Source organism: Papaver somniferum, unplaced genomic scaffold (genome assembly GCF_003573695.1).
Source record: "Papaver somniferum cultivar HN1 unplaced genomic scaffold, ASM357369v1 unplaced-scaffold_117, whole genome shotgun sequence".
Lineage (NCBI taxonomy): Eukaryota > Viridiplantae > Streptophyta > Magnoliopsida > Ranunculales > Papaveraceae > Papaver > Papaver somniferum.
Window position 1 is genome coordinate 6,574,430 of NW_020620714.1, and position 139,930 is coordinate 6,714,359.

Sequence of the window (139,930 nt, forward strand, 5' to 3'; positions counted from 1 at the left end):
ATATGCGTATCGTTATCTTTGTATTGGCTACTGTTCATGTCATATTTTGTGTTCTCGCCATTCGTTTTGAGCAGTTTAAAGGTAATTGTGATGCATTACCTTCTGATTTGTGGTTGTTGGTCACTTCGTCTATATCTTTGATGCCCCATATATCATCTTGTTATTTTTGTGGATGTTAAGACTCATTGTATGTATCTTGATACAGCAAGGTAAGAGCGAAATAGGTTCTGCGCGAACATGCTTGTTTAGTTATCTCGGAGGCTTTATAAGTATGTAATGTGGAGTATTATATAGTGCAGTTCTGAACAAGGTCACACAAGTCCATCAACATTATCTTATCAAGGGCCATTTTTTTGTGTGGCAGGAATCACTTGGCCGGTATATTCTGCTTTCATCTACTTTTATATACTGTTCTTAACTTCTTAGTTGACATGTTTAGCTAGTTAATTCTTTTGAAAAGGGTATTACTCAGAAGACCATGTTTTGTCTTTTAAAATAAAATTGAGGTCTTGTTTCTTTTTTTATTTTGGATCAGTAGGTAGGACTCAAGATGTGAATAGGTTTTGAACTAAGGACATTGACACGAACACACACTAACTTTGCCACTTGACTCGAAAGGTTTCTGGATTTGGGGTGCAGGGTGCAGTTTCTGTTTTGGTGTTTTAGAGGTACAAAATCACTGTTAAGGAGCACTGCTGTTTTAGGATTTCAGTGTATATCTTTTGGCGCATATCTCTAACCCAGACAGAAATTGCAGGATCCTATGTAGTACCATGGTGGCAGTAACCTCTAGTGTAGAGGCTGGGATTTTGGGCAGTTCACAGATAATATTTTTGTTTTACTCTAAAATTGGTAATACATAAAAATAGAAAAAGGTAAAAAAATACATTAGAAAAAAAGAAACCGTGACAATATATGGTAAATACCGTGTTTCCTAGTTTGTAGAGAACAGGGTTTTTGAAATCATCAACCTAATCCTGAAAATAAGGTTGACGAAGTCGTTTCAGTTGTTTAGAAGTATTTTTTTCTTGCAGTTTGTGTTTCTCTCTTCCTCAATTACTGCATTGACTGGTATTTCAGTGTGGGATTTTCTAACTGTTGTGGTTTCCCCAGTTTTTTTTTTTTTTTTGAAGTTTTGCAAGAGATTAGTTGAGTTGATTGTTGGAAAGTTGTCTCTATTTTGAAATAGTGATGTAACTAGGGTTTGAGATTGAATTATCTGGAAGTGCCTTGACAAGTTTGTTACAGTTGTTTGGAAAGAGTTTTATGAATATAGCCAATAAATAGGCTTCAAACAATCATTACAGCTCGGTTGAAGAAAGACAAGTTTAATAAGGGTGATCATTCTGAGTTCATACTGTCTATTGTTTAAATTTGTATCTGTCCTAAGACTTCCTTCAATGGTATTAGAGCATAAAATTTCATTTACAGGTTATATGAAACTGAAATTAGTGTCCAGACAATTCTCCTCGGTATTACAATGGCTCAATGCCAATGTTTTACTGAGGCATTGCTATCCTTCACAAGTTTTATTACTCGTGTAACATCTTGTTCCGGTCTCTTAGTTGATTGTTTGTTTTCTACATACTACTTTACTTTGCTTGTTATGATTTGGTTAATATTTAACATTCTTTATCTGTTAACATGCATCTATACACACTCACGACTCTGATTCTGCTTATGATGTATTTTTGTTGAAGATTCTTCTTATTTTTGTGTAGAAATTCTATATTGAGTTTCAGTTTCTTGGTTGAGCAATTTTCAAAAATTGAGAACATGTTCCTGGGAGTATTATATTGATTGGGTTTTGAACCAGAGTTTATTTGTTTCTATTTAGAAAATCTGTTCGTTAAGAATATGGAGGAAGCCGGCGGAGACGAACTTGAAGATGGAGAAATTAGAGACGCAGTTATTACTTTGCCTCCAACACCTCCAGTAATACCATCACCACCACCTCCACCTCCAGTAATACCACCAGAACTACATAACATGGAGCCAGAAGAACAACAGCTGGAACTTGAAGATGGAGAAATTAGAGACACAGTTCTTGCTTTGCCTTTGCCACCTCCAGTAATACCACCGGACGTTAAGATAGAGAAATTAGAACTACATAACATGGAGACAGAGGAGCAACAACTGGAACTTGAAGATGGAGAACTTGAAGATGAACTACATAACATGGAGACAGACGCTTTGAAATGGTTAACAAGCAACGGAATGCGCTGTCCTTCTCCTTCTCGAGCAACAACTGGAACTTGAAGATGGAGAAATTCCGTTCCTTGTTAACCATTTCAAAGCGTCTGTTAATGTTCCTGATGCAACTTTCTATCAGTATACTGTATGTCCAGAATGACCATGTTTGTTTGATTTATGGAATTATAAGCAGGTGTTTTCAACTAATTGGTTTAAACGGTGCAGGTTTCTGTTACCTCTGAAGATAAAGGTGGTGCTCGAATCAAGGGAATCGGGAGAAAGATTATGGACAGTCTATATCAAACTTATTGTTCAGAGATAGGATGGAAACATTTGACTTATGATGGGGAGACAAGCTTGTATACAGTGGGACCTCTTCCAAGGAACTGGTTTGAGTTCAAAGTGGTGCTAGAGGAAACACCACTCATACGGTTTGTCTCTGGTTCCTCTTAGTCATATACATCTCTTGCTGTCCGTAGCATGACTAATAATGTGGGTTCCGGATTGTTTTCAGCAATGGGAGCCCAGGTTTTGATATCCCCAGTGGAATAGAGTGTAAAAGATTGAAGCGTTGTTTGTATCAAGCAACTAAGATGTTTAAAGTAGAGATCAGATTTGCTAGAAAAATTCCCATGCAGGCTATTGGTTTAGCTCTGAAAGGATGCAATACAGAAGGTGCTGTAGATGCTATGAGAGTGCTTGATATTATAATTAAGCAGCAAGCAGCTGAGAGGTGTGTCAACTTTTGATGATCTGATATCTTGTGATATTTTGTCTCTTGTTGTATTGATCTTGTATTTCTTCTTTCTGTGTCTTTTGATTTTAGGGGTTGTCTTCTAATTAGACAATCTTTCTATCATGGTGACGTGAGGAACTTTGTTTCTGTTGGTGACAGCATTACCGGAGTTCGAGGGTTCCATTCCAGTTTCCGCACCACGCAGAGTGGTTTGACCTTGAACATGGGTAGTTTGCTTTTATATTATTATCAGCATTGCATTTAGTTTTTCACACACGAAATTGTTTCTTGATCGAGTTTTCTTTTATTGCTTCGTGCAGATGTGTCCACAACAATGACCTTCACTCCTGGTCCTGTGATACAATTTTTACTTACTAACCAGAGAGTAACGGATCCTCACCAAATTGACTGGGGAAGGGTATAAAATCAGGGTAGTCTTAACTTTTTTTTTTTTTTTTTTTTTTTGTATCTGATCTTTATCTTGTATACTGATTATGAGGAGGTTTCAGGCCAAAAGAATGCTGAAGAACTTGTTAATCAAGTCAAAACACAACAATATGGAATTCAAGATAAAGGACTGAGTGAGAAGCCCTGCAAAGATCTATAGTATGTCATAGAGCACCGCATTTTCCCTTATCCTTTAACTTCGTCAATCGTTCTTTTTTATGAAATTCCTTCTTTCTGGACTGATGCAGCTTCCTGATGAAAATGAGAAATGAAGAACGCAAAAATGAAGTGAAAACTGTTGAGCTTACCGTTTATGATTATTTTACAAAACATCGTAAGTTAGATCTGACTACTTCCGCGTACATGCCTTGTATTGATGTTGGTAGACCAAAAAAACCCAATTACATTCCTCTTGAGGTTAGTATGATGCTTGTCCTATTTGTTTTTTTTTTCATTTTGCAGCGCTATCTTTCCTATCTATCTTATGCTTTTTGTTGTCCTTCATGCCTTCCAGCTCTGTTCACTTGTGCCGCTGCAACGTTATACAAAGTCTTTATCTGCTGTAGAAAAATCTTTTCTATCCGAAAAAAGTCCCAAGCCTCTCGAGCGTATCGAATCTCTGACAGATGTAAGCATGTTTATGGTCTCTTTATCAGTTAATAATCATATCTCTTGAATTATTCATACCTATAATTCGTCTTTTCAGTTTATTAACAACAGCCGTTATGATGCGGACCCGTCATTAAGTGCTTGTGGGGTGTCCATTGAGAAACAATTGATTCCAGTTGAGGGACGTGTTCTTGGCACACCAGGGGTGAGATTTTTTATTGATCAGACATTTAAAGTATGTGTTAAATGGTGCAGTGGTTTACATTTTCACCATTTTATTACAGTTAAAGGTTGGTAATAATGTTGATTGCTTCCCTGGCAATGGAAAGTGGAACTACTCTGGGCAGGTAACTGATAGCTTCACTGCCTTTTCAAGTATGCTGCTGTTGAAATTTAGAAACTCCAACACCAATACTGTTGACTGATGCGCCTTGCGAAAATGATATTAACTTTTTCGGCACAACAACTCGTACAGAGCTTCTAGCTTCTAGAGTAGATTTCTTACAAAATTACGTACCATAGTCCAACTTACTATTTTACAGGAATTCATGCCAAAGTGGTTTCTTCTTTTTCAGACACTATATGAACCGGTTAAAATTCAACGTTGGGCAGTAGTTAACTTTTCTGCTCGTTGGGACACTAGCTATCTTTCTAGGGAGCTTATCACTGGCGCAAGAGATAAGGGAATTGTAAGTTCTATAACTGTTATAACAGCATTTCACTTCATGTTTCTTTGAGACTCATGGTTTATGATGGATTATGTTGAACATGTTCCATCATGATGCAGCATATGGACCCCCCATACTCACTAATTGAAGAAGATTACCAATCAAGAAGATTACCTCCTATTGCTAGAGTAGAAATGATGTTTAAGCAGATAAAGACTAAGCTACCTGGTCCTCCTGAATTGCTTCTATGTGTCTTGGAGCGAAGGAATTCTGATATTTATGGTTTGGTCCCTAAAATATATGTTCAACAAAAATGTCCTTTATTCATCATATCTAATTTCTTTTTAGAACCTAATTTACTTTTTCATTATCAAGGTCCTTGGAAGAATATGTGCCTTTCCGAGTTAGGAATCGTCACCCAATGCCTCACGCCAGCGAAGATAAATGACTTGAACATCAATAATGTTCTTCCTAAAATTAATACCAAGGTAAATCTTGTACTCTTGTGCTTTAATCTATTTATGCTTTTTTTTTATTGTCTCCTCTCTTTTTATGGTCAATACGGTATATTCTCTTATTTGTACGTGTATTTTGTTTTTCTAGATTGGGGGTAAGAATTCTTTGCTAGCCGTTGAACAAGTACCACGTATTCCTCTTATAAGTGAAACTCCAACTATGATATTGGGAATGGATGTTTCTCATGGGACACCAGGTCGATCAGATGTGCCATCCATCGCTGCTGTAAGTCTTTTGGTTTAGTTTTGTATCTCCTTGTATTTGATTATCTTTTCATATACTTAAATTGTTGGCGCTTGACTGGTATTGTTGACGAACTGCTGGTTTTTCCAGGTTGTTGGTTCTAGATATTGGCTTGATTTCAAGGTACATGGCATGCGTGCGTACTCAATCCCCGAAAGAGGAGATGATCGACTCCTTGTACAAACCATTACCAAATGGGGAGGATGATGGAATCATTAGGTTGCTATATTTAACGCTTTCAAATATCATACTCTAGCATTCTTATAGTGTGATCAAAGAAAACTTTATTTATCTAAGTCCAGAGTGATGGCTAATGCAATTCTTTGCTGTCTAATTTAGGGAGCTTTTGTTGGATTTCTATGAGACAAGTAATGGGCGAAAGCCTAGCCAAATTGTCATCTTTAGGTATATTAAAATTGTTCTATGTCAAATTTTACTTTGAGTTGGTCCCATTTCTATTCCGTACAAGGAAACAACGGTATGCATTTTAATAGATTATGGTTTTTCCTCAGGGATGGAGTGGCTGATTCTCAATTTAACCAAGTATTGAATGTCGAGCTGGAGCAGATCATAAAGGTTTGTGCGTTGAAATACTGAAAATTTGGACAAGTAACGGTGATGAATTATTCAGTGTCTGTGGCTCTTTTCATAATTTATGGATTTACCATGCCTGTTGCTGAACTTTTACCTTTTTATGTGGACCATTTAATTTTTTTGACCCTGTCATGTCTTGTTTGCTTTAGGCATTGAATCACTTGGGTGAGACAGAACTTCCAAAGTTCACCCTTGTTGTTGCTCAAGAGTCATCATACGAAGTTATTTAAAGCTGGAGGTTCCCCCGAGAATGTTCCAGCAGGTATTACTTCTACCTCAACCTATAATTCTACAATCTCCACATCTGTAACTTCTGTCGCCTACCTGGCTTCAGTGTTTTAGCTACTTGAGTCGCATCTTTACTTTGGTTTTTCTTTGTACATTTTTGTTTCTCTGCAGGAACGGTGGTGGATACAGAAATTGTGCATCCTAGATATTATGACTTTTACATGTGTGCCCATAATGGAGCTAAAGTAAGTGATTTTCCTTCATATAGTCGTGTACAACTGGTTGAATTGTGGTTCTACTTTATCCTTTTCTTATATACTTCCTGAACTCAACTCTGTATTTTGATCTCCTAAAGGGAACATCCCGCCCAGCACACTACAATGTCTTACTCGATGAGATTGGTTTTTCACCTGACGAGTTGCAAAAGCTTGTGCACTCTCTTTCCTACGTGTAAGCACACAGTCTTTAAACAACACCAGTGAATGAAGTTCGTAACGCCATTAAATGTATTCTAAGTTTCCCGCTTTGCTGTAATTCAGGTACCAGCGTAGTACGACGGCAGTTTCAGTTGGTAAGAGTATATTCTATTCCATTGATAAACCTCGATGCATATTTTAGGTTGTCAAACCTTTTTAAATTGCAACTGGAACAACACCGTATAGTCATCATACCATGGCCCATTATGTCTTATATATCTGTACCAATCTCAGTGACCTTGATGTGTTCTGACGTATATTTTTCTCATCCTTCATTGTCATTGCTCTGTTGCACCGGTTTGTTATGCGCATCACGCAGCTGCACAGATGGCCCAGTTCATAAAATCTGGAGATTTCTCTAATTTTTCTGCATCAAATTCTCCTTTTCGAGAGCTTCCACGGCTTCATCCAAATGTACGGAACTCCATGTTCTTCTGCTGAGTTTGTAGTACAACTACTCCACACAATGTAAACGCCTTGGTGTTTATCCGTAGGGGTATATGATCGGCCTTTCCGCATTTTTTTGTTGGGTTAGAGTTGTATATAAGTACGCAGAGGGTGCATAAAAAGAGAAAGAAAAGGTTGATATCATGATATCAATCAATCAATATTGTAAAGTTTTATAATCTGTTCTTTTTTTAAAATTCAAATCTCTGTTTTGGTGAACATCTTGAAGAAACGGTGTATCTGCAGTCATTCAGGGAACAAGTTGGCATGCAACAATTTTAACCTTGCTGATATTCACTTGGCGTTCCTTGTTTTTGAACACCGCATCTTTCAAGAATAAGGCCCATACACCGGAGTTGTATCTCTGTTGATGTCCCTTGATTGTCAGTTGAGTGAAAACCAAGTTACTATAAAACTATTATAGCCGTGGCACAAGCCGAGTTGCTACAGGATTAGAATTCAAAATTCCTTGGATCCTCAACTTCTATATAAGGTGAAATAGCTAGGTAGTAAAATCTCATCAGAAATAAAACTACGGTCTGAGTTGATCAAGAACAACAAAACTCTGTAATTTTTTTTTTAAAGTTAGAGCTGTAGTTAAACATGGATGAGTACGATTCAATCATGGATGAGTTTGATGAATGGTTAAAAATGGATATGTCCTATGATGAATGGTTAGACTCAAGAATAAAGAGTGATGATTTGCCGGAATTCCATTGGAAGCTGAAGTCCAACTCAAATTCAATGAAAGGAATATGACAGATGAAACACTCCGAGTTGAAAAAGCAGTTTCTAGGTTCAGGTCGCTAGCCTTATCATGGTGGGAAAATCTTCAAATTTTCCGAGCACAAGAAGGATTGACAGAAATTACTACTTGGTCAGAGTTGCTTTGCGAGATGTACCGGAGGTTTGTGCCTATGACTGAAAATATATAGAAGTTTGTACAATTGATCTTGGTATTTGATTATTGGGAGCTGCAGAGGAAGAAGAATCACAAACGAGCTTGTTTACTCATTGGGGTGAAATCGGATTTTTGGTTTGCAGTTAGATTGAGTCTAGTAGCTTTTTTACAACTTGTATGGGAAAGTGAAATTTCAAAGATCAGAAGTGTTGAGATTATTAGTCCCACATTGTATGGGCAATTAAGATTCTGCGGTTTATAATCTCTTAGGACCTCTCCATTCATTGCCAATTGGTTTTGAGTTGGATGCCCGTATTCTAACATGGTATCAGAGCAGGCTATTTGTGTCGAGTCAGTTGACCGCACCTTTACTCCGCGTCACCCGATTTATTGTCCACGTGTTAGACCCAACGAGGCCACACGTGAGGGGGCGTGTTGAGATTATTAGTCCCACATTGTATGGGCAATTAAGATCCTGCGGTTTATAATTTCTTAGGACCTCTCCACTCATTGCCAATTGGTTTTGAGTTGGATGCCCGTATTCTAACAAGAAGTTACCGTGTTGTGAAGTGTGCAGTTTTACCTTTTAACAGCAGATAATTTTCATATAGTTAATCGAGCCAGGTGATCCGTAGTATTTATGGAATGACAATTTAGATCAAGTCACATCTCTAAACCTGAGAATTGAACATCACTCATAAAAAATACTCCCTCTGTCCCAAATTAATTGAGCTATTTGGTTTTAAATTTTGTCCCACGAATAATTGAGCTATCTCACTACTTAAGAGATATTTTTAAAATTACCCTTTTAATTGATTATTGTTATTATAAGAAATATGTATAATTTGATAACCATGTTTATATTCGTTATGTAGGTGTTTTAAAATGTTTTTCAATGGTTACGAAAAACCGTGATATAGTTTAGGAGATAAATCATTTCTAAGTTTCACTAGTTATTATCCATAAGGATATAATTGTAAAAAATATTTAAACATACTCACATTTTCTCTTTGTTTTAATAATTATGCAAACTACAAATAGCTCAATTAATTTGGGACGGAGGGAGTATATAGTACCATGAACTATGAAAATATGAACTAGGATTCTGAACAACAAATTCACAGGTGATAATTGAACATCAGCAAATAATAAATTCACACGTGATTCATAACATCTCTAGTTTTCTCGATTGCAAACAATACAAATTCTAAAAAATATGAACTAGGATTCTTAAAATTTTCGTATCAATAAACTTGCATGCACAAACATCACCATCTTTCAAATAATTTAAATACACAATTTCAATAGTATTAGTTTCCTTGCAAAATTTGTAGGTACATTCTGCAAAGTAGCATAGAAGCATACCACGTACGGGTCCTGTATCCGGACTTATTAGTGTAATGGACTGGTTAGGAGGCTCATGGGACTATAGAAAAACCTCAACCGGGTGCGTATCCGACTATCCGGCTGATTGAGGGCTTTTGCATAAGATGGGTTCATTAGCAGAATATATATATATATATAGGATTCAGAACCCTAGCGAGCTTTATGCCATATTATTGATATGGAGATGGAGATGGAGATGGAGGAAAACCTTCTGAACAGCCTGCCCTTTGAAATCAAGTTGAACATATATTCTAGGTTACCAGTTGACTCAGTTCTAGCTTGTAGACGAGTATGCAAAGCTTGGAACAATGTTTTCCTCGATTCGCAAAATCATACATATTTTGCGTACTTGCATCTTCGATGTAACGGTGACGGATTAATAGACCAGAAGCCGCAACAATTAAATTCCGAGTCCAAGATGCTTAACTTCGTTTTCATTAAGCGTCACAATCTCTATTATGCAGAATACCTCAAGGAGGACAAAGACGGCAAACAGCAGCTAAAGTTCCACAAAAGGATGATCAACCTCAGTATACCCTTAGACGTAACTGGACATGTCAGTTCGTGTAACGGACTGATTTGTTTATCATCTAATTCATCTGGTAAGACTAATGAACCTGCGTATATATGTAACCCGATCACCCGTGAATTGGTGAATCTTTCACGAATAACAATGGGAAAGTATGATGGAATTTCCTTTGTACATGGATTTGGTTACTATCGTTTAACTGATAAATACAAGGTTGTTAGAATATCTTATGCTTACAATATTAAGCTCAGGCCTTATGATCCAGCACGCAGAAGTGGACGTATGTACAGGTCGTACTCACGTGGACAAGTAGACGTATATACACTTGGTAGCGGCGAATGGAGAAATCTAGGAGAAACCAGTTACCGTGTGTTATCACATTATGCAGACGATGCAGTTGGGAGTGTTTGCGTAAATGGTTCTATTCATTGGCTCAATGGGGAAGAGATAGTGGCCATCAATTTAGCCGATGAAAAATTCTGCTCGCTTCCTACACCACCTGGTTTGGCTCCCCATACTACTCGGAATCTATATGTTTTAAATGGTTTTTTATGTCTTGCTTGTAAAAATCTAGGTGAAGGTTCTTTCGATATATGGTTTTTAAAAAAGAATATGCAGGGCGATCGCAGTACTCTTAGTTACGAAAAAGAGCGCTACGCATCGTACAGTTGGAGCAAAGAGTTCAATATTGGTATTGCAATTGGATTCGAGTACCAATATCCTAAGTTATTTTGCCTTACGGATAGGGAAGCAATTATAATCAATAATTGTGGACACATGCTTCGGTATAGCCTAGAGACAACAGCTTCAGAAAAGACTTGGAGATGTACACATAGGGGGACAAAATCAATACCGTTACCATTATTGCATATCAACAGCTTCGTCTCAATGCGAGCACTAGGAGAAGAAAATGTAAAGATATTTATAGGATCATCAGATGATGATAGCTATAGACTTACACCATGTTTGTTTGCTCCTGACTCATCTGAGTCGTCTGGATCTGAATCATCTGTATCTGAGTGAAATCACCTGACTCATCTGGATCTGAGTCTTTTGAGTCAGATCTGACTCATCTGACTCGGAAATATGTGAGTCAGTAGTTTGGTCCCATGAGTCAGGGTATTTTGTTACATGACTCCAAGTCAGGGGTTATGTCTGAGTCAGAGATCGAGTCAGATCTGACTCAAAACAGAAAACAAACAGTCTGACCGCTGACTCGGCCCGAGTCAGGGGTTGATTCAGATTCAGACGCCGAGTCAGCTGCAAACAAACGGGTTCTCAGTAGTATCCATCGCCGGAAGAGAAAGGCCATAGCTACCCCAAAAGGTCACTTCCGGTCAAAGAAGTTTCTTGATGAGCAACAATAACAAAGATGCATTTCACTTCAGTCAAAGATTTATTACATTGTATAATGCACTTGAGCTACAAGTTATGCTTATTTTCCTTTGTTATTTTTTATGCTCTGGCATCAAAATTTTATGTATTATCGTCGACTGTTTAAATATCCGTTTAAGATACCGTTAGCATAGAAGAAGAAGTCATGAGGGCTAAAAAAACTAGTGAAAATGGTTATCAAAAATGAAACATTACTTTCCAAACAAACAAACAAACAAAAATCGAATTCAGTATGAGAAGAATTAATGAAATTTTAGCCACGATGTTTCTGAATTTATATGATCGATGTTCTGAAAAGTAGAGAATAGTACTTGGCTATAATCTTTTTTTTTTCTCTATCTAAAATTTGAGGGAATACGAAATTTTCATTTTTTATTAAAGTTTTGGAGCTAAATCTCAAGCATAGAAAATTCTTCTCACTACATCTATAACCGCTTAGATGTTCTTGCGAAAACAATATTAACTTTTCAGCACAACAACTCGTACAGAGCTTCTGGCTTCCGGAGTAGATATCTTAGTGAAGCAAGACTCTTTTACCTAAACTTAGGCTCGTCGTCGTTATTTCTTGCTCGAGTACAATTGATATTCCATGGGACTATTTGTAGGAAGCACTTACCTGACTTTAGAATCCTCTAGCTACCGGACTTATCAAGAGTTTCATGTTTTAAAGACTAACTTCATCCTCTAGACATTATAAATTACGTACCATCGTCCAACTTACTATATTACATGAATTCATGTTTTTAAGTCATCATACCATGGTCCATTATGTCTTATATCTGTACCATTCTCAGTGACCTTGATGTGTTCTGACGTATATTTTTCTCATCTATCATTGTCCTTCCTCAGTTGCACCTATTTGTTATGCTCATCATTGATGTAGTGCAAGATATGGCAGAATCCTACTTGGAAGGGAGGGATCGACGAAAGAATATCCGTTAGCCATGTATGAATATTTTCCTATTTGTTATTTTGTTAGGAAATAAGAGATATCTTGCAAGTATTGGCATGATATTATATTTAGTAGGATTTCCTCTTTATTAGCATTAATCATAAGAGATATTGACATATTCCATAAGGCCTATATATGGCCACGTCTGTAAGGAAGAAAGGGCAGATTTTGAACAAAAGAAAACTCTTCCTTTGAGAAGTTTTATACATTGTGTGATTTCTAGTACTAACATTCTCCACCATTTGGTATTCAGAAACTGGGTATCGATCCTTCCAACATGGTTCGTGGTAGAGGTCAGGGTGGTCCTCGTGAAGCTATGGTTAATGAGGTGATGGAGAGAACGAGATACGATGAACTATCACGCACGGTTGAGCAGCTCGCCGGTCAGGTAACAACCCTGTTACAACAACATGAGCGCCGTCATCCTCCTACTGATGAGTCCAATTCATCTGATGAAGATGACGATAATGATACTGATAACCCTTTTGCTGGGCGTGAGCGTGAATCTAGGAGTTGGGAATCATCATTCCGCATCGAAATTCCTGAGTTTCATGGTAGCGGGTTGACACCAGAGGATTGTATCGACTGGTTTTCTACTGTGGAGGAAGTTCTGGAATTTAAGAGGGTTCCTAATGATCGAGTGGTTCCGCTTGTGGCTACACGCTTTCGGGGTAGGGCTGCTGTTTGGTGGCGTCAACTGAAAGCTTCCCGGATTCAAAAAGGTAAAACTCCTATTTCTTCCTGGGCAAGGCTTGAAAAGTGTATGCGTTCAGCCTTTTTGCCATTTAACTATACCAGAGAACTGTATATTCGTTTACAAAATCTTCGTCAGGGTTTTCGATCCATTGATGAATATACGAAAGAGTTCTATGATTTGGTCACTCGGTCAGGTATTACAGACACCGATGATCAGCTTGTCTCCCGCTATATAGGTGGTCTGCGTGAGACTTTCCAGGACACACTAAATATGTTTGATTATTTTTCTGTGTCTGAGGTTCACCAACCAGCTCTGCGTTTGGAAAAGCAATTATCCCATAAGTCAATTAGAACAACTGTTGGCCGTCCTACTATTGCTCCTTCACAGATTGCTTCCGCTCAACATAATGTTAGTACGTCTTAGAGGCCTGGTCCTAAATGCTACCGATGTGGTGATCCTGGTCACTTGGCAAACGATTGTCGTAAGGCTGGTCGACCTGGCAAAGCTTTAATCGTAGAGACTACTGCTGCTGATGATGTCTTTGCTGATGCGGAGGAGACATCAACTGAGTTCGATGAAGTATTTCTTCCAGGGGACCAAGGTGACTGCTTGATGATTTCTCGACCATCGTTCCTGACGCCGAAGGTTGACGCTGACGAGTCATGGCTCAGAAAGAACATCTTCCAGACAACGTGCACCATAGAAGGCAAAGTCTGTCGAATGATCATTGACTCAGGCAGCTGTGAGAACGTGGTGTCTGAAGAAGCTGTGAGAAAGCTCAAGTTATCAACAGAGAAACATCCTAGTCCGTACTCTCTTCACTGGCTGAGTAAAGGTTCGGAGGTAACTATTTCCAAACTTTGTCTTGTGAAGTTTTCCATTGGTTCTATATACGAAGATGCTTTGTGGTGTGATGTCGTGGTTATGGATGCTTGTCATCTGCTATTGGGACGACCTTGGCAATACTACAGGGAGGTAATTCACGATGGTAAACTAAACACATATTCATTCTTGTTCAAATCGACTCGCATCACGTTAGTCCCTTCCAAGGAGACTGTGCACAAACCACTCTCTAATCTGGCTTCCAATTTTCTGTCTTGGCGTACGTTTGAGACCGAGATGATAGATGAGGGTATTGTGTTTATCTTGTGTGGTCTTTCTCCTGCATCTGCGACGGCTGTGGAGGTTCCGTCATGTATCCAGGGAGTATTATCGGACTTTGCAGACATTTTTCCTGTTGACCTTCCGGAGGGGTTGCCTCCATCTCGAGCTATTCAGCACCGGATAGACTTAGTACCAGGATCGGTTCTTCCTAATCGAGCTCATTACCGTATGAGCCCAAGAGAACACGAGGAACTACAACGTCAGGTAGGGGAGTTATTAGCCAAGGGTCTCATCAGGGAGAGTCTTAGTCCTTCTGCAGTTCCGGCGTTGCTCATTCCTAAGAAGGACGGTTCATGGTGTGTGTGGAAAGTCGTGCTATTAATAAGATTACGGTGAAGTATCGTTTTCCCATCCCTCGTCTGGATGATATCCTGGACCAGCTTCATGGTGCTACGATTTTTAGCAAATTGGATTTGCGTAGTGGCTACCATCAGATTCGTATACGGCCTGGAGATGAGTGGAAGACCGCTTTTAAAACTAGGGAAGGACTTTATGAATGGTTGGTGATGCCGTTTGGTATCTCCAATGCTCCAAGTACGTTTATGCGTGTCATGAATGAAGTATTAAAACCATTTTTGGGTAAGTTTGTGGTCGTTTATTTCGATGACATTTTGGTTTATTGTACTAACTTGGATATGCACTTGCGTCATCTTCGTGAGGTCTTAGTAGTCTTACGCCAGCAAAATTTCTTTGCCGCTACAGATCGCATTTTGTTTCTTGGATACGTCATATCCAAGGATGGTATTTCCGTGGATGAATCGAAGGTTGATGCTGTGCGTACTTGGTCTTGTCCGCAAACAATCCATGAGGCCAGGAGTTTTCATGGGTTCGTGTCCTTTTATAGAAGGTTTATTCCCACTTTAGCACTATTGCAGCAGCAATCACCGACTGCATGAAGAATGGCAAGTTTGCTTGGACAGACGCAGCTACAACAAGCTTCATCTTGCTGAAGGAGAAGCTTTGTTCTGCCCCTATATTGTCTTTACCAAATTTTTCTTTACCATTTGAGGTTCATACAGACGCCTCTAAGGTTGGTATAGGTGCAGTCCTCGGCCAAACCAGTAAACCGATCGCATTTTTTAGTGAGAAATTAAATGGCGCTAAGCGAAATTACAACACGTATGAACTAGAGTTTTATGCGATCATCCAAACCCTAAAGCACTGGCGTCATTATTTGATTCATTCTGAATTTGTATTGTTTACTGACCATGATGCTCTCAAGCACATAGGCAATCAATACAAGATGAATGCACGACAAGTTAAATGGGCTAATTATCTGCAGGATTTCACATTTGTCCTCAAAAACAAGGCTGGCAGTCAGAACCGTGTGGCTGATGATCTTAGTCGTCGACGAAGTCTTCTAACGTCACTACGGACGGAGGTCTTAGGTTTGGAGTCGTTTGCTGATTTGTACAAGACTGACCCCTATTTTGGCTCAATTCTGGACGCTGTGCATGCTGGCAACAGTGCCCAGTTCACGCTGTTGGATGGTTTTCTCTTCAAGAGAACTCGGCTTTGCATTCCTGACTGTAGCTGGCGTTTACGTATCGTTCAAGAACTGCATAACGAGGGTCACTTTGGTCGTGACAAGACCTTCCAGTTGGTTTCAGCATCATACTTTTGGACGCGCTTGTTTAAAGAGATACAACGTTTCATTTCTCGTTGTCATATCTGTCAGGTATCTAAAGGTTCTTCGACAAATGCTGGTCTTTATATGCCATTACCAATTCCGTCTAAGCCTTGGACTGATATTAGTATGGACTTTGTTGTGGGTTTGCCTCGCACTCAACATGGAATGGATTCTGTTTTTGTCGTAGTTGACAGATTTTCCAAAATGGCGCACTTTATAGCTTGCAAAAAAACTACGGATGCGGTTCATGTGGCATTTTTGTTTTTCCAACACGTGTGTCGTCTTCATGGTCTCCCAGAATCCATTGTATCGGACCGTGATTCTAAATTTCTTAGTCATTTCTGGAGGTGTCTTTGGAAATTATTGCGTACGGAGTTGAAATTCAGCAGTGCTTATCACCCTCAAACGGATGGGCAGACAGAGGTTGTTAACCGATCTCTTGGGAATATACTTCGCAGCCTCGTGGGTTCTCACACTAAACAATGGGACATGCATTTGTTTCAAGCAGAATTTGCCTTCAACAGAGCCATTCATAAGAGCACCGGGTTTAGCCCTTTCCAAGTGGTCTGTGGATTTAATCCGCGTTCACCCCTTGATCTTGCGCCTGTGCCAGATTTACAACGAGTGCATGCCACTGCTGATGAGTTGGTGCATCACTTACAGCAGATACATGCCGATGCTGATCAAAACTTGGTGGCGTCCTCTACGAAGTACAAAACGGCCGCCGATAAGCATCGTCGTCACGTTGAATTTGAGGAAGGTGATTTCGTTTGGGCTGTACTTATTAAGGAACGTTTCTCTACGGGTACATACAACAAATTGGGTCCTCGCAAGATTGGTCCTTTTGAAATTATTGAGAAGATCAATCCTAATGCTTACCGTCTGCGACTTCCCAATCATATTCATACTGCTGATGTGTTCAATGTACGTCATCTCATTCCCTACCACGGCGACTTGTCTGATGATGATTTTTATAACCTGCCTAATTCGAGGGCGAATTTCCTCTTTCCCGGGGAGAATGATGTAGTGCAAGATATGGCAGAATCCTACTTGGAAGGAAGGGATCGACGAAAGAATATCCGTTAGCCATGTATGAATATTTTCCTATTTGTTATTTTGTTAGGAAATAAGAGATATCTTGCAAGTATTGGCATGATATTATATTTAGTAGGATTTCCTCTTTATTAGCATTAATCATAAGACATATTGACATATTCCATAAGGCCTATATATGGCCACGTCTGTAAGGAAGAAAGGGAAGATTTTGAACAAAAGAAAACTCTTCCTTTGAGAAGTTTTATACATTGTGTGATTTCTAGTACTAACATTCTACACCAATCATGCAGCTTCACAGATGGCCCAGTTCATAAAATCTGGAGATTTTTCTGCATTAAATTTTCCTTTTCAAGAGCTTCCACGACTTCATCCAAATGTCGGGAACTCCATGTTCTTCTGCTGAATTAGGGGTACACCATAGTACAAACTACTGCACATACACTGCAAAAATCTTGGGATTCTATGTAGGATTTGTTGGAGAAAATGAGTTATTTAATAAATGAATTTTTGGTCTTGGTGTGGTTTGATCTCATGACCTAAGGATCTAAAGATATTCACTTATTTTTTTAGTGAATGAAAAGAAACCTTTAGTCCCACATTGTGGAAAACTAAAGATGTGCTCCACTATATAACCATGTGCTCATGGATATGTTATGAAATTAATTTCAAAAAAATATTTTTTTAAGAGTTTTATTTGTGGGAAATTCCTTTTACGAGTTTTACTTGTTTTCTAAGAAAACAAAAAACCTAACTTGATTTGCAAGTATCTCATCTTATAAATATTACTCGAAATTCTGTTTTCAAAATATAAAAAAAACAGCGACTATCTCTAGGTCTACTTTTCTTCTTCTTCTTCTTATATTTTGTGCGGCGTTTTACTTCCATCCCTCTTACTAAGTTCAAGAGTGGGTAACTTGCGTTGTGCTAGCTCAAGTTATATCGGACAGTTTTATCCTTGACACATCTTCGCATGTTGGGGTTTATCATTATTTCATAGTATACCTGCGAACTAATGTGTTAAGGACAGCTTGTTCAACCTGTGATTCTGCCCTCATCAATTTGTTCGTGATAGAGTTGTTTGATACGATTTTTTATATTTATTATTTGATACATCTGACGTTTCTTCTATTGTTGCAAGATTCCAACATGATTATATGGTCTGCCTCCCCGTATATTTTAGTGGGGTTAGAGTTGTATATATATATAAGTACGCAGAGGTGTATAGAAAGAGGTGTATAAAAAAGAAAGGAAAGGTCGATGTTATGAGTACATGATGCAAAAGATCAATCAATATTGTAAAGTTTTATAATCTGTGTGGAGTGCAAGACAGTCAATCGATATATATATATTTTTTTAACCATATCTTTGTTTTGGTGAACATCTCGAAGAAACGGTGTACCTGAACTCATTCAGGGGACAAGTGGCATGCAACAATTTCAACTTTGCCGACATTCACTTGGTGCTCCTGGTTAACAACGCATCTTTCAAGACTAAGTTTCATACATTGGAGTTCTCAGAGGAGTTGTATCTCTGCATATGTCCTTTCATTGTCACTTGAGCGAAAACCGAGTTACTACAAAATTAGGAAACCTGTTGCACAGGCCGAGTTACTACAGGCTTAGGAAAGGTAGTTTTATATTTAAGTGCGTTTTATATTTTGTGAAAGCTCATCAGAAACAAAACTAGGAATACTCTTGTAACTTCTATATAAAGAATTCCTTCGATCCTCAACTTCTATATAAGGTGGCATAGCTAGGCAGTAAGAACTCGTCCGAAACAAAACTAGGGTCTGAGTTGATCAAAAATAACAAAAGTCTGTGACTTTGTTTCTGTAGTTGAGAGCTATAGTTAAACATGAACTTGTACGAATCAATCATGGATGAGTATGATGAATGGGTAAAGATGGATATGCCTTATGACGAATGGTTACATATGGATATGTCCTATAATGAATGGTTAGATTCTACAATTATAAGTAATGATTTGCCAGAATTCCACGGGTCTTGTTCGAGTCCTAATACGTTCTTGGATTGGGCCTATGAAGTTAATCGCACATTCAATGAACATAATATAACAGATGATGCACTGCGAGTTGAAATAGCAGTTCTAGGTTCAGATCGTTAGCCTTATTATGGTGGAATAATCTTCAAATTTCTAGAGCACAAGGAGGATCGGAAGAAATTACTACTTGGCCAGATTTACTTTGCGAGATGTACCAAAGGTTTGTGCCTGCTGATTATAGACTAGTATATGACTGAAAAGATATGGAAGTTTGTGTAAATCTTGATTATTTGGAGCTGCGAGGAAGAAGAATCACCAAGGAACTTGTTTACTCATTGGTGTGAAATCAGATTTTTTTTTTTTTTTTTTGCGTGCATGTTTGCAGTTGGTGCGAGGAAGAAGAATCAACAAGGAACTAGTAGCTTTTTTACCTCTTGTGAAGATCAGAATTTGCTGTTTTGTGTAGAGTGCAGTTTTACCTTTTAATAGCAAATAATTTTCATATACTTCATTGAGGCCTGTGATTCATAACATTCACAGAATGACAATTTAGATCAATTCACAATTTAGATCAATTCACATCTCTAAAACTAGAGAATTGAGCATCACTCATGAAAATTATATAGCAACATGAAACATCTAGTTTTCATATATTTATTTGTAGCATACATCTGGTTTTCATGATTGCAAGCAATACAACGTTTTCAGATTTTCTAAAACTTGGATTCTGAAATTTTTCGTATCAATAAACTCGCATGCACAAGCATTACCATCATTCAAATAATGCAGAGGAGATAGTAGCCTTCAGTTAAAGGAGATAGTGGCCTTCAATTTGGCTTTCAGATACCTCTGGTAACTTTATACTCCTGTAATTTTGTACAATCTTTTATCTCAATAAATCTATCTTTCAGTCAAAAAAATTTAGCCGATGAAAATTCTGCTCGCTTCCTACACCACCTGGTTTGTCTCCCCATGATGCTCAGAGACTATATGTTTCCAATGGTTGTTATGTCTTGGATGTAGAAATCCACATATGGTTTTAAAGAAGTATCTGCAGGGCGATCGCAGTACCACTATTTATGAAAAAGAACGCTACACGTCGTACAGTTAGAGTAAAGAGTTAATTATTCCAATGATTATTTTGCATTGCAAATAGGGAAATGATTGTAATCCATAATCGTGGACACATGCTTCGGTATAGCCTAGAGACAACAACTTCAGAAAACATTTGGAGATGCACACATATATAGGAGTAGAGTTGTAAAACGTGCGGGCCCAGCACAGCTCAGCCCATGAAATATCGTACTTAGCGTGTTATGTGTCGTTCTGTGTTGTGCCGGAGATTATCACCCGACGTGCTATGCCGTGCTAGAAGGCGTGCTGGGCTGGGTTGTACCAGAAAAGTAAACGTGTTGTGTCATGTTGTGCTGTGCCGGACACATTCATTTTATATCTTCTAATATAAATGTTTTCCAAATATTTAGGTATCATATGTGTTATTATGAAAATAAGTCAACATAACTATAATAAAATGTCACTAATTGGCTAGAATAATGGCTCTTCTGTGAAATAGACACATAATATGATGTATTGTGCCATATTGTGTAGTAATTTATACATATTATATGACTTGTTTTCTTAGCGTGCCTATCCGTTCCTCCTGCTGTGCTGGTCTACTGTGCTGATTACTCAAACCCGGCTCGTCTCATAAAACTAACGTGTTGTGCCATATTGAGCTAAATCACGTGCTGGACAAAACTGTTCTCAATTTTTAACGTATTGTGCTGGGTTGTGCTCGTGCAAGCACAATAAATCTACATGGGAGGACAAAGCCAATACCATTACCGTTATTACATGATAACAGCTTCGTCTCAATGCATCACTAGGAGAAGAACATGTAAGGATATATATACGATCATCAGCAGTTGATAGCTATAGACTTCGTAATACCCAACATGGCCTGGCGAAGGCAATAGCTGCCCATGAAGGTCACTTCCGGTCAAAGTAGGTTTTTGATCAGCATCAATAGAGAAGATGCATTTTATTGTTGTCAAAATTTTATTATATTGTATAATGCAATCAAGTTACAAGTGATGGTGCTTCATTTCCTTTGACATTTTTTATGCATTGGCATCTAAAATTTATGTACTGTCGTCGAAAGTTTGTCCATTTTAGGTATCCTTGGAATCGAAGACGGACCCGGGAGTGCAAAAACAAGCTATGATTTTTTTTCGGTCCGCGAGTTATAACCCCAAAGATGTCACATCCATGCACAAAAACTCCACCAAAACAAAATGTTCACAAAAACCCCATTTAACATAAACTGTCTATATTACCCTTCTACTATTTAAATCACCCCAACAAAAACAAAAATCAACCCAACCTTTAAATTTTATTATATTATCACCACGAACAACAACCCACCACCAGCAACATCACCACCGCCCGTCGTCGCCGCCGCACCGACCACCTTCGTCGCCGCCACCACCTTCGTCGCCTCCACCGACCACCGCCGCCTCCACCGACCACCGCCGTGCCACCACCAGAAAAATGATGAAACCAAATTTTGGTTTCATCATAAAAGAAAAAAGAAAGAAGAAGAAGAAGAAAAAATGAAACACAATAAGATGAAACCTTTCACCACCGTCAACTGCACCGCCCCATCGCCACCACAACCATAATCACCACAAAAACCACTACCATTACCTCCTTAACTAAGACTACTTTCAACAAAAAAACAATCCACAATAAGATGAAACCTACCACCACCATCAACTGCACCACCCCCATCGCTGCCACAACCACCAGCACCATAACCACCACTACCATTACCCCCTCAACTACAACCAGTTTCAACAAAAAATAATCCACCTGTATCCCACCATCAAAAATTAGCTTCACAGATATTAATATTCAACAAAATGAAAAAAATACGATGAAACCTAATTAGGTTTCATCAACTTCAGCCAATTCATTACACTTTTAACAATGCAGACATACACCTCTTTAATTGTAACCCATACCAGTCCTTTATGCAACACCTGAAGCTCAACTACAACTCTCATTACATTAGCACCACCCTTACTCAGTTAATCCATTCTTTATCACTTCCATAACTTCAGTTAAGGCCACCACTACCAACAAAACTTCTTCATCAATACCTGGAGTACCAGTACCAGACCCTGCTATACACATTCTCCCAATTCATACACACATATAATCAAAACCACCATTGTACATACAATCGAAACCACATATTGTCATTTCACCAACATAACTTCAATGATGAAACCAAACATGCCGTCTTCCAAGTCAGACCGAATAAACTAGACAAAAATCAGGTGAAACCAAAATTTGGTTTCATCATAAACTTAATTTTCATCATTAAAATCTTTGGTTTCATGACAGAAAATAGGCAAGTTTATGATGAAACCAAATTTGGTTTCATCATTAGTTTACTGTTTTCACCAGCCAAAACTGTCAAAATTTGATGAAACCAATTTTGGTTTCATCATAAATCTGTCATTTCCCAACACAATATTGATTTCGACTTTGAAGATGTATCATCATTTGCTGGTGATGAAAATATCATAAGGTGGTGGTGGTGATTGTAGAGGATTGAACGAGGAGGCGGAGGTGATGTTGGGAGCGGATCTGCAGGTACTGGTGTTGATTGTAGATGAGGTGTTGTTGGTGGACGATTTGAAGGTATTGGTGGTGGTTTTAGATGATAAAAGGAGGAGGTAGAAGTAGTGTTGGTGGCGGATCTGACGTACTGGTGGGAAAAACAAAAATAAGAGGAGGCGGTGTTGTTGATGGAAAATAAGTAGACGGAGAAGAAGAAGGTGATGATGGTGTTAATGGAGGAGACGGAGGTGATGACGGTGTTAATGGAGGAGACGGAGGTTCTGTTGGTGGCGGATCTGGACACATCGGTTGGTTTGATGGTGGCGGAGCTACTGTTGGTGATAGATCTGAATAGAAATAGAAGAAAAAGAGACGATGTATTCGTGGAGGAGACGAAGGTGTTGCTGCTGGTGGTGACGGAGGTGTTGTTGCTGGTGGTGACGGAGGTCTTGCGATGGTGTTCATGGAGAGATATTTGTTGCTGCTGGTGTTAATGGTGGTGGGGAGATGAAGACCGCATAAATAGAAAAAAGAAAGGAGAGAAGAAGAAGAAGACAAGATAAAAAAGGGTATGTTTGGCTTTTTTTAAAGTAATAAAAATTAAATTTGCACATTATTATTTGACTTGGGGTTTTTATGTCACTTTTTAATTAAATGGTTTTCATTTATTAAAAATAATATGGCTGGATTTTTTGTACCACATGTTTGGTCACCTTGGTTTTATTTGACTAGTTTGTTTTTTTTTTGTTGGATGTTAAAATATGGGCATCCAAACCGCATGATTTTAGATAACTCAATCAATGTGGAAGTAATAATCTCAACACGCACCCTCACGTATAATCTCATCGGGTCTAACACGTGGTAATAAATCGAGTGACGCGGAGTAAATAAATGTGTGGTGGTGCAGTCAAATGATTCGACACAAATAGCATTCTATGATTAGAATAACCCAATCAATGTTATACTAATAATCTCAATGTGCCACTTATGTATAGCCTCGTGGGGTCTAAATCGGGTGGCGCTGAATAAATAAAGGTGCGGTCATATGATTCGACTTCGACACAAATAGCCTGCTTTGATACATGTTCGACACAAATAGGCTGTTCTGATACCATGTTAGAATATGAGCATCCAACTCAAACCCAAATGGCAATGAGTGAAGTGGCCAGTGGCGGAATTAGAAATCATGTATGGGATGGGCTTGATCCATATTTTGGGCCGGCTTAAGCTTAAAATTGATACACAAAATATAGCTCAACTCAAAATAGGCTGTAAAAAAATGGTTTTTTTGGCTTGTTGGGCTGGCTTAAACCATCCCTAATCACCATGTAGTTATGCCCCTGAGAATGGCCCTAAGAGATTATAAACTGCGGGTTCTTAGATAACCCAATCGGGATTAATAATCTCAACATTGGATGATCGAATATTCAATAAGCAAAGAATAATATTTTTTTAAGGAAAATAGATGAAAATTAATTAGTAAAGTTGGTACTCGCGTTCCTGGGGGTTCCAAAGCTGTCTTGCTTAAAGAGAAATTCTGAATCATTACGAATTAGGTTGAAAAGTTGCTATCCCTTGAAGAAAGTTGATCACTTCTTTTGTCTTCCTTGATGATGATGTTCTGGTTTTGTTGCTGAAGTGCCCACGACATTGCCACTTTTGCTGCAAGGCTCTCCGCCATTACCGCGTATGACCCTACAGTTGAAATGCTGGTTGCTGATCTGAAAGTAACTGTACAGTCCCGCGCCTGTCAATGAAACCCAAAACCACAAAGAATACATTTTCTTTTTTCGAACAACACTTGCATAATGTTGTGAAAATTACATACTAGTCGAAAAATCAATACTGCAACAAATTCTTTCCTGAAGTTACCTCCCTAGATTGGTTATTTTAGAGGTGCACAATGAATCACTATCTCTTAATTTTAGTCGTCTGATTGATACCAAACCAGACATCTCTGGCGAAATGACTATTAAAGAGGAGGTGGGAGTTGTTTCTCTGGCCGAGTTACACTTGAAACATAAAATTTCAATCACTATTCCATGGGAAGAGTTTGCTATGCTCACCACGCAGCTTCACAGATTGCCATGCATTTGTAGCATTTCAAAGTCGTATATTTTGTTGGGTTGGAGTTGTGTATAAGTACCCCGAGGTGTATAGATTGTAAAGTCGATATTATGAGCACAAGATGCAAAAGATCCTCAAGATTCTGGGTAGATTGTAAAGTTTTACTCGTATAATTTGTTTGGAGTGTAAGACGATCAATCAATAGTGTTGTTATTTTTATTATGAACCATATCATATGAATATCTGAATTCAAAAAGGGAACAACTCGAAGTTGCCTGCAACAATTTTAAGTAAGAGTATATTCTATTGCATTATTTTCTGTAACAATTAAAGAATATTTTCACTTTGTTAAACCTCGATATTTACTGTGCATATCTTAAGTTGCAAACCTTTTTACATTGCAAATTCCACAACACCGTGTAGTTATGATACCAATATCAGTGACTTTGTTTTCTGAGGAATATTATTCTCATTTTTCATTGTCATTCCTCAGTTGCACCAATTTTCTATGATCGTTATCACACGCTTCACAGATGAGCCAGTTCATAAAGTCTGGAAATTTCTCTAATTCTTGTGCATCAGGTTCTACATTTCCAGAGCTTCCAAGGCTTCATTCAAATGTCCGGAACTCTATGTTCATCTGCTGAGTTTAGGTTACACCCCATAGCCTTCATTTTCCTTGTGCAGGCTTACATTTCAAACTACTCCACACACCTTAAATATTTTGGATTAGAGTTGGCCTCTCTGTATACTTTTTTTGTTGGCATAGAGTTGTACACAAGTAATCAGAGGTGTATAGAAAAAGGGAAGAAACTGTCCATCCATTAATGAAAAATATCAACCGTCTCATAATTTGTGCTTCTAAGAAGGTATCATGCATTCTAGCAAAACCCTTTTTTTAACATAATATAATATGTGCCATTAACCACAACTCAAAAGAGAAACAGTCGATCTGAACTCATTGAGTTTAACCTTGCCGGCATCCACTTCGCCTTCCTTGTTCTTGAACACCGCATCTATTAAGGTGCGGATGTCCCTTGATTGCGACTTTGCTATTAACTTGAGTTCTCAAAGCATCAACCATGGATTCATCATTCATCAAATTGGGTAAGTTTTGGTCCACGAGATCCATACAGAACCATCTCATCAAGAGTTTCTGTTGGAAAATTGAAAATTGACGTGACAATTTTGGTGTGAATAGAAAATCCTTTGTATGTTGGATTTGTAACACAAAATTGGTTAAAAAGACCAAAATCAACAATTTTTGGGTGAAATGGACAGTTAGATTTTGATACTGTTTAAATGGACAAAAATATAAAAATAGGCAGGATGTGACCAGTTTCATCGTGCCCATTTTCAAATATTTTTTCTTATTTTTAATTTATACTGGATGTATCCAGTTTCATCCTTGCTATTTTTTAAATTTAAGCTAGGATGAAACTTATTATTTTTCTTTTGGCCATTTCACCCAAATTATTTTTTACTCGTCCATTTGAACCGTGATTTGAAAATATTTGGACAAATGACCCATTTTCCGGATTTGTAAATGGACTGTATACACGGGGTTTGGACATTATAGTGTTTGGTCCAGTTGGGAAGGATTAGTTACCCTGAAACTAAGGTAAACCTAATATACCTATTCGTACACAACTTTTCACGAATTCAAATTGAGATTTGAATTTAACAACCCTCCATGAAGCAACATGATGATTCGGTAAAGAGGTACCATTAGCATCTATATATACCCTGCGAATTTAGGTTAGAAAATCAATCGGATAAATAGTAATCATTCTATTGCATTCACTAGAAATCATCGATTAAGTTTGTTTCAATTAAGAGAGTTTATCGCTAAAGTTTTGGTTCTCTGTTTCTCGAAGTTTGGAGTGCTAATACGTCGAGAAGAAATTCATTATATCTTGGGAGACAGACATTGATAATCCGTAAACACCATTGCGGGGTGAATCGAAGTTGTCTTAAGGCTAGAGGATATAATCCTTGCCTTGACTTTGGTTTGTCTATTTGGGTTTGAATTCTTCTTTTTGGTTTTCTATTAAAGTATATGCACAAAATTGGCAACAATTTCAATCGAAAACTTTGCATATTCGAAACAGATATAGTTACGGGTGTAAATAATACCCGAAAATACTCGGCCTGCATGTACCCGCCCGAGCCCGCCTGTACCCGAAGTATCCCAAAGCCTGTTATGACCCGTCATGGGCCACCCGGCCTGGATTAATTTATTGGGCGGTTTCGGGCTTTACAATTAATTATGATCCCCGGCCTGATACCCGGTCTGGTGCCCGACCTGAAAACCTTCTATGTGCCATTAATCATTTAATATCCTCTTAAAAAGACTTAAAAGTTATCATTTTACAATTGTCAATTTTGTGTCAAGAAAAATAAATATATACTTGTTTTTACTTATAATTAACCTTTTCAAAACATTAATGGTAATATATTTTTTTATTAGAAAGTTGATTATACTCTAATTAATTATTTATTATAGGCTAAAATTAAAAGTTTGTCATTGTAATTTAAATATAAAATAATACTATCACTTATGGTATGCAATGTTAGAAAGGAAAGGATATTATATTAAAAATAAATAAATTTAATACCATTCATTTGAAAATTTAAACTTAAAAAAAAAAGAAAAAAAAATCAAAATAGTTGCATGTCCGGCCCGGTCTGGCCTGCCCGTATAAAAAGCGGGCTTCGGGCGGTCTATGGGTAGCAAATTATCTACTTTTGCCCGACCTTCCCGGCCTGAATTTGTTTACGAGCTCACAAATATTAAGCCTGGCCTGCCCGACCTGTCTTAGTTTTTGGGCTGGGCGGCCTGGCCTGCCCGAATTTACACCACTAGATATAGTGAAAACCAAGTTAATACAGGATTAAGAAAGCTGTACAATTTCTACTTTTAAGCGTGTTTCACTACAACAAAAACAACCTTGGATCATTGTTACAAAATAAAAAAAATGTGATCTAAGTACTGGCTGTCTGTGATCTTTGCCAGTATAATCTGAAGGGTGATATATAGATAACAACTTTCCTGCGATGAAAAGTGTGATCTTTTCATTGCAGGAAACATTAAGTTTTGAAAAGTAGAGATCCAAACACAAGGTTTTAAAAGTTGTGATCTTTCCTCTAAGTTTTCAGCCCAAATTTACCTTATACAAACAGAAAAACAGAATATTCCATTCCTGCACCTGTAATTCAAATTATAACTGATATAAACAAAATCCAAAATTATATATAAATGGCAAATAATGTCATTGAACAGAAAATATGCGAAAATACACATTTTTGCTGAGTACTGATTTATCTCAATCAGGTTCGAGCTTTACAACATGAGACTACGGAGAATGAAACTTGTCAGAAACCATAACAACCACGAGACTAACGGGGAGTATTTTGTACGCCTTCTTTTAAAGCAGACCCTTCACTATACTGGGAGTTGAAAATCATAATCAAGTTCGTACAAGTGACACATTTAAATTAAAGCTGATAAAGATAAAGACTATAAATAAGAACATAAGAGAAACACTAATGCTAGACTTAATGATGAACTGAGTCGTGGGTAGACAGACAAGTACCTTGAGCACCATTTTCCTTATTAATGACCAGAGGTTAAGTATTGTTATATGACAATCGAAAGATTAATCACAAGAGATAGTATTTGACACTCTCAACCTGATGACAATCAAAAAGATGTACAGTACCTGCCATTGCAGATTGTGAACTCGCAGAACCTAATATTCTCTCCACTGAAGACTGATGTCGAGGGAACATCTCACGGGTATCTTGACAATCTGCGGAACAGTATCCAGTTGCTCAAGTTAGATGAGAAGTCAAAAATAAATTTAAATTCAGATAACTAATGTCCTGTGTTACAACGATACGCCTAAAAAAAAGATCCAGCCTTATCGATACGTATTTATACGGATACGCGTACTAATACTCTGAATAATTCAAGATACAACTCAGTTAGAAAACTTTGACTAAATATTAGATGTCAATAACTTAATATTAGAAAATTTAGATATATTACTAGATTCTATGAGAAGTTTTAACTATAGTGATAAAATATTAGTTCCAAATCTGTCCACTGATCTTGCTCTAGACTTTCTTCCTTCTTATCCAGACTTTTGTTAAGTTTCTATCTTATATATAATATATTTATGCTAAATTATTAATATGTCGTATCACCGTATTTTAGTTTTTCAAGTTGATGTATCATAGTAGCGTATTTGTATCTTGTATCCAATACCGTATCCGTATCATTGCAACACAGCTAATGTCAAATAAGGCCAGTGCCAACCTTAATTTCTCTGCCCCGTATCCAACGTTCTTCTCACCACCAAATAAATTTCCATATCATGACGATTAACCTCATCCGCTACATATCTCCTAGAACTTTGCTCTTCTGCAATTTTATGTTTAACTCCTTCTTAATTATCCACCTGGTACTGTAAAATTAATTTATTATTGAAAAGAATTTGAGGTACAACGTAATACCAGGACACAAATTCACTACTCTTTTCGCCAAGAAAAGCCTCCAAATCATCCCTGGCTTGAGGCTGGTACAAGCAAGAAAACTAAAATAAAATATAGGTTACAATGGATGGAGTTTTGGAGTACAAGATGGTTTGGGTGCTACTTTGTTTCGGTCTTAGGGGGTAATGCAGCTGAGGGTGGTCTGCTTGATGTTCATATTCACACAACGAGCAATTGAAATCGCTTACAAGAGTACCTACTGATACCATAAAATACAGGATTTACAAGAGTACCTATTGATCATTGATGATTCCTGGTAAGTACCAACATTCCTCCCATTTAAAGTTCAAAACTAAAATAAAATATAATGAGCAAACTACAACCTCATTGAAACAACTTTCAGCTGCGATTCAAGGTACTTACGAACACAGTTATGCAAATTATCAGTAGTCAAATTTTATATTGTTATCATCCAATGAATCAACTGAAAACATTCCACAATTAAGCAAATTCCAGATTCACAAAGCACAAATAAAGCATTAACTCACCTATTTAGGGTTTCCCAGTAACAAAAAACAATAAAATTAGGAAACTAAACCAAACACAGGAGAAATAGCGCCTATAAACATAAATCCATCTCAAAAACGCAAATCTAAATTGAATCCTAGATTCTCAAAACACAAATACCAAACAAATTTACAGAGAAATCGAATTGGTATATATGTTTAGATTCACCAAATATCAACAAATTTAAAAACGATAAGAAAAATCTATCCAAGGTTTTAATCGAATCATACCTGAATCACTAATTCCACGATGATCCTCACTTGCATTCTCTGTGAATGAAGAGAAAACATGACATAACGGCCGTCTTAGTCTTCCATGTATGTTGTTTTGTTTGTCAGTTTGTGAGAAGGGTGCTCAAAGTCGGAGGGTAAATATGAATCGTACAAACCTCTAGATCTATTACCACCCCTTGATACGACAATAATGTCATACATCATCATGTACTCCATATTGTTACACATCATGGTCAGACTTTAAAATGCTGATCTTAACTGAGCGTCCCACTTCAAGGAAGTGACGGACCACTTCCAACGACCTCTTAATTGAAGGTCCCCCACCCCAAATGATTTTGATTTCCTCTTGTTTTTTGATAGAGAGATCTTTATGAATTAATGTAAATAATAAACGTTTGATATTTTAATTGGAGGTAATCGTGGTCATAAATCCTAGGTATAGATAGTCACTTTATCTATCTGAACATCGACAACATCCCTCATTCTTTTTCTTTTTCCTTTTAAAATTGAAGAACATAAAAATTATTTTCTGTTAATAAAAAATCAACTTTATTTTTCTTTTTTTATCGTTGGGAAGCCTGACCTAACATTGTAGATAATCGTTTTTTTTTATTATTATTTTACCGGCGGGGAAGCCTGGCCTAACATTGTAGATAATCGTTCTACAATAATCATTGTAAATTATTGTAGCAACCTCTGTAAGAGCTTCTCCAATGGAATGTGTGTGAAGGAAAAAGTCTTCATCCACATAGGATACACAACCATTTTTATAAAAAATCATTTCCAACCCGTTGATATGAGGATGATGTGGCAAAAAAAAAGTTAGACATCCTCTAAGTAAACCTCTAGTTTTAGACATTCACTTAGAGGATGTCTTCCCATCATAGTCACACTTTATTAATAAAAATCATTAAAAACAAAAATGAAATTAATTTTAACCAATTATTCACCTATAAATAAGTAAAAGAAGGATACAACACTCTATGGGTTGGAGATAAAATTTACTTTCTCCTAATATTTACGATTTTATGCCTAGAGGATGTCTTAAAAGTGAAGCCACATAGGAAACATCCACATTTACCATTGGAGAAACTCTAGGATAACCATATGTAATTATGTGCCAACTTTAAGACCTTTTGTTTGGTTGTCTTTTTTGCCCTTATAATATACAATAATATACTCCCTCCGTTTTAAGAAAAATGATACTTCCACTTTTTCATTTTTACCTAAAAAACGGATGTAGTATTAACTAGGTCCGAGTAAGGATGCACAAGAACCCGCCCTGAGTCCACGTACCGGTCTGGAATCGAAAAAATCGGACTGAAACGGTACCAGAATCGAAGTGAACGGTACATGAACCGGTTCTCAAATTTCAATCCCGATCATACAGTGACCGGTTCTGGGGTAAGTACCTGTAAGTACTAGCTTAAATATCACGGTGAATAATAGACGTTTGATATTTTAATTGGAGGTAATCGTGGTCATAAATCCTAGGTATAGATAGTCACTTTATCTATCTGAACATCGACAACATCCCTCATTCTTTTTCTTTTTCCTTTCAAAATTGAAGAACAGAAAAATCATTTTCTGTTAATAAAAAATCAACTTAATAAAAAATCAACTTTTTTTTTTTTCTTTTATCGTTGGGGAAGCCTGACCTAACATTGTAGATAATCGTTTTTTTTATTATTATTTTACCGGCGGGGAAGCCTGGCCTAACTTTGTAGATAATCGTTCTACAATAATCATTTAAAATTACGATTTTATACCTAAAGGATGTCTTTAAAGTGAAGCCACATAGAAAAAATCCACATTTACCATTGGAGAAACCCTAGGATAACCATGTGTAATTATGTGTCAACTTTAAGACCTTTTGTTTGGTTGTCTTTTTTGCCCTTATAATAAAAAGAATAAGACGGGGGTGGTTGGTTGTGGTATGAATAAAGAGTACTTTTTCCAAGTCCGAGTTAGTCTAAGGAGCCATTATATCCCCTCATTTCTGTGGTGTCCATCAGTTCAGTAATTAGCAAGAAAGCTAGAGTGACATTATATTAGGAAATCAGATCTCTCTGATCAATTAGCCAACATAGAGATGGATCATACTCGTGAAGAAGAAAAACGATTGAAAGGGCAAATAGAAATGTGGGAGCACATATATGCATTTGTCGATTCAATGGCATTGAAATGTGCAGTTGAACTTGGTATACCAGATATCATAAACTCTTATGGTCGTCCCATCACAGTGTCAGAGATCATTAACAACTTCTCAACAACCACATCATCATCATCATCATCATCTCCGAATATCGACTATCTTACCCGTGTAATGAGATTGTTGGTTCGCAAGCGCATTTTTCTTACATGTTGATGAAGAAAGCAGTCAAATTTACTATGATTTAACTCCATCATCCAGATGGTTATTGAGAGACTCTCAATTTAATTTATCACCGCTTCTTTTAGCGCAACTTGATCCATGGCTACTTAAACCATGGCAATATATGGGAAAATGTGTTAAAGAAGGTGGTTTTCCTTTTGAGAAGGCTCATGGAGTTGAGATTTGGGATTGTGCCTTAGCTAATCCACAATTTAATCACCTCTTTAACGATGCAATGAGATGTACAGCAGAGATAATAATCGACGCGGTGTTGGTCAAGTACAAAGATGGATTCAATGGGATCGAATCACTGGTTGATGTTGGTGGTGGGACTGGGATAATGATCTCCGAGATTGTTAAGGCTAATCCTCATATTAGAGGTATTAATTTTGATCTACCTCATGTAGTAGCTACGGCACCTGAACAACAAGGAGTTGAGCATTGTGGTGTGATATGTTTGTTCATATTGCAGAAGCTGATGCTGTCATCATGAAGGTTAGCTCACTTTTTTTATTTGCTTATGAAACCATAACTTGTAGCTGATTTTGCAGTTAGATGCCAAATATGGCCAGTTTTTACTAAGAATTTATATAGAATCTAATTTATGTGGTGTGTCGGATGCAGTGGATATTGCACGACTGGGGTGACGAAGACTGTGTAAAGATCTTGAAAAATTGTCATAAAGCAATAGCAAAGAAGAAGAATGGGAAAGTAATTATTGTAGATTGTGTACTTCGACCAGATGGAGGTGGTTCATTCGATAACACAGGATTTGCATTTGATCTACTGATGATAGCACATACTTCGGGTGGAAAAGAAAGAACTGAAGTCGAATGGAAGACGTTATTGAACAATGCAGGCTTCCCTCGCTTCAATATAATTCCAATTCCAGCATTTCCTTCCATCATAGAGGCATTTCCAGAATGACTGCGAAGTCATATCAGATGTAATTGTCTGTTGAATAATAAATTTGTTGTGTTTGTATTATCTCTCTCTCTCTCTCTGATAAGGAAATGTATGCTTGTGTCCTCCTGTATTTGATTTACTTATTTTTAATGGGTGGCGCGTATTTGTACTGTTTGTCATGTTCGCTTGTATCAAAGAGCCTTTATGTTCTCATAATTCTTTCTGTTTCCCTCTTAGGGTGTAGTGTTATTTTGCGCACAAAATTGGTTAAAAAGACCAAAATCAATAATTCCTGGGTGAAATGGACAGTTAGATTTTGATACTGTTTAAATGGACAAAAATGTAAAAATAGGCAGGATGTAACCAGTTTCATCGTGCCCATTTTCAAATATTTTTTCTTATTTTTAATTTACACAGTATGTATCCGGTTTCATCCTTATTATTTTTTAAATTTAAGCTATGATGAAACCAGTTTCATACTTACTATTTATTTTTTTGGCCATTTCACCCAAATTATTTTTTACTCGTCCATTTGAACCGTGATTTAAAAATATTTGGACAAATGACTCGGTTTCGGTTTTTGATACGGGTCGAGCGTAGCTTGATGCAGGGCAAGAAGTGGAACCATAGAAGGGCCACTAGCAGAAGTGCCAACATGACTACCATCACCTCCACTTTTACTGCCACGGAAAGAGAATTTGGCGCTTCTTTTGTATTTTCGTAGTTATGTTTGATTATTGTAACTTTTGATATGTTTTCAAACTTGTTTCATGATTATTTTAACTTTTGTTTTTGTTATATATCAAAAACTTAGTTTAAGGTTTGTTTGTCTTCAACCGAATTTATGGCGTTGAACTTGTTGATTATATTCTCTTATCTTAGTTTAAGGTTTGATTGTTTCTGTTGAAAACGCATACAGACCCTCTCTCTCCCATATAATACCCTCTCTTTAACACTTCAAACCCTAGCGCTTAAACCTGTTCTTTTCCTCAGATCTGTCCTTTTTTTGGACGAATCGGAGGAGAGGTGTTCGGTTTACTAACCAATAAAAAAAAAGGGTGTTCAGTTTAGTTGATAGGTTAGCGATCTTTTTTTTTTTTTTTTTTTTTTTTTTTTTTTTTTTTTATGTTTTAGCTTAGATTTGGCCATTTTGGTGTCTTTCTCTTGATCTGTGGATTGTGGAGGCAAGCGGTAGGGCTATTATATGCTCGTACGGCGACCTCTGCTTGATGGCGGTACTAAGTTATTATATGTTGTTTCAGATGTTTGTAAGAACCGATTGGGGTTCATTTGGATCGATCTTGTTTTTCAGGTTACCTACCACTAGGGTATCCATAAGCACCATCATCAGTTATTAATCGTCAAAGGTGCCGATTTCTGATGGTACTTAGTCAGAAAATCAACCGGAGGGTTTGCACTGGTGGCAGCGCAACTGTGTCTAATTAGGGTTTCATCTGGGATCTTGTTTTTAGGCTTTGAAGAGGTTGTGTTGTGTCTCATGGGCTTCCTGTTCTTACAGTTGTAAGAGATATTTTTGGGCTATCTCATTTTATATTTTACTCTTCCAATCGGAAGTTTATCTCCATGTAATTTTTAGTTTCCGGTTTGATTGCAATAATTCTTATTTCTTCAATATAGTACTCTCTCTTTCACGATCATAAAATAAATAAATAAATAAATAATAAGCACCATCACCACCTACTTGGATGTGGTTATCCACCACTACCTCCAAATCATTGACTTAAGTCAAGTCAATATTAGCTGACTTGACTATACAGAACATACTCTAATATACCTCCTCAATCTGAACAAGTAAACAAACAGGTACAGATTGTATAAGACACTCAACAAGAGCCAGTATGTAAGACACTCAACAAGAGCCATTCCTGCACCTGTAATTCAAATTATAACTGATATAACAAAATCCAAAATTATATATAAATGGCAAATAATGTCATTGAACAGAAAATATGCGAAAATACACATTTTTGCTGAGTACTGATTTATCTCAATCAGGTTCGAGCTTTACAACATGAGACTACGGAGAATGAAACTTGCAGAAACCATAACAACCACGAGACTAACGGGGAGTATTTTGTACGCCTTCTTTTAAAGCAGACCCTTCACTATACTGGGAGTTGAAAATCATAATCAAGTTCGTACAAGTGACACATTTAAATTAAAGCTGATAAAGATAAAGACTATAAATAAGAACATAAGAGAAACACTAATGCTAGACTTAATGATGAACTGAGTCGTGGGTAGACAGACAAGTACCTTGAGCACCATTTTCCTTATAATGACCAGAGGTTAAGTATTGTTATATGACAATCGAAAGATTAATCACAAGAGATAGTATTTGACACTCTCAACCTGATGACAATCAAAAAGATGTACAGTACCTGCCATTGCAGATTGTGAACTCGCAGAACCTAATATTCTCTCCACTGAAGACTGATGTCGAGGGAACATCTCACGGGTATCTTGACAATCTGCGGAACAGTATCCAGTTGCTCAAGTTAGATGAGAAGTCAAAAATAAATTTAAATTCAGATAACTAATGTCCTGTGTTACAACGATACGCCTAAAAAAAAGATCCAGCCTTATCGATACGTATTTATACGGATACGCGTACTAATACTCTGAATAATTCAAGATACAACTCAGTTAGAAAACTTTGACTAAATATTAGATGTCAATAACTTAATATTAGAAAATTTAGATATATTACTAGATTCTATGAGAAGTTTTAACTATAGTGATAAAATATTAGTTCCAAATCTGTCCACTGATCTTGCTCTAGACTTTCTTCCTTCTTATCCAGACTTTTGTTAAGTTTCTATCTTATATATAATATATTTATGCTAAATTATTAATATGTCGTATCACCGTATTTTAGTTTTTCAAGTTGATGTATCATAGTAGCGTATTTGTATCTTGTATCCAATACCGTATCCGTATCATTGCAACACAGCTAATGTCAAATAAGGCCAGTGCCAACCTTAATTTCTCTGCCCCGTATCCAACGTTCTTCTCACCACCAAATAAATTTCCATATCATGACGATTAACCTCATCCGCTACATATCTCCTAGAACTTTGCTCTTCTGCAATTTTATGTTTAACTCCTTCTTAATTATCCACCTGGTACTGTAAAATTAATTTATTATTGAAAAGAATTTGAGGTACAACGTAATACCAGGACACAAATTCACTACTCTTTTCGCCAAGAAAAGCCTCCAAATCATCCCTGGCTTGAGGCTGGTACAAGCAAGAAAACTAAAATAAAATATAGGTTACAATGGATGGAGTTTTGGAGTACAAGATGGTTTGGGTGCTACTTTGTTTCGGTCTTAGGGGGTAATGCAGCTGAGGGTGGTCTGCTTGATGTTCATATTCACACAACGAGCAATTGAAATCGCTTACAAGAGTACCTACTGATACCATAAAATACAGGATTTACAAGAGTACCTATTGATCATTGATGATTCCTGGTAAGTACCAACATTCCTCCCATTTAAAGTTCAAAACTAAAAAAAATATAATGAGCAAACTACAACCTCATTGAAACAACTTTCAGCTGCGATTCAAGGTACTTACGAACACAGTTATGCAAATTATCAGTAGTCAAATTTTATATTGTTATCATCCAATGAATCAACTGAAAACATTCCACAATTAAGCAAATTCCAGATTCACAAAGCACAAATAAAGCATTAACTCACCTATTTAGGGTTTCCCAGTAACAAAAAACAATAAAATTAGGAAACTAAACCAAACACAGGAGAAATAGCGCCTATAAACATAAATCCATCTCAAAAACGCAAATCTAAATTGAATCCTAGATTCTCAAAACACAAATACCAAACAAATTTACAGAGAAATCGAATTGGTATATATGTTTAGATTCACCAAATATCAACAAATTTAAAAACGATAAGAAAAATCTATCCAAGGTTTTAATCGAATCATACCTGAATCACTAATTCCACGATGATCCTCACTTGCATTCTCTGTGAATGAAGAGAAAACATGACATAACGGCCGTCTTAGTCTTCCATGTATGTTGTTTTGTTTGTCAGTTTGTGAGAAGGGTGCTCAAAGTCGGAGGGTAAATATGAATCGTACAAACCTCTAGATCTATTACCACCCCTTGATACGACAATAATGTCATACATCATCATGTACTCCATATTGTTACACATCATGGTCAGACTTTAAAATGCTGATCTTAACTGAGCGTCCCACTTCAAGGAAGTGACGGACCACTTCCAACGACCTCTTAATTGAAGGTCCCCCACCCCAAATGATTTTGATTTCCTCTTGTTTTTTGATAGAGAGATCTTTATGAATTAATGTAAATAATAAACGTTTGATATTTTAATTGGAGGTAATCGTGGTCATAAATCCTAGGTATAGATAGTCACTTTATCTATCTGAACATCGACAACATCCCTCATTCTTTTTCTTTTTCCTTTTAAAATTGAAGAACATAAAAATTATTTTCTGTTAATAAAAAATCAACTTTATTTTTTCTTTTTTTATCGTTGGGAAGCCTGACCTAACATTGTAGATAATCGTTTTTTTTTATTATTATTTACCGGCGGGGAAGCCTGGCCTAACATTGTAGATAATCGTTCTACAATAATCATTGTAAATTATTGTAGCAACCTCTGTAAGAGCTTCTCCAATGGAATGTGTGTGAAGGAAAAAGTCTTCATCCACATAGGATACACAACCATTTTTATAAAAATCATTTCCAACCCGTTGATATGAGGATGATGTGGCAAAAAAAAAGTTAGACATCCTCTAAGTAAACCTCTAGTTTTAGACATTCACTTAGAGGATGTCTTCCCATCATAGTCACACTTTTATTAATAAAAATCATTAAAAACAAAAATGAAATTAATTTTAACCAATTATTCACCTATAAATAAGTAAAAGAAGGATACAACACTCTATGGGTTGGAGATAAAATTTACTTTCTCCTAATATTTACGATTTTATGCCTAGAGGATGTCTTAAAAGTGAAGCCACATAGGAAACATCCACATTTACCATTGGAGAAACTCTAGGATAACCATATGTAATTATGTGCCAACTTTAAGACCTTTTGTTTGGTTGTCTTTTTTGCCCTTATAATATACAATAATATACTCCCTCCGTTTTAAGAAAAATGATACTTCCACTTTTTCATTTTTACCTAAAAAACGGATGTAGTATTAACTAGGTCCGAGTAAGGATGCACAAGAACCCGCCCTGAGTCCACGTACCGGTCTGGAATCGAAAAAATCGGACTGAAACGGTACCAGAATCGAAGTGAACGGTACATGAACCGGTTCTCAAATTTCAATCCCGATCATACAGTGACCGGTTCTGGGGTAAGTACCTGTAAGTACTAGCTTAAATATCACGGTGAATAATAGACGTTTGATATTTTAATTGGAGGTAATCGTGGTCATAAATCCTAGGTATAGATAGTCACTTTATCTATCTGAACATCGACAACATCCCTCATTCTTTTTCTTTTTCCTTTCAAAATTGAAGAACAGAAAAATCATTTTCTGTTAATAAAAAATCAACTTAATAAAAAAATCAACTTTTTTTTTTTTCTTTTATCGTTGGGGAAGCCTGACCTAACATTGTAGATAATCGTTTTTTTTATTTATTATTTTACCGGCGGGGAAGCCTGGCCTAACTTTGTAGATAATCGTTCTACAATAATCATTTAAAATTACGATTTTATACCTAAAGGATGTCTTTAAAGTGAAGCCACATAGAAAAAATCCACATTTACCATTGGAGAAACCCTAGGATAACCATGTGTAATTATGTGTCAACTTTAAGACCTTTTGTTTGGTTGTCTTTTTTGCCCTTATAATAAAAAGAATAAGACGGGGGTGGTTGGTTGTGGTATGAATAAAGAGTACTTTTTCCAAGTCCGAGTTAGTCTAAGGAGCCATTATATCCCCTCATTTCTGTGGTGTCCATCAGTTCAGTAATTAGCAAGAAAGCTAGAGTGACATTATATTAGGAAATCAGATCTCTCTGATCAATTAGCCAACATAGAGATGGATCATACTCGTGAAGAAGAAAAACGATTCAAAGGGCAAATAGAAATGTGGGAGCACATATATGCATTTGTCGATTCAATGGCATTGAAATGTGCAGTTGAACTTGGTATACCAGATATCATAAACTCTTATGGTCGTCCCATCACAGTGTCAGAGATCATTAACAACTTCTCAACAACCACATCATCATCATCATCATCATCTCCGAATATCGACTATCTTACCCGTGTAATGAGATTGTTGGTTCGCAAGCGCATATTTTCTTTACATGTTGATGAAGAAAGCAGTCAAATTTACTATGATTTAACTCCATCATCCAGATGGTTATTGAGAGACTCTCAATTTAATTTATCACCGCTTCTTTTAGCGCAACTTGATCCATGGCTACTTAAACCATGGCAATATATGGGAAAATGTGTTAAAGAAGGTGGTTTTCCTTTTGAGAAGGCTCATGGAGTTGAGATTTGGGATTGTGCCTTAGCTAATCCACAATTTAATCACCTCTTTAACGATGCAATGAGATGTACAGCAGAGATAATAATCGACGCGGTGTTGGTCAAGTACAAAGATGGATTCAATGGGATCGAATCACTGGTTGATGTTGGTGGTGGGACTGGGATAATGATCTCCGAGATTGTTAAGGCTAATCCTCATATTAGAGGTATTAATTTTGATCTACCTCATGTAGTAGCTACGGCACCTGAACAACAAGGAGTTGAGCATGTTGGCGGTGATATGTTTGTTCATATTGCAGAAGCTGATGCTGTCATCATGAAGGTTAGCTCACTTTTTTATTTGCTTATGAAACCATAACTTGTAGCTGATTTTGCAGTTAGATGCCAAATATGGCCAGTTTTTACTAAGAATTTATATAGAATCTAATTTATGTGGTGTGTCGGATGCAGTGGATATTGCACGACTGGGGTGACGAAGACTGTGTAAAGATCTTGAAAAATTGTCATAAAGCAATAGCAAAGAAGAAGAATGGGAAAGTAATTATTGTAGATTGTGTACTTCGACCAGATGGAGGTGGTTCATTCGATAACACAGGATTTGCATTTGATCTACTGATGATAGCACATACTTCGGGTGGAAAAGAAAGAACTGAAGTCGAATGGAAGACGTTATTGAACAATGCAGGCTTCCCTCGCTTCAATATAATTCCAATTCCAGCATTTCCTTCCATCATAGAGGCATTTCCAGAATGACTGCGAAGTCATATCAGATGTAATTGTCTGTTGAATAATAAATTTGTTGTGTTTGTATTATCTCTCTCTCTCTCTCTGATAAGGAAATGTATGCTTGTGTCCTCCTGTATTTGATTTACTTATTTTTAATGGGTGGCGCGTATTTGTACTGTTTGTCATGTTCGCTTGTATCAAAGAGCCTTTATGTTCTCATAATTCTTTCTGTTTCCTTTAGGGTGTAGTGTTATTTTGCGCACAAAATTGGTTAAAAAGACCAAAATCAATAATTCCTGGGTGAAATGGACAGTTAGATTTTGATACTGTTTAAATGGACAAAAATGTAAAAATAGGCAGGATGTAACCAGTTTCATCGTGCCCATTTTCAAATATTTTTTCTTATTTTTAATTTACACAGTATGTATCCGGTTTCATCCTTATTATTTTTTAAATTTAAGCTATGATGAAACCAGTTTCATACTTACTATTATTTTTTTGGCCATTTCACCCAAATTATTTTTACTCGTCCATTTGAACCGTGATTTAAAAATATTTGGACAAATGACTCGGTTTCGGTTTTTGATACGGGTCGAGCGTAGCTTGATGCAGGGCAAGAAGTGGAACCATAGAAGGGCCACTAGCAGAAGTGCCAACATGACTACCATCACCTCCACTTTTACTGCCACGGAAAGAGAATTTGGCGCTTCTTTTGTATTTTCGTAGTTATTTGATTATTGTAACTTTTGATATGTTTTCAAACTTGTTTCATGATTATTTTAACTTTTGTTTTTGTTATATATCAAAAACTTAGTTTAAGGTTTGTTTGTCTTCAACCGAATTTATGGCGTTGAACTTGTTGATTATATTCTCTTATCTTAGTTTAAGGTTTGATTGTTTCTGTTGAAAACGCATACAGACCCTCTCTCTCCCATATAATACCCTTCTTTAACACTTCAAACCCTAGCGCTTAAACCTGTTCTTTTCCTCAGATCTGTCCTTTTTTGGACGAATCGGAGGAGAGGTGTTCGGTTTACTAACCAATAAAAAAAAAGGGTGTTCAGTTTAGTTGATAGGTTAGCGATCTTTTTTTTTTTTTTTTTTTTTTTTTTTTTTTTTTATGTTTTAGCTTAGATTTGGCCATTTTGGTGTCTTCTCTTGATCTGTGGATTGTGGAGGCAAGCGGTAGGGCTATTATATGCTCGTACGGCGACCTCTGCTTGATGGCGGTACTAAGTTATTATATGTTGTTTCAGATGTTTGTAAGAACCGATTGGGGTTCATTTGGATCGATCTTGTTTTTCAGGTTACCTACCACTAGGGTATCCATAAGCACCATCATCAGTTATTAATCGTCAAAGGTGCCGATTTCTGATGGTACTTAGTCAGAAAATCAACCGGAGGGTTTGCACTGGTGGCAGCGCAACTGTGTCTAATTAGGGTTTCATCTGGGATCTTGTTTTTAGGCTTTGAAGAGGTTGTGTTGTGTCTCATGGGCTTCCTGTTCTTACAGTTGTAAGAGATATTTTTGGGCTATCTCATTTTATATTTTACTCTTCCAATCGGAAGTTTATCTCCATGTAATTTTTAGTTTCCGGTTTGATTGCAATAATTCTTATTTCTTCAATATAGTACTCTCTCTTTCACGATCATAAAATAAATAAATAAATAAATAATAAGCACCATCACCACCTACTTGGATGTGGTTATCCACCACTACCTCCAAATCATTGACTTGAGTCAAGTCAATATTAGCTGACTTGACTATACAGAACATACTCTAATATACCTCCTCAATCTGAACAAGTAAACAAACAGGTACAGATTGTATAAGACACTCAACAAGAGCCAGTATGTAAGACACTCAACAAGAGCCATTCCTGCACCTGTAATTCAAATTATAACTGATATAAACAAAATCCAAAATTATATATAAATGGCAAATAATGTCATTGAACAGAAAATATGCGAAAATACACATTTTTGCTGAGTACTGATTTATCTCAATCAGGTTCGAGCTTTACAACATGAGACTACGGAGAATGAAACTTGCAGAAACCATAACAACCACGAGACTAACGGGGAGTATTTTGTACGCCTTCTTTTAAAGAAGACCCTTCACTATACTGGGAGTTGAAAATCATAATCAAGTTCGTACAAGTGACACATTTAAATTAAAGCTGATAAAGATAAAGACTATAAATAAGAACATAAGAGAAACACTAATGCTAGACTTAATGATGAACTGAGTCGTGGGTAGACAGACAAGTACCTTGAGCACCATTTGCCTTATTAATGACCAGAGGTTAAGTATTGTTATATGACAATCGAAAGATTAATCACAAGAGATAGTATTTGACACTCTCAACCTGATGACAATCAAAAAGATGTACAGTACCTGCCATTGCAGATTGTGAACTCGCAGAACCTAATATTCTCTCCACTGAAGACTGATGTCGAGGGAACATCTCACGGGTATCTTGACAATCTGCGGAACAGTATCCAGTTGCTCAAGTTAGATGAGAAGTCAAAAATAAATTTAAATTCAGATAACTAATGTCCTGTGTTACAACGATACGCCTAAAAAAAAGATCCAGCCTTATCGATACGTATTTATACGGATACGCGTACTAATACTCTGAATAATTCAAGATACAACTCAGTTAGAAAACTTTGACTAAATATTAGATGTCAATAACTTAATATTAGAAAATTTAGATATTACTAGATTCTATGAGAAGTTTTAACTATAGTGATAAAATATTAGTTCCAAATCTGTCCACTGATCTTGCTCTAGACTTTCTTCCTTCTTATCCAGACTTTTGTTAAGTTTCTATCTATATAATATATTTATGCTAAATTATTAATATGTCGTATCACCGTATTTTAGTTTTTCAAGTTGATGTATCATAGTAGCGTATTTGTATCTTGTATCCAATACCGTATCCGTATCATTGCAACACAGCTAATGTCAAATAAGGCCAGTGCCAACCTTAATTTCTCTGCCCCGTATCCAACGTTCTTCTCACCACCAAATAAATTTCCATATCATGACGATTAACCTCATCCGCTACATATCTCCTAGAACTTTGCTCTTCTGCAATTTTATGTTTAACTCCTTCTTAATTATCCACCTGGTACTGTAAAATTAATTTATTATTGAAAAGAATTTGAGGTACAACGTAATACCAGGACACAAATTCACTACTCTTTTCGCCAAGAAAAGCCTCCAAATCATCCCTGGCTTGAGGCTGGTACAAGCAAGAAAACTAAAATAAAATATAGGTTACAATGGATGGAGTTTTGGAGTACAAGATGGTTTGGGTGCTACTTTGTTTCGGTCTTAGGGGGTAATGCAGCTGAGGGTGGTCTGCTTGATGTTCATATTCACACAACGAGCAATTGAAATCGCTTACAAGAGTACCTACTGATACCATAAAATACAGGATTTACAAGAGTACCTATTGATCATTGATGATTCCTGGTAAGTACCAACATTCCTCCCATTTAAAGTTCAAAACTAAAATAAAATATAATGAGCAAACTACAACCTCATTGAAACAACTTTCAGCTGCGATTCAAGGTACTTACGAACACAGTTATGCAAATTATCAGTAGTCAAATTTTATATTGTTATCATCCAATGAATCAACTGAAAACATTCCACAATTAAGCAAATTCCAGATTCACAAAGCACAAATAAAGCATTAACTCACCTATTTAGGGTTTCCCAGTAACAAAAAACAATAAAATTAGGAAACTAAACCAAACACAGGAGAAATAGCGCCTATAAACATAAATCCATCTCAAAAACGCAAATCTAAATTGAATCCTAGATTCTCAAAACACAAATACCAAACAAATTTACAGAGAAATCGAATTGGTATATATGTTTAGATTCACCAAATATCAACAAATTTAAAAACGATAAGAAAAATCTATCCAAGGTTTTAATCGAATCATACCTGAATCACTAATTCCACGATGATCCTCACTTGCATTCTCTGTGAATGAAGAGAAAACATGACATAACGGCCGTCTTAGTCTTCCATGTATGTTGTTTTGTTTGTCAGTTTGTGAGAAGGGTGCTCAAAGTCGGAGGGTAAATATGAATCGTACAAACCTCTAGATCTATTACCACCCCTTGATACGACAATAATGTCATACATCATCATGTACTCCATATTGTTACACATCATGGTCAGACTTTAAAATGCTGATCTTAACTGAGCGTCCCACTTCAAGGAAGTGACGGACCACTTCCAACGACCTCTTAATTGAAGGTCCCCCACCCCAAATGATTTTGATTTCCTCTTGTTTTTTGATAGAGAGATCTTTATGAATTAATGTAAATAATAAACGTTTGATATTTTAATTGGAGGTAATCGTGGTCATAAATCCTAGGTATAGATAGTCACTTTATCTATCTGAACATCGACAACATCCCTCATTCTTTTTCTTTTTCCTTTTAAAATTGAAGAACATAAAAATTATTTTCTGTTAATAAAAAATCAACTTTATTTTTTCTTTTTTTATCGTTGGGAAGCCTGACCTAACATTGTAGATAATCGTTTTTTTTTATTATTATTTTACCGGCGGGGAAGCCTGGCCTAACATTGTAGATAATCGTTCTACAATAATCATTGTAAATTATTGTAGCAACCTCTGTAAGAGCTTCTCCAATGGAATGTGTGTGAAGGAAAAAGTCTTCATCCACATAGGATACACAACCATTTTTATAAAAAATCATTTCCAACCCGTTGATATGAGGATGATGTGGCAAAAAAAAAGTTAGACATCCTCTAAGTAAACCTCTAGTTTTAGACATTCACTTAGAGGATGTCTTCCCATCATAGTCACACTTTTATTAATAAAAATCATTAAAAACAAAAATGAAATTAATTTTAACCAATTATTCACCTATAAATAAGTAAAAGAAGGATACAACACTCTATGGGTTGGAGATAAAATTTACTTTCTCCTAATATTTACGATTTTATGCCTAGAGGATGTCTTAAAAGTGAAGCCACATAGGAAACATCCACATTTACCATTGGAGAAACTCTAGGATAACCATATGTAATTATGTGCCAACTTTAAGACCTTTTGTTTGGTTGTCTTTTTTGCCCTTATAATATACAATAATATACTCCCTCCGTTTTAAGAAAAATGATACTTCCACTTTTTCATTTTTACCTAAAAAACGGATGTAGTATTAACTAGGTCCGAGTAAGGATGCACAAGAACCCGCCCTGAGTCCACGTACCGGTCTGGAATCGAAAAAATCGGACTGAAACGGTACCAGAATCGAAGTGAACGGTACATGAACCGGTTCTCAAATTTCAATCCCGATCATACAGTGACCGGTTCTGGGGTAAGTACCTGTAAGTACTAGCTTAAATATCACGGTGAATAATAGACGTTTGATATTTTAATTGGAGGTAATCGTGGTCATAAATCCTAGGTATAGATAGTCACTTTATCTATCTGAACATCGACAACATCCCTCATTCTTTTTCTTTTTCCTTTCAAAATTGAAGAACAGAAAAATCATTTTCTGTTAATAAAAAATCAACTTAATAAAAAATCAACTTTTTTTTTTTTCTTTTATCGTTGGGAAGCCTGACCTAACATTGTAGATAATCGTTTTTTTATTTATATATTTTACCGGCGGGGAAGCCTGGCCTAACTTTGTAGATAATCGTTCTACAATAATCATTTAAAATTACGATTTTATACCTAAAGGATGTCTTTAAAGTGAAGCCACATAGAAAAAATCCACATTTACCATTGGAGAAACCCTAGGATAACCATGTGTAATTATGTGTCAACTTTAAGACCTTTTGTTTGGTTGTCTTTTTTGCCCTTATAATAAAAAGAATAAGACGGGGGTGGTTGGTTGTGGTATGAATAAAGAGTACTTTTTCCAAGTCCGAGTTAGTCTAAGGAGCCATTATATCCCCTCATTTCTGTGGTGTCCATCAGTTCAGTAATTAGCAAGAAAGCTAGAGTGACATTATATTAGGAAATCAGATCTCTCTGATCAATTAGCCAACATAGAGATGGATCATACTCGTGAAGAAGAAAAACGATTCAAAGGGCAAATAGAAATGTGGGAGCACATATATGCATTTGTCGATTCAATGGCATTGAAATGTGCAGTTGAACTTGGTATACCAGATATCATAAACTCTTATGGTCGTCCCATCACAGTGTCAGAGATCATTAAAAACTTCTCAACAACCACATCATCATCATCATCATCATCTCCGAATATCGACTATCTTACCCGTGTAATGAGATTGTTGGTTCGCAAGCGCATATTTTCTTTACATGTTGATGAAGAAAGCAGTCAAATTTACTATGATTTAACTCCATCATCCAGATGGTTATTGAGAGACTCTCAATTTAATTTATCACCGCTTCTTTTAGCGCAACTTGATCCATGGCTACTTAAACCATGGCAATATATGGGAAAATGTGTTAAAGAAGGTGGTTTTCCTTTTGAGAAGGCTCATGGAGTTGAGATTTGGGATTGTGCCTTAGCTAATCCACAATTAATCACCTCTTTAACGATGCAATGAGATGTACAGCAGAGATAATAATCGACGCGGTGTTGGTCAAGTACAAAGATGGATTCAATGGGATCGAATCACTGGTTGATGTTGGTGGTGGGACTGGGATAATGATCTCCGAGATTGTTAAGGCTAATCCTCATATTAGAGGTATTAATTTTGATCTACCTCATGTAGTAGCTACGGCACCTGAACAACAAGGAGTTGAGCATGTTGGCGGTGATATGTTGTTCATATTGCAGAAGCTGATGCTGTCATCATGAAGGTTAGCTCACTTTTTTATTTGCTTATGAAACCATAACTTGTAGCTGATTTTGCAGTTAGATGCCAAATATGGCCAGTTTTTACTAAGAATTTATATAGAATCTAATTTATGTGTGTCGGATGCAGTGGATATTGCACGACTGGGGTGACGAAGACTGTGTAAAGATCTTGAAAAATTGTCATAAAGCAATAGCAAAGAAGAAGAATGGGAAAGTAATTATTGTAGATTGTGTACTTCGACCAGATGGAGGTGGTTCATTCGATAACACAGGATTTGCATTTGATCTACTGATGATAGCACATACTTCGGGTGGAAAAGAAAGAACTGAAGTCGAATGGAAGACGTTATTGAACAATGCAGGCTTCCCTCGCTTCAATATAATTCCAATTCCAGCATTTCCTTCCATCATAGAGGCATTTCCAGAATGACTGCGAAGTCATATCAGATGTAATTGTCTGTTGAATAATAAATTTGTTGTGTTTGTATTATCTCTCTCTCTCTCTCTCTGATAAGGAAATGTATGCTTGTGTCCTCCTGTATTTGATTTACTTATTTTTAATGGGTGGCGCGTATTTGTACTGTTTGTCATGTTCGCTTGTATCAAAGAGCCTTTATGTTCTCATAATTCTTTCTGTTTCCCTCTTAGGGTGTAGTGTTATTTTGCGCACAAAATTGGTTAAAAAGACCAAAATCAATAATTCCTGGGTGAAATGGACAGTTAGATTTTGATACTGTTTAAATGGACAAAAATGTAAAAATAGGCAGGATGTAACCAGTTTCATCGTGCCCATTTTCAAATATTTTTTCTTATTTTTAATTTACACAGTATGTATCCGGTTTCATCCTTATTATTTTTTAAATTTAAGCTATGATGAAACCAGTTTCATACTTACTATTTATTTTTTTGGCCATTTCACCCAAATTATTTTTACTCGTTCCATTTGAACCGTGATTTAAAAATATTTGGACAAATGACTCGGTTTCGGTTTTTGATACGGGTCGAGCGTAGCTTGATGCAGGGCAAGAAGTGGAACCATAGAAGGGCCACTAGCAGAAGTGCCAACATGACTACCATCACCTCCACTTTTACTGCCACGGAAAGAGAATTTGGCGCTTCTTTTGTATTTTCGTAGTTATGTTTGATTATTGTAACTTTTGATATGTTTTCAAACTTGTTTCATGATTATTTTAACTTTTGTTTTTGTTATATATCAAAAACTTAGTTTAAGGTTTGTTTGTCTTCAACCGAATTTATGGCGTTGAACTTGTTGATTATATTCTCTTATCTTAGTTTAAGGTTTGATTGTTTCTGTTGAAAACGCATACAGACCCTCTCTCTCCCATATAATACCCTCTCTTTAACACTTCAAACCCTAGCGCTTAAACCTGTTCTTTTCCTCAGATCTGTCCTTTTTTTGGACGAATCGGAGGAGAGGTGTTCGGTTTACTAACCAATAAAAAAAAAGGGTGTTCAGTTTAGTTGATAGGTTAGCGATCTTTTTTTTTTTTTTTTTTTTTTTTTTTTTTTTTTTTTTTATGTTTTAGCTTAGATTTGGCCATTTTGGTGTCTTTCTCTTGATCTGTGGATTGTGGAGGCAAGCGGTAGGGCTATTATATGCTCGTACGGCGACCTCTGCTTGATGGCGGTACTAAGTTATTATATGTTGTTTCAGATGTTTGTAAGAACCGATTGGGGTTCATTTGGATCGATCTTGTTTTTCAGGTTACCTACCACTAGGGTATCCATAAGCACCATCATCAGTTATTAATCGTCAAAGGTGCCGATTTCTGATGGTACTTAGTCAGAAAATCAACCGGAGGGTTTGCACTGGTGGCAGCGCAACTGTGTCTAATTAGGGTTTCATCTGGGATCTTGTTTTTAGGCTTTGAAGAGGTTGTGTTGTGTCTCATGGGCTTCCTGTTCTTACAGTTGTAAGAGATATTTTTGGGCTATCTCATTTTATATTTTACTCTTCCAATCGGAAGTTTATCTCCATGTAATTTTTAGTTTCCGGTTTGATTGCAATAATTCTTATTTCTTCAATATAGTACTCTCTCTTTCACGATCATAAAATAAATAAATAAATAAATAATAAGCACCATCACCACCTACTTGGATGTGGTTATCCACCACTACCTCCAAATCATTGACTTAAGTCAAGTCAATATTAGCTGACTTGACTATACAGAACATACTCTAATATACCTCCTCAATCTGAACAAGTAAACAAACAGGTACAGATTGTATAAGACACTCAACAAGAGCCAGTATGTAAGACACTCAACAAGAGCCATTCCTGCACCTGTAATTCAAATTATAACTGATATAAACAAAATCCAAAATTATATATAAATGGCAAATAATGTCATTGAACAGAAAATATGCGAAAATACACATTTTTGCTGAGTACTGATTTATCTCAATCAGGTTCGAGCTTTACAACATGAGACTACGGAGAATGAAACTTGCAGAAACCATAACAACCACGAGACTAACGGGGAGTATTTTGTACGCCTTCTTTTAAAGCAGACCCTTCACTATACTGGGAGTTGAAAATCATAATCAAGTTCGTACAAGTGACACATTTAAATTAAAGCTGATAAAGATAAAGACTATAAATAAGAACATAAGAGAAACACTAATGCTAGACTTAATGATGAACTGAGTCGTGGGTAGACAGACAAGTACCTTGAGCACCATTTTCCTTATTAATGACCAGAGGTTAAGTATTGTTATATGACAATCGAAAGATTAATCACAAGAGATAGTATTTGACACTCTCAACCTGATGACAATCAAAAAGATGTACAGTACCTGCCATTGCAGATTGTGAACTCGCAGAACCTAATATTCTCTCCACTGAAGACTGATGTCGAGGAACATCTCACGGGTATCTTGACAATCTGCGGAACAGTATCCAGTTGCTCAAGTTAGATGAGAAGTCAAAAATAAATTTAAATTCAGATAACTAATGTCCTGTGTTACAACGATACGCCTAAAAAAAAGATCCAGCCTTATCGATACGTATTTATACGGATACGCGTACTAATACTCTGAATAATTCAAGATACAACTCAGTTAGAAAACTTTGACTAAATATTAGATGTCAATAACTTAATATTAGAAAATTTAGATATATTACTAGATTCTATGAGAAGTTTTAACTATAGTGATAAAATATTAGTTCCAAATCTGTCCACTGATCTTGCTCTAGACTTTCTTCCTTCTTATCCAGACTTTTGTTAAGTTTCTATCTTATATAATATATTTATGCTAAATTATTAATATGTCGTATCACCGTATTTTAGTTTTTCAAGTTGATGTATCATAGTAGCGTATTTGTATCTTGTATCCAATACCGTATCCGTATCATTGCAACACAGCTAATGTCAAATAAGGCCAGTGCCAACCTTAATTTCTCTGCCCCGTATCCAACGTTCTTCTCACCACCAAATAAATTTCCATATCATGACGATTAACCTCATCCGCTACATATCTCCTAGAACTTTGCTCTTCTGCAATTTTATGTTTAACTCCTTCTTAATTATCCACCTGGTACTGTAAAATAATTTATTATTGAAAAGAATTTGAGGTACAACGTAATACCAGGACACAAATTCACTACTCTTTTCGCCAAGAAAAGCCAAATCATCCCTGGCTTGAGGCTGGTACAAGCAAGAAACTAAAATAAAATATAGGTTACAATGGATGGAGTTTTGGAGTACAAGATGGTTTGGGTGCTACTTTGTTTCGGTCTTAGGGGGTAATGCAGCTGAGGGTGGTCTGCTTGATGTTCATATTCACACAACGAGCAATTGAAATCGCTTACAAGAGTACCTACTGATACCATAAAATACAGGATTTACAAGAGTACCTATTGATCATTGATGATTCCTGGTAAGTACCAACATTCCTCCCATTAAAGTTCAAAACTAAAATAAAATATAATGAGCAAACTACAACCTCATTGAAACAACTTTCAGCTGCGATTCAAGGTACTTACGAACACAGTTATGCAAATTATCAGTAGTCAAATTTTATATTGTTATCATCCAATGAATCAACTGAAAACATTCCACAATTAAGCAAATTCCAGATTCACAAAGCACAAATAAAGCATTAACTCACCTATTTAGGGTTTCCCAGTAACAAAAAACAATAAAATTAGGAAACTAAACCAAACACAGGAGAAATAGCGCCTATAAACATAAATCCATCTCAAAAACGCAAATCTAAATTGAATCCTAGATTCTCAAAACACAAATACCAAACAAATTTACAGAGAAATCGAATTGGTATATGTTTAGATTCACCAAATATCAACAAATTTAAAAACGATAAGAAAAATCTATCCAAGGTTTTAATCGAATCACCTGAATCACTAATTCCACGATGATCCTCACTTGCATTCTCTGTGAATGAAGAGAAAACATGACATAACGGCCGTCTTAGTCTTCCATGTATGTTGTTTTGTTTGTCAGTTTGTGAGAAGGGTGCTCAAAGTCGGAGGGTAAATATGAATCGTACAAACCTCTAGATCTATTACCACCCCTTGATACGACAATAATGTCATACATCATCATGTACTCCATATTGTTACACATCATGGTCAGACTTTAAAATGCTGATCTTAACTGAGCGTCCCACTTCAAGGAAGTGACGGACCACTTCCAACGACCTCTTAATTGAAGGTCCCCCACCCCAAATGATTTTGATTTCCTCTTGTTTTTTGATAGAGAGATCTTTATGAATTAATGTAAATAATAAACGTTTGATATTTTAATTGGAGGTAATCGTGGTCATAAATCCTAGGTATAGATAGTCACTTTATCTATCTGAACATCGACAACATCCCTCATTCTTTTTCTTTTTCCTTTTAAAATTGAAGAACATAAAAATTATTTTCTGTTAATAAAAAATCAACTTTATTTTTTCTTTTTTTATCGTTGGGAAGCCTGACCTAACATTGTAGATAATCGTTTTTTTTTATTATTATTTTACCGGCGGGGAAGCCTGGCCTAACATTGTAGATAATCGTTCTACAATAATCATTGTAAATTATTGTAGCAACCTCTGTAAGAGCTTCTCCAATGGAATGTGTGTGAAGGAAAAAGTCTTCATCCACATAGGATACACAACCATTTTTATAAAAAATCATTTCCAACCCGTTGATATGAGGATGATGTGGCAAAAAAAAAGTTAGACATCCTCTAAGTAAACCTCTAGTTTTAGACATTCACTTAGAGGATGTCTTCCCATCATAGTCACACTTTTATTAATAAAATCATTAAAAACAAAAATGAAATTAATTTTAACCAATTATTCACCTATAAATAAGTAAAAGAAGGATACAACACTCTATGGGTTGGAGATAAAATTTACTTTCTCCTAATATTTACGATTTTATGCCTAGAGGATGTCTTAAAAGTGAAGCCACATAGGAAACATCCACATTTACCATTGGAGAAACTCTAGGATAACCATATGTAATTATGTGCCAACTTTAAGACCTTTTGTTTGGTTGTCTTTTTTGCCCTTATAATACAATAATATACTCCCTCCGTTTTAAGAAAAATGATACTTCCACTTTTTCATTTTTACCTAAAAAACGGATGTAGTATTAACTAGGTCCGAGTAAGGATGCACAAGAACCCGCCCTGAGTCCACGTACCGGTCTGGAATCGAAAAAATCGGACTGAAACGGTACCAGAATCGAAGTGAACGGTACATGAACCGGTTCTCAAATTTCAATCCCGATCATACAGTGACCGGTTCTGGGGTAAGTACCTGTAATACTAGCTTAAATATCACGGTGAATAATAGACGTTTGATATTTTTTGGAGGTAATCGTGGTCATAAATCCTAGGTATAGATAGTCACTTTATCTATCTGAACATCGACAACATCCCTCATTCTTTTTCTTTTTCCTTTCAAAATTGAAGAACAGAAAAATCATTTTCTGTTAATAAAAAATCAACTTAATAAAAAATCAACTTTTTTTTTTTTCTTTTATCGTTGGGGAAGCCTGACCTAACATTGTAGATAATCGTTTTTTTTATTTATTATTTTACCGGCGGGGAAGCCTGGCCTAACTTTGTAGATAATCGTTCTACAATAATCATTTAAAATTACGATTTTATACCTAAAGGATGTCTTTAAAGTGAAGCCACATAGAAAAAATCCACATTTACCATTGGAGAAACCCTAGGATAACCATGTGTAATTATGTGTCAACTTTAAGACCTTTTGTTTGGTTGTCTTTTTTGCCCTTATAATAAAAAGAATAAGACGGGGGGGTTGGTTGTGGTATGAATAAAGAGTACTTTTTCCAAGTCCGAGTTAGTCTAAGGAGCCATTATATCCCCTCATTTCTGTGGTGTCCATCAGTTCAGTAATTAGCAAGAAAGCTAGAGTGACATTATATTAGGAAATCAGATCTCTCTGATCAATTAGCCAACATAGAGATGGATCATACTCGTGAAGAAGAAAAACGATTCAAAGGGCAAATAGAAATGTGGGAGCACATATATGCATTTGTCGATTCAATGGCATTGAAATGTGCAGTTGAACTTGGTATACCAGATATCATAAACTCTTATGGTCGTCCCATCACAGTGTCAGAGATCATTAACAACTTCTCAACAACCACATCATCATCATCATCATCATCTCCGAATATCGACTATCTTACCCGTGTAATGAGATTGTTGGTTCGCAAGCGCATATTTTCTTTACATGTTGATGAAGAAAGCAGTCAAATTTACTATGATTTAACTCCATCATCCAGATGGTTATTGAGAGACTCTCAATTTAATTTATCACCGCTTCTTTTAGCGCAACTTGATCCATGGCTACTTAAACCATGGCAATATATGGGAAAATGTGTTAAAGAAGGTGGTTTTCCTTTTGAGAAGGCTCATGGAGTTGAGATTTGGGATTGTGCCTTAGCTAATCCACAATTTAATCACCTCTTTAACGATGCAATGAGATGTACAGCAGAGATAATAATCGACGCGGTGTTGGTCAAGTACAAAGATGGATTCAATGGGATCGAATCACTGGTTGATGTTGGTGGTGGGACTGGGATAATGATCTCCGAGATTGTTAAGGCTAATCCTCATATTAGAGGTATTAATTTTGATCTACCTCATGTAGTAGCTACGGCACCTGAACAACAAGGAGTTGAGCATGTTGGCGGTGATATGTTTGTTCATATTGCAGAAGCTGATGCTGTCATCATGAAGGTTAGCTCACTTTTTTTATTTGCTTATGAAACCATAACTTGTAGCTGATTTTGCAGTTAGATGCCAAATATGGCCAGTTTTTACTAAGAATTTATATAGAATCTAATTTATGTGGTGTGTCGGATGCAGTGGATATTGCACGACTGGGGTGACGAAGACTGTGTAAAGATCTTGAAAAATTGTCATAAAGCAATAGCAAAGAAGAAGAATGGGAAAGTAATTATTGTAGATTGTGTACTTCGACCAGATGGAGGTGGTTCATTCGATAACACAGGATTTGCATTTGATCTACTGATGATAGCACATACTTCGGGTGGAAAAGAAAGAACTGAAGTCGAATGGAAGACGTTATTGAACAATGCAGGCTTCCCTCGCTTCAATATAATTCCAATTCCAGCATTTCCTTCCATCATAGAGGCATTTCCAGAATGACTGCGAAGTCATATCAGATGTAATTGTCTGTTGAATAATAAATTTGTTGTGTTTGTATTATCTCTCTCTCTCTCTCTCTGATAAGGAAATGTATGCTTGTGTCCTCCTGTATTTGATTTACTTATTTTTAATGGGTGGCGCGTATTTGTACTGTTTGTCATGTTCGCTTGTATCAAAGAGCCTTTATGTTCTCATAATTCTTTCTGTTTCGCTCTTAGGGTGTAGTGTTATTTTGCGCACAAAATTGGTTAAAAAGACCAAAATCAATAATTCCTGGGTGAAATGGACAGTTAGATTTTGATATTGTTTAAATGGACAAAAATGTAAAAATAGGCAGGATGTAACCAGTTTCATCGTGCCCATTTTCAAATATTTTTTCTTATTTTTAATTTACACAGGATGTATCCGGTTTCATCCTTATTATTTTTTAAATTTAAGCTATGATGAAACCAGTTTCATACTTACTATTTATTTTTTTGGCCATTTCACCCAAATTATTTTTTACTCGTCCATTTGAACCGTGATTTAAAAATATTTGGACAAATGACTCGGTTTCGGTTTTTGATACGGGTCGAGCGTAGCTTGATGCAGGGCAAGAAGTGGAACCATAGAAGGGCCACTAGCAGAAGTGCCAACATGACTACCATCACCTCCACTTTTACTGCCACGGAAAGAGAATTTGGCGCTTCTTTTGTATTTTCGTAGTTATGTTTGATTATTGTAACTTTTGATATGTTTTCAAACTTGTTTCATGATTATTTTAACTTTTGTTTTTGTTATATATCAAAAACTTAGTTTAAGGTTTGTTTGTCTTCAACCGAATTTATGGCGTTGAACTTGTTGATTATATTCTCTTATCTTAGTTTAAGGTTTGATTGTTTCTGTTGAAAACGCATACAGACCCTCTCTCTCCCATATAATACCCTCTCTTTAACACTTCAAACCCTAGCGCTTAAACCTGTTCTTTTCCTCAGATCTGTCCTTTTTTTGGACGAATCGGAGGAGAGGTGTTCGGTTTACTAACCAATAAAAAAAAAGGGTGTTCAGTTTAGTTGATAGGTTAGCGATCTGTTTTTTTTTTTTTTTTTTTTTTTTTTTATGTTTTAGCTTAGATTTGGCCATTTTGGTGTCTTTCTCTTGATCTGTGGATTGTGGAGGCAAGCGGTAGGGCTATTATATGCTCGTACGGCGACCTCTGCTTGATGGCGGTACTAAGTTATTATATGTTGTTTCAGATGTTTGTAAGAACCGATTGGGGTTCATTTGGATCGATCTTGTTTTTCAGGTTACCTACCACTAGGGTATCCATAAGCACCATCATCAGTTATTAATCGTCAAAGGTGCCGATTTCTGATGGTACTTAGTCAGAAAATCAACCGGAGGGTTTGCACTGGTGGCAGCGCAACTGTGTCTAATTAGGGTTTCATCTGGGATCTTGTTTTTAGGCTTTGAAGAGGTTGTGTTGTGTCTCATGGGCTTCCTGTTCTTACAGTTGTAAGAGATATTTTTGGGTTATCTCATTTTATATTTTACTCTTCCAATCGGAAGTTTATCTCCATGTAATTTTTAGTTTCCGGTTTGATTGCAATAATTCTTATTTCTTCAATATAGTACTCTCTCTTTCACGATCATAAAATAAATAAATAAATAAATAAATAATAAGCACCATCACCACCTACTTGGATGTGGTTATCCACCACTACCTCCAAATCATTGACTTAAGTCAAGTCAATATTAGCTGACTTGACTATACAGAACATACTCTAATATACCTCCTCAATCTGAACAAGTAAACAAACATGTACAGATTGTATAAGACACTCAACAAGAGCCTGTATGTAAGACACTCAACAAGAGCCAGTCTATAGGACAATCAAAGAAATAAATGCTCAAAAAGAGCCTACAAGACAAGAAACATAACCGATGCTCAACAAGAGCCAATCTGACAAAAAATACTAGACGCTCAACTGCCCAGTAATGAATTTGATTACTAAATGAAGTAAGCATGTTTTATGGTCTGTATATACCAATCAATACAAAATGAAATAAGCATATTTCATGGTCTGTATATACCAATCAATTACAGACCATGAAACATGCTTACTTCATTTTGCAATCATGTTTGAACCATCCTCTTCTTTTGCCATATCTAAAATTTTTGCCATATCTAAAATTTGAGAGGGAAAAATGTTTCTAAACTTTTAGATCTAAATCCCAAGCATAGAAAATTCTTCTCACTACACCAATAACTTGCTTAGCCGTGGGTTCAGCTTGCATTATGCAAGTGCCCAAGAACGATAAGATACGTTGACAACATTCTAGATTATCGAGGACTGGTTTCCTTTGTTTTCACCTAGCAAACAAAAGAACTTTTAATGGTTAGGTATTGTTTCGTCTAATCAAATATCTCAACTTACTTTGTTACTTTTATATTTTACTGTCTTCTTCTCTTTTTTCTTCTTTTGTTAAACAACAACCCAACTCAACTTATTCAGTAGATAGAACCATCCGTGATCACCATGCATTCCCCATACATGTTCACGAGATTATACATTATTGCAAGACACGTAAGGTTAGACCCGTGATATTATTGCAACGCAAGATGATGAGAACAACCACTATGTGCGGATCCTAGGATCCCATTACCCACGATCGTCATGCTTTTTCTTTTTTGTTGTTGAATGGAAAACGGGAAAATACAGAGTAAGAGCCACTAGCAATGGACCAGCAAGAAAGAAATTATCAGAAGCCTGGTATGTTTGTTTATTCTAAATTGGAACGATGATAGATATGATTTTATCATCTCGATCGAATCTCAACTGCCCAGTAATGAATTTGATTACAAAATGCCACAACTTTTGTTTATATAAAATTAGAAAGAAAAGACAACAGTAAGCGTGTTTCACTTTCTATCTGTATCAATAGATACAGAATTCCGTATCAAAACAAAAAAATTTGATATAAACTAATCACTGATGGCATATTAACTGTCAGTGACACATGTTTTTTTTGTACTTAGGTACTAATCACTTATACTACTATACTTAGAATTCTTCAATATTTTGTTTTCTATTTTTTGAAAAAGCCGAGATCAAGCTGAACAAGAAATACTGAAAGAGCACTTTCCAAGAGGCTAATAGATTGTCTGGCCATTTCGATTTTTCTGTTTGGTTGTATGATCAAAGTCGAAGATTCGGATAAGGAGAAAATACTAGCTGGCTCTAACTTTTTTGCCTAATCTAAAATTTGAGAGGGTCACGGAAATTTTCATTTGTATTAAATTTTTGGATCTTAAATCTGCATAATAGAAAATTCTTTTCTTTTTTTTTTTTGATTAGAAAGGAGAATTTTATTGAGAAAAGAAGAATATACAATGATTTACAAGAGGTAGATAAAGCAAAAAGAAGAAAAAACTATCAGATTAGTGAAAAATAACATCCCAATTACAGATGGAATTTGAAAAATTTATATAAAACTTGTTGTCATCAGGTGTAGCTGTTGGAACAAAGGAGAATATTTGGTTTCTCTATTTGGATTGGCTTACACTGCAAGAAAATATTCTCTAGATATGTTGCTATCTATACGAATATGTGGCATGTATAGGATATATATATACACGTCTTGTAAAACCTCCATCGATAATAAGAAACCCTAATCATTCTTCTCCCGTGGACGTAGGCTATAGCCGAACCACGTTAAATTGTGTTTCTTCTTTTAATCTGTTTTAGTTAACTGCATAACATCTTATGCAGATCCAATATTGACTGCATAACATCTTATGCATACTGCATAACCTCTTATGCATACTGCATAACTTCTCATGCATACTGCATAACATCTTATACATAACAACATGGTATCAGGGGATCGTTAACGATCCTGGCCGTTTCTCTGTAATCAAGTTTCGTTTCTCTGTGTGTTTACTATGGCACAATCAGATCAAAATACTAGTTTGCGTTTAACCTCTGTCTTGCTGAATGATGTCAATTATGTCAGCTGGTCTAGGGATGCTGCTCTTGCTCTTGGAGGTAAAAGAAAGTCTGGGTAGATTGGTAAGAATAGTACTTGTCCAGATGCTAAAGATCCAAAGTATGAAGATTGGATTGCTGATGATCAACTGGTTCGCACGTGGCTTCTCCAGTCGATAGAACCACATATTTCGGAAATTTTCTCGTTTTCAGAATCTGCAAAGGATTTATGGAAGTCTGTTGCTAGTCTGTATGGCTTACGGAATAATGCTGCTCGGGTGTTTGAGCTGAAGCGTGAGATTGCTGGGGCTGCACAAGGTACGAAAAGTTTTACTGAGCATTTTGGTTATTTAAAAAAGAAGTGGGATGAATTGGATACATATCGTCCTCATACAACTGATGCAAAAATTCTCTTAAAGAGAGTTGAGGAGGATAAATTTTTTGATGTGCTCAGTAGCCTCACATTAGAGTATGAATCTCTTAGAAGCACTATTCTCATGAGTGCTGAATTGCCAAGTTTGTCTAGTGTCTGTGCGACTGTGCAGCGTGAAGAGACACGTAAGAAAGTTATGAATCATGTTTCTAAAATCATTGTAGACCTGGATGCTGCTGAATCCAGTGCTCTTCTGAGCTCCAGAGATGATAACGAAGAGCCATGCCATCTGATAAGGACAAGACTTCTCGTGCTAAGGGTAAGAGAGAAATTTTTCATTGTGATCATTGTAATAAAACTGGTCACACCAAGGATCGTTGTTGGGATATTTATCCTCATCTTAAAGCTAATTTTGACAAAAATAAGCTTGCTCGAGCTGCTGTAGCTGATAATTCATCCTTTACCATAGACCAGTTGAAGGATTTCTTTCACCAGTTGAGTAATAAGAATGAGCGCAAGGCTAATCATACTTCAGGTAACCTGCTAGCCTTTCTTACTACGCCTGTTTCCAAACGCCATATTTGGATTATTGATTCAGGAGCTACAGATCATATGGCAAATGATCCTTCGTCAGTTCATGCATTTATTCGCAGCTCTCATAAAAATGTGTCTGTTGCTAATGGCTCTACTGCTCCTGTGTTGGGCAGTGGGAAAGTGCATTTTTTTCTAGATTGTCCGCCATCTAATGCACTTGTTTTTCCCTCGTTTCCTACTCAGTTGTTATCTATTGGTCAAATCACTAATTCTCTGAATTGTGATGTTACATTTTCCCCTACCTCGGTCATCTTTCAGGATCGAAAGACGAAGAAGACGATTGGTAGAGGCATTTTTTCTCATGGATTGTACCTGTTACGATCTAGTGACATGGCATGTCTCACTCAAAGATCAACTCCGCAGTTTCTTTATCATCAAAGACTTGGATATCCTTCCAGTCGTGTTTTGTCTAGGATTTTTCCCACATTTTCTGTTCAGTCTCATGTCTGTGATGTTTGCCAGTTTTCTAAACAATCTCGTTTTCCATTTCCTAACTCTGTGACTTGAGCTACAATGCCTTTGAATTAATTCATTCTGATTTATGGGGTCCTGCTCCAATTGATTCTTATGATGGGTATAAATATTTTGTTATCTTTATAGATGATTGGTCACGTGCTACATGGATCTATTTACTCAAATCCAAAACTGAAGTTTTATCTGTATTTGCGGATTTTCATTGTATGATACGCAACCAATTTGATGCACAGGTTAAAATTTTTAGATCAGATAATGGCACTGAGTTTGTCAAAGGCCCTCTTCCAGGTTATTTGCGTAGTCATGGTATTATCCATCAAACTAGTTGTGTTGGTACTTCACAACAAAATGGTGTTGCTGAAGGGAAACTTCGTCATATTCTGGAAACAACCCGTGCTCTTATGATTCAGATGCATGTTCCAAAGAAATTCTGGTCTCATGGTTCTCTGACGGCCACTTACTTGATCAATCGTATGCCTAGTCATGTGCTTGAGTTCAAATCTCCACTAGAAGTTTTAAAACATCATCAGCCTGACATTTCTCATCTTAGAGTTTTCGGTTGTGTGTGTTATGTACATTTACAGGCAAAGCATCGTGATAAACTGGATTCACGGGAAACTAAGTGTGTGTTCTTTGGTTACTATTCTACAAAGAAAGGATATATTTGTTATCATCCACCCACTAGAAAGCTACATATTTATCGTGATGTTGTGTTTGATGAAACAATGGCTTATTTTCAGTGTGATTCTGGCAGTCGGTCTCAGGGGGAGTGTTATACAGATTTGGCACCACTTCCAGTTATTAATGAGATACCTACTGCAACAGATTCCCACAGAGATAATGGTGATGGGGTAGAGTTGGTGGACTTACCTACTGCAGTGTTGGACGTGCATAATGAAGCATTTCATGAAGAAGCTTCAGACAATAATGTTAATGTTACTGATTATAATACAAGACTACAAGATGTGTCGCATCAAGTTCCAGAAACTGAGATTATGGTTCCACAACCAGTGGTACCAATTGTCAGAACCTCAAATCGTGAGAAGAAGGCTCCATAGAAATACAAAGATTTCTTTACATATCATTCCGCTGCGTATCCTATACAAGCACATTTAACTTATGATCATGTAGGTTCTTCACAGTCTGCATTTCTAAGTGCTATATCCAGTCATCAAGAACCTAAAAACTATAATGAAGCAAAGTCTAATCCAAAATGGAGGGCACCAATGGAGAATGAATTACATGCTTTATATGTAAATAATACATACAGTATTGTCAAGTTTCCTCCAGGGAAGAAGACTGTTGGATGTAGATGGGTGTACAAAATTAAATACAGAAGTGATGGAACTGTTTAGCGTTATAAGGCAAGATTAGTGGCAAGAGGTTTTACTCAGAGATATGGAGAAGACTACACATAAACTTTTGCACCAGTTGCAAAGATGAATACTTTCCGTGTTCTTATGTCTCTTGCAGTTAATAAAGATTGGAAATTGTTTCAGATGGATGTGAAGAATGCATTCTTACAAGGTGATCTAGAAGAAGAGGTGTATATGAGTATACCACCTGGACACCCTCGAGAAGGAGAGAGTAATATGGTTTGCAAGCTTAAGAAGGCAATATATGGTTTAAAGCAATCACCACGTGCATGGTATGCAAAGCTAAGTTCAGTACTCATCCAGAATACGTTCAAAAGGAGCTCTGCCGATTCTTCCTTGTTTATTAAAAGAAGTAATCTTGGTACAACTATAGTTCTAGTGTATGTTGATGACCTTGTGATTACATGAGACAATCAACAAGAAATTAGAAATCTTAAAGCAATGCTTCATTCCAGATTTGACATCAAGGATTTAGGAATACTGAAGTATTTCCTGGGATTATAATTTGCTTACTCAAAGAAGGGTATTTTTATGAATCAAAGAAAATATGTGGTGGACCTGCTGAAGGCTACAGGAAAAATGGGAGTAAAGCCTTGTGATACTCCTACAGAAATTGGCAACAAATTTGATAATGATGGTGATGTGTTAAGTGATATTGGGTCATATCAAAGGTTAGTAGGCAAGTTAATTTATCTCACTATTACCAGACCTGACATAGCACATGCAGTAAGCTTAGTCAGTCGTTATATGCATACACCTCGTGTTAAACATCTGAATGCAGTAACTAGGATTCTACAGTATTTAAAAGGATCATCAGGAAGAGGAGTTTTGATGACAAAGAATGAAGCCTATTCAATTTCTAGCTACTGTATAACAGCATATTCAGATGCTGATTATGCTGGATGTCCAGTTGATCGTAAATCAACAACAGGGTACTGCATATTTTTTGGTGGTAATCTGGTTACATGGAGAAGCAAGAAACAAAATGTTGTTTCTCGATCAAGTGCTGAAGCAGAATACAGAGCCATGGCTTCAACAACTTGTGAGATTGTTTGGCTGCGAGCATTACCTAAAGATTTGGGTTTTCTGTCACCTCAGCCAGCTAAGATGTTTTGTGACAATCAAGCAACGATACAAATCACATCAAATCCCACCTTTCATGAGAGTACAAAGCACATAGAAGTGGATTGTCATTTTGTTAGAGAGAAGGTATTCGCCAAAGTAATATGCACTCCCTTCGTTCGTAGTCATCAACAACTGGCAGATGTTTTTACTAAGGGTTTACCTGTCAAGCAATTCAATGGAATTCTATCCAAGTTGGGCTCCATTGATATCGTCGCACCAACTTGAGGGGGAGTGTTGGAACAAAGGAGAATATTTGGTTTCTCTATTTAGATTGGCTTACACTGCAAGAAAATATTCTCTAGATATGTTGTTATCTATACGAATATGTGGCATGTATAGGATATATATATACACGTCTTGTAAAACCTCCATCGATAATAAGAAATCCTAATCATTCTTCTCCCGTGGACGTAGGCTATAGCCGAACCACGTTAAATTGTGTTTCTTCTTTTAATCTGTTTTAGTTAACTGCATAACATCTTATGCAGATCCAATATTGACTGCATAACCTCTTATGCATACTGCATAACATCTTACACACAACAACAGTAGCCCACGAAAGAACAAGTGTTTTTCAATTATAAAAAATTCTTTTCACTCCACCAATAACCGCTTAGTTGTGGATTCAGCTTGCGTTCCATTATTTTGGAGATACAAGTGCCCATGAAGGATAAGCACTTTGACAACAATATAGATTATCAAGAATTAGCAAATGAAAATAACTTATGGTTGGGTGTTGTTTTCCAGTATAATTAATTATCTCAACTTACATTATTATTTGTTTATCTTCAGGAGAGTTTTTTTTTTTGGATGCTGATCCTTACTGCTTGACTTAGGTATTGAGCATAATGCTCGGAGTTTTGATCAGGAGAACTGTACCTTTATGGTTGAAACAGATTTGGGAACTGAAGTAAAGTCTTTAGTTTTAGCTTGGTCTGTTGGGTGTTTGGAAATAGAGTAGATTGTAGTTCCCTTTCAGTTGGGATGCTCTTTTCGCTTTAGCTTTTCTTTTCTTTTTGGCGGTAACTTTGTACATTCTTTTCGTCGTAGTAAAATCTTCTCTTTTAATCTGAAGATAAGAAAATCTACCATCACAATGCATTTCCCAAATAAGTTAACGAGATTATTCATTATTGAGCATCTCCAATAAAGTTTGGGTCTCTAAAAAAATTGGTGCCACATAGAATTTTAGATACTCCAACATAAAAAAACTCTCTCCAATGATAGTTGGATAGTCAAAAATTAGCATGAGTTGGCAGTTTGAGTTTGGATGAGAATATCTAAATTTAGATACTACAATCCATACCCACGTCCTAAATTTTTCTGTTTAAAATTATTTTGGTCCACACTTTAGATTAAGTAACCTATAACTAAATGACACTTGTACTAAAATAGATATATATACATGAGATGCTTATCAAAATAGGATTCTATTCGTACATAATGTTTATTAAAAGCCTAATTTACAGGTTTTCACATAGAATACATACCGAGACACCATTGGAAATGACACAATTAGACTAGAATAGTTAAAAGCGCCGTGCAAGGACCGATTTCCAAGCGAGTACTTTTTTACTTGGTAGTTCTCCGAGATGATCAATTAATAACTCCTCACTGATTTGGTGAGTTTCAAATTCATGTTTTACGAGTTTTAGTGAGTTCCAAGTCCGAATTTTTTGATTTTTGGTTAACACCACCGATTTTTCCTAGTTTTTGATGTTAGTAACAATTTATATGATCAACAAGATTTTAAGCATCTATAATAAATTTTAATGCCGAGGTTTGGCGAGTTCCAAGTCCGAACTCAACCTTCCTTGTTCCCAACGACCAATCGAGTAGGATGGATGAACGAATTAAACTATTTTTGGGTAGAGACTAGTCGGTGATGTTACTGCAACCCAGCAAATTATGAAAAGAATAACTATGCATGCATCCTACGAACCCACCATCCCCGAACATCATGATATTTTAACCGGAAAAATGGAAGAAATTAATACAGAAAAAGATCCACAGAAGAAACTACTGAAAAGCAAATAAAAAAAAAAGAGTAATAAAACTAAGTATTAGTCATGTCTAGGAAAATTATTTCCAAAAAAAAAAAGAACGTCTAGGAAAATGATCAGCTATAAATAGCGCATATAGGAAAATGATCAATTATTTTGTGAGATTAGTTGCGTCTTTTTATTTTAATATTATACAAAAAAAAAGAAAAAGAAAGAAGAGGCAATTAATCTCACAAAAGCCTATATATGGAGGACGGTTCTTAATTCTATATATGCTGAACGTAGTTCACTCAATTCTCAATCTGTCCGTTAAAACTCTACACCCTAAACCATGGATTCTTTTGATACTCTTTTCAATTATCAGTTTTCAGCAACTAATATGGTTATTAGTCTCTTTGCTTTTGCTCTTTACTATTTGTTAGTATGGAGACCAAATACAAAATCTTCTCTTAAGATGAAAAATCAGGCACCATAACCAGCTGGATCTTTGCCATTCATTGGCCATCTCCATCTAATGGACAGATCAAACCCACACCACACAGCTTTGGGAGCCATGGCTGACAAATATGGACCAGTATTCATTGTTCGAATCGGTGTACACCGTGCATTAGTAGTGAGCAGTTGGGAGGGAGCAAAAGAATGTTTTACCACCAACGACAAGATCTTTATTTCTCGACCACATCAAACAATAGGGAATTGGTTACGATGATGCGATGTTAAGTTTCAATTCTGATGGACAGTATTGGACCGAAATTCGTAGAATAATGAAAACTGAACTTCTTTCCAACAATAGGCTCGCGTTGGTAAGAAAAGGGAATCTGAAATTTCTACATCAATTAAAGAACTACACGACGCAAACTGGGGTACTGACGGAACCAAAGGAGCTCAACGAGCTCCAGTTTTGGTTGAGATGAGGCAATGGATTGGTGATCTAACCCTTAATATGTCTTCTAGAATGATTGCAGGGAAGAGATGCTTTGGTGATGGTACCGATGGAGAAGCAGAAAGGTGTCAGCTACATGTCTGGTATGTCGATTAGTTTTATATTTTGTGTGTTAGGTGTGGAAGCACATTCGTATTTCTTCTTTTTTTTCAAAGCATAGCATACTCCAATTATGATGGATCATGGCTTCATGGGTTTATCTTGGTTATTCTTGCAGGGTCTATTGCAGGGTGGGGGCGTTTGGACAATGTTTGCTGTACTGTGGGCCGTCGGTTGTCTAGTAAATAATCCGCATGTACTGAAGAAGGCTCAGGATGAGCTGGACAACCATGTTGGAAAAGAAAGACTAGTGGAAGAATCCGATATCAAGGACCTCACATACATCCGAGCTATGGTTAAGGAAGTGATGCGTCTATATGCAGTGTCCATGCGTCTATTTGAATCCACTGAGGATTGCGCTATTGCCGGGTACAACGTTCCAGCAGGAACCCTATTAATCGTGAATGCATGGAAGATTCAACGTGACCCCCGAGTCTGGTCGGATCCATTAGAATTCCGCCCTGAGAGATTTCTTACTAGTCCCCATAAAGACATGAATTTTAGCGGTCAACATTTTGAATTTGCACCTTTAGGATCTGGTAGAAGATCTTGCCCTGGAACTTCTCTCGGTCTTCAAATGGTGAACATGATAATTGCTCGCTTGGTTCATGGATTCGGGTTCAAACCACCTTCAAGTGCACCTGTTGATATGACTGAAGCTGTTGGTTTCGCCAATATGGTTAAAGCTACACCACTTGAAGTTTTGCTTACCCCAAGACTCCCTAAGGAGCTTTACGTTTAAGAATCAGGAGATGTCTGTTATCGCGTAAGGAGCCACTTGTGAAATACGTACCTAGTGTAAGATCTAGGTAATAAGAAGAGGTCACCACAAACAGGATATTCACCAGCGCGAACGGTACTTAGATCTCTGTATGTGATGTGTTTGCTTGCTTAAATTAAAGCATAAAAGCATGAAAAAGAAAATTGCCTGGACTATTCAAAAACTTAAATTAAAGCATAAAAGCATGAAAAAGAAAGAACCACAATTGGGGATATCAAAATTAATTGGGGCATATGAATTATTTCTCCCAACCAATAGTATTTGTTAAGGGGTGTCTTGTGGGAGCAGAAATACCAAAATACCATTCTCTCAAAATAAAAATTAAAAAATTTAAAATAAAAAAACAAAATCATATGCCCAATTTCCAACTTCACCTCTTATTAATCACTTTTATGGTTAGGGATTTGAAACCTAAATATTCCCCACTCCCTTTCAAATTCTCTTCTACTTCTCTGCCGGCTCCTCAACTTGAAAACGATTTTTTTTTAACATTCAGAAGTGATGAAGACCATGCCGGAAATGATGAAGACCATGCTGAAAGTGATAAATACCATGCCGGAGGTGATGAATACATGCCGGAAGTGATGCAGACCATGCCAGTATAGATGAAGACCATGCCGGTAGTGATGAAGACCATGCCAGAAATAATTTTTTTTACATCGTCGGAAGTGATGAAGACCATGCCGTATTTGATGAAGACCATGTCGGAAAATTGTGTCAGCATGCTTGGTAACTAACATTCAATGTCGTAACTAAGTGCCGGCATGCTCGATAGAAATCTATCAATGCCAGTAGTCAAGTGGAAAAAAATTCAAGTTTCTGGATAATTTACGTCATGTGTTGGCGAAGAAATTCAAGCAACATACCACGCCGGTAGTAGTACCGGCATGCTAGAGAATTAACCGACTGTGCCAGCAGTGGACTGAAAACCAGGTCGAACACAGCCGGATAACGTACCGGCATAATATTTTTGATTGAATACTATGCCCACTTGAATTTCAAAAATGGGGGATAAGCTCGGTGATGACATGGACGTGGTATGAATACCAAGCCGGTATGGATGCTACCGGCATTGTATTCATACCACTTCCATGACAGCACCGAGCTTTTTCAGCTGCAAAAACGGTGGATTCAAAGAAAAAAAATCAATTTTTCAACCTCTTAGCAGCAATTCTCTCTTCACAATCATCCTCCATTTTCACCCAAAAAAGTGTCCTCTCAAATATTTTTCCCTCCTTCTACTCTCACCTCAGTCACCCAAATTCAAATAAAAATACACACTAATCATTTGACAAATACTTAAGATTTTTACTAAATTTTATTAATCACTAAACCTAATTAGTGAGGGGTAGATTAGGATTTAAAAAAATAATTAGATAAGGAGTGACCCTCATTTGATATTTGGATCCCGTTTTTGTATTTTTTCTGTATCCCCCAATTAGTTTTGATATTCCCAATCACGTGTTCAAAAGAAACCAAATAACTTAAACCAAAAACAAAATAAACCCTAGCCAGATGATCATCATTCAAAATCCCACTGGTTCTCCCTTCTGACCTCCTCTTCCTCAGGGTAAAGTCATTCTTGATGTTGAATGTTTTGCAGATCTCCTCCGACGACTTGCCCTTGATCATATCAGCAACTGTCTGGCAAGTCAAATCCAACAACTCCTTAACATTGAGATAATTTGCCGCCAAAATAAGATCGAACAACGTAGCTTGGTCAACCTTAACAAACTCAGCATCTCAGTTCTTAATTTCATCATCTTTCTCTTTTTCATTGGCATTATTGTCATGTTTCCTGCAGTATTCAATAACTTCGGCCTGCTTATTATATTGGGTAAAGGTATTCCGTTATCTGCACAATCATCTTCGATCATATGCTTAATGGTTTGGGATTGAAGATCAACAGATTCTTCAACATCAAAAGTTTCTCCATCAGAACTCTTTAAGATTACCATCTTTGAAGTCGGACATATCTTATCAGTTAAAGGGTGAAATTGCAAAGAAAAAAATTAGTAACTGAGGTATGAACAGAGAAAGACAAAAGCGAAGAAGTAGAATGTGAGAACCAATACCTTCGTTCACGGATATATATAGGCGTTACGATTATGCTGACGACTAGTTTGTTAAGCTTGGGAACGGGCATATAAAAGAAAAACAGTTTCTCAGCTAGGGAACCAGTCTGCGTAAAACAGTTCACACTACAAACTGAACTGCACCAGTCTTCTCCATACTCATGAAGATATGGCTGTGTGTGTAGTGTCCTAGTGGAATAAACACTAGACCAGCAAACATATAGTTACTTGGCAATTTATCGAACCAATGGACTGGGACCAACGGTTGTAACTACACCATTAGTTAATTGTATACTATGAAACCCCAAATTAGAGTATGGCACTCCACGAAATGATATATCCATTTAACGATAGCTAAGGTTTACAACAGGAAGTAAATAATGCTCACAGGCCGAAGGGTACTTGTATCTTCCTCTACACCATCTCTAACTATCGCTGTTTCATCTGGTTTATACATGGAGACTGGATGACCAGATGTGATCCGCTCTCTATTTCAGAATGCAGGAAAAATAAATAAATAAGAAAAAAAAACATAAAAGATGAAACCTACACATTGATGAATATGAAACCTAATACAAGGGATTCACATTCCAATAGAAGGGCTTCACATGGATTCCTAGTAACTAAAAAAAATTAATTACGGGGTGTCTTGATGTAATTGCAAAAGTCTAAGTTACCCTCCATCTAAAATAAAAACCTAAAACCTAAAATCAAAACATAATTCTAATTCAAAAATCTACTATTCTTCTTCCTTTTCTTAACTTCCTTTCCTTCAACAAACGCAAATCCTTCAATTCCTCTTTTTTTTTTCAATTGAAATTACTTCGTCATCTCGATCAATCAGCGATTCAAAAAATTTATAATCGTCGATTGAATTCTCTATTAAAGATGTGGAAGTGATAGTAATCAACAAACTAATTACGTTTGAAATGGTTAGATTGATTGAAATAGGTATTAGAACCATTTTTGGTTAGTTGTTCCCCTAAAAAAAAACTCATCTGCAACTGATTTACAATTGGGTTCGACAGAAAAAAAACAACTATCCGTAACTAATTTACAGTTGAGTTCGAATAAAGAACCCCATTCGTGACTATTTTACAGTGGGGTTCGTCCAAAAAAACCCAGCCGTAACTAATTTAATTTACAGTTGGCCTTTACCCAAGTATAGTTGGGTTCCTCTAAGACAAACCTAATAGTAGAAACTCAACCGTAAAACCAATTTTACCCTGTTACGGTTAGAAGTTCATCATCACCCAACCGGAAAGCGCTTCGAAAAGCTTAAAAACACAATTTATTTTTATTTACGTTCTTTCACCAATTTTAAGAAAGAAAAAGGAAATTGATTAGGTAATTGGAAATCCAGGGATTTAATCGTGAAAAAAATCTTCAAAACTTCTCTTTTTTTTTCAACTTTTTCTTCCCACAAAAATACTACGGTTAATCTGATATTTTTTTCACAAGTTATACCAAAAAACTTATTAATCTAAGATTGGCAACACTAACTACATGACGGATATTTAACCATTATGAAAGTATTTTAGATAAGGGGATTTCGACATTACTAACTGATGACTCGTTTTTGTCATATTAGTGAAGCCCGTCAGTTGGATTGTGAAGCCCCTATATTAGGATTCATGAATATAGCGAGGTGACAATATATGTGTTATGAATATTTGACGTATCTTAGTACATAAAAGGTAAAAGCACGTGTTGTCCACTATGGAATGTGTCATAGGTTCAAACTATCCAAATGCAACAGAAGTCCTTGATAACGCGGCACTACGCTCCACAACACAGTTTCAGCCAATTTTTTCACTTCTTGACTAAAAGTCTATTCAACCCATATTAAACAGAGGTTCTGCTCACAATTATACAAGTTACCAAATCAGTACACACACTCTGCTTGATGCATAAAATAATAATCCAAACAAAGATAAAAATGCACCAACAAAACTTAGCTTTAATCTTTGTCGAAGCCTTATTATTACTGCACACTTAGGGTTACACAAGCTCTCCTTGTTCAGAATACCCAACCCATTAACAACAACTCAAAAGAGAAACAGTCGATCTGAACTCATTGAGGTTAACCTTGCCAGATCCACTTGGCCTTCCTTGTTCTTGAACACCGCATCTATTAAGGTGCGGATGTCGCTTGATTGCGACTTTGCTCTTAACTCGAGTTCTCAAAGCATCAATCATGGATTCATCATTAATCAAATTGGGTAAGTTTTGGTCTACGATTTCCATATAGAACCATCTCATCAAGAGTTTCTTTTGGAAAACTGAAAATTGACGTGACAATTTTGGTGTGAATAGAAAATCCTTTGTATGTTGGATTTGTAAATGGGCTGTATACATGGGGTTTGGACCTTATAGTGTTTGGTCCAGTTGGGAAGGATTAGTTACCCTGAAACTAAGAGAAACCTAATATACCTATTCGTACACAACTTTTCACGAATTCAAATTGAGATTTGAATTTAACAACCCTCCATGGAGCAACATGATGATTTGGTAAAGAGGTACCATTAGCATCTATATATACCCTGCACATTTAGGTTAGAAAATCAATCACATAAATAGTAATCATTCTATTGCATTCACTAGAAATCATCGATTAAATTTGTTTCAATTAAGAGAGTTTATCGCTAATGTTTTGGTTCTCTGTTTCTCGAAGTTTGGAGTGCTACTACGTCGAGAAGAAATTCATAACATCTTGGGAGACAGACATTGATAATCCGTAAACACCATTGCGGGGTGAATCGAAGTTGTCTTAAGGCTAGAGGATATAATCCTTGCTTTGACTTTGGTTTGTCTATTTGGGTTTGAATTCTTCTTTTTGGTTTTCTATTAAAGTATATGCACAAAATTGCCAACAGTTTCAATCGAAAACTTTGCATATTCGAAACAGATATAATGAAAACCAAGTTAATACAGGATTAGGAAAGCTGTACAATTTCTACTTTTAAGCGCGTTTCACTATAACAAAAACAACCATGGATCATTATTAAAAAATAAAAAAATTGTGATCTAAGTACTGGCTGTCTATGATCTTTGCCTGTATAATCTGAAGGGTGATATATAGATAACAACTTTCCTGCGATGAAAAGTGTGATCTTTTCGTTGCAGGAAACATTAAGTTTTGAAAAGTAGAGATCCAAAGACAAGGTTTTAAAAGTTGTGATCTTTCCTCTAAGTTTTCAGCCCAAATTTACCTTATACAAACAGAAAAACAGAATAATCCATTCCTGCACCTGTAATTCAAATTATAACTGATATAAACAAAATCCAAAATTATATATAAATGGCAAATAATGTCATTGAACAGAAAATATGCGAAATTACACATTTTTGCTGAGTACTGATTTATCTCAATCAGGTTCGAGCTTTACAGCATGAGACTACGGAGAATGAAACTTGCATAAACCACAACAACCACGAGACTAACGGGGAGTATTTTGTACGCCTTCTTTTAAAGCAGACCCATCACTATACTGCGAGTTGAAAATCATAATCAAGTTCTTACAAGTGACACATTTAAATTAAAGCTGATAAAGATGAAGACAATAAATAAGAACATAAGAGAAACACTAATGCTTGACTTAATGATGAACTGAGTCGTGGGTAGACAGACAAGTACCTTGAGCACCATTTGCCTTATTAATGACCAGAGGTTGAGTATTGTTTATGACAATCGAAAGATTAACGACAAGAGATAGTATTTGACACTCTCAACCTGATGACAATCAAAAAGATGTACAGTACCTGCCATTGCAGATTGTGAACTCGCAGAACCTAATATTCTCTCCACTGAAGACTGGTGTCGAGGGAACAGCTCACGGGTATCTTTGACAATCTGCGGAACAGTATCCAGTTGCTCAAGTTAGATGAGAAGTCAACAATAAACTTAAATTCAGATAACTAATGTCAAATAAGGCCAGTGCCAACCTTAATTTCTCTGCCCCGTATCCAACGTTCTTCTCACCACCAAATAAATTTCCATATCATGACGATTAACCTCATCCGCTACATATCTCCTAGAACTTTGCTCTTCTGCAATTTTATGTTTAACTCCTTAATTATCCACCTGGTATTGTAAAATTAATTTATTATTGAAAAGAATTTGAGGTACAACGTAATACCAGGACACAAATTCACTACTCTTTTCGCCAAGAAAAGCCTCCAAATCATCCCTGGCTTGAGGCTGGTACAAGCAAGAATCACTATGTACTCCTACAAAGATACAACAATCAAAAACATAAGACAAAATCGGGTATATCACTTGTATACTTTTCTTGCAAGAACCACTATGTACTCCTACAAAGATACAACAATCAAAAACATAAGACAAAATCGGGTATATCACTTATATACTTTTCTTGCACATTTCCACATCTTCTAATGAAATCTATTCTTATTTGGATATGATCCCCAATCAGTTCGTGCAAAAGATAAATACTTTTGAAAGGGAGAGGTAAATGCACTCCCCCACCTGAAAATTATTGTAAAACTCAAACAATCGAGCATCTTCAAGTTCTTGGGACTGCAAAGTTCTCTCTCAAAATGAACAACAAAATGTTTCTTGGAATTCTGGAAACAAGACAATCTTCGAATTATTAAGAAAATTAATACACGCAAACATGAGTATAACTACTGACACCTGAACAACCTACTTAAAGTTTGAAAGGAATAAAACAGAGGAACCTACAGTTTAAGGTGATGCGTGAAATAGAAGTTAATACAACTGATGCAAATATCTAAAACAGACATACCCTGGAATATGGTGATAACTTTAACCTCCTAATATAAGCCAATGAACTATCATCTAGAAGAACAAAAGCAACAAATTAATATTTACCCTCTGGTTAATATGCTAACAGATATCCACAGCAACAAGAACCAATAATGCTTATGCATCTATAATCAAGTGAAGTCAATATGCATAGCCATCTGAATAAGGGGACCAATAGAAGCCCCTTGAAAGAGAGTCGAAGTCATACAAGTTTTTAAGACAACTAAACTACAAATCCAGGGTACAATAATAAAACAGAGAAGAATAAGAAGTTAAAAGGAATTACCTCCTCAAATGGAGGAGTCATGCTTAGCCACAAAACACATATGAGGTAATTGAGTTTATCTCGAGTCGATGATCATTTTCCTGTCAAGGATTTGGGTAAAATATAATATGATATCTAGTAATACCGATATGATATGGAGATATCCCAACTATCTATATGAGTTAGAAGATATCAAAGCACGGGATATAAGAGATAAACCTACAAAACCAACTCAAATTAAATCTACAAATTCTAAATTAAATCATAAAACCACTAATGATAACCTGGCAATAATATCAACAGATTTCTAGCTTACATGCTAAAAACAGAGTATTCAGAGACGAAATAAAAGCTGAATTTAGATCATGGTCTAACCAAGAAGAACTTTAATGATTGGTAAAACACTAAGGATTCGAACTGTATCTTATGGTACCTGAGATTCAAAGAGCAGCATTAATTAAATAGTCTAATAGAAATTAGTACGATGGTGAAACAGGACAATGGAGTTTTTGAGAAATCTACCTTGCCAGAAACAAGGGAAGTAGAGAAGAAATACTGCGGTCTGCTTCTGCCACCAATGATGTTGATGGTTTATGTAAACACACTGGATCCCTAGGATTTTGTGAAACATAACGAGGTTTCCGAGATGCCTACAACACAATACCACATCACAAAACAAATATATTAGCCACTACGGTGAAATGGCGAACCATAGAGAAGTAAACCACTGATATAGATCATAATACTGCATAACAATCTCATATAGACAGGTTCATATGCAAGTCTCGTCTAACGTTCTATCATATACATACGCTCGTAATAACAAAAATGGTCATCATCCTTTACTGTATGCCACATACAACTACTTTTATCACTAAAATATGGTTGAGAATCACTGTTTGGCATAACTATGTTAATGAACTGAGATCGTACAAAAAGTATCATCTCAGAACTTATAATTCCCAACCTTAATTTCAGCAAAACTAACACACTCCATAGATTTGGCACAGAGAATACAGTCAGACATTTTCAGTGGTTAGAATCATTTTGTATTGGGTAATAGGCATGGAAAATGCAAATCCAGACCATATGTACACAGTGATTCTTAACTAATAACATCACCAAGGAAAATGCAATCCAGACCATATGAAAATCCAGACCGTACTCATATTAGGTATGATCATATTTTGATTTGGTGATGGAAGAAGATATGTTGGTGTTTAAAGAAGATGGGTATGTTGGTGATGAATTAGAAGAAACAGCTGTAGTTGGAGTTGATGCAGATAGACAAGAATCTGGAGAAGTTGCAGCTTGTTCTGTTTGAATGGGATCTCAAGAACTGGATGTGGAATGTGGAGTGCAACTGGAGCTGGTGGTGTTGTGTGTAGGTTACACTGGATGGAGTTTTGGAGTACAAGATGGTTTGGGTGCTACTTTGTTTCGGTCTTATGGTGTAATGCAGCTGAGGGTGGTCTGCTTGATATTCATATTCACACAACGAGCAATTGAAACCGCTTACAAGAGTACCTATTGATACCAGAAAATACATGATTTACAAGAGTACCTATTGATCATTGATGATTCCTAGTAAGTACCAACATGCCTCACATTTAAAGTTCAAAAATAAAACAAAATAAAATATAATGAACAAACTACAACCTCATTGAAACAACTTTCAGCTACAATTCAAGGTACTTACAAACACAGTTATTCAAATTATCAGTAGTCAAATTTTATATTGTTATCATACAATGAATCAACTGAAAACATTCCACAATTAAGCAAATTCCAGATTCATAAAGCACAGATAAAGCATTAACTCACCTATTTAGGGTTTCCCAGTAACAGAAAACAATAAAATTAGGAAACTAAACCTAACACAGGAGAAATCACGCCTATAAACATAAATCCATCTCAAAAACGCAAATCTAAATTGAATCCTAGATTCTCAAAACACAAATACCAAACAAATTTACAGAGACATCGAATTGGTATATATGTTTAGATTTTACTCAAGCTACTTTCCTGTTACCTAAAATATTGTGCATGGAGTTTCGGGATTCTTGTAAGATTATTAACAATACTGCGAACCCTTATAATACTGTTGGATATGATCCTGTTATCATTTAAGCATTGTAGTGTATGACATTTTGAGTACTTTTGGCTTACTCGTATTTCACTATATACACTGTAAGTGGAATACTGTGAGTAGTTCATACTATCTAAATTAAGATGACGAACTACGGTCGTGCTTGATCCTTTTCAAGTTATGGAGGAGGGTACGTTGCCAGCCGTTTTGCGGTTCGGAACAACCGTGTGAGGTTGTTCATATCGTCGGAAAGGAGCTGGTTACTACTTGGCAGTTCATACCATCTAGTTGGAGATGGTTGCAACCTTGGAAGTATGTATCGTTGGTAAGAGGTAGTTGCAGTATTGAGTGTTCATACTACCTAGTGCAGATATGATTGCTGATTTCCAATTCATATCATCTGATAAGGATGGTTGCTGTACATGGTGACAGTTCATACCATCGAGCTAGAAATGATTATTGATTCTTTCTAGAGTAGCTCATATCTGTTTAACTGATGGGTCCCTTCGAGGATGAGCTAAGGCTAATAACTGACCGTACTCATATTGGATGATTATTGATAAACATGTCAGTGCACCAATACATAGAACCATTCACATACGCACAAGGCAAATTATCATGAAGATAAGGTGGCACTTCAGGTATCCTTCTCCAAGAACCATCGCCTAAAGTTAAGATCTCGCAAGCTTCAATAACTTCAAAATCGTCATCACCATCTTCTTCTAGACAATTGGGGACTTCTCCTACAAATATATACCACATGCATAACACTTTGTGCTCCCTGGTGGTAGGATCATATCCAAATATATAAGATGTAACCTGGGGATCCTGAGTGTTAAATTCAGGATGGTTTTCGTTTTCTTCTAGTAATAATGTTGATTGAATCCAGGGTGATGCTTCTCTCGTGCTTATATTGTATATGCAAACAGCATGCCTGTGATCATCGACAAAACACATCAAGCCATTTATGGGTCTTAAAATAAAATCACAGCAGAACATATTTGTTTTCCTCATGGTGTGGATGCCTGCTCTGCCTATTATGCCTCCAAGAGATAAATCTGCTGTCAAGAAAACCTCATCATGTCCCATATATCTGATCTCTGTGTATTCTTGATCCTTGACCGAAAGCAGCGGAATCACATAAACAAGAGATGGGCGTGCTTTTGATCGAGTGAGATGTAAATCAATAAAGTACGAGTCTTCTTCAATCAGATACAACCAATGTTTGCTCACGCACTTAAACCGCATAAGTGATTTCACAGGGAGTCTGCTTAGTATCTCACTAACTATAATATCATTATCAATCCTAATGAAACTAGGGTTACCAACAATTCCAGTAATATCATTATTCAACTTTAGACAAGTATTGAAGTTAGTAATATCACCGCCAGTTATAACTCCAGGTAGGGAAGCTACTTCTACTTCTGAACACCCTTTGCGATCCATTTCCCAGCTGCCTGTCCAATTTCTAGGAGGTACATGACCAAGAATAACGGCAATTCAGTAAATTATTAACCAATTTCTGACAAAAATCGAAACTTCACTGAAACAGATCAAATTAAAAACGATGATACTACTGAACAGCGGAAATTACTTACCAATTTAATTGGTTTATGCTTGAAAAAATGATACAAATCAAATTCAAAGTACCATCGAATTGGTATCAACAAATTTAAAAACGATAAGAAAAATTTTTGAATCAAAAATCTAGTACAATAAGGAATTAATCCACACGATCTGAGTTTTCGATTTGAATCAGGATGCTAAATTAAAAGATGAATCAAAAATCTAGCCAAGGTTTTAATCGAATCATACCTGAGTCACTAATTCCACGATGATCCTCACTTGAGTTCCCTGTGAATGAAGAGAAAACTTGAGAGAGAGAAACCAGAGTGAAAATGAGAAAAATTAGATTTGGATCCGAGTTTACGAGGACAAAAGGAAAGATTTTTGTTAAACAGAGAGCTTGTAATCATCATTCAGCTTGTAATCAACATTCAGGAACAGGAAGAAGTCCTTACATAGGTTTTTTCCCCTATCTTTGGTGGTGGAGGTGCTCGAACCTGTTAAATGGGTGAATTTAACAGGGGTAGTTTCGTCTAATTTACAATAATATACTCCCTCCGTTTTAAGAAAAAATGATACTTCCACTTTTTCATTTTTGCCTAAAAAACAGACGTAGTATTAACTAGGTCCGAGTAAGGATGCACAAGAACCCGCCCTGAGTCCCCGTACCGGTCTGGAACCGAAAAAACCAGACTGGAACCGTACCGGAATCGAAGTGAACGGTACATGAACCGGTTCTCAAATTTCAATCCCGATAATACAGTGACCGGTTCTGGGGGAAGTACCTGTATTTACTAGCTTAAATGTCACGGTGAATAATAGACGTTTGATATTTTAATTGGAGGTAATCGTGGTCATAGATCCTAGGTATAGATAGTCACTTTATCTATCTGAACATCGACAACATCCCTCATTCTTTTTCTTTTTCCTTTCAAAATTGAAGAACGGAAAAATCATTTTCTGTTAATAAAAGATCAACTTAATAAAAAATCAACTTTATTTTTTTTTTCTTTTATCGTTGGGGAAGCCTGACCTAATATTGTAGATAATAATTTTTTTTTTTTAATTATTTTACCGGCGGGGAAGCCTGGCCTAACATTGTAGATAATCGTTCCACAATAATCATTGTAAATTATTGTAGGAACCTCTGTAACAGCTTCTCCAATGGAATGTGTGTGAAGGAAAAAATCTTCATCCACATAGGATACACAACCATTTTTATAAAAAATCATTTCCAACCCATTGATATGAGGATGATGTAGCAAAAAAAAAGTTAGACATCTTCTAAGTAAACCTCTAGTTTTAGACATTCACTTAGAGGATGTCTTCCCATCCTAGTCACACTTTTATTAATAAAAATCATTAAAAACAAAAATGGAATTAATTTTAACCAATTATTCACCTATAAATAAGTAAAAGAAGGATACAACACTCTATGGGTAGGAGATAAAATTTACTTTCTCCTAATATTTACGATTTTATAACTAAAGGATGTCTTAAAAATGAAGCCACATAAAAAACATCCACATTTACCATTGAAGAAACTCTAAGGATAACCATGTGTAATTATGTGCCAACTTTAAGACCTTTTGTTTGGTTGTCTTTTTTTCCCTTATAATAAAAAGAATAAGACGGGGGTGGTTGGTTGTGATATGAATACAGAGTACTTTTTCCAAGTCGGAGTTAGTCTAAGGAGCCATTATATCCCCTCATTTTTGTGGTGTCCATCAGTTCAGTAATTAGCAAGAAAGCTAGAGTGACATTATATTAGGAAAGCAGATCTCTCTGATCAATTAGCCAACATAGAGATGGATCATACTCGTGAAGAAGAAAAACGATTGAAAGGGCAAATAGAAATGTGGGAGCACATATATGCATTTGTCGATTCAATGGCATTGAAATGTGCAGTTGAACTTGGTATACCAGATATCATAAACTCTTATGGTCGTCCCATCACAGTGTCAGAGATCATTAACAACTTCTCAACAACCACATCATCATCATCATCTCCGGATATCGACTATCTTACCCGTGTAATGAGATTGTTGGTTCGCAAGCGCATATTTTCTTTACATGTTGATGAAGAAAGCAGTCAAATTTACTATGATTTAACTCCATCATCCAGATGGTTATTGAGAGACTCTCAATTTAATTTATCACCGCTTCTTTTAGCGCAACTTGATCCATGGCTACTTAAACCATGGCAATATATGGGAAAATGTGTTAAAGAAGGTGGTTTTCCTTTTGAGAAGGCTCATGGAGTTGAGATTTGGGATTGTGCCTTAGCTAATCCACAATTTAATCACCTCTTTAACGATGCAATGAGATGTACAGCTGAGATAATAATCAACGCGGTGTTGGTCAAGTACAAAGATGGATTCAATGGGATCGAATCACTGGTTGATGTTGGTGGAGGGACTGGGATAATGATCACCGAGATTGTAAAGGCTAATCCTCATATTAAAGGTATTAATTTTGATCTACCTCATGTAGTCGCTACGGCACCTGAACAACAAGGAATTGTGCATGTTGGCGGTGATATGTTTGTTCATATTGTAGAAGCTGATGCTGTCATCATGAAGGTTAGCTCACTTTTTTTATTTGTTTATGAAACCATAATTTTGTAGCTGATTTTGAAGTTAGATGCCAAATATATATGATTTTTTACTAAGAATTAATATAGAATCTAACTTATGTGGTGTGCCTGATGCAGTGGATATTGCACGACTGGGGTGACGAAGACTGTGTAAAGATCTTGAAAAATTGTCATAAAGCAATAGCAAAGAAGAAGAATGGGAAAGTAATTATTGTAGATTGTGTACTTCGACCAGATGGAGGTGGTTCATTCGATAACACAGGATTTGCATTTGATCTACTGATGATAGCACATACTTCGGGTGGAAAAGAAAGAACTGAAGTCGAATGGAAGACGTTATTGAACAATGCAGGCTTCCCTCGCTTCAATATAATTCCAATTCCAGCATTTCCTTCCATCGTAGAGGCATTTCCAGAATGACTGCGAAGTCATATCAGATGTAATTGTCTGTTGAATAATAAATTTGTTGTGTTTGTATTATCTCTCTCTCTCTCTGATAAGGAAATGTATGGTTGTGTCCTCCTGTATTTGATTTACTTATTTTTAATGGGTGGCGCGTATTTGTACTGTTTGTCATGTTCGCTTGTATCAAAGAGCCTTTATGTTCTCATAATTCTTTCTGTTTCGCTCTTAGAGTGTAGTGTTATTTGCGCAGATATAAAGTGTCCATATCTATTTGTAGAATGAAGATCTCACGTAAATAGGTTCTATGCTCAAGCTGGATTGTGAAGATATTAAAGAAAGCAATGTATTGATATTACATGTAATGATTTGTTAAGTTGTACAGACACAGACTAAGAGGTATCTATAACACTTATTACAGGACTTAAGTCAAGTCAATATTAGCTGACTTGACTATACAGAACATACTCTAATATACCCGTCAATCTGAACAAGTAAACAAAATAGGTACAGATTGTAAAAGACACTCAACAAGAGCCAGTATGTAAGACACTCAACAAGAGCCAGTCTATAAGACAATCAAAGAAATAAGTGCTCAACAAGAGCCTACAAGACAAGAAACATAACCGATGCTCAACAAGAGCCAATCTGACAAAAAAATATCAGATGCTCAATAAGAGCCAATCTATCTAAAAGAAGTATAACTAGTTTGAAGCAGAACTGATAGCAGCCGAAGATTGTACTATCCTTTGTAGTAGTCTTGAAAAAGTTGGATAGCAGAGACCCTTTGTCATGACATCAACTAACTGCTCCTCTGTTACTACATCACTAACTTTAATAATTCCATCTTCAACCAGTTCCCTGACAGTACGGTAATCTATCTCCACATGTTTGACAAATGACACTTTGATTATCAAATAGAAACCGCAAAGGATATGCAACTGAGATATTCAATTATGTTAATAAGTATGTAAGAAATTGCAGTTCACCAGTAGCCACAGTCAAACACTTTTACTCAGCTTCAGCTGAGCATCTTGAAACAGTTGGTTGTTTCTTTGATGGACAAGAAACAACAGGCTCAACCATGAACACTACATAATCGTAAGTTGATCTTCTTGTATCTAGGCAGCCATCCCAATCTGAATCAGTGTATGCATTTAAATTATAAACGTCTCCTCTTTTTAAAGTAATTCCAGTACACAAAGTGCCTTTCAAATATCTTAAAATTATTTTCGCAAGAAGGAAATGCTGATCATTTGGAGCATGCATAAATTTGGACACATAATTAACATCAAAATATATATCAGGCTTTGTATGTGTAAGATATTGAAGACCACCAACCAATGTCCTATATGATATGGTTTTTTCTTCGTGCCCCCATCAAAAAACGCCCCCATCAAAAATTTATCCGATAAATTTAAGGTGGTTCGAAAACCATAATACCGTAAGTCGTGAAAAATGAGGGATACACATGTCACATGGCATATAGTTGAAAGACTTCAATATTGCAATATTACGGAATGGAGACGCAATTATAATTAATCATTGTGTACATATGCTTCGGTATGGCCTAGAGTCAGCAACTTCGGAAAGGATTTGGAGATGTACCCATAGGGATAAAATCATATTATCTTTGTTTAAATAATTAACCATGTACATACTCTCTGATTCCGAAAAGTCAATGCCACCGGAAAGTGGAGCGCCAGCGGCATATAAGACGAGAATATGATTAAGTAGTCAGCATGTAAAAAAGATACGTTTGTTTATTACGAATTAAAATAATAAAAGATATGATTTTATCGTCTCTATCTAATCTCAACTGCCCAGTAATGAATTTGATTACTAAATAAAGTAAGCATGTTTTATGGTCTGTATATACCAATCAATACAAAATGAAGTAAGCATATTTCATGGTCTGTATATACCAATCAATTACAGACCATGAAACATGCTTACTTCATTTTCCAATCATGTTTAAACCATCCTCTTCTTTTGCATGATCGAAGATTCACATAAGGAGAGAATAGTACTTGGCTAAAACTATTTTTGCCATATCTAAAATTTGAGAGGGAAAAATGTTTCTAAACTTTTAGATCTAAATCCCAAGCATAGAAAATTCTTCTCACTACACCAATAACTTGCTTATCCGTGGGTTCAGCTTGCATTATGCAAGTGCCCAAGAACGATAAGATACGTTGACAACATTCTAGATTATCGAGGACTGGTTTCCTTTGTTTTCACCTAGCAAACAAAAGAACTTTTAATGGTTAGGTATTGTTTCGTCTAATCAAATATCTCAACTTACTTTGTTACTTTTATATTTTACGTGGGTTCAGCTTGCATTATGCAAGTGCCCAAGAACGATAAGATACGTTGACAACATTCTAGATTATCGAGGACTGGTTTCCTTTGTTTTCACCTAGCAAACAAAAGAACTTTTAATGGTTAGGTATTGTTTCGTCTAATCAAATATCTCAACTTACTTTGTTACTTTTATATTTTAGTGTCTTCTTCTCTTTTTTCTTCTTTTGCTAAACAACAACCCAACTCAACTTATTCAGTAGATAGAACCATCCGTGATCACCATGCATTCCCCATACATGTTCACGAGATTATACATTATTGCAAGATACGTAAGGTTAGACCCGTGATATCATTGCAACGATCGTCATGCTTTTTCTTTTTTGTTGTTGAATGGAAAACGGGAAAATACAGAGTAAGAGCCACTAGCAATGGACCAGCAAGAAAGAAATTATCAGAAGCCAGTATACTGGTATGTTTGTTTATTCTAAATTGGAACGATGAAAGATATGATTTTATCATCTCGATCGAATCTCAACTGCCCAGTAATGAATTTGATTACAAAATGCCACAACTTTTGTTTATATAAAATTAGAAAGAAAAGACAACAGTAAGCGTGTTTCACGGTCTGCGTATACCTATCCAGGTTCCAACAATTATTTGTCGAATCCAACTAATCAATTCACTTTCTATCTATATCAATCGATACAGAATTCCGTATCAAAACAATTTTTTTTTTGATATAAACTAATCACTGATGGCATATTAACTGTCAGTGACACATGGTTTTTTTGTACTTAGGTACTAATCACTTATACTACTATGCTTAGAATTCTTCAATATTTTGTTTTCTATTTTTTGAAAAAGCCGAGATCAAGCTGAACAAGAAATACTGAAAGAGCACTTTCCAAGAGGCTAATAGATTGTTTAGCCATTTAGATTTTTCTGTTTGGTTGTACGATCAAAGTCGAAGATTCGGATTAGGAGAAAATACTACCTGGCTCTAACTTTTTTGCCTAATCTAAAATTTGAGAGGGTAACGGAAATTTTCATTTGTATTAAATTTTTGGATCTTAAATCTGCATAATAGAAAATTCTTTTCTTTTTTTTGATTAGAAAGGAGAATTTTATTGAGAAAAGAAGAATATACAATGATTTACATAGTTCCTTATATGGTTTGATAATGCCAATGGTGTTTCTGTGAAGATTGGTGAGCTTAAACTAGTAACTGGTTGTTTAAAACAGTGGGTTTCTTACAAGATCGCGTCCCAATGTTCGCAAACACGATGAGGTTGGTAATCATAAACCCGTATTGTGAATTTCAAACTATTTTCAAAAACCCTAATTTTGCAAATTTAGGATTTTTTTTTCATAAACCCTAATTAGGGGAAATTGGGGATTAAAGTGTTATCTGATATCTGTTTGTGCAGAAAATATGTGAAGAACCTAATTAGAAGTTTTAGGGTTGAATAATCTGATACAAATAAGGTTAGGATTTTTTATTTAATATTAGTATCAATTATAGTGGATTAAATGGTTTTAGTATGTTGTTCATGTTGCGCATCAATTACCACCTATTAAGAAGGTTAACTTCAATTGGTTCATTGAGACAGACCTATTTTAAATTGATAAAGATGACGAATTCTATGAAATGTGAGATAAAGAAGCAGTTGAATATGATTGGTATATTCCTCTTACATGAATGTTACTAACATGAAGGTTACTCTTAGTGATGAATTCCCTTTAAGTTCTTATCTGTCAGTTGCAAATAGTTGTTATTCAACACATAAGAAGTTAAAAAGTATACACATTAACCGAGCTGCACCACAAGTCACACTTGACCCATCTATTTTTTTAACACCTAACAATAGGATGATGTAATAAATCACCTGAGCTATTAAGGAGAAGCCTTAGGATGGTCTCTATCTATTACTGCAGTCATTAGGAGTTTGGGCACTGTAAGTGGTAAGAAGTTATTTGTTAATGTGGATGATGATAATGTGGTGGATGCTGAAATATCAGTTGAACAAATACAGGCTGAGTTGGAGTTTGAGAACATACAACTCTCAAATAATGATGAAGTTGTTTGTCATCTCATTGATGATTGTAGAAGTCAAGTTTCTGATGATGTAGAAATGGGTATAAAAATGTATACTGAATTTGTAAACAACTACTATGGGGCGGGAGGTGGAATCTTTTTATTCCTTACATTCACAACTACATAAAAAAAATGCAGGCAATGTAACGACCCATCCCTCCACCAATATTGTTCCCACTTCGCCACTACGGTCATCCTGCAACGTGGGGTATTCAACGAGCACCGCTGCGGTCATCCGGAAGTAACTTCCCAGGAGGTCACCCATCCCTGGATTACTCCCGTCCGAACACGCTTGACTGCAAAGTTTTTTGCCAACTTTGTATCCAGTTAAGATGAAAAGCACTCAGTGTTACGAAAGGACAAATCATTACTTATATTCCATTAGACCAACCACTAATATCGGGGTATTACAGGTAGTGTTTATATCTTACTGTAATTGTTCATATGTCTTGTACTCGCATGGACAAGTAGACGTGTATACACTTGGTAGCGGAAAAGGATGGAGAAATCTAGGAGAAAGCAGTTACTACGTTTTACCAAATAATGGAGACCATTGTGTTGGGAGTGTTTGCGTAAATGGTTCCCTTCATTGGCTCTGTGATGGGGAAGAGGAGATAGTGGCCTTCAATTTAGCCGATGAAAAATTCTGCTCGCTTCCTACACCACCTGGTTTGTCTCCACATAGTACTCAGGGACTATATGTTTCCAATGGTTTTCTATGTCTTGTATGTAAAAACCTAGGTGAAGGCTTTGCAGACATATGGTTTTTAAAGAAGAATCTGCATGGCGATCGCAATAGTATTAGTTACGAAAAAGCTTACAGTTGGAGTAAAGAGTTCAATATTGCAATTGAATTCAAGTACCGACGTCATAGGTTATTTTTCCTTACGGATCGGGAAGCAATTACAATCAATGATCGTGGACATATGCTTCGGTATAGCCTAGAGACAACAACTTCAGAAAAGACTTGGAAATGTACACATAGGGGGACAAAGCCAATACGGTTACCATTATTGCATGTCAACAGCTTGGTCTCAATGCAAGCACTAGGAGAAGAAAATGTACAGGTATTTATAGGATAATCAGATGATGATACCATTAGACTTAGTAGTATCCATCGCGGGAAGAGGAAGGGCATAGCTACCCCCAAAGGTCATTTCCGGTCGAAGAAGTTTATTGATCACCTATAAGAAAGGTGCATTTTATTTTTGGTAAGATTTTATTACATTTACAAGTTATGCTTATTTTCCTTGGTTATTTTATCTTCCCGCGCATCAAAATTTTATGCACTATCGTCGACAGTTTGATACAACTTGCTTTATTACTCTGTCCGTGTATGTGAAAAAACCTAATATTTCCTCCGTTCCATTTTAGATGATGTTTTAGGGTTATTTTTTTGTTCCATAATACTTGAAGGTTTTCATATTTTTCCAAAAAACTACCAACAACACCTTTACATTTTGTGTTAGAACTATAAGTTTATTTTTAAATCCACTAGTAACAATTAATGTTTAAAGATTTTTCTCATGAGTATAGGCGTAAAGTTTTAATATCTCTCTTTTTTTAATAAACGTGAAAACTCCTAGAACATCATTTGAAATAGAACGGAGGGAGTATATACTGGATATATATTTATTTATTCGTTTGATACAACTTTAAGACTTTTTGTTTAGTTCTTTTTAATCTGGTCTTAATCGCTATTTTTCATGCCTTTATAATAAAAACAATAAGACAGGGGTGGTTGGTTGTGAGTCATGTGACACTTGAATTAATCTTGTCTTCTGCATGAGAATACAGGATACCTTTTATTTTATTAGTCGGAGTCAGGCCAATGAGCCATTATATCCCCTCAACTGTAAAGGAATTTCTACTTGCATTATCTCAGAAAAATTGTTGTTGTGGTGTCCATCAGTTCAGTAATTAGCAAGAGGGCTAGGGTGACATTTATCTTAGAAACTCAGATCTAGGTCTCTGATCAATTAGGGAACATAGAGATGGAGAATAATACTCATGAAGAAGAAAAAAGATTGAAAGGGCAAATAGAAATGTGGGAGCACATATATGCATTTGTCGATTCAATGGCATTGAAATGTGCAGTTGAACTTGGTATACCAGATATCATAAACTCTCATGGTCGTCCCATCACAGTATCAGAGATCATCAACAATTTTCCAACAACCACATCATCATCATCATCATCATCATCTCCGAATATCGACTATCTTACCCGTGTGATGAGATTATTGGTTCGCAAGCGCATATTTTCCATACATATTGATAAAGAAAGCAATCAAATTTACTATGATTTGACTCCATCATCCAAATGGTTATTGAGAGATTCTCAATTTAATTTATCACCGCTTCTTTTAGCGCAACTTGATCCATGGCTACTTAATCCATGGCAGTACATGGGGAAATGTGTTAAAGAAGGTGGTTTGCCTTTTGAGAAGGCTCACGGGGTTGAGATTTGGGATTGTGCCTTAGCTAATCAACAATTTAATCACCTCTTTAACGATGCAATGAGATGTACAGCTGAGATAATAATCAACGCGGTGTTGGTCAAGTACAAAGATGGATTCAATGGGATCGAATCACTGGTTGATGTTGGTGGAGGGACTGGGATAATGATCACCGAGATTGTAAAGGCTAATCCTCATATTAAAGGTATTAATTTTGATCTACCTCATGTAGTCGCTACGGCACCTGAACAACAAGGAATTGTGCATGTTGGCGGTGATATGTTTGTTCATATTGTAGAAGCTGATGCTGTCATCATGAAGGTTAGCTCACTTTTTTTATTTGTTTATGAAACCATAATTTTGTAGCTGATTTTGAAGTTAGATGCCAAATATATATGATTTTTTACTAAGAATTAATATAGAATCTAACTTATGTGGTGTGCCTGATGCAGTGGATATTGCACGACTGGGGTGACGAAGACTGTGTAAAGATCTTGAAAAATTGTCGTAAAGCAATCGCGAAGAAGAAGAATGGGAAAGTTATTATAGTTGATTGCGTAATTCGACCAGATGGAAATGGTTCATTCGATAACACAGCATTTGCATTTGATCTAGTGATGATAGCTCATACTTCTGGTGGAAAAGAAAGAACTGAAGTTGAATGGAACACGTTATTGAATAATGCAGGCTTCCCTCGCTTCAATATAGTTCCAATTCCGGCATTTCCTTCCATCATTGAGGCATTTCCAGAATGACTACGAAGTGATATAAGATGTAATTAATTATCTGTTTACTTACAAGGAAATGTACGCTTATGTTCTGCATTTGATTTACTTATTTTTAATGGGTGGCGCGTATTTGTACTGTTTGTCATGTTTGCTTGAATCAAACAGCCTTTATCTTCACATGATTCTTTCTGTTTCGCCCTTACAGTGTAGTGTTATTCTCTGTAGCTGTAAAGACAGGTTTATTTCTTGTCTATATCTGTTTGTAGAATGAATACTTCAATGACGGTGTTGACAATTGACTGTATATCTTGAAAATTTGAATGTACGTGTGATGTTCTCAGTCTTGAATTTCAATAACAGGTGCCACGATGAACTTTTTTCATTTTTTGATCCGTAAATAAGGGTTCGAAAACTACTTTCATCCAGATAATCATGAACCCTTTAAGTGAGGAGTTCTGGAATTCATGTTTGAGGTATTGCCTGAAAGTAATAATATGTTTGATATTTTGTATAATCTTTGCAATTGCGAGCAACTTGTTGAAAGCTCTATCATTCCTTTCCTTCCACTGGGACCAAAGGATAGCAACAGGTAAAACTTTAATCACCAGATTTTTTCTGGACATACTTAAAGGGCATGGCCAGGTACAGATGAGCTTGAATTCTGCACCGAAGAAGTTCCAAATGTGGCTAGCTACACTGCAATAAAGAAGTCTATATATAGGAGTTTCTGCATCATTAATGCACATACAGCAATGATTAACCCATGTTCTTAATCTTGAGTAAGAATCTTGTTCTTGGTAGCAGTCCACCGGAAAGAGCTTACTTTAGATGGCCATATTGATTACCATATAGATCATGTGGGCATAGATCACACATGGTTGGACTTCTTTTTTCCTAGAAAAAAAAAATCATTCAAGAAAGTGTTGAGAAAGCACTTAAAACTTGCAACATAAACAAAAGCCTTTTTATTAGGAAACACAAAAGCCTTTCCCTATTATAAGATACGACCAATTATCGTTTAAAAGCCCGTTTAGACTTTATTTGACAGTTTTAAGTGTGATCTACGATCATTTTTGTATCAAAAAATCTAGAGAATATTCCCGATCCAAAATAAAAAATAAAAAATCTAGAAAATACTCCAGCACCATATTATAGTTATGAAGTACTGTCAGGTGAAAAATGCTTTCCCTAATACTACCCCAGTTTGTTTAAATATGTGGAGACAAAAATGGCCAGATGATACTCAAGATTTCATATGGAATAATCTTCCATACGCGGTTTGGTGGGCTACATGGCTGGAGAGAAATAGAAGATGCTTCCATAACAAAGTTCAACTTGAAGAAGATACAATCATTCCCGTGAAGGTATTCTTATTTCAATAGGGATTACCGACCAAAGCTTTCAAAGGTTTATTTTTTTTTTGATGATCTCGTCGTAAACTGTATGACCTTCTGTACCTTTGTGCCTCCTTGGCACCATGTTATCAATTTTAATCTATCTTCAAAAAAAAAAGTTATGAAAAAGTATACCAAAAAATTATAGCTATGAAAAAGGAGGGATACACGAGGTATATGAATATCGCTTGCAATGATACGGAATGGGGACGCAATTTAATCATTGTGGACAAGAAAATGCTTCGGTATGGCCTAGAGACAGCAACTTTAGAAAAGATTTGGAGATGTACTCGCCATATCTTCGTTTGTTTAAAAAATTAGCCATGTACGTACTCTCTGACTCCGAAAAGCCATAGCCACCTAAAAGTGGAATGCCAGCGGCATATAAGACGGAAATATGGTTCAATAGTGAGTATGCTGGTATGTTTGTTTATTACGAATTAAAATAATAAAAGATATGATTTTATCGTCTCTATCTAATTTCAACTGCCCAGTAACGAATTTGATTACAAAATGAAGTAAGCATGTTTCATGGTCTGTCTATACTAATCAATGCACAGTTTATTTGATATAAACTAACCATTGATGATATATCGAGTGAAAGTGATGCATGTTTTTGTTTTCTGAAAATAAAAAGAAGGGGAAACTATAGTTTGGTTTTGGTCCTCAGCTGAAGGATCAACAGTCCATCTTTTGGTCGAGTCTATATCGCACCTGGCTGTGGCTAAATAGTAAATATATCATCCATTCAGTTTTGTTTGCCATTTTACCAAGTGACAAACTATAAAATACCTTATGCATGGGAACCGGACTGGACTAATGAAGAAATAATTGTAAATTTTTTAAAATGGTACCGTAACTAGTAACTATTGGAAATCCACTGGCACACCCACAGTAATGGTAACCAAGATCTAAGACATACTAAGTAATATAAACACATAAATCTTTATTAATGAATCATTCAAAGTAACAAAGATACAGGTTCTTGAATACAAGGAAACCCTAATCTCTTTCTAGGCTAAGCTCTCCCATTCTCCGAAAATCCGATCCCCACATCTTTCTCAAGGACCTCTATTTATAGGCCAACCAACCCTAATGGTGTACAACTCACTTTACTTCGCTACGTTCTCGCGGAGGTGCCTTATACTTTGCCCATACCATTTTCCACAAAGTTTTTCCCCTTCTTTCGCTATCCTCACATGGGTTTGTCGGGACACCTGTCTCTTTCTTGCTCCATAATTTATGTATCTCGTGGCTTGTCTTTTCAGCCAAGTAATCTTACTTCGTCCCTTACGACTTCGTCCTTGATATCTTGTTGGATACTTCAACTTGCTGCGAGTTTCCTCGCTTCCGCGCGCACTCTCTTTGTACTTCACAAGGGCGATCGTCGACGAGATAATTCTGACATTTGAATTGACAAGTCTCTGACGGGAATCTTTTGAAAAGATACCTCGACAACATTCCAGATTTTCCGGGATTGGTTGCCTTTGTTTTCACCTAGCAAACAAAAAGAAATTAATGGCTGGGTGTTGTTTTCCGTATAATCCACTAACTTACTTATTCATTTTATTATTATTTTTTTATACGTTTTCTTCTTTTGCTAAATAACAACCCAATTCATATCATTAAGTTGATACTGATAGAACCATCCCTGATCTGATCACCATGCATTCCCAAATGGTTCACGAGATTATACATTATTGGTGGACACGTAAGGTTAGAAAGTGACCAGTGATATTATTGCAACGCAACAAATGATGAGAAGAAGCACCTACGATCCCATCATGCTTTTGTTTTTTGGAACGGCGAATGGGAAATAAAGACAAAGAGCCGCTATCAATGGACCAGTAAGGAAAAAATTGTCTATAGCCATTGAAATGATAAAAGATATGATTTTGTCATCTCGATCGAATCTCAACTGAGTAATGAATTTGATTACAAAAATGACACAGTTTGTTCAATTATAAAATGATAAAAGAAAAGATAACTGTCAGCGTGTTTCATGGTCTGCCTATACTCATCCAAGATTCCATCTGTTACTTGCCGAATAATAAAAGATGGATTACAAATTTACAATATTACACTGTTACAAATTCGCTAAGAATCCAACATTCGAACTAATCAATCCTTTCTATCCATATCAGTTGATAACTTGGTATATATTTATGGAAAATTTACAAAATAGTCACTGTATGAGTGAATAATTCACAGATCGAGATGGAGTAATCCTAGGCGACGTTGCACGAGTAACAGGTGTGATGTGATACACTGAATCACTTTATTCCAGCTCGGTGCGAGAAAAGAGATATTAAAGGAGCCCGTGAACTCAATACGTGTAAAGGTGAAAACTCGGACGTGACAGAAAAGATGCCTATCAGGATAATAAATTCCCTGACAAAGTAGTTGAGAATATAAGAAGGATCGAGTCAAAGTTGGACTCGGGACTAAGGGTATCAAAAACGACATAAGCCACAGCTCACTATAAGGACCCACATCGGACAGAAGGAATATCGGGAGAAGGCATCACCAAGCTCGACTCGACATCTCGGGAAGAATGTTACTCATCGACTTAAGGACATCAAGAAAGATATACCACGACTCACACTGTTAGTAGGATGTATCATCATGTGTAACTATAAATAGAGAGCCTTGTAGAGTGCTAAACAGGGCAATCCAGTGAGATAGAGAGAGAACGCTAAGAGCTTTATGAAGAGAATAGAGAACTTGTTAGTGAGAATCACCATTTGTAACCTTGAATCAAGTAATAAGATTGTCTTTCACCCCCGTGGACGTAGGTAATCATGCTGAACCACGTATATCTTGTGTTCATCTTCATCTCTTGCTTGTTTACTTCTTTATGTGTGATTATAATACCTTGGATGTAGAGGTAGGATTTTCCACATCTACAGTCACACAATTAATGTACAATTTACAAAGCAGTCATACTGTTACAAACAATTTGCAAAACAGTCATGTATATTTGAGTTTTTAGCAGGGTTAGGACGATAGGCCCCAAAATTCAGAGTCAAATTGACTGGTATATTTACCTTTTTATCCTTAACCTAACTACATTTGTTACCATAGATCGGGTGACTGTTACATCTCGAGGATCCAATAGACAAACATGATTAGTCACAACTAAACACAATCTATATAATTCAAGGTTTTCATTTCTTCTTCATTATTTGCCGCCTCTTTGTGTTTATTCTACAAGCTCTGCAAAAAATGGTGATTGAGTGAAAAATGAGAGATTTCAAGTGAGTTTTATCATCAATAGTGAGGGTTTTGTTCACATAGTTCCTTGTATGGTTTGATAATGCCCATGGTGTTTCTGTGAAGATTGGTGAGCTTAAACTAGTAACTGGTTTTTTAAAACAGTGGGTTTCTTACAAGATCGCATCCCAATGTTCGCAAACACGATGAGGTTGGTAATCATAAACCCGTATTGTGAATTTCAAACTATTTTCAGAAACCCTAATTTTGCAAATTTAGGGATTTTTTTTCATAAACCCTAACTAGGGAAAATTGGGGATTAAAATGTTATCTGATACCTGTCTGTGCAGAAAATATGTGAATACCTAATTAAAAGTTTTAGGGTTGAATAATCTGATACAAATAAGGTTAGGATTTTTTGTTAATATTAGTATCAATTATAGTGGATTAAATGGTTTTAGTATGTTGTTCATGTTGCGCATCAATTACCACCTATTAAGAAGGTTAACTTCACTTGGTTCATTGAGACAGACCTATTTTAAATTGATAAGGATGAAAGATTTCTATGAAATGTGAGATAAAGAAGCAGTTGAATATGATTGGTATATTCCTCTTTACATGAATGTTGCTAACATGAAGGTTCCTCTTAGTGATGAATTCCCTTTAAGTTCTTATCTGTCAGTTGCAAATAGTTGTTATTCAACACATAAGAAGTTAAAAAGTATACACATTAACGGAGATGCAACACAAGTCACACTTGACCCATCTATTTTTTTAACACCTAACAAGAGGATGATGTAATAAATCACCTGAGCTATTAAGGAGAAGCCTTAGGATGGTCTCTATCTATTACTGCAGTCATTAGGTGTTTGGGTACTGTAAGTGGTAAGAAGTTATTTGTTAATGTGGATGATGATAATGTGTTGGATGCTGAAATATCAGTTGAACAAATACAGGCTGAGTTGGAGTTTGAGAACATACAACTCTCAAATAATGATGAAGTTGTTTGTCATCTCATTGATGATTGTAGAAGTCAAGTTTCTGATGATGTAGAAATGAGTATAAAAGTGTATACTGAATTTGTAAACAACTACTTTGGGGCGGGAGGTGGAATCTTTTTATTCCTTACATTCACAACTACATAAAAAAAATGCAGGCAATGTAATGACCCATCCCTCCACCAATATTGTTCCCACTTCGCCACTACGGTCATCCTACAACGTGGGTTATTCAACGGGCACCGCTGCGGTCATCCGGAAGTAACTTCCCAGGAGGTCACCCATCCCTGGATTACTCCCGTCCGAACACGCTTGACTACAAAGTTTTTTTCCAACTTTGTATCCAGTTAACATGAAAAGCACTCAGTGTTACGAAAGTACAAATCATTACTTATATTCCATTAGATCAACCACTAATATCGGGGTATTACAGGTAGTGTTTATATCTTACTGTAATTGGTCATATGTCTTCTATGAATTTGAACTTGTCTTCCTTTTCTTATACATGAAGCATCCAATGACAAAATTTGTGGTGTTATTGAAGAGTATGACCCGCAAAAGGAAAATAAATAGTTAATGAACCATTTGATGCTGACGATGGTGATAGTTCTAGTAACTATCATTCTGAAGATGAAGAAGGTACTTTATCAGTCCAAGGTAGAGTTGTTAATTGGTACGGTCCAGCACGTTTATAGCACAACACATGACCTGGAACATCATGGGTACAACATGTTAGATTAGTGTGATGTGATGTGCTAGAAAAATAGGAACATCAGCACGGTACATCATATGGCACGTGTAAGCACACGACACATCATAACACGGCACGGGAATAATGTATGTAAAATCACGCATAAAATACGACGTAATACATCACATTTTATACATATTTCACAAAATTTCTCATTTTAACATGTTAACATTTTATTTTCGTTATGCTGATTACTTTTTATATATAATAATACATATACTAACTAAAATATCGAAAAACTATTTATTTTGGAAAACATAAAACATGTGGACTAATACAACACAACATGGCACAATACGATTATTTTGCTAAATTTGGATGAACCTTTACTTGATTTCTACAATCTGATTGGAAATATACTATGGTGCGTCGGCTTCTAAAGTGAGAAATCTCATTAAATTCTTCGAGTCCATTTCGAATTGAACTTTTGGCCTTCCCTGATACGTCACCATTTTAGAAGCAATTTCCATGGTCCTAGTTTTCGCAGAAAGTGCAGTGGTGATTCCTAATGGTTGTGTTATTTCTAAGTTTATGCCAGCTTCCTCGTTTCGGCATATAATATATGCTCCCGCTATACCGGGATGTCATGTTACTGCCTCGTCTGTGTTAATTTTGATTAATTCTAAGTGGGGTTTGAGACACCCCACGAAAATGGTTGATGTTGCTAGTGTTATTTGCACTGGTTTTGGATATGGTTGCATCCCAGGTAGTACTGACGTTAGGTGGTTCTGGCCCCATGAATACTACTGCTGGAGTTTGATGGAAAATTGCACTATGCTTGTCGAATTTGGTTGTTGCTGGAGATAAACTACTTCGTTCCTGGGTATCCATAAGGATCAAAAAAGGAAAAAAAATGTTGTGGTGACCGGGGGTGAAGCTTTTATTTTGAGGAGTTGAGAGACACTCGTCTGATGGGATAGTGAGGTGGGTATGCTACGTGTGATGTCTTGGTTGTTTGTAAAGTGAATAACAGGAGGTTCCAAGAATCTTTAGCCGTTTGACAGTGAGGAAGATTGTGATTGGATGTTTCAGGATTAGAACTGCATTGAAGGTATAAGATGGAGTTGGTGAGTTGGATATAGCTGAGAATGTTGCGGGTTGGCAGACCCTCATTAATATATTTCCACAAGAAAAGTTGCATTTTTGGACCGAGGACACTGTAATGTCCGATGGAAGTTAGTTGGGGAGAGAAGGTTTTGATCAATTTGCGCAGAATCACCTCTAGACACAAATTTGGGGCTGCTGTAATCGGAAAAGCGTAGTTTGTGTTCCTGTTTCATTTGGAATGCTAGCTTTGCTGATGATTTTTTTTCTTTTTCTTCTTTTTGTAATCTACTACCGGTAGCTTTGTACATTTTTTTTTCATTTGAATAAAATCTTTTCTTTTAATCTAACAAAATATCAACCATCTGCATTTCCCAAATAGTTTAACGAGATTATAGATTATTGAAAAACATGATTAGACCAGAGTAGTTAAAATTGCTCAGCAACGCCAATTTCCAAGCTGAGTACTCCTACTCATTAGTTTTCCGAGACGGCCAACAACTCCTCACCGACTCCGAGTTATGACGAGTTACAACCATGATTTGTCCGAGCTTTGGTGAGTTACAAGTCCGATTTTCCCGAGTTTTGATCAAGTCATCCGACGTTTCCTACTTTTAATGTTACTAACAATACATGATCAGTGTATCTCTAAAGTATCTAATATGTATATTCAAGTATTAGGCCGAGTTCCAAGTCCGAACTCATTGCTTCCTGCTCCGCAGCTAAGTAGGACCTGTAAACGAATGAAACTACTTAAACCCTTTCTGCTCTATAAGTTTAAAATTTATCATATAAATCTGCACCCACAACACCTTAAAATCATAGACTTTCCAAGTATATTATCACTGGACCTCAATATCAAGTTTAGGCCCCACTTGTACCTCTTACCTCCGTCCCTGGCCTTTCATTTAGTTGTGGTTGATGGTGCAGATACGAAAGTGATCTACTAGTGCAGATACGAAAATGATCAACTATTTTGCGAGACTAATTGCCTCTGTTTTTTAATTATTATACAAAAAAGAAGAAAGAAAAATAAAATATAATTAATCTCACAAAAGCCTATAAATATATCGGATGGGTCTTAATTCCATGTATACTGAACCTAGTTCACACCATTCTCAAACTCCTGTCAAAACCCTACACCCTAAACCATGGATTCTTTTGAAACCCTTTTCAATTACCAGTTCTCGGCAACTAATATGGCTGTTAGTCTCTTTGCTTTTGCTCTGTACTACTTGTTAGTATGGAGACCAAATACAAAATCTTTTCTTAAGATGAAAAATCAGGCACCAGAACCAGCTGGATCATTGCCGGTCATTGGTCATCTCCATCTAATGGACCGATCGATCCCACACCACAGAGCTTTGGGAGCCATGGCTGACAAATATGGACCAGTATTCACTGTTCGAATCGGTGTACACCGTGCACTAGTAGTGAGCAGTTGGGAGGGAGCAAAGGAATGTTTTACCACCAACGACAAGATCTTCATTTCTCGACCACATCAAACAATAGGGAAATATATCGGTTACGATGATGCGATGTTAAGTTTCAATTCTGATGCACATTATTGGACCGAAATTCGTAGAATAATGAAAACTGAACTTCTTTCCAATAATAGGCTCTCACTGGTAAAAAAAGTATGGGAATCTGAAATCTCAACATCAATTAAAGAACTGTACGACGCAAAATGGGGTGGTGATGGAACCAAAGGAACTCAAAGAGCTCCACTTTTGGTTGAGATGAGGCAATGGATTGGTGATCTAACCCTTAATATGTCTTCCAGGATGATTGCAGGGAAGAGATGCTTTGGTGATGCTACCGACCGAGAAGCAGAAAAGTGTCAAAAGGGATTGAGAGGCTTTGTTAAAGCAATGGGTCTGATTACTCTTGGGGACATGATACCGTCCCTTAGATCGTTGGATTTGGACGGCCAAGAAAAAGAGATGAAGAGTGCTGGAAAGGATCTGGACCGTATCCTAAGTGGCTGGTTGGAAGAACACAAAATGAAGAGATCACGCTCATCCTTAACAGATGATCAGAAGGATTGGATGGATCTGATGTTGTCAGTTGTGGAGAAAAATTCAAAGCTACAGGGTTATTCTGACGCAGATACAATCAACAAAGCTACATGTCTGGTATGTCGATCTGTTTTATATTTTGTATTTTAGGTCATTAGATATTTATTTATTTATTTTATTTTTATTTTTTTCAAGCATGGATTGTCAGATAGTATTTTTCTTGGTTATCCTTGCAGGGTCTATTGCAGGGTGGCGGCGTTTGGACAATGTTTGCTGTACTCTGGGCCGTTGCTTGTCTAGCAAATAATCCACATGTGCTGAAGCTGAGTACTCCTACTCATTAGTTTTCCGAGACGGCCAACAACTCCTCACCGACTCCGAGTTATGACGAGTTACAACCATGATTTGTCCGAACTTTGGTGAGTTACAAGTCCGATTTTCCCGAGTTTTGATCAAGTCATCCGACGTTTCCTACTTTTAATGTTACTAACAATACATGATCAGTGTATCTCTAAAGTATCTAATATGTATATTCAAGTATTAGGCCGAGTTCCAAGTCCGAACTCATTGCTTCCTGCTCCGCAGCTAAGTAGGACCTGTAAACGAATGAAACTACTTAAACCCTTTCTGCTCTATAAGTTTAAAATTTATCATATAAATCTGCACCCACAACACCTTAAAATCATAGACTTTCCAAGTATATTATCACTGGACCTCAATATCAAGTTTAGGCCCCACTTGTACCTCTTACCTCCGTCCCTGGCCTTTCATTTAGTTGTGGTTGATGGTGCAGATACGAAAGTGATCTACTAGTGCAGATACGAAAATGATCAACTATTTTGCGAGACTAATTGCCTCTGTTTTTTAATTATTATACAAAAAAGAAGAAAGAAAAATAAAATATAATTAATCTCACAAAAGCCTATAAATATATCGGATGGGTCTTAATTCCATGTATACTGAACCTAGTTCACACCATTCTCAAACTCCTGTCAAAACCCTACACCCTAAACCATGGATTCTTTTGAAACCCTTTTCAATTACCAGTTCTCGGCAACTAATATGGCTATTAGTCTCTTTGCTTTTGCTCTGTACTACTTGTTAGTATGGAGACCAAATACAAAATCTTTTCTTAAGATGAAAAATCAGGCACCAGAACCAGCTGGATCATTGCCGGTCATTGGTCATCTCCATCTAATGGACCGATCGATCCCACACCACAGAGCTTTGGGAGCCATGGCTGACAAATATGGACCAGTATTCACTGTTCAAATCGGTGTACACCGTGCACTAGTAGTGAGCAGTTGGGAGGGAGCAAAGGAATGTTTTACCACCAACGACAAGATCTTCATTTCTCGACCACATCAAACAATAGGGAAATATATCGGTTACGATGATGCGATGTTAAGTTTCAATTCTGATGCACATTATTGGACCGAAATTCGTAGAATAATGAAAACTGAACTTCTTTCCAATAATAGGCTCTCACTGGTAAAAAAAGTATGGGAATCTGAAATCTCAACATCAATTAAAGAACTGTACGACGCAAAATGGGGTGGTGATGGAACCAAAGGAACTCAAAGAGCTCCACTTTTGGTTGAGATGAGGCAATGGATTGGTGATCTAACCCTTAATATGTCTTCCAGGATGATTGCAGGGAAGAGATGCTTTGGTGATGCTACCGACCGAGAAGCAGAAAAGTGTCAAAAGGGATTGAGAGGCTTTGTTAAAGCAATGGGTCTGATTACTCTTGGGGACATGATACCGTCCCTTAGATCGTTGGATTTGGACGGCCAAGAAAAAGAGATGAAGAGTGCTGGAAAGGATCTGGACCGTATCCTAAGTGGCTGGTTGGAAGAACACAAAATGAAGAGATCACGCTCATCCTTAACAGATGATCAGAAGGATTGGATGGATCTGATGTTGTCAGTTGTGGAGAAAAATTCAAAGCTACAGGGTTATTCTGACGCAGATACAATCAACAAAGCTACATGTCTGGTATGTCGATCTGTTTTATATTTTGTATTTTAGGTCATTAGATATTTATTTATTTATTTTATTTTTATTTTTTTCAAGCATGGATTGTCAGATAGTATTTTTCTTGGTTATCCTTGCAGGGTCTATTGCAGGGTGGCGGCGTTTGGACAATGTTTGCTGTACTCTGGGCCGTTGCTTGTCTAGCAAATAATCCACATGTGCTGAAGAAGGCTCAAGATGAGTTGGACAACCATGTTGGAAAAGAAAGACCAGTGGAAGAATCCGATATCAAGGACCTCACATACATCCGAGCTATGATTAAGGAAGTGATGCGTCTATATGCAGTGTCTATGCGTCTATTTGAATCCACCGAGGATTGCACTGTTGCAGGGTACCACGTTCCAGCAGGAACTTTATTAGTCGTGAATGCTTGGAAGATTCAACGTGACCCAGGAGTCTGGTCGGATCCATTAGAATTCCTCCCTGAAAGATTTCTTACTAGTCCCTACAAAGACATGAATTTCAGCGGTCAACATTTTGAGTTTGCACCTTTAGGATCCGGTAGAAGATCTTGCCCTGGAACTTCTCTGGGTCTTCAAATGGTGGAGATGATAATTGCTCGTTTGGTTCATGGATTTGAGTTCAAACCACCATCAAATGCACCTGTTGATATGACTGAAGCTGTTGGTTTCGCCAATATGGTTAAAGCTACACCACTTAAAGTTTTGGTTACCCCAAGACTCCCTAAGGAGCTTTACGTTTAAGAATCAGGAGATGCCTGTTATCGTGTAAGAAGCCACTTGTGAAATACGTACCTAGTGTAAGATCCACGTAATACTTAGATCTCTGAAGTGTGATGTGTTTGATTGCTTAAATAAATTAGAAGAGTGCTCGAATCTCTGAAGTGTGCTGTGTTTGCTTGCTTAATTAAACAAAATAGAAGAGTGTGTGTATGGATAAAACTATGGCTTTGGTTACTGGCCGGGAGGCTTGGTACTCAAAAGTCAGATGTCAAAATCCTAATAAATTTGTATTTATAATTAAAATAATTAAGTTTCTATACACTTTAGGATTAGGTTTTGATGGGGACGGATTGTAAAGTTACTGAATGCTGCAAGAAACATGTGGAAAGGGTTCAAGGCCGTGTTGCACTTCTGTCGTTCAAGCGTGAATTTTTTTTAAAAGAAAAAGAAATTGTGACTGAATGTTCACAAACACAGATTATATGTGTTCTATACCGAGCAGCAGTTGCCCATAATTCTGCTTCTTGTATGAAGCTGTTAACCTCACCAGAAAAAATCAGTCTAACTATGTGCGCTGATCAATTTTTTCCGTCTTCTACAAACATAATTTACACCAAGGAATAGTCGGGTTCTTGTTAAGGATGATCTAAATCAAAATTCAATTCAACAAAATCTAACAAAATATCTAATCTTTACTGAAACAAGAATAAGACACATGCAATTAAACTTAAAACACGTGGTTGATCAAGATTTAATGAAGAAGATGTTGGATTTATAATCCAAACACGTTTACCTTGATCCTAATATTTAGGAATTATTGAACAAGTTTATGTAGAAACCCACGACGTTGTGAATAAGGTGTCCTAATCTTTTGGAAGTGATTTATGTATCATGGATGTGGAACGTGGATCCTAACAAATAGGGGTTTATGGTAGTTGTTGGGTTAGTGTTAAAGTGTTCTTGTAAGCCTATAAAAGGCATATCTGTTGGCTACTGAAATGTATGCAGAAAGTGTTTAATCAATGTAATTCTTATGAGTCTTGTGTGATCTCTCTTTCGCTCCTCTCTTGATCCTTTGATGGGAAATCCATCATGGTATCAGAGCTGGGGTTGAGAGTTGAGTTGAGGGAGAGCATTATATAGAATTTTCTTTTAGAAGGCTCACAAAAAAAAAAAGAAAAAAAAGTTCTGGGTGTTTGAGAAAAATGTTTGGTTTATCTAGTGAAAAGAATAATTTCTTTATGATCAGAAAAATGGCTTGAAAAAAAATGTTGTTGGGTTATTTATGTTTGGTTAATACACGAGTAAAGAAAGATTTGAGAAGGAAAAATCTATGAAGGAAAATTATTATGAAAAGGATGAGGATTTTTTATTCAAAATAAACAGAGGATTCTAAATATTTTACTATAAAATTATGGTTTTCATTATTTTCTTACAGCTATTGTTATTTTCCCAAGAATGACGATGAAGATGCAAATATTTAATCTGCATAATATGTTAGGTTAGTTGAAATGAGTCGGATGTTGATCAGCTAATAACGATGAAGATCGAAGATCGTGATGATGATGATGATGACGATGATGATGGTGATGTTGATGATGAATGATGATGATGATGTATAAATGGTGGCGGCGACGTATCAAAGATGTCGCTGATTTATGATGATGGGTGATGCAGTGATGAAGACAATGATCTGATAACCCTAATACAAAAATCAACATAGGTGACATTTCAACACTGTCACAGTATCAATTTCATGACAGTTCAAGTAAAATTTGAAAGTGTCACCAAAGACAGTGTCGCGGTAGGTGTTCCCATAAGGTGACGGTTTTAAACTGTCACTTAACCATCGTAAAATAGCACTTTCCATATATCTAAAAATGTCGCCATAACAAATATCAAAGGTGGTATTTGGATCAAAACCGTCATGTTCATTGTTTCAGTAACACTTCACTTAAGTAAATGTCACATATTAGCTGTTATGCTGACGGATTTTCATAATGCTTTATGCTTCATTCAGTGAAATGTAAAAAAAAAAAAAAAAAAAAAAAAAAAAAAAAAAAAAAGATAAACATAAAATAATACTCCAAGAATTCATGCATCATAACTTTTTTATTCATTCGTAATTTACATTGAAACTAAAATTTACAATCCCTTTAACTGAAACTAAACTGGACTCAATATGAAAATTAGCTTTGATGTACTTCACAAATATGATATAGGAATTCCCACCGTGCGATGCAGTCTGCAGTCACGTATATTAATTTGTCGTCTTCAATCAATCACTCCAGCATCCATCAATTAATCAATCGATGGGGTATCTACCCAAAGTTTTCACACCTGCGCAAGTATGAATCGAGTTTTATGATAAATAACTGCAAACAGATGTAGGAATAAAAAATTATTATTAGTAGAAGTTCAATAGTTCATAAATCGATATCCGTTCGTTCAGTGCTAGAGATGTTGCTTTGATTTTCAATGGATTCTTGCCGTAAATAATTTCCAGTCAATGGTGCCCACGATAAATTTTTTTTTTTAAATCTACACAAAAGAAAAACTCGTGTTAAATCGATCGAGAGTATATGAAATCTGTCTTACAATTACAAGACCAACCATTTATTCAATCTTTCAATATAATAAAACAAGAATACTGGGAAGAAACAACCTGATTTAGGGGCTTGACGATGTGATTACCCGAACAGAGAGGGCTTGGTAGTGGATAGGAGAGAAAGACGAGAAGAAAGGAATATAAAGGGAGGCGGTGAGTAGTTGGACTGTATATTATTAGGTTTTTTATATAAACCCTTGGATTAGAAAAAGATGCATCAATATTGGCAGTTGGATCCTTAATATGGCAGCGGTTTTGATAAGCGAATGAGTTTAAACTGCCCATGCCTAAGTCCAGGCCCAACCGACATTTTATGAAATGACCCACACCTTTGTTTCTATATTATGAGCTAGCGTGACTATTTATCATCAAACCGTCATTGTATATAGTTAGTTATTGTGACATTTCATCTGCAAAATGTCAGTATATTTACGAGCTAGTGTATCACCAAGTCGTCAGATATTATGAACTACTTCCACTGTTAATAAATATCATGTCAGATGACATTTCATAACTGTCATTGTATGGTAGCTCTACTATGACCCTTTCTAGCATTTAATGTCGGAGTAGGCGTTTGCTGTGACAGTTTAGGTAGGCGTCAGGACTGTAACAGCTATAAATGACGGTTATCCAGGAGAGTCGTCATCTATGCATGACCATCAATCTATCGTGACGCTTTTTGCAAAACTGTCATGGTAAAAAATATCAAACTGTCACCAAATCCCATATTTGGCCTAGCGTAAGACGATCATACGACGATAATCGTTACAATAATGATGGAGAAAACAAAATATTGAACGTTTTTGAATTAAGGGAGGGTGTTGGATTTATAATCCGAAGATGTTTACCTTAATTCTAATATTTAGGAATTATTGAACAAGTTTATGTAGAAACCCATGACGTTGGACGTGTGAATAAGGTGTCCTAGTCTTTTGGAAGTGATTTATGTATCATGGATGTGGAACGTGGATCCTAACAAATAGGGTTCATGGTAGTTGTTGGGTTAGTATTAAAGTGTTCTTGTAAGCCTATAAAAAGCATATATGTTGGCTACTGAAATGTATACAGAAAGTGTTTAATCAATGTAATTCTTATGAGTTTTGTGTGTGATCTCTCTCTCGCTCCTCTCTTGATCTTTTGATGGGAAATCCATCAGAAGAAACAACATAAATTAAACCAAAAAGAAAAGAAACCATAGTCAGATGATCATCATCTGGTTTGTTTAGGTTTCGAATCATTCAAAATCCCACTGGTTCTCCCTTCTGACCTCCTCCTCTTCTGCAGGGGTAAAGTCATTCTTAATGTTGAATGTCTTGCGGATCTCCTTTGGTGACTTTCCTTTGATCATATCAGCAACTGTCTGGCAAGTCAAATCCAACAACTCCTTAACATTCAGATAATTTGAAGCCAAAATAAGATCAAACAACGTAGACTGATCGACCTTAACAAACTCAGCATCCCAGTTCTTAAGTTCATCATCTTTCGCTTTTTCATCGGCATTATCGTCATGTTTTCTGCAGTATTCAATAACTTTGGCCAAAATATTGCTTGTTACATTGGGTAATGGTATTCCGTTATCAGCACAATCATCTTCGATCATATGCTTGATGGTTTGAGATTGAAGAGCAACGGATTCTTCAACATCAAAAGTTTCTCCATCAGAACTCTTCAAGGTTACCATCTTTGAAGTCGACATATCTTATCAGTAAAAAGGTTGCAAAGAAAAAAACTAGTAAATAAAAAACCTTATGAACAGAGAAAGAAAAAAGTGAAGAAGAAGAACGTGAGAACCAATACCTTCGTTCTCAGATATATATAGGCTTTATGATGAGACTCTAGAATCAGAAAAGACTCCAATTTGGAAGTTGTCTTGGTTTGGGAAACGGAAAATTATGGTAAGAAAAAACTGAGACAAGTGCGAAAAATAGGTTCCAAATTGGATCTTGGGCCTTAGTTGGCTTGAAATTGAGCATTATTATGGCTAGGTAAAAAGGTATCTCAAACAAAGACAACTACGAAAAATAGAAATCCTTCCTGATTCGAGACTATTACTTCGTTTGGGGTTATGTTTGTATATTCGAGTTAATTGATGAGAAAAGTTTCAGAATTGAAGTTCCTCTCATTCTAATTTCTCAGGGAAACGCACACGTCAAACACTTGTTTATCTTTGGGAATAAGTAACTGAGTACGTCTCTTTTAAGTTTTATAAAAGGTCTTGGGAATAAGTAACCGAGTACGTCTCTTTTAACTTTTATAAAAGGAAAGGTAATAAAAAATACAGATTTCTTAGCCAATTCCAGAGTGACTCGGTGGTTCTTTTCACCCTCCATATATTGATTAACCATACATTATAAGTATTCTTCTCTGCTCACCTTTCTCCCCGTGTTAATAATTCATCATCTAAGAGGATACATTTTGTTGTTTCGGGAGACGAACCTCATAAAATATAGAGAAGGACTCCCAAAATCGCTCATTCAGATCGAGTTCCTTGTTTTTATGGTTGAACTAGGTATCACTGGGGCCTTACGGCCCCGGATAAACCTCCCATGATAGCCTTCAATTTACATACATTAAAACAGAACTCTATTCTAATCGAAAGAGAAAATAAAAAACTTGGTGAACTTGCTATAATTTGGTGTCATGTGTAATACATTAAAACATACTACATCTTAGTTAATGTATCCAAATACTTTGAAAAATAAGTAAGCAATTTAGTTACTCAGTCACCTTTTAGCACTTTTATTCCCATATTTCATTCTTATCCTAGTGAAATACCTTATTTTCTATTCTTAATATAGGGGTTTTCCCATTTTCTTAACCAATGTACATGTCTTTAATGCATTAGTGATTGTCCAGAGGAATGTATACATTTTAGGTTAATAATAGACAACTCAATTCTTTTGTTGTAGGATGTTCCTGCAAAAATCGTAAAATAAACAGATGATGTTGAAATGAAAAGATTAAAAAATAGAGACAACACATATATTTTATTACTATCTTACTCTGATTTAACATAAATTGTCAATTGTAATTCAACATGAATCTTTTTTTTCTAGTAACCTACAGTTGACATTGGTTTGTTGCAAAACTAATTCAGACCTCTTGAAGATAGAAAGAGTTATAAATTAATCAGCGAACCATATAAAACTAAATTGATAAAATCAAACAAAGGTTGGAGAAAATATATGTGTTCGAAGTGTTTCAGAGAGAAGAGATGGATAGTAGATAGAAATATACTAATATAACTGGATAGTTTTGGCCGTCGGCTTTAAAAACTCCATCCCGGTGATAAGAATCGCATGATCGGCCATCCGGATAAATCCTGACTGTTCTATGACTCCCAAATCTCAAAGTCAAAGTATACCTTTCTTTTAACAGTGATGTAAAAAATGTACCAAAGACACGCTTACCTTATTTTCACTGTCAGTTTCTTCTTGTATGGTCATTTTATTTTCGATAGGATCATCCGGTTGTGGAGAGCAAATCACTGTGATTCTATTGTCTCTTGACATAAATTAATTTTGTAGTTTTAGTACGTAATAAAGTCATATGGTCTTAATTTTATTCGGTATACTTACTTTTTATGGAATTCATCCACTTCTGGTATATTCATAACAATCAACACTCTGGAGGCAGTGGTAGTAGGTAATGCAAGTGCACCTGTTTCAAAAATAATATAAGATTCATCATCAATATAATAAACCTTTTAAAATCAAAGTTATTTACTTTGCATCAACGATGATGGATCCTCTCCAAATTGATTGGGGAAGGGTATGAAATCATCGTAGACTGATGAACCTTCGTATATATGTAACACACAATTGGTTAAAAAGATTAAAATCAACAATTTCTGGGTGAAAAAGACATCTAGATTTTGATACTGTTTAAATGGACAAAAATGTAAAGCCAGGATGTAAACAGTTTCATCCTGCCCATTTTCAAATACTTATTCTTATTTTTAATTTACATAGGATGCATCCAGTTTCATCCTCGCTATTTTTTAAGTTTAAGCCAGGATGAATCCAGTTTCATTCTTGCTATTTTTTTTGTGTCCATTTCACCCGTTCTAATTTTTACTCGTCCATTAGAACCGTGTTTTAAAAATATTTGGACAAATGACCCATTTTCCATATATGTAACCTGATCACCCGTGAATTGGTGTGCCTTCCACGAATAGCAAAGGAAAAGTATGATGGGATTTCCTTTGTACATGGATTTGGTTACCATCCTTTAACTGATAAATACAAGGTTGTTCGAGTATCTTATGCTTACAGTAATAAGCTCAAGCCTTCGTACTCGCATGGACAAGTAGACGTGTATACACTTGGTAGCGGAAAAGGATGGAGAAATCTAGGAGAAAGCAGTTACTACGTTTTACCAAATAATGGAGACCATTGTGTTGGGAGTGTTTGCGTAAATGGTTCCCTTCATTGGCTCTGTGATGGGGAAGAGGAGATAGTGGCCTTCAATTTAGCCGATGAAAAATTCTGCTCGCTTCCTACACCACCTGGTTTGTCTCCACATAGTACTCAGGGACTATATGTTTCCAATGGTTTTCTATGTCTTGTATGTAAAAACCTAGGTGAAGGCTTTGCAGACATATGGTTTTTAAAGAAGAATCTGCATGGCGATCGCAATAGTATTAGTTACGAAAAAGCTTACAGTTGGAGTAAAGAGTTCAATATTGCAATTGAATTCAAGTACCGACGTCATAGGTTATTTTTCCTTACGGATCGGGAAGCAATTACAATCAATGATCGTGGACATATGCTTCGGTATAGCCTAGAGACAACAACAACTTCAGAAAAGACTTGGAAATGTACACATAGGGGGACAAAGCCAATACGGTTACCATTATTGCATGTCAACAGCTTGGTCTCAATGCAAGCACTAGGAGAAGAAAATGTACAGGTATTTCTAGGATCATCAGATGATGATACCATTAGACTTAGTAGTATCCATCGCGGGAAGAGGAAGGGCATAGCTACCCCGAAAGGTCATTTCCGGTCGAAGAAGTTTATTGATCACCTATAAGAAAGGTGCATTTTATTTTTGGTAAGATTTTATTACATTTACAAGTTATGCTTATTTTCCTTAGTTATTTTATCTGCCGGCGCATCAAAATTTTATGTACTATCGTCGACAGTTTGATACAACTTGCTTTATTACTCTGTCCGTTTATGGGAAAAAAACTAGTATTCGCTCCGTTCCATTTTAGATGATGTTTTAGGGTTATTTTTTTTGTTCCACAATACTCGAAGGTTTTCATATTTTTCCAAAAAACTACCAACAACACCTTTACATTTTGTGTTAGAAATATAAGTTTATTTTTAAACGCACTAATAACAATTAATGTTTGAAGATTTTTTTCATGGGCATAGGCGTAAAGTTTTAATATCTCTTTTTTTTTTAATAAACGTGAAAACTCCTAGAACATCATCTGAAATAGAACGGAGGGAGTATATACTGGATATATATTTATTTATTCGTTTGATACAACTTTAAGACTTTTTGTTTAGTTCTTTTTAATCTGGTCGTAATCGCTATTTTTCATGCCTTTATAATAAAAACAATAAGACAGGGGTGGTTGGTTGTGAGTCATCTGACACTTGAATTAATCTTGTCTTCTGCATGAGAATACAGGATACCTTTTATTTTATTAGTCGGAGTCAGGCCAATGAGCCATTACATCCCCTCATCTGTAAAGGAATTTCTACTTGCATTATCTCAGAAAAATTGTTGTTGTGGTGTCCATCAGTTCAGTAATTAGCAAGAGGGCTAGGGTGACATTTATCTTAGAAACTCAGATCCAGGTCTCTGATCAATTAGGGAACATAGAGATGGAGAATAATACTCATGAAGAAGAAAAAAAATTGAAAGGGCAAATAGAAATGTGGGAGCACATATATGCATTTGTCGATTCAATTGCATTGAAATGTGCAGTTGAACTTGGTATACCAGATATCATAAACTCTCATGGTCGTCCCATCACAGTATCAGAGATCATCAACAATTTCCCAACAACCACATCATCATCATCATCATCATCTCCGAATATCGACTATCTTACCCGTGTGATGAGATTATTGGTTCGCAAGCGCATATTTTCCATACATATTGATAAAGAAAGCAATCAAATTTACTATGATTTGACTCCATCATCCAAATGGTTATTGAGAGATTCTCAATTTAGTTTATCACCGCTTCTTTTAGCGCAACTTGATCCATGGCTACTTAATCCATGGCAGTACATGGGGAAATGTGTTAAAGAAGGTGGTTTGCCTTTTGAGAAGGCTCACGGGGTTGAGATTTGGGATTGTGCCTTAGCTAATCCACAGTTTAATCACCTCTTTAACGATGCAATGAGATGTACAGCTGAGATAATAATCAACGCGGTGTTGGTCAAGTACAAAGATGGATTCAATGGGATCGAATCACTGGTTGATGTTGGTGGAGGGACTGGGATAATGATCACCGAGATTGTAAAGGCTAATCCTCATATTAAAGGTATTAATTTTGATCTACCTCATGTAGTCGCTACGGCACCTGAACAACAAGGAATTGTGCATGTTGGCGGTGATATGTTTGTTCATATTGTAGAAGCTGATGCTGTCATCATGAAGGTTAGCTCACTTTTTTTATTTGTTTATGAAACCATAATTTTGTAGCTGATTTTGAAGTTAGATGCCAAATATATATGATTTTTTACTAAGAATTAATATAGAATCTAACTTATGTGGTGTGCCTGATGCAGTGGATATTGCACGACTGGGGTGACGAAGACTGTGTAAAGATCTTGAAAAATTGTCGTAAAGCAATCGCGAAGAAGAAGAATGGGAAAGTTATTATAGTTGATTGCGTACTTCGACCAGATGGAAATGGTTCATTCGATAACACAGCATTTGCATTTGATCTAGTGATGATAGCTCATACTTCTGGTGGAAAAGAAAGAACTGAAGTTGAATGGAACACGTTATTGAATAATGCAGGCTTCCCTCGCTTCAATATAGTTCCAATTCCGGCATTTCCTTCCATCATTGACGCATTTCCAGAATGACTACGAAGTGATATAAGATGTAATTAATTATCTGTTTACTTACAAGGAAATGTACGCTTATGTTCTGCATTTGATTTACTTATTTTTAATGGGTGGCGCGTATTTGTACTGTTTGTCATGTTTGCTTGAATCAAACAGCCTTTATCTTCACATGATTCTTTCTGTTTCGCCCTTACAGTGTAGTGTTATTCTCTGTAGCTGTAAAGACAGGTTTATTTCTTGTCTATATCTGTTTGTAGAATGAATACTTCAATGACGGTGTTGACAATTGACTGTACATTTTGAAAATTTGAATGTACGTGTGATGTTCTCAGTCTTGAATTTCAATAACAGGTGCCACGAAGAACTTTTTTCATTTTTTGATCCGTAAATAAGGGTTCGAAAACTACTTTCATCCAGATAATCATGAACTCTTTAAGTGAGGAGTTCTGGAATTCATGTTTGAGGTATTGCCTGAAAGTAATAATATGTTTGATATTTTGTATAATCTTTGCAATTGCGAGCAACTTGTTGAAAGCTCTATCATTCCTTTCCTTCCACCGGGACCAAAGGATAGCAACAGGTAAAACTTTAATCACCAGATTTTTTCTGGACATACTTAAAGGGCATGGCCAGGTACGTATGCAACATCTATCGTAAGAGGGATGGCCCAGATGAGCTTGAATTCTGCACCGAAGAAGTTCCAAATGTGGCTAGCTACACTGCAATAAAGAAGTCTATATATAGGAGTTTCTGCATCATTAATGCACATACAGCAATAATTAACCCATGTTCTTAATCTTGAGTAAGAATCTTGTTCTTGGTAGCAGTCCACCTGAAAGAGCTTACTTTAGATGGCCATATTGATTACCATATAGATCATGTGGGCATAGATCACACATGGTTGGACTTCTTTTTTCCTAGAAAAAAAAAATCATTCAAGAAAGTGTTGAGAAAGCACTTAAAACTTGCAACATAAACAAAAGCCTTTTTATTAGGATACACAAAAGCCTTTCCCTATTATAAGATAGGACCAATTATCGTTTAAAAGCCGGTTTAGACTTTATTTGACAGTTTTAAGTGTGATCTACGATCATTTTTGTATCAAAAAATCTAGAGAATATTCCCGATCCAAAATAAAAATAAAAAATCTAGAAAATACTCCAGTACCATATTATAGTTATGAAGTACTGTCAGGTGAAAAATGTTTTCCCTAATACTACCCCAGTTTGTTTAAATATGTGGAGATGGAAATGGCCAGATGATACTCAAGATTCCATATGGAATAATCTTCCATACGCGGTTTGATGGGCTACATGGCTGTAGAGAAATAGAAGATGCTTCAATAACAAAGTTCAACTTGAAGAAGATACAATCATTCCCGTGAAGGCATTCTTATTTCAATGGGGATTACCGACCAAAGCTTTCAAAAGTTTATTTTTTGATGATCTCGTCGTAAACCGTATGATCTTATGTACCTTGGTGCCTCTTAGGCTAAGCTCTCCCATTCTCCGAAAATCCGATCCCCACATCTTGCTCAAGGACCTCTATTTATAGGCCAACCAACCCTAATGGTGTACAACTCACTTTACTTCGCTACGTTCTCGCGGAGGTGCCTTATACTTTGCCCATACCATTTTCCATAAAGTTTTTCCCCTTCTTTCACTATCCTCACATGGGTTTGTCGGGACACCTGTCTCTTTCTTGCTCCATAATTTATGTATCTCGTGGCTTGTCTTTTCATCCAAGTAATCTTACTTCGTCCCTTACGACTTCGTCCCTTACGACTTCGTCCTTGATATCTTGTTGGATACTTCAACTTGCTGCGAGTTTCCTCGCTTCCGCGCGCACTCTCTTTGTACTTCACAAGGACGATCGACGACGAGATAATTTTGACATTTGAATTGACAAGTCTCTCATTGGAATTTTTCGAAAAGATACCTCGACAACATTCCAGATTTTCCGGGATTGGTTGCCTTTGTTTTCATCTAGCAAACAAAAAGAAATTAATGGTTGGGTGTTGTTTTCCGTATAATCCACTAACTTACTTATTCATTTTATTATTTTTTTTATATGTTTTCTTCTTTTGCTAAATAACAACCCAATTCATATCATTGAGTTGATAGAACCATCCCTGATCTGATCACCATGCATTCCCAAATGGTTCACGAGATTATACATTATTGGTGGACACGTAAGGTTAGAAACTGACCAGTGATATTATTGCAACGCAACAAATGATGAGAAGAAGCACCTACGATCCCATCATGCTTTTGTTTTTTGGAACGGCGAACGGGAAAATAAAGACAAATGTAAGGAAAAAATTATCCATAGCCAGTGAAATGATAAAAGATATGATCTTGTCATCTCGATCGAATCTCAACTGAGTAATGAATTTGATTACAAAAATGACACAGTTTGTTCATATATAAAATAATAAAAGAAAAGATAACTGTCAGCGTGTTTCATGGTCTGCCTATACTCATCCAAGATTCCATCTGTTACTTGCCGAATAATAAAAGATGGATTACAAATTTACAATATTACACTGTTACAAATTCGCTAAGAATCCAACATTCGAACTAATCAATTCTTTCTATCCATATCAGTTGATAACTTGGTATATATTTATGGAAAATCTACAAAATAGTCGCTGTAGGAGTGAATAATCCACGGATCCAGGTGGACTAATCCTAGGCGACGTTGCACGAGTAACAAGTGTGGTGTGATACATTGAATCACTTTATCCCAGCTCGGTGCGAGAAAAGAGATATCAAAGGAGCTCGTGAAGTCGATACGTGTAAAGGTGAAAACTCGGACGTGACAGAAAAGATGCCTATCAGGGTAATAAATTCCCTGACAAAGCAGTTGAGAATATAAGAAGGATCGAGTCAAAGTTGGACTCGGGACTAAGGGTATCAAAAACGACATCAGCCACAGCTCACTATAAGGACCCACATCGGACGAAAGGAATATCAGGAGAAGGCATCACCAAGCTCGACTCGACATCTCGGGAAGAATGTTACTCATCGCCTTAAGGACATCAAGAAAGATATACCACGACTCACACTGTTAGTTGGATGTATCATCATGTGTAACTGTAAATAGAGAGCCTTGTAGAGTGCTAAACAGGGCAATCCAGTGAGATAGAGAGAGAACACTAAGAGCTTTATGGAGAGAATAGAGAACTTGTTAGTGAGAATCACCATTTGTAACCTTGAATCAAGTAATAAGATTGTCTTTCACCCCCGTGGACGTAGGTAATCATGCCGAAACACGTATACCTTGTGTTCATCTTCATCTCTTGCTTGTTTACTTCTTTATGTGTGATTATAATACCTTGGATGTAGAGGTAGGATTTTCCACATCTACAGTCACACAGTTAATGTCCGATTTACAAACCAGTCATACCGTTACAAACAATTTGCAAAACAGTCATGTATATTTGAGTTTTTAGCAGGGTTAAGCCGATAGTCCCCAAAATTCAGAGTCAAATTGATCTGTATATTTACCTTTTTATCCTTAACCTAACTACATTTGTTACCATAGATCGGGTGACTGTTACATCTCGAGGATCCAATAGACAAACATGATTAGTCACAACTAAACACAATCTATATAATTCAAGGTTTTCATTTCGTCTTCATTATTTGCCGCCTCTTTGTGTTTATTCTACAAGATCTGCAAAAAATGGTGATTGAGTGAAGAATGAGACATTTCAAGTGAGTTTTATCATCAATAGTGAGGGTTTTGTTCACATAGTTCCTTATATGGTTTGATAATGCCAATGGTGTTTCTGTGAAGATTGGTGAGCTTAAACTAGTAACTGGTTGTTTAAAACAATGGGTTTCTTACAAGATCGCGTCCCAATGTTCGCAAACACGATGAGGTTGCTAATCATAAACCCGTATTGTGAATTTCAAACTATTTTCAGAAACCCTAATTTTGCAAATTTAGGGATTTTTTTTCATAAACCCTAATTAGGGAAAATTGGGGATTAAAATGTTATCTGATATCTGTCTGTGCAGAAAATATGTGAAGAACCTAATTAGAAGTATTAGGGTTGAATAATCTGATACAAATAAGGTTAGGGTTTTTTGTTAATATTAGTATCAATTATAGTGGATTAAACGGTTTTAGTATGTTGTTCATGTTACGCATAAATTACCACCTATTAAGAAGGTTAACTTCACTTGGTTCATTGAGACAAACCTAGTTTAAATTGATAAGGATGATGAAGTCTATGAAATGTGAGATAAAGAAGCAGTTGAATATGATTGGTATATTCCTCTTTACATGAATGTTACTAACATGAAGGTTCCTCTTAGTGATGAATTCCCTTTAAGTTCTTATCTGTCAGTTGCAAATAGTTGTTATTCAACACATAAGAAGTTAAAAAGTATACACATTAACCGAGCTGCACCACAAGTCACACTTGATCCATCTATTTTTTTTAACACCTAACAAGAGAATGATGTATAATAAATCACCTGAGCTATTAAGGAGAAGCCTTAGGCTGGTCTCTATCTATTACTGTAGTCATTAGGAGTTTGGGTATTATAAGTGGTAAGAAGTTATTTGTTAATGTAGATGATAATGGTGTAGTGGATGTTGAAATATCAGTTAAACAAATACAGGATGAGTTGGAGTATGTTAACATACAACTCTCAAATAATGATGAAGTTGTTTATCATTCTGAAGATGAAGAAGGTACTTTATCAGTCCAAGGTAGAGTTGTTAATTGGGACGGTCCAGCACGTTTATGGCACAACACATGACCTGACACATCACGGATACAACATGTTAGGTTAGTGTGATGTAATGTGCTAGAAAAATAGGAACATCGGCACGGTACATCATATGGCACGTGTAAGCACGCGACACAACATAACACAACACGAGAATAATGCATGTAAAATCACGCATAAAATACGACGTAATATATCACATTTCATACATATTTCAAAAAACTCCTTATTTTAGCATGTTAACATTTTATTTTCGTTATGCTGATTACTTTTTATATATAATAATACATATACTAACTAAAATATCGAAAAACTATTTACTTTGGAAAACATAAAATAAGTGGACTAGCACAGCACAACATGGCACAATACGATTATTTTTATGCCACAACATGACATTTAGCACGGCACATCAAAGCACATATGAATCTCTGGCACAACCCAACACAGCACGTAGCACGCTAAACATGTGTCTTTGTGGGATGGGATTTTCCGGACCGATACATTTTATACTTCTAGTCCTAGGAGTTGCAGAGGATGATGGTCAAATAACAGCATCAGACACCCATTGAAATTCAAGAAAGTTGGAGCACTTGAGGTAAGCAATATTATAATTGTGTACACTCTGGCATATCTTTACCATCATTGTTCTCTTACATTTCTTCGTGGAAGGTTGATTCTTCCATGGAAAACTTTTGTACATATGACTCTTGTCACCACAAGTAAAGCAGAAACGTGGAGTTGGGAGTTGAACTTTCATATATTTCTTTTTTCTTTTGGTTTGTGTGGCATCTGCAAACTACTCAAAGTATGAGCAGATTAAGCATCACAAGAACTTCTTGGCAAAAAGAGCATCTCTTTGAGCTTTCAACAACTTCATTACTCCATTGCAAGGTACATTCTTACACCTTGAATAGATCCATGGACAATCAATAGGATCATCATACCAATGTCACATCAATTAAAAATGATATCGTTGTTGCTTGATGCATCTACTGCACTGTTGTTGCTGCTGCTTGATGCCTCGTATGAATTGATACACCATGCACTGTTGTTTCCACCAATTTGTTGTTTGAGCATGTTATCTGTTTTGTTTGTTGTAGTGGGAAGGTTAGTATAAATGTCTGCATATATAAATATTGAAATGATACCATTGTGAAAAATCTGATTTTCCATCCACAAAATGGTTTCCACGTGTTCGGGTCTCCACGTGTCCAAGTTGCCACGTCAGCGACCGACCAACTGGGATGGCATAACTGCAGCTAAAAAGTTTTAATTAAAGAAAAGGGTATTTTGGATACAACTAACACCATTATTTATCCCAACTCTATCTCCACTAAAGTATGGCATTTTTGTAAACCAATTAGAAAAGTATGACCACTTTATAAACGAATTACAAAAAAGATGACCATCATTTTATGATATATTGACTGACAGTGATATAGTTTCGTGATCGGGAAATTAATCATGCACGTACGTACTATTGCATACTTATAATTCTTCATTATTATTTTAGTTGTTGAAAATGACAAGATTAAATTAAACATAAAAAGAGTACTCTCCAAGAGGATAATAGATTGTTGTATAATTTCTCAAATGGTGTACAAAGATTCCTTATATAGAGGAATTTAGATTTTTGTGCTTGTTTATATGATCGAAGTTGAATATTCACAACATAAGATGAGAATAATACATGGATCTGGATGTTTAAAGCATGTCGTCCCAGCATAACCTAAATCACGAAGTGTGTAGCGTATTGTACATCATGTTGTGTTTTGCCTGAGATTACGGCATGTGGTGTTGTGTTGTGCTAGAAAAATAAATATTTTGTGTTGTACCGGCCACATTTATCTATGGTTTCCAAATAAAATATTTTCCAAATTTTTAAATATTATATGCATTGTTATAAAAATATGACAACAGAACAAAGATAAAATGTCAAATAAATTGGATAGCATAAAGACTTTTTAGTGAAATACACGTGAAATGTCTTGGACTATACTTTGTTATGTAGTGTTTTATGTACTCTATGACATGCTTTCGTAGCGTTTTCTGCAATGCTGTGCTACATGGTTATCCGTAACGCGTGTTGTATTGCGCCTATTAATCTGGCAAGTACAAAATACGAAGATACCCTGTTATGCGGTGCTGCTGGGTTGGGATGGGCGTAAATTTCTGTTGGGTTGAGCTCGTGAAGACGCAACCGAGTTTACTGCTCTACCTGGCTTAATTTTTCGCCAAATAATTAAGTTTCAAGGGAAACCAAATTTTCATCTGTATTAAATTTTTGTATCTAAATATGGGTTATAGGATGTCCTTCCCACTACACCTGTAACAGCTTAACTGTGAATTAAGTTTCCATTTCGTTATTTTAGAGATGCAAGTGTGTAGCTCTCATGAATGATGCGAAATTTCGACAAGATTTTATTTTCTTTTTTAAGCATGCATTTTATTGGATTAAACTGAAACTATACGTCGGTATGCTGCTGTTGTAGTAATTCGATTGCGGTAAATACGGATTCGATGCTCGGACTTGAATAGATTTAAAAACAAAAATATATAAAAAATTGCCACAGGATCAAGAGATACTGGGACTCAGGATTTCACCAATTCTTATAATCATGCGATTCAATTATTAATTCTAGACAATTAAAGCTTATATTGATAACAAATATCGACTCTTACTTTGCCAAAAATAGATTTTGTAAGTATTATATGTAAATCATAAGCATGATGCATCAAGAATCTCATGGATTAAGCATACATCATCAGACAAAATCACAAATAATCAATAAAAATCATAATACCATTCATAATAGTGCAAATAGTCATTAAAGAATTAAATAAAATTACTCATGCATAAAGAATGGTTTCCTCCATCATCCCAGTATTGGGGTTTAGCTATTCATATCAATCACGCACTCAACATATTAATTCAAAGCTCAAAGTGTAATTAAAAGAGTCAAAAGTTATAAAATAGTAGTTCTGAGACTCACAAAACACGTCCAGAAAAGAACGACAACAGAAAACTGCAGCGAACTGCGACACCTCTCTTCTGTTGTTGAGCTGCTGAAAATAAGACTGTTCTGAAGCTGCTAAAAATAAGACTGTCCTGGAGAGTCTGTTCTTCGTGTTCTTGAAGCTTTTTAATGGCAGCAGCAGCAGCAGGTGAACATTGCTGCTACTCCTTCTTCTTCGCTCCACCTGGCTCTGTATCGACCCCAAACTCTTCATCCCCCTTCTCTGACATAAAACCAACTATTTATAGGCTTTAAATCCCCTTGAAACTCGATCAAACCCCTTGGAAATCTCCATTATTCTTTACGGGTTGTTTGAAGAATAATCTTCTTCTTGTTGCGTTACAGGCTGTTTCTAGCTATTCTATCGTCTCAAATATCTTCTAGGACTTTTACCCAACTGTTTTGATGTATATCCCACGCAAGATATCCCATAAATCTCTCAAACTAATCTCAAACCCTAAACAGAAATCGTGTGCACTGTCTTGACTTTGTGTGGATTTTCTGACTTATCCAGCCCAATTAGATGGGTCTAATCGCTTCTAACAGGTCCCTTATGTCTTGTAGAGTCCGTGGGTACCAAATTTGCCCATTTAATCGCCTTCTAGGTCGCTCAAATCATTGATCCAAAACTGTTGACGCTGCTGCCTTTTTTCCCGCCAAAATCCAGTTTTGAAACTTTGAAGATGACCTCCCCCTATCCAGTTCCGGTGTCCCTTTAGTACATGCCCTGAAATGGGGTGACCCTTAGTAATTAGGTTACCCCTTATCCAAAGTGAGAGTCTGTATAGTAATTTTCTCCCACGAGCGCAAAAACCACTTTTTAGCCAATTTCGCCGCAAAAGCTTATTTCTCCAAAAACACCTACAAAGACATAAAATAACCAAATAAGTACAAAATAGAGTACTAACAATATAAACAATTGGGACACATTAGACACATAAATGCGTCTATCAGCTGCGCACATAGAGTCTATTATTAAAATAAAGCTTAAAAGTGGAGGAATTAGATTGTCTCACACTTTTGTTGTGAGGTTTTCTAGAGAACAATCATCTGCTGCTTGATTTTCCAGAATGTCCATCGTTTGATTTCCTTCTCTATAATCGTGTCTAATAGTATATTGCTAAATTTGGGTGAACCTTTACTTGATTTCTACAATCTGATTAGAGATATACCATGGTGCGTCAGCTTCTAAAGTGAGAAATCTCATTAAATTCTCCAAGTTCGTTTCGAATTGAACTTTTAGCCTTCCCTGATACGTCACCATTATAGAAGCAATTGCCATGGTCCTAGTTTTCGCAGAAAGTGCAGTGGTGATGCCTAGTAGTTGTGTAATCTGTAAGTTTATGTCAGCTTCCTCGTTTCGGCATATAATAATGCTCCCGCTATATCGGGGTGTCCTGTTACTGCCTCGTCTAAGTTAATTTTGATCAATTTTAAGTGGGGATTGAGCCACCCCACGAAAATGGTTGATGTTGCTAGTGTTATTTGCACTGGTTTTGGATATGGTTGCATCCCAGGTAGTACTGACGTTAGGTGGTTCTGGCCCTATGGATATTACTGCTGGAGTTTGATGGAAAATTGCACTATGCTTGTCGAATTTGGTTGTTGCTGGCGATAAAGTACTTCGTTCTTGGGTATCCATAAGGATCAAAAAAGGAAAAAGAATGTTTTGGTGACCGGGGGTGAAGCTTTTGTTTTGAGGAGTTGAGAGACACTCGTCTGATGGGATAATGAGGTGGATATGCTATGTGTGATGTCTTGGTTATTTGTAAAGTGAATAACAGGAGGTTCCAAAAATCTTTAGCTGTTTGACAGTGAGGAAGATTGTGATTGGATGTTTCAGGATTAGAACTGCATTGAAGGTATAAGATGGAGTTGGTGAGTTGGATGCAGTTGAGAATGTTGCGGGTTGGCAGACCCTCATAATATATTTTCACAAGAAAAATCGTATTTTTGGACCGAGGACACGGTAATGTCCGATGGAATTTAGTTTGGGAGAGAAGGTTTTGATCAATTTACGCAGAATCACTAATAAAGTTGTTGTATCTTGAAGCTATCACGTATTTTGGCTTTTGGAGAAAGGTCATACGATCCTATCTAATTGGATGTTCCAAGTGATGTGAATGCCGGGCATTTGTTGAAATATCGGTTGAGGAAAAAGTATAAATTGATTTTTGAGTGTTGTTTTCCCGTCTAAGTATCTCAACTTTCTTTATTGTTTTTATCTCTAATATATTTTTATTTTCTATTTTTCTTCTTTTTCTAGACAACAACACAACCCTACTTAATTGAGATCTATGTGGTATGATTTAGCGAAGTGCTGAGACTTCACTAATTTCGTAAGTTGTGGTATGGCCTATGTGGTATGATTTAGCTATGTGCTGATCCCTTTTGGGGGGACTTCAGTGTTGGGCGTAATGCTCGGACTTTTAAGGAAAACCACATCTTTAAGGTTGACACAAATAGAGGTATAAAACGTGCCGGCCCGGTACAGCCCAACCCACAAAGTCACGTGCTTAGCGTGCTATGTGTTGTGTTAGGCTGTGCCAGAGATTCAGACACGCTGTGTTGTGCTAAATGGCGTGTTATGTTGTACTGGGCCAGAAAAATAATCGTGTTGTGTCGTATGTGCGGTGCTAGGCCACTTATTTTATGTTTTCCAAAGTAAACATTTTTCTGATATTTTAGTTAGTATATGTATTATTGTAGAAATTAATCAGCATAACGAAAATAAAATGTCAAAAAATCGCTAAAATTAAGACTTTTTTTGTGAAATATGCATGAAATGTGGTGTATTACGTTGTATTTTAAGCATGATTTGGCGTTCTTTCTTCGCGCGTCGTGTCGTGTCGTGCCACGTGTTGTGCCGTGCTGATGTGCCTATTTGTCAGGCCCAACACAACATATTAAGCTAACGTGTTGTGTCGGTCACGTGATGTGCCATGTTGTGCTCGAATTTTAACGTGTTGTGTTGTGCAATAAACGTGCTGGCCTAGGCCAATTTACACCTGTAGACACAAATTTGGGGCTTCTATAATCGGAAGAGCGTAGTTTGTGTTACTGTTTCATTTGGAATGCTATCTTTGGTGATGATTTTTTTTCTTTCTCTTCTTTTTGTAATCTACCTCCGGTAGCTTTGTACATTTTTTTTCATCTGAATAAAATCTTTTCTTTTAATCTAAAAAAATCCAACCATCTGCATTTCCCAAATAGTTTAACGAGATTATATATTATTGAAAAACATGATTTGACCAGAGTAGTTAAAATCGCTCAGCAACGCCAATTTTCAAGCTGAGTACTCGCTACTCATTAGTTTTCCAAGACGGCCAACAACTCCTCACCGACTCCGAGTTATGACGAGTTACAACCGTGATTTGTCCGAGCTTTGGTGAGTTACAAGTCCGATTTTCCCGAGTTTTAATCAATTCATCTGATTTTTCCTACATTTAATGTTACTATCAATACATGATCAGTGTATCTCTAAAGTATCTAATATGTATATTCAAGTATTATGCCGAGTTCCAAGTCCGAACTCATTGTTTCCTGCTCCACAACTAAGTAGGACCTATAAACGCATGAAACTACTTAAACCCTTTCTGCTCTATAAGTTTAAAATTTATCATATAAATCTGCACCCACAACACCTTAAAATCATAGACTTTCCAAGTATATTTTCACTGGAATTCAATATCAAGTTTAGGCCCCACTTGTACCTCTTACCTCCGTCCCTGGCCTTTCCTTTAGCTGTAGTTGCTGGTGCAGATACGAAAATGATCTACTAGTGCAGATACGAAAATGATCAACTGTTTTGCAAGACTAATTGCCTCTGTTTTTTAATTATTATACAAAAAAAAAAGAAAAAGAAAATATAATTAATCTCACAAAAGTCTATAAATATATCGGATGGGTCTTAATTCTATGTATATACAGAACCTGTCAGGATTTGTTTATGGAATCACTGACAACCGCAGAATAATGGATCTTGAGATATTATGATGAATAATAAGTAAACCAAGCACGAGCAACTATAATAATACGAGAAAGATAAATCAACTCACAAGACACAAGATTTATAGTGGTTCGACCAATACATACAACCTTTATATATTGTCTACGTCCACTTTGAGCCGCACCAACTGATGTGGAGAGCAAAAACGAGTTAGTTTCAGCAGAGGCGGCAGAGCCTTGAGAAGTGAGAAACTTGATGTGGTTCACATGGATGTATGGGGACCAATTGATGTTGCATCTCACAGCGGGTTCCAATATTATGTCACCTTTATCGATGATCACTCAAGGAAGGTGTGGCCTTACTTCATGAAGAATAAGTTCGAGGTGTATGAAGTGTTTACGAAGTAGAAAGCTTTGGTTGAAACAAAAACTGGTCTGAAGATGAAGTGTCTAAGGTCAGACAACGGTGGTGAGTATGACAAAACAAAATTCTTACAGTTATGTGCTACGAATGGAATTCGTTTGGAGAGGACAGTTACAAGGACGCCACAGGAGAATGGAGTAGCAGAACGTATGAATTAGACGTTGAATGCACGTTCTAGGTGCATGAGGTTGCAGTCTGGTTTTCCCGAGACCTTCTGGGCACATGCAACAAAGACAACTGCTTATCTAATCAACAAGACACATAATAGTCCATTAGATATGAAGATACTAGAGGAGGTCTGGACCGGCAAAAAGGTAAATCTTTCATATTTGAAAGTTTTTGGTTGTGTTGGTTATGTTCATCTTAGTCCCGTTGAGAGCTCTAAGATAGGTGCTCAAGAAAAGAAGTATATGTTTCTTGGTTAAGGAAATGATGCTTTTGGGTATAAACTTTGGGACAACGAGGGTCACAAAGTTATTAGAAGTAGAGACGTCACTTTTAATGAGAATGAGTTGTACAAGGACCGGAATAAAACACAAGTTGAAGATATCGGATCAAGCAACGTCAATAAGGAGTTGTATATCGATATTGATGATGTTTCTGGAAAAAGTGTGGTACAAGAAGGGCACAGTGTTGCTGATAGCTGAAAAGTGCAAGGTGAAGAGACTTCTGCTGCACTGGGAGTTACTCCTATAGTTCCACAAGAAGTACGAAGATCATCAAGAACTCCAAAACCAAACCCAAGGTATGCTCTGAATTATCTATTACTTACGGATGGAGGTGAACCTGAAGATATTAAAGAAGCACTAGCGGCTGATGATTCAGGAAAGTGGCAACTTGCTATGGAAGATGAGATGAATTCACTTGAGAAAAATGGCAATTGGATTTTAGTAAAATTACCAACAAGTAAGAAGGCGTTGCATAACAAGTGGGTTTATCGGATGAAGTATGAAGCAAATGGAGATATTCGCTACAAGGCGAGGTTGGTTGTCAAAGGTTTCCAACAAAAACCTGGTGTTGATTACAACGAGATATTTTCTCCAGTTATGAAGATGACTACTATTCGAGTAGTGTTAAGTCTAGTGGCTTCTGAAGATCTCTACCTTAAACAGTTGGATGTAAAGACAACTTTTCTTCACGGTGACCTAGATGAAGAAGTTTACATGAAGCAGCCAGAAAGATTCATAGTAAAATGCAAGGAAGAGATGGTGTGGAAGCTAAAGAAGAGTTTGTATGGTTTAAAACAAGCTCCGAGACAGTGGTACAAGAAGTTTGATAACTTCATGCATAGAGGTGGTTACTTACTGTGTAATGCAGATCATTGTTGTTACTTCAAAAGGTGTGGTTCTGACTACATCATATTATTATTGTACGTGGATGATATGTTGGTTTCCGGAACATCTTTACAAGAAGTTGAGAATTTGAAGAAACAATTAGCAAGTGAGTTTGCTATGAAAGATCTTGGTGAAGCAAAACAGATTCTTAGTATAAGGATCATAAGAGACAGAGATAAGGGTGTACTTATGCTTAGTCAGGCTGAATATATTGAACGCGTGTTGAAAAGGTTCAATATGGAGAATGCTAAACCAGTTTGTTCTCCACTTGGAAGTCAAATTCGTCTTTCAAGTATGCAGTGTCCGAAGACAGATGAAGAGAAGGAGTACATGGCTAACGTACCATATTCTTCGGCTATTGGAAGTCTAATGTATGCTATGGTGTGAATGAGACCAGATATTGCAAATGCAGTGGGAATGGTGAGTAGATATGCAAGAAACCAAGGAAAACAACATTGGGAATCTGTGAAGTGGATTCTCAAGTACTTGAGAGGTAACACAAACGTACCATTGTGTTATGGAAAAGGTGGTTCTATCTTGAGGGGTTATGTGGAAGTAGACTTCGGAGGTGATGTAGATAAAAGGCGAAGTACGACCGGTTATGTTTATATTATGGGGTCAGCTGCAGTGAGTTGGAACTCACGTTTACAGAAGTTGGTGACATTGTCTACTGCGGAAGCGGAGTACGTAGTAGTAAAAGAAGAGAGAAAGGAGATGATTTGGTTACGAGGTTTGTCAGATGAGTTGGAAAAAGAACAACGAGATAGTGTTCTGTTTAGCGACAGTCAAAGTGCTATACATTTATCCAAGAACTCAGCCTATCATGATAGGACGAAGCATATAGATATCCGTTATCATTTCATTCGGGATATCTTAGAAGAAGGAGAGTTGAAGCTCGAGAAGATTCTTGGTTCGAAGAATCCGGCGGATATGTTTACCAAGGGAGTTACATTAGACAAGCTAAAGCTCTGCAAGGCTTTAGTTGGTCTCTCAGAAATCTCAGAAATCAGAATGAAGATGTTTTAGCACCGTCAAATCCAAAGTTGAAGAAAAGGAGAATTTAAGACAATAAATGAGTCTTCAAAGTGGGAGATTGTTCGTTATTGAAGACTAATTATTATTTCCTAAAGTTAGCCGTGGTTATTTAAGGAAGGGGTTTTCTAAACCGGCTAGGATTCTTGGTGCCAAGTTTGTAACTTATATAAATAAGTTATTAGGCCTTGTAGAATTGTATTGTGTAGAAAATGATTAAGATATTGGTGAGATATTTCTTGTATAGCTTTTAAGGCTAAAGCTAGGGTTTCGTTGTGAGAGCATATTGGTGAGGAACAAGAGACAAGGTTATCGTCTCGAGTAATTGTTGCGGTGTAACCAAGGGTTTGCTGGGATTCACACGACGTTGTAATCGTTTTTCTTCATAGTGGATTTGAGTTGGTGCGGCTCAAAGTAGAAGTAGACAATATATACACGTTGTATGTATTGGTCGAACCACTATAAATCTTGTGTCTTGTGAGTTGATTTATCTTTCTCGTATTTTCATAGTTGCTTTGCTTGGTTTACTTATTATTCATCATAATATCTCAAGATCCGTTATTCCGCGGTTGTCAGTGATTCCCTAAGAAAATCCTGACATAATTTACACCAAGGAATAGTCGGGTTCTTGTTAAGGATGATCTAAAATCAAAATTCAATTCAAAAAAATCTAACAAAATATCCAATCTTTACTGAAACAAGAATAAGACACATGCAATTAAACTTAAAGCCCGTGGTTGATCAAGATTTAATGAAGAAGAAACAACATAAATTAAACCAAAAAGAAAAGAAACCCTAGCTAGATGATCATCATCTGGTTTGTTTAGGTTTCGAAGCATATAGATATCCGTTATCATTTCATTCTTGATGTTGAATGTCTTGCGGATCTCCTCTGGTGACTTTCCCTTGATCATATCAGCAACTGTATGGCAAGTCAAATCCAACAACTTCTTAACATTCAGATAATTTGAAGCAAAAATAAGATCAAACGACGTAGCTTGATCGACCTAAACAAACTCAGCATCCCAGTTCTTAAGTTCATTATCTTTCGCTTTTTCATCGGCATTATCGTCATGTTTTATGCAGTATTCAATAACTTTGGCCAAAATATTGCTTGTTACATTGGGTAATGGTATTCCGTTATCAGCACAATCATCTTCGATCATAGGCTTGATGGTTTGAGATTGAAGAGCAACGGATTCTTCAACATCAAAAGTTTCTCCATCAGAACTCTTCAAGGTTACCATCTTTGAAGTCGACATATCTTATCAGTAAAAAGGTTGCAAAGAAAAAAACTAGTAAATAAAAAATCTTATGAACAGAGAAAGAAAAAAGTGAAGAAGAAGAACGTGAGAACCAATACCTTCGTTCTCAGATATATATAGGATTTATGATGAGACTCTAGAATCAGAAAAGACTCCAATTTGGAAGTTGTTTTGGTTTGGGAAACGGAAAATTATAGTAAGAAAAAAACTGAGACAAGTACGAAAAATAGGTTCCAAATTGGATCTTGCGCCTTAGTTGGGTTTTTAATTGAGCATTATTATTGGTCTAGGTAAAAGGGAATCTCAAACAAAGACAAGTACGAAAAATAGAAAGCCTTCCTGATTCGAGACTGTTACTTCGTTTGGGGTTATGTTTGTATATTCGAGTGAATTGATGAGAAAAGTTTCAGAATTGAAGTTCCTCTCGTTCGACTTTCTCAGGGAAACGCACACGTCAAATACTTTTTTTTATCTTTGGGAATAAGTAACTGAGTACGTCTCTTTTAACTTTTATAAAAGGTCTTGGGAATAAGTAACCGAGTACGTCTCTTTTAACTTTTATAAAAGGAAAGGTAATAAGAAATACAGATTTTTTAGACAATTCCAGAGCGACTCGGTGGTTCTTTTCACCCTCCATATATTGATTTACCATACATTATATGTATTCTTCTCTGCTCACCTTTCTCCTTGTGTTAATAATTCATCATCTAAGAGGATACATTTTGTTGTTTCGGGAGAAGGACCTCATAAAATATAGAGAAGGACTCTGAAAATAACTCATTCAGATCTAGTTTCTTGTTTTTATGGTTGAACTAGGTATCACAGGGGCCTTACGGCCCCGGCTAAACCTCCTGTGATAGCCTTCAATTTACATACATCAAAACAGAACTCTATTCTAATCGAAAGAGAAAATAAAAAGCTTGGTGAACTTGCTATAATTTGGTGTCACATATAATACATTAAAACATACTACATCTTAGTTAATGTATCCAAATACTTTGAAAAATAAGTAAGCAATTTAATTACTCTGTCCCCTTTTAGCACTTTTACTCCCAGATTTCATTCTTATCCTAGTGAAATACCTTATTTTCTATTCTTAATATAGGGGTTTTTCCATTTTCTTAACCTATGTACATGTCTTTAATGCATTAGTGATTTTCCAGAGGAATGTATACATGTTAGGTTAATAATAGACAACTCAATTCTTTTGTCGTAGGATGTTCCTGCAAAAATCGTAAAATAAACAGATGATGCTGAAATGAAAAGATTTAAAAATAGTGACAACACATAAATGTTATTACTATCTTACTCTGATTTAACATAAATACTCAATTGTAATTCAACATGAATTTTATTTCTTCTAGTAACCTACAGTTGACATTGGTTTGTTGCAAAACAAATTCAGACCTCTTGAAGATAAAAAGAGTAATAAAATAATCAGCGAAACATATAACACTAAATTGATAAAATCAAATATAGGTTGGTGAAAATATATGTGTTCGAAGTGTTTCAGAGAGAAGAGATGGATAATAGATAGAAATATACTAATATAACTAAATAGTTTTAGCCGTCGGCTTTAAAAACTCCATCCCGATGATAAGAACCACATGATCGGCCATCCAGATAAATCCTGACTGTTCTATGATTCCCAAATCTCAAAGTCAAAGTATACCTTTTTTTATAACAGTGATGTGAAAAATGTACCAAAAACACGCTTACCTTATTTTCATTGTCAGTTTCTTCTTGTATGGTCATTTTATTTTCTATAGGATCATCCGGTTGTGGAGAGCAAATCATTGTGATTCTATTATCTCTTGATATAAATTAATTTTGTAGTTTTAGTACGTAATAAAGTCCTATAGTCTTAATTTTATTTGGCATACTTACGTTTTCTTGAATTCATCCACTTCTAGTATATTCATAATAATCAACATTCCGGAGGCAGTGGTAGTAGTTAATGCAAGTGCACCTGTTTCAAAAATAATATAAGATTCATCATCAATATAATAAACCTTTTAAAATCAAAGTTATTTACTTTGTATCTGCGATAACTATCTCTCTCTTCTAAACTTCGTCAGCCACTATGCAACCATAGTAATACCTGAAACAGATTTCAATCTTCCAATGGCATCAGCAAGTAACAATGTTGTTAATTATATGTATCTTACATATGTTTGAACGCGAAATACAATGGTAGTTCAGTTCTTAGTTTGGTTCTGCCAACCCTTGCTCGGATAACCTATAAAATTTAAGAAAGTTCAGTTATGAACACTCATATGGAAAGAGAACATGGATCAATCAATCAGGCTGTAAATATGTGTAAAATACACAGTATAGTAGCTATTCATTGATACAATTTTGTCCTTGACCTTTTGGCGAGCTATGGATCTTAATTGTGACAGCACCGTTATTTCAGACATGCTTAAAACTGAACAAATATCATCAAATATTCTTATATTCTTCCTCTCTTCAGTTAAATTTTCACAATCATGCTTAAAAGGGAGAACTCTATAGTTCTACGCTCTAGCAAGGATGTAAACATAAAATACGCCATACACTCACATGATAGTTTGCAAGGAATGTACACAATTCCCTCCCAATGGAAATAGTAATGCACCAAAGATCTTTTGGCAGCAGATAGGTATTATATACCTTTCATTCAGGAAATTGTTGAAGTCCACAAAGCTAGATCAAACTTCCTCATCGGAAATAATAATATTCCAAGGAGAAATTGAAATGGGAAAAAAGGTGATGCATTTAACCGCAAACCTAGATTGAGATAAATATCTGACATCACGATGGTGCTTTTAAACTATATGAGATGCAAATATAAAATCTCATCATGTGGCTACAACGCTGAACAGAAATCCCTGGTTCAACACTTAGGACTCCAAGTACACATTACCAATATGTCAAATTTGCAACACAATATAGCATCATTAAATAGCAAGATCAGAATATCAAGCAAAAAAGAATAGCAAGCTCAAAAAAAATTCTGCAAACAATACGTGGTCTCGATATGTGTAGCATCAGTTGGTCTATATAAACAAACATATGGCGAGGTTTCATTACTATTGATTCCTGGAAGCATGAAAACATAATACTAACCAATAATGAGAATCCATATCGAAACAAAAGTTGGCAATAGCTTGCAGGAGTGCAGCTTGATTTAATTCCGTTTACTCATCTCAGAATACACATTTTTATTGAGCTAAAGACTGAATACAAAACGTACAAAAATAGTAAAAAAAAACATCCAAACTGCATTAAGAACTTTCCAAATCGGAATTATAAAACTAAATGAGAAGTATTATCCTAGAAATTCTTAGTATGATGACTAAAGAAATCGACAATGGCATAAAAGTACCCAAAACTCATAAATTCATCATTACTGTACCGATATATATATATATATATATATATAAGTCTAATCACATGATATCCGTGCCATCTGCGGGATTCGAACCCAGAGCTACATGGATGTAAACCATGTGCTCTACTAATTGAGTTAAGACAACGAGTAGCATTACGATGAAACCCTCAAATTCACAGTGAATCATACACTTATACTACTTTTCCGAAAGTCTGGCTTCACATTTATCTTAAATCAAATTATCACATGGGGAAGTTTAACCATTAATTGCAAAATAAGATGTTTTTCGGTTACCTTTCTAAAAAGGAGAAGTTAACCATTAATGCAATCATGTTAGCTTCAAGTCTTCTCCTTCCAAGATGGTAGGGTTTTTTACAGTACGTGTACTGCCACCCAATAGAAATCCCTAAAGGTTCCTAAAATTTCTAGCTGTAGTGATTCAATCTTCAAAAAAAACATTAGAAAATTATACAAAAGTATGTTGCTAGCTTGAGTCTGACAACGATAAGATACCGAAAATCGAAGCTCCAAACTATTGGCAGCATTGGCCTAAAGTTCAGCATCTCCAATGGATTGATCTTGACCAATCACCCCAGAAACGAAAAAAATCTTACTCATCTCATCTACGAAGTAAAATTAAAGTCATCTTAAAGTACAACTCAATGTCAGAAGAACTAACTATTTCAGTATTAACCCATACATACCATCATTATATCTAAGAAAATAGATCAAAATGAGCTTAAACGTATGCATACAGAAAAAACATTACCTAGAAATATTTTCTCAAGATTTAAAAAATTTAGCCTCATTTTGGCTTATAACTAAGATGAGTACTGTATATCACATGCCACTGAAATATTTGATAAGTACACAATTTAAAAAAAAATAAAAGAAATCCGACAGCATTTTAAGAGGTATTGGATCATAATCCTAAACATCTATTATTACGCGCACCAGAGTGGAATCACTTCTGAAACAGGTTTAGTGGCAGGCATGTTCATTAACAAAGAATTCATGATAACCTCTAGCTTCCTATGTTTCAAACAAGAACCCAAAAGTTACAGACCACATTAATGCCCCAAAAAGTATATAGGTATAATATATGTAAAAGTTGTGGTATCAACGAAAGCAATCAAGCTTTGTTTTCTTTTCCTTAATTGTATTCTTTGTGCCCATGCAACCAAACCGAATTGTACACTAAGACAACTAAATTTCCAGGGGCCACAACAAATTAGGAAGGTCCCCTGTTTGTTATTAAAGTGGGGTGCGGTAAAGTGGACTCCACAGAGTTAAGGAAAGTATGGTTCTGACCTTCTCCACAGAGTTAAAGACCTTGCATTCTAGAATACTAAATAAACCTACTTAGAGTTCTTAAATCATCAATCTATCGATGACAAAAATTTCTACTTAAATTTGGTGATCACATGTTTGGTATCAAGCTCAATTGCTAGCATTAGCTTATAGCTCAACACAGTTCCATCAGAAACAAATCTTGAAACTACATTTTGAACATTTCATTTTATTTTAATAGTAAATGTCCCATAACTAATTTTACTCACAAAAATAATTATAGTGACTGAAAACTAAATAGAGAAATATAAAGAACAGATACATCCATGCTGGCAGTGGTATTTTTTTGGAGCAACACTGATACCTTCCATTCAACAAAAACTGACACTTCATAATTAGTAATACCAAATTCCGTTTCTTACAAATTAAATATCCACGTGTTAATTTCTCATTATGACTTTTACTAAATATTACAACATCACAATCAATAACAAACTATTCTGCATGTATTACAATAAGGGTCGCGGAGACAAACCTGATAAGCCTGTCGCTTGTCTGGCTATATCCTTTATCTTGCAAATGGTATGACACACCAGCTTGGGTCGGGCACCATGCCTCAAACACGCAATGGTATAGTCCGTCCGTGTCTGAGCATAGTAAGGATCTGCTTTCATCGTTGACCACATATTAAGTTAACATAGACAACATTAGGATCACCTTTTTTTAAACTTACGTTACATGAAACCTCTTATGCATATTCAAATCACCACAGGGGATGTATGAAATAACATATAATCTCACTTCGAAGTTCCAATAAGAAATTGGTAAGCCACTCAAACCTTACCAACTGGCCATAGTTGAGATAGGACTAATAAAAATTAAATGTACTAAAAGGTAGAGATACAAGTGAATACCTTCTTACTAATTGTCATGATTGAGTTTAGTACGATGTTGATTCAGTGGGCATACATCTGTAAGACCTACTGACAGACAATTATATCCCAACAATGATAGGCATGCATGATGTTAAATGCAGGTATGCCTGTATGATGCCCAGTGCAGATAGGCATGTTTATGTGCAGCCATACATTGAATCTGTTACCTCTTGCTCAAGATCTCTGCATTTGAAAGAAAAACAACCGAAATGATCTTTAATATATAGACTTGTACCTCTTATAAAACCCCAATGATGAAGTTACTGCCCCTTGTTTCCCAATGGGGCAATTATTTGATATCAAAATCGAACATCCATTAATGTAAATATATGATAATGCTACATCAAGCATACGACTGGTAATCAACAGAAAAGTGTGTGTGATCTGAACAGTAAGGCATGTCTTGTTGAGGTTGGTATCGAGGCCTCAAAATTTGTAAACAAAGAAGACTACTAAAAGGATGATGTTGTAGATGAAGATAATTGGTAAAGCTAATTTGAAGTCTGTCACTCAGAGTATTCTTCAATTAAGTTAATATAGTTACCCTTTATTGTTGCATTATGCCGAGCTCCAAAGGCAACGGTACCTAATTGCCTTTCTCCACCATAGCCCCAACCTGCTCATGCCAAATGCATCTGGGTAGTATCTAAAGTTTATCATGGACCTTCTCCCGTATTACGGTCTCTCCTTGTTGTGTCGGTTGTGGTGGCAGATCTGTAAATAGTGAAAATGAGAACAAAGTTGAACCAAATTTTTATCACGGGTAATAACTACTACGCGTCTATGATTACCTCTGCCATTGTATCAGGTTGCAGTACAACAAATAGGAAAAAAAATGATTAATTGAACTAAAGGAATTTTATAAGAATAATTCTAGACATAAACATGCTGATATGAAGATAACATTGCAGGGATTCATGTTGTTGACGATAAATAAATCAATAAAATACCCGTCATAATATGAGGAATGGTAATGGATGCCCATATGAATAATGAAAATAGAGTGTAACACAAAATCTTGATTCTATTTATAGGCGAACAGGAATAAGGAATATAAGAGGCAACGTGTTAAAAGCACCACATGCACAGTTTGTCCCATTTCCTTGTAAAAGTTCTCTGAAACCGTCAATGTTAATTCACTGCATATTGATTCACTTGTAGAAAATCACAATCGAATTCTTCAACCTTAAAATAAATCTCCACTTATTTATAAAATATGTAACACTGGGCAGAAAAAGAAAAGATCAAACGTAGTTTATATATAAAAATGCAAAGTAGTTGTGACCTACAAACTCTTTTCAGCTTATCACCCACCCTTCTTTGGCTCAAGTTTGAAATCCAAAAGATACCAGGTGTTCTTAGGGTATATATAATTACCTCAATACATTGCCCTGGTTAAGCAACCACACTACTTCCTCATCTACACTGATATCAAAGGTTGTAATGTTTATTAAGGAATTAAATTACTTGCTCTGCTAACCGGTTTTACCGGATCTATTAGGGTGAAAGCTAATAAGATGTGATTTAACTTTATTCACTATATTATTTATTCATAAAAGAGATATGACACATACAGCTAGTAAGGTTATATTATATGAATAAGAGAGATGAACTTCGATATTTTCAACAACATGATCCACCGTGTCAAACCCTTGGTCCCATCATGCCAAGCCAAACGCACCTTGCCTTGGTCCCAACCATGCTAGCCGCACCATGCGCCAATGGCATGCCTAACCCTTAGCCCCACCATGCCAAGCCAACCGCGTCTTGCCTTGGCCCCAACCATGCTAGCCGCAACATGCGCCAATGGCATGCCAAACCGTTGGCCCCGCCATGTCAAGCCAACCGCACCTTTCCTTAGCCCCACCATGCTAAGACGTCCGTACCAAAACCTTGGCCCCACTATGCCAAGCCATCCGCGCCATTGGCCTTGGCCCCACCATCCCGGCCTTCCCCATGCGGCTACCAAAACGAAGGCGTGCGACAATCAACGGCCACCCTTCCATCCTGGATGCAAATCCTAGCCGTCCAAGGTCGCCAAACAACGCATGGTAACCTTTGGCCCAACACCCTAGTTTTGGCCACGCCAAACCGCGCCAAGGAATGCCATGCCACATGTACCAATGGCATGCCAACCACCTTGCCGCGCCACACCATGCCGGGCTTCCCTATGCGGCTACCAAAACGAAGGCGTACGACGATCAACGACCACCCTTTCATCCTAGATGCAAATCCTAGCCGTCCAGGGTCGCCAAACAACGCATGGTAACCTTTGGCCCAAAACCCTAGTTTTGGCCACGCCAAACCGCGCCAAGGAATGCCATGCCACATGTGCCAATGGAATGCCAACCACCTTGCCACACCATACCATGCCGTCCTTTTCTATGCGGCTACCAAAACGAAGGCGTGCGACGATCAACGGCCACACTTCCATCCTGGATGCAAATCCTAGCCGTCCAAGGTCATCAAACAACGCATGGTAACCTTTGTCCCAAAGCCCTAGTTTTGGCCACGCCAAACCGCGCCAAGGCATGCCATGCCACATGTGCCAATGGCATGCCAACCACCTTGCCGCGCCATACCATGCCGGCCTTCCTCATGCGGTTACCAAAACAAAGGCATGCGACGATCAACGGCCACCCTGCCATCCTAGATGCAAATCCTAGCCGTGCAAGGTCTCCAAACAACGCATGGTAACCTTTGGCCCCAAACCCTAGTTTGGCCACGCCAAACCGCGCCAAGGCATGCCATGCCACATGTGCCAATGGCATGCCAATCACCTTGCCGCGCCATACCATGCCGGCATTCCCTTTGCGGCTACCAAAACAAAGGCCTACAACAATCAACAACCACCTTTTCATCTAATATGCAGATCTTAGCCATCCAAGGTTACCATCTAACGCATGGAAACCTTTGACCCTAGTTTGGTCGCGCCTAAACAAAGCCAAAACCCTAACTTTTGGCTGCGCCTAAACTGGGACACATTAAAGCCATATTGATCATACTTTCATGCCACTGGCTATCAAACGAAAGGTTGCAATAATCAACGGCTACCTTCCTCTTAAGATGCAAAATCTCGACCGTTGAAGGTCACCACCGAGCCGGCAAGTCTCTCAAGCTCAAATTTCCAGACAACAACAACATGCTACATGTTTTCCACGAAAACACTCGAGACATCAACACATGTCACAAACTTGGGGATGCTCATTGGGTATTGGTTTGGCGGTTTACAGCGTGCGGCGTAGATTACGCTCGTTATAAGAAAGTGTCATAAGGATGAGGCGGTTAGTAAATACAGGGAGTAATGGTGAAACGCTTTCTTTTATGGAACATCAATTCCAAGAGTTACCGGTTACCACCTCCTCACATTTACTCACCCGTTTTCCATTTCTTAATGAGACCAGAGTACGTTTCACTTAGACTTGTATAAATAAGCATTACCTATTTCCACCGAACAACAAGTTCTGGTCAGGAGCATACAACACTCAGAAAACGTTTACTAGCTTTACCATCTATTACCTTCCCACTTTCTGATACAATTCACAAAACAACTACTCTTCCAGAATCAACTATTCTGGTCTCAACACTCTCTTCGCTTCCCTCCCCAAAACCAACCCTTCTCCTCCTCTTTGTGACCGAAGCAAGTCTAGAACGACCATTTCTTGGTTTAGGACGGATTTGTACAGATTGATCTCTAGAATATAAAGTACTCCCTTGCAGTACATTGTTTAGGGTTTAGACTCGTTTCTCACCCACACGCCCGAAATTACCGAAATCAACAGAAACCGTTTTCACCCTCAAACAACAGGATGTATGGTAAAGAATGATGCTGAAGTCATTGTTTCAAGAACAAACAACACCAACAACAATAGTTTGTGATAATAACTCGACAATTTCACTAAATAAGAATCCAGTACTTCATGGTAGAAGTAAGCATATTGATATCAAATATCTTTATATCAAAGAACTTGTAAGCAATAAGGAGATAGTTGTTGAGTTTGTTGAAAGTGAAGAGCAAGTGGAAGATATTTTCACCAAGTCTTTGAAGTTTAATACTTTCATTTACTTACGTGGAAAGTTGGGGATGATTAGCAAAGAGTATCTTGGTATAAGGGAGGATGTTGAAGAATAAACCAAGATACTATAAAGAAGACAGAAGGGATCAACAAGAGTTGTTGATACAATAGTGTGTGTGTCAACATTGAGAGTTGACAGAGTATGGTCGGGTCAACTGGTACAGTTGATATGAAGTGAATGGATCAACAAGTATTGTTGATGTGTGGTACAGTATTTAGAAGTTTACTTGGGTTGCAAGTATTACTGATTTTAAGAGCTTGTTTACGTAAGAATTGTCTAGAAGTTTCTTGTTAGAGTTTGATTTTGATTAGGAAAGTACTTTGAGTGATTGTCAAGTTTGTTAGTCATATAAATAGGTTGTTGAGCCATGAGTCGAAACACATCAATTAAGAGAAGTTTATTTGAGTTTAATTTTGTGTTCTTTCATTAAGTCTTTGAAATCAGATTTTCTACAAAAGTTAGCGACGACGAGGTAGAATTCTTGACCCAAGGAGATGCTGCGGATGAGAAGAACGTTTTCTCACTCTGGTACGATGGTTTGAAGTTGTTGTTGGTAACTGATGGTGAGAAAGGGTGCAGGTACTTCACCAAGAACTTCAGAGGAGCTGTCAAGGGGTTCCCGGTGAACGCGGTGGATACTACAAGCGCTGTTGATGCTTATGTTGGTTCATTACTTTGCTGTGCTGCCAAAGATTCTTCAATTCTAGAGGACGAAAACAAACTGAGAGAAGCTCTTAGAATGGCTAGTGCTTGCGGAGCAATCTTTACAACTAGGAAAGGAGCCATTCCAGCACTCCCGGACAATGCTGCTGTACAGAAGCTCATTTTGGAATCCCACTAGATGATGAATTCACTTTTGTTTTCTTTGAAGTTCTTTTTAGCACTCAGTAGTACCATTTAATTTTGGATTATGTCTATAAAATGAGCAATAATTAGGATACACACGGCTTTGTTATAATTTTGTACCCCTCAAGCAGTAAAATGTTTTTTGATCAGCAATAATTATACAAGAAAAACATTTTATTTTTTTCTATTTTTATTAGAAACTGCGCTCTACTGCTTGAGGTTAAGTTCTGCTACCTCTCTACTTTCATATAAATGGAGTTCTTCATTAGCACTTAAATGGAAAGGAGATTGTGGTTTTCAAATTAGGAAATGAAATATTCTGCTCGCTTCCTATACCACCTTGTTTATCTCCGTAATAGTACTCAGAGAAAATACTTTTCTAGTGGTTGTTTATGCCTTGTACGTAAATTATCTAGGTGGAGCTTCCGAAGTATGGTCTTTAAAGTAGAATATGCAGAGAGATGGCAGTACTATGTTATTAAAAATAAGCCCTACATATCGTAGAGAGCGAAGAGTTCAACATTGCAATTGAATTCACGTACCAACGTCATAGGTTATTTTGCCTTGGGGACGCAAAACTAATCATAATGGACATATGCTTCCGTATAGCCTAAAGACAAAAACTTCGAAGAGATAGGGGGATAAAGCCAATACCATTTCCAATTTACCATTATTGTCTTCGTCTCAATGCAAGTATATATAGGAGAGGAAAATGTAAAGAAATTTAAAGGGTCACCCGATGATGATATATATCTATGGAATTAGTAGTACCTATCATGGCCAGTCAAAGGGAATAGGTTTAGCAAAGCTGCTATAGGTACACAAAATATGCCTGTCACGTGCTCGCACAGGAAGATACGAAGTAGGTATGAAGAATCTCACCAAAAGATCTTGCATCGTTCCCAAAATCTCGATCAATGACTTGTCAAATCAAAAGTCAGAATCACCTTATCACCAATCGACGACACGAAATAAGAAAATTTATACGCGAGAAAGCAATCCGAGATGAAGTAGCTCGCAAAGAGAACCAGGAAAACATAGAAACAACTGGAGTACCCAGCAAGATACCGATCACAAAATCAGGTGGGCGAAGTAAGGTTACTTAGCTGAAAATTTAACCTGCAAAGATAATGAATTATTGAACAAGAAAAGAGACAGTTGTCCTGACAAACTCCCAAAATTGTCAGCGAAAGAAGGGAAATTTTTTTATGGAAAATGGTCTGGGCGAAGTATAAAAAAGCATACCCATGAAAACTATGCGACGGTGGATGAAATAAAATGAGCTGTATTCGATTAGGGTTGGTTGGTCTATAAATAGAGACCTTCGGGCAATGAAGAGTAGGTTGGATTTTCGGAGAGGAGTAGTCTTGCTTAGAGCTTGAGATTAGAATTTTCTTGCATCCTCAAACTTGTACTTTTATTCTCTTGAGTGGTTGATCAATAAAGATTTTCTTGTCCAAAATATTTGTTACGTCTTAGATCTTGTTTATTTCCTATTTGGGTGTACTACTGGATTTCCAAAGTGGTTTTTTGATCAGATATTTTCTTACATTGTATGATGCACTTGATATACACGTTATATATGCCTATAGTCCTTTGTTATTTTTTATGGGCATCTGGTAATATGCTTGTTGTTCTTTTCCTCCAACCCATAAGCCTATTTCTTTGGTTAACAAAGGGAGTAACTATTTCTGTCAGAATATATCAGAAGTAAATGCATTCAGAAGTAATAATTTCGATATGTACTTTCGTGGACATTATAGATATCCATTTAAGATACCGTTAGTATCTGAGTAATTAATTCCTGATCAAATATTGTTCGACCATACAAATACCAGATACTATTGAAACAGTCTGGACTTGTTGGTAAAAAAAGGAAACAGCATCATTTCTTGATATCTTGCTAAATCAATGTTATGGCTAAATTGGAAAGTATCTAAAAAATGAGAAACATAATAAACAGGTTAAGGGGAATGAACAGTAACTAATTATTTAGTAAAAAACATGCACTTTTAAAGGGTGACATGAATGCTGGCATTTATGTTACCTACCAGTGATCTTGACTTATAAATACTTCTGTATTTTCATATAATTTTCACACACTGTTTTCACTGTTTTTTTTATGGAAAAAGCTAATGATAGACCAAATTTCATAGTCCAATTGTGGACCAATGAAATCCAACCATCTAACAAAATTATACAGGTTCCACTAACATTTTAAAACCCCATTCCTTTCGGATCTTGTGGTGGAGGAGGTAGACCAACTTTAATGGTCCGTGCCTGCCTACGAAGGTCGTTTTCTTAATTAGAAGAACTAAAGAGAGAGAGAGGAGGGTATAGAATTGAGAGGACTAATGTCAGAAACAGCCGCACTTTCTGAAGAATTTTTCGAAATCGAAGAAGTGAGAAGAAAAAGGGTTCGTGAGGTAATCTCTTTTTATTTTGTTTAAAGAATTATTAACAAATCATGGTGATCATTTTTTTTTCATGTTTAGGGCCGTATTGAGTATCTGATTAAATGGCGTGATTGGCCTGAGAGGTCAGATACGTGGGAACCCTTGGAGAATATTAAGGAATTCGTAGATGAATTTGAAGAAAGGTTTCAAACTTTCACTCTCTTTAGATCATATATTGTAGGAATTAAATTTTTTTTTTCTATTTTAACTTGTAATGGAGTATTGACTTGGTCTTGTTTGTTTGTTTTTCGCATTTAAAGCTTATGTATGAGAAAGCGCAAGAGGAAGCGGAAGGGTAGAGTTCGCCGTAAAAGTGCAAGTAAATCATTATCATTGGTTAGTGATGTAAAGACTTCTGATCACATGGTAGAAGGTGAGCCTAGAGTTTGGCTTTCAGAAGATTTTGATGAAGGTACTCAGAGTACTAATCGTTTGAAAGGGGCTAGAAGGAGGATATCTGGAAAAGTCAGAAAGTTTCGTTATGAGTCAACTATATTAGACGATGCTCCAAGTGAAGACAAGTCGGAAGCTGATTATGGGGTGCAGCCGGAAAGTGAAGGACCAACAGGGAATGCTAGATGATCTGCATTAGGTGGAAAGGTTGTCTAACCCATGTACTTTCAGTAACAAATGGGATACGAGATATGCGTGTCACCTTTGTGGCATTAAGATACCCAATCAACTTTTGCTTAATTTCTTTCTTTACTAATGTAACCTTCTTCAATCGCTTGCTAACTTGGAGGTTGAACGATTCATATATCTGCTTGGGTGAAAATTGTACTGCAAATTTATTTCTTATTCGATTTTTGTCAAGCAATTGTTCCATTAATACTACTTTTAACTGATTTTTTAATATCAACACTTTATTGAGAGGTTCGGAAAGAGTCTGCAGTTTTTTAATGGTTGTCAGTCGCCTCATTTTATCGAAATTAGAAAAGTGAAACTTTTCTTATAAAGCCTGAGGAAGTAGGCTGTGCTTGGATGTGTATCTCATGATATGGTTGTTATGGCTTTGCAATGAAAGCTTACCCACACTACAGGAAAAATCATCATTGACGACACTGTATCAGCGTTGTAGTACACCTACGACAACTTCATTTTATGCATTGTGTAGTGGAGGTATTATAGAAAGTCCAAACTTTTCTACAATACTTGACTAAGAGTTGTAAAGGGTGATGTGATTCATGGTTCGACAGTATTTTGGCAAAGTTGTGATTCTCTTTCGATATTTTTTAAAGCCTAACACAACTCTTGCTTGTGTTGTGTGACTATTTTACACAACAAAGGATGCGTATCGTAAAAATATGTAACACAACACTTGTATAAGTTGAAATTCTATCTTAGACAACCTAGGATGTGTATCGTAGAAATATGTAACAACTCTTA

General features: G+C 36.4%; 11 protein-coding genes, 4 long non-coding RNA genes and 5 pseudogenes across 26 annotated transcripts; 12 read left to right on the forward strand and 8 right to left on the reverse strand.

Annotated features, from left to right (window-relative positions):
* The window catches only part of LOC113329729, a 7,315-nt pseudogene extending 160 nt beyond the window's left edge, over window positions 1–7,155 (forward strand).
* Window positions 7,156–27,795: 20,640 nt separating this feature from the next.
* LOC113330252 lies at window positions 27,796–30,003 on the reverse strand. Of its 2 annotated transcripts, XR_003350128.1 has the most exons (4): window positions 29,857–30,003; window positions 29,081–29,142; window positions 28,884–28,988; window positions 27,796–28,374 (listed from the first exon to the last, which is right to left on the reverse strand). It is a non-coding gene; the product is annotated as an uncharacterized LOC113330252 (long non-coding RNA). The 2 variants fall into 2 exon arrangements; XR_003350127.1 differs by lacking the exons at window positions 28,884–28,988; window positions 29,081–29,142.
* Window positions 30,004–31,812: 1,809 nt separating this feature from the next.
* On the forward strand, window positions 31,813–33,334 carry LOC113330162 (annotated as a pseudogene).
* Window positions 33,335–34,785: 1,451 nt separating this feature from the next.
* Window positions 34,786–37,259, reverse strand: LOC113329398. Of its 2 annotated transcripts, XR_003349859.1 has the most exons (4): window positions 37,113–37,259; window positions 36,338–36,399; window positions 36,141–36,245; window positions 35,448–35,631 (listed from the first exon to the last, which is right to left on the reverse strand). It is a non-coding gene; the product is annotated as an uncharacterized LOC113329398 (long non-coding RNA). The 2 variants fall into 2 exon arrangements; XR_003349858.1 differs by lacking the exons at window positions 36,141–36,245; window positions 36,338–36,399 and adding an exon at window positions 34,786–35,031 and having other exon boundaries at window positions 35,542–35,631.
* A 1,811-nt stretch (window positions 37,260–39,070) lies between these two features.
* LOC113329588 ((R,S)-reticuline 7-O-methyltransferase-like) lies at window positions 39,071–40,594 on the forward strand. The gene is made up of 2 exons (XM_026576448.1): window positions 39,071–39,989; window positions 40,118–40,594. Exons 1-2 carry the CDS (start codon window positions 39,210–39,212, stop codon window positions 40,418–40,420), a joined length of 1,083 nt encoding a protein of 360 aa, XP_026432233.1. The 5' UTR covers window positions 39,071–39,209; the 3' UTR covers window positions 40,421–40,594.
* Window positions 40,595–41,993: 1,399 nt separating this feature from the next.
* Window positions 41,994–44,505, reverse strand: LOC113330256. Of its 3 annotated transcripts, XR_003350132.1 has the most exons (4): window positions 44,359–44,505; window positions 43,583–43,644; window positions 43,386–43,490; window positions 42,605–42,881 (listed from the first exon to the last, which is right to left on the reverse strand). It is a non-coding gene; the product is annotated as an uncharacterized LOC113330256 (long non-coding RNA). The 3 variants fall into 3 exon arrangements; XR_003350131.1 differs by lacking the exons at window positions 43,386–43,490; window positions 43,583–43,644 and adding an exon at window positions 41,994–42,279 and having other exon boundaries at window positions 42,792–42,881; XR_003350130.1 differs by lacking the exons at window positions 43,386–43,490; window positions 43,583–43,644.
* A 1,811-nt stretch (window positions 44,506–46,316) lies between these two features.
* LOC113330168 lies at window positions 46,317–47,865 on the forward strand (annotated as a pseudogene).
* Window positions 47,866–50,114: 2,249 nt separating this feature from the next.
* LOC113329412 lies at window positions 50,115–51,754 on the reverse strand. Its single transcript, XR_003349866.1, has 3 exons — window positions 51,608–51,754; window positions 50,645–50,792; window positions 50,115–50,137 (listed from the first exon to the last, which is right to left on the reverse strand). It is a non-coding gene; the product is annotated as an uncharacterized LOC113329412 (long non-coding RNA).
* A 1,805-nt stretch (window positions 51,755–53,559) lies between these two features.
* On the forward strand, window positions 53,560–55,114 carry LOC113329594 ((R,S)-reticuline 7-O-methyltransferase-like). The gene is made up of 2 exons (XM_026576456.1): window positions 53,560–54,478; window positions 54,608–55,114. The coding sequence occupies exons 1-2, from the start codon at window positions 53,699–53,701 to the stop codon at window positions 54,908–54,910; spliced, it is 1,083 nt and encodes a 360-aa protein (XP_026432241.1). The 5' UTR covers window positions 53,560–53,698; the 3' UTR covers window positions 54,911–55,114.
* Window positions 55,115–65,681: 10,567 nt separating this feature from the next.
* On the forward strand, window positions 65,682–66,714 carry LOC113329495 (cytochrome P450 82C3-like). The gene is made up of 2 exons (XM_026576371.1): window positions 65,682–65,849; window positions 65,984–66,714. The coding sequence occupies exon 2, from the start codon at window positions 66,014–66,016 to the stop codon at window positions 66,605–66,607; it is 594 nt and encodes a 197-aa protein (XP_026432156.1). The 5' UTR covers window positions 65,682–65,849; window positions 65,984–66,013; the 3' UTR covers window positions 66,608–66,714.
* Window positions 66,715–68,168: 1,454 nt separating this feature from the next.
* Window positions 68,169–68,607, reverse strand: LOC113329499 (annotated as a pseudogene).
* A 3,389-nt stretch (window positions 68,608–71,996) lies between these two features.
* LOC113330234 (putative F-box protein At5g62660) lies at window positions 71,997–77,890 on the reverse strand. Of its 7 annotated transcripts, none has more exons than XR_003350120.1 (9): window positions 77,680–77,869; window positions 77,250–77,332; window positions 74,298–74,425; window positions 73,797–73,876; window positions 73,211–73,308; window positions 72,861–72,951; window positions 72,667–72,771; window positions 72,484–72,574; window positions 71,997–72,207 (listed from the first exon to the last, which is right to left on the reverse strand). XR_003350120.1 is itself a non-coding variant. In XM_026577097.1 (3 exons), exon 3 carries the CDS (start codon window positions 77,308–77,310, stop codon window positions 76,405–76,407), a length of 906 nt encoding a protein of 301 aa, XP_026432882.1. In that variant the 5' UTR covers window positions 77,311–77,332; window positions 77,680–77,718; window positions 77,795–77,890; the 3' UTR covers window positions 75,691–76,404. The 7 variants fall into 7 exon arrangements, 3 of the variants coding, with proteins under 3 accessions (XP_026432882.1, XP_026432881.1, XP_026432880.1); XR_003350118.1 differs by having other exon boundaries at window positions 71,997–72,212; XR_003350119.1 differs by lacking the exon at window positions 73,211–73,308 and having other exon boundaries at window positions 71,997–72,212.
* A 1,201-nt stretch (window positions 77,891–79,091) lies between these two features.
* Window positions 79,092–80,602, forward strand: LOC113330080 ((R,S)-reticuline 7-O-methyltransferase-like). Its single transcript, XM_026576943.1, has 2 exons — window positions 79,092–80,012; window positions 80,144–80,602. The coding sequence occupies exons 1-2, from the start codon at window positions 79,239–79,241 to the stop codon at window positions 80,444–80,446; spliced, it is 1,077 nt and encodes a 358-aa protein (XP_026432728.1). The 5' UTR covers window positions 79,092–79,238; the 3' UTR covers window positions 80,447–80,602.
* Window positions 80,603–86,600: 5,998 nt separating this feature from the next.
* On the forward strand, window positions 86,601–88,191 carry LOC113330165 ((R,S)-reticuline 7-O-methyltransferase-like). The gene is made up of 2 exons (XM_026577009.1): window positions 86,601–87,607; window positions 87,739–88,191. Exons 1-2 carry the CDS (start codon window positions 86,822–86,824, stop codon window positions 88,039–88,041), a joined length of 1,089 nt encoding a protein of 362 aa, XP_026432794.1. The 5' UTR covers window positions 86,601–86,821; the 3' UTR covers window positions 88,042–88,191.
* An 8,329-nt stretch (window positions 88,192–96,520) lies between these two features.
* On the forward strand, window positions 96,521–97,776 carry LOC113329730 (cytochrome P450 CYP82H23-like). Its single transcript, XM_026576568.1, has 2 exons — window positions 96,521–97,549; window positions 97,669–97,776. The coding sequence occupies exons 1-2, from the start codon at window positions 96,566–96,568 to the stop codon at window positions 97,774–97,776; spliced, it is 1,092 nt and encodes a 363-aa protein (XP_026432353.1). The 5' UTR covers window positions 96,521–96,565.
* Window positions 97,777–98,397: 621 nt separating this feature from the next.
* On the forward strand, window positions 98,398–100,551 carry LOC113329986 (cytochrome P450 CYP82D47-like). Its single transcript, XM_026576840.1, has 2 exons — window positions 98,398–99,430; window positions 99,550–100,551. Exons 1-2 carry the CDS (start codon window positions 98,447–98,449, stop codon window positions 100,171–100,173), a joined length of 1,608 nt encoding a protein of 535 aa, XP_026432625.1. The 5' UTR covers window positions 98,398–98,446; the 3' UTR covers window positions 100,174–100,551.
* Window positions 100,552–103,994: 3,443 nt separating this feature from the next.
* On the reverse strand, window positions 103,995–104,456 carry LOC113329988 (SKP1-like protein 1B). Its single transcript, XM_026576842.1, has one exon. It carries the CDS (start codon window positions 104,454–104,456, stop codon window positions 103,995–103,997), a length of 462 nt encoding a protein of 153 aa, XP_026432627.1.
* Window positions 104,457–108,368: 3,912 nt separating this feature from the next.
* On the forward strand, window positions 108,369–109,967 carry LOC113329987 ((R,S)-reticuline 7-O-methyltransferase-like). Its single transcript, XM_026576841.1, has 2 exons — window positions 108,369–109,383; window positions 109,515–109,967. Exons 1-2 carry the CDS (start codon window positions 108,601–108,603, stop codon window positions 109,815–109,817), a joined length of 1,086 nt encoding a protein of 361 aa, XP_026432626.1. The 5' UTR covers window positions 108,369–108,600; the 3' UTR covers window positions 109,818–109,967.
* Window positions 109,968–124,991: 15,024 nt separating this feature from the next.
* LOC113329731 lies at window positions 124,992–125,564 on the reverse strand (annotated as a pseudogene).
* Window positions 125,565–138,351: 12,787 nt separating this feature from the next.
* Window positions 138,352–139,351, forward strand: LOC113329582 (chromo domain-containing protein LHP1-like). 2 transcript variants are annotated; one of them, XM_026576439.1, is made up of 3 exons: window positions 138,352–138,514; window positions 138,584–138,687; window positions 138,805–139,351. In XM_026576439.1, the coding sequence occupies exons 1-3, from the start codon at window positions 138,443–138,445 to the stop codon at window positions 139,124–139,126; spliced, it is 498 nt and encodes a 165-aa protein (XP_026432224.1). In that variant the 5' UTR covers window positions 138,352–138,442; the 3' UTR covers window positions 139,127–139,351. The 2 variants fall into 2 exon arrangements, with proteins under 2 accessions (XP_026432224.1, XP_026432225.1); XM_026576440.1 differs by having other exon boundaries at window positions 138,352–138,505.
* Window positions 139,352–139,930: the final 579 nt, after the last annotated feature.

Excerpts from the sequence above, each read along its gene's own strand:
- LOC113329588 (XM_026576448.1), top strand. The coding sequence starts at position 39,210 with ATGGATCATACTCGTGAAGAAGAAAAACGATTCAAAGGGCAAATAGAA. Across the intron at positions 39,990-40,117 it reads CTGATGCTGTCATCATGAAG|TGGATATTGCACGACTGGGG; the intron begins GTTAGCTCACTT and ends TGTCGGATGCAG.
- LOC113329594 (XM_026576456.1), top strand. The coding sequence starts at position 53,699 with ATGGATCATACTCGTGAAGAAGAAAAACGATTCAAAGGGCAAATAGAA. Across the intron at positions 54,479-54,607 it reads CTGATGCTGTCATCATGAAG|TGGATATTGCACGACTGGGG; the intron begins GTTAGCTCACTT and ends TGTCGGATGCAG.
- LOC113329495 (XM_026576371.1), top strand. The coding sequence starts at position 66,014 with ATGTTTGCTGTACTGTGGGCCGTCGGTTGTCTAGTAAATAATCCGCAT.
- LOC113330234 (XM_026577097.1), bottom strand. The coding sequence starts at position 77,310 with ATGGATCGCAAAGGGTGTTCAGAAGTAGAAGTAGCTTCCCTACCTGGA.
- LOC113330080 (XM_026576943.1), top strand. The coding sequence starts at position 79,239 with ATGGATCATACTCGTGAAGAAGAAAAACGATTGAAAGGGCAAATAGAA. Across the intron at positions 80,013-80,143 it reads CTGATGCTGTCATCATGAAG|TGGATATTGCACGACTGGGG; the intron begins GTTAGCTCACTT and ends TGCCTGATGCAG.
- LOC113330165 (XM_026577009.1), top strand. The coding sequence starts at position 86,822 with ATGGAGAATAATACTCATGAAGAAGAAAAAAGATTGAAAGGGCAAATA. Across the intron at positions 87,608-87,738 it reads CTGATGCTGTCATCATGAAG|TGGATATTGCACGACTGGGG; the intron begins GTTAGCTCACTT and ends TGCCTGATGCAG.
- LOC113329730 (XM_026576568.1), top strand. The coding sequence starts at position 96,566 with ATGGATTCTTTTGAAACCCTTTTCAATTACCAGTTCTCGGCAACTAAT. Across the intron at positions 97,550-97,668 it reads TCAACAAAGCTACATGTCTG|GGTCTATTGCAGGGTGGCGG; the intron begins GTATGTCGATCT and ends TTATCCTTGCAG.
- LOC113329986 (XM_026576840.1), top strand. The coding sequence starts at position 98,447 with ATGGATTCTTTTGAAACCCTTTTCAATTACCAGTTCTCGGCAACTAAT. Across the intron at positions 99,431-99,549 it reads TCAACAAAGCTACATGTCTG|GGTCTATTGCAGGGTGGCGG; the intron begins GTATGTCGATCT and ends TTATCCTTGCAG.
- LOC113329988 (XM_026576842.1), bottom strand. The coding sequence starts at position 104,456 with ATGTCGACTTCAAAGATGGTAACCTTGAAGAGTTCTGATGGAGAAACT.
- LOC113329987 (XM_026576841.1), top strand. The coding sequence starts at position 108,601 with ATGGAGAATAATACTCATGAAGAAGAAAAAAAATTGAAAGGGCAAATA. Across the intron at positions 109,384-109,514 it reads CTGATGCTGTCATCATGAAG|TGGATATTGCACGACTGGGG; the intron begins GTTAGCTCACTT and ends TGCCTGATGCAG.
- LOC113329582 (XM_026576439.1), top strand. The coding sequence starts at position 138,443 with ATGTCAGAAACAGCCGCACTTTCTGAAGAATTTTTCGAAATCGAAGAA. Across the intron at positions 138,515-138,583 it reads GAAGAAAAAGGGTTCGTGAG|GGCCGTATTGAGTATCTGAT; the intron begins GTAATCTCTTTT and ends TTTCATGTTTAG. Across the intron at positions 138,688-138,804 it reads GTAGATGAATTTGAAGAAAG|CTTATGTATGAGAAAGCGCA; the intron begins GTTTCAAACTTT and ends TCGCATTTAAAG.